The following is a 144,179-nucleotide window of genomic DNA, read 5'->3' on the forward strand; positions in this document are numbered from 1 at the left end:
CCAGAGCTTCTGAAACAGACTACTGAAAAGGTCAAACTCATACAAGAAAGGATGAAAGCATCTCAAAGCAAACATAAATCATATGCTGATCAGAGGAGACGACCTTTAGAGTTCGAACCAGGGGACCATGTTTTCTTGAGAATTACCCCGACTACTGGTGTGGGAAGAGCCATCCGCCAGAAGAAGTTGTCCCCTAGGTTCGTCGGTCCATATCAGATTCTGAGAAGAGTTGGACCAGTGGCATATGAGATTGCCCTACCTCCTCCTCCTCTGGCCAACCTCCACTCAGTGTTCCATGTTTCTCAGCTCAGGAAATATGTTCCCGACCCTTCCCATGTACTTGAGATGGAAGATCTACAGATCATGGGAGATCTTACAGTAGAGGTTCAGCCCGTTGGTTTAGGAGATGTTCAGATGAGACAGCTCAGAGGAAAATCCATCAGACTAGTCCAGGTCATCTGGGACAAGAGGACAGGTGATTCCACTTGGAAATTGGAAGGAGAGGTCAGGAAGTCATATCCACACTTGTTCTCTGGTAAGTCCCAATTTTCGGGTCGAAAATTTTTGAAGTTGGGGAGATTGTGATAACCCTTTTATTTTCAGTTTCTTCCTTCCCCTCATTCCAACACTGAACTCTCCACTCTCTCTACTCCACCATCATCCCCTGCACTGCTACCTTCACACCTAACCAAATTTCTTCTGCTTCTGAATCAGATGCTAGAGAAGTGACCCCGACAAATCCTCAAGCTACCTCCATCTCTAGCCTTTCTTCCTCCAGGTAAGCTCCAATTTCGTTTTGAGGTCCAATTCCAGATTTCATAAAGAAATCTTGCTTCTATTCTGAGTCTAATTGAGTGTTCCTCCCTCATCCATGTCGGAATGATGAAATTGCTAGGTTAAATTAAAGAATTCTGCTCCTCCTCTCTACGTTGCTCTCATCCAAGGCGTTCTCCATTAACTAGGTAAGGGAAGATGACATTTAGCTCAATTTCGTAGGAGATGTGTTCTTGAGTGGTAGAATTGTTTGTTCTGTGTTTAATTGATGCTTGGACCTGTTTGGGTGTGATTTTTGAGTATGAGATGATTCTGGGCGAGGATGCATGCGTGGAACAGATGAGGAATCCTGGTATTTTTGCCTAGGCGAGCAGCTCTAGCCTGAGCGAAAATACCAGAGGATCACCTCTGCCACTGCACGAAATCTCGCCTAGGCGAGCTGGAGTCGCCTGAGCGAGATAACTTCTCGTCTAGGCGAGCCAGTTTAGCCTGAGCGAGAGTTCGTCCAGGATTTCATTTTTGCCACTGTAAGGGCTCTCGCCCAGGCGAGAGTAGCCTGCCTAAGCGAGACAACCTCTCTGGCTTAGGCGAGACTCTCTAGCCTAAGCGAGATTCCCTGCAGAAGTTTGCTCCTTTCATTGTTTTTTACTAATTGATACTGTACTACTTGCATGAATCTGATAATGGCTAGTTCTGTATGTAATTCTTATGCATGATGGTCAGTGTGATGGAATTGAGTGTGAAATTGGTATGATTAAGAACATGTTGGAGATAGGGTTTCAAGGGGAATCCTAAGGAATGTGGTTTTAGGGAATGTAAGGGCTTAGGGTTTAGGGTTTAGGGTTTAGGGTTTAGGGTTTAGATTGGTGGCATCCTGACACTCCTAGTAACCATTAAGACTCAAGTAGAGTATGATGGATTACGTCGGGGGGAGTAGCAGGAGGTCCTGGTCTATGATTCCGATCCATCATAGAGGTGATGGGATTTACCTTGAGAGTGGTTGGGTGAATACCCCTTGTGCCTAAAACTCTGCAGAGTTTAGGAACCATCTCAAGTGCAAGTCACCAAGAGCTCCAATGCCGCTTACATAATCCGGATATCGAGTCTGGAATGATGTGTGGTGTTGTGATCAGGATTAATTTGATGATTTAATCGATTTTGTAATAAAAGTCTGTTTTCTGTTTTAGAATAAAAATTTGCATGATTTGCTCTTTGTTCAAGTTAGCTTACCCTTCTAGTTTTTATGGTGTTCTGTGTGTCTTCTACTTTTGCTATGATCGTCCTTATTGAATGGCGTGAGCAGATAAAAATGCAGGCCAAGATACACCCTTCTTAGACAGGCGTTGAATGGGTTTACAGGACGTTTTCCAGCAGTAGTAGTTACATGTTCCTATAGTAGATACTTAGGGTGTTTTGTAACCCTTGGTTTAGCGTAGGCGGTATGTATGGTTATTTTGAGGATGACTGTATTACATTATATTGGCCTCTATCATCATTTGCTTCTGAATTATTAAAAATTTAAATGTTTTGTTTAATAGTTTAAAAACTATGAAAACGGGATGTTACAGAAAGGATATGTAAAAGTATAGATAAAAATATTATTAATCAATTAAAGTTTACATAATTAAAATATATATTAACATAAAAAATATATAATAAAAAATAAAACTTCAAATATAAATAAGTAAAAACTAGCTGCTAATAATAGATTTGAGATTTTGAATCCATCTAATTATAAAAGAAGTAAAACTATACGGTTTAAATGGATAGTTAAAAACAAAAGATTTTATTAAATTGCAAAAACAGTAAAACGGACCGTTTTAATAACTCAGCATAGGCTCAATACATTACAGTTTAGTTTCTCTTTCACTTAGTTTTGTCATGTAATGTAATCAAATGATAACCATTGTCATTATTTGTACACTTTCTCGGCTCCTCCAAAAGCATTGATGCTTCAAAAATGTCTTAATAACTTTTTTTTAGTCTTATTATGTACCTTCTCATATTCACTTTATTATTATTTTCTTTTGGTGCCATTCAAACCATACTCCATTTCTTCACTCTTTGTCAACTGATGAATGCTATAACATTGTCATTAATGTATATTTTTTTCAATGATAAATGGGAAAGCAAGTTGTAATGACTTCATATTCCAATAGAAACATGGTAAATATAAGTATATGTTGTTGAGAATAAAATGTGAGTTTAAATCTCGAGTAAAAATGTAAAAGTTGAGTGTTATATAAAAATAAATATCCATAAACCTATTGTCCTAAGATTTTATGTTATAGGTGGTGTCAATCCCTTATGTGTGGTTTGGGCTCATGTCTGATTGGTGATGAATCTCTCTAGTGATTCTTCCTCGAAAGAACCAACCCTCTTGATATACCCAACATTATGCAACTCATTGGATTGGACCCCTTTGGCTTAGTCTTCCTAAAACGAGTGAAACGCCTTAAAGTTTTGGTTAGATGTGATATCAATCTTTTATGGTTTGGACTCATATGTCTCATTGATGATGTATTTCCCTAGTAATCCTCTTTCAAAAGACCCAACCCAACATATAAGAAACATGTAATGAATAAGGTATAGACAAAAGAAAGTCTTCATTTCGAATTTATAGACTATTGGAGGATGAGTTCAAGAACTTGCGAACACGGATGCAAGGAAATAAAAAAAAATACAAAAATCAATGAATAAAAATAATTAAAAAGAAAATTAGTGAAGTTCCAAATTAATGGAAGTTTTATTAATAAATTATAAACCTTGTCTAAAAAAAGCATAAGAAGAATACAACCCACAAATATCCATGCAACACCACCCCACCCTCCACACACGGTATTAGGGTTGACAACTAAGCGGGGCAGGGACGAGTTTCACTATCCCATACCCATATCCGTAAAAAAATTCATCTCCATCCCTATACCCAAATCTAACGGATATCAAACTTTTGTCTCATCCTCATCCCTACTGAGTAACGGGTATAATATCGTACTCATACCCGAACCCGTTTTCTTACTACTTCAATATTAATTTTAATTCATTTTTATAAAATACTAAAAAATTACGGTAAAAGAAACATAATATTATCAAATATTCAATATTAGAAGGATAGTTGTTTCTTCGATGTCAAATACTTTGAACTAAACTATAATTGTTTACATTTTAGATTAGAATACCAAATAAAATTTCATAAGAACCAAAACATTTATTAAATTTGCAAACATTAATGTTACCTAATTGATAAAATTTAAAAATATTTTTTAAACAATATAAAAGGAAAACAAATGTTCAAATTAAAATATATTTTAAATGTTTGTTTATTTCAAGTTTTTAAATTCTAATCAATCTCTTTTTTATACACTAATAAAAGTTATAATACATTACTTGATCAAAATGACGCAAAGAACAAATAATAAACATAATAATAAAATTTTAATATAAATCTTGTATCTTTTGAATTTCGTTGGATGGTGATAAAAAATATTCATGACAATTACATTAAAAATTTTTATATTATAGTAAATAAAATTTATTTATACAATTATAATGAAAATATTATAGTATGATTGATAATGAGTTAGAAAATAAAATATAAAATAGATAAAATATATCGAAATAGTATTTTACATGATGAAAATAAACAACAAATAAAAAAATATTAAAAAACTAAAAACTGTGAGTCTTATGAACAATTTGAGAGACTATTGAAAGAAATCACACAAAAGAAAATAAATGTATAATTAAGGGTATGATAAGATGAAAAATACCTTAGAAATCTAAGAAAATTTTTAAAATACCAACATATATACTCAATGGTTGAGAAATAACAAAAATTGTTTTAGCGAAACAAAAGAATTATTCAAATAAAACAAAAATTAATAATAATAAGTAAATATTATTTTTATATTACCTAGTAAATGAAAGATTTATGCTATTAAATACTTAAATTTAGAGTATTAAACATTTTCTTGTGAAAGGAAAGTATACAATAAATAAAAATATTAAAAAATAATAGAAATATTCAAATGTGAGACATAATTTTTTTTAATTAACATACACCATTTTAACATAATTACATAATTGAAAAATATATTACAAATGCAAATGAGTTTCATGACAAACCAAATAATTATAAAAAATAAAAAGTAGAATATATATATATATATATATATATATATATATATATATATATATATATATATATATGTGTGTCCTATATGAGCCAGTAAGGTATCGTTAGGTCTCTGCCCAGAAGGTACCCTACAAAACATGCAATAGACATGAAACATATGCACCCCTCCCTATGAGAGAGAGAGGATCTTAATTAAGAACAGTGAAATCCTATTGTGGGGTTGGCCGAAACCAAGACTTCCACAAAAGTTAGTTTTTCATTAATATTATGATATTATGATTATAAAGTTTTTTGTGCTGCCTATGTTTTAATTTTCCTTACGTGCCGCAATTTTCCGCCTTCTCTTGCACGTCCAAACCCAAAGTCTAATAATGATGATCCCTAAACGTGATTCATCGTGTTGCACAAAATGCAAATGCATGCTTCTAAATCCTTTCAGCTCCACTAAACTTGCCCATGTTCTTGGAACAGATACATTATAATCATTGTAATTTTAAAATATGGAAACCGTGCTTCATTAAATTTATCTACTCCTGCCATAATATCAACTATATATATTAATTATCATCACATCATTAAATAGAAAACATACCATTCATAGTTTTTTCAGAATAATCATTTTATTTAATAAAGCTTCTTGAATAAAGTTGCATGATTTAAAACTCTGGATTCTGCCTTCAAATGTTTACTAAAAACCAAGTTTTATTTACTGAGTAAAAGACGTAACATGTGATTCTTTTACCACTATATAAATCTTAACCCAATAATATATATGTGATATGAATGATAAACATGAAAACTTTTGAAGACCGATAAGTTTGACTGCTGAAGGAGGAACTAGTCAGGTAGTGCTTTCAAAAATCAACGAAACTGAATACGACCAATCCAGAACTGACTATGTTAGAAATCAGTTTGACATTTATGTTTTTTTTTTTTCATTATAGTTCGATCACCCTAGGTTAACGCAAAAATTACTTGCCCAAAGGATGCTTTAATTACAAGAGAAATTTTTAAGAGCTGTTCAAATTTTATTTCATTATTCACCTATGTTTCTATGTTCATTTCATTTCATGAGTTTCAGACCTTTTATTTCATGAGTTTTCTCTGTCCATTCTATGTTTCATTTCATGAGTTTCAGACGTTTTAGTTTTATCCAAACTATCGAACATCTTGTTATAAAAATACTCTTTTGTCATGATTAGTGCTAAATTTTGGTTTGCAACTTAAGACTTTTAATCGAGACGGGTGGGAATTCTATATTAATTAGAGATATCAATTACAATATCAAAATTCATTTTAACAAGGTTTGTTAGATTTAATATTGTATCATGTGTTATTAGTCTACATAAAAAAAATTTAATCTCATACTTTAAATATCAATGTCTCGACATGATATGATATGTTAAAGATCTTACATCAGTTAGAAATAAAATTAAATTAAAGTATATAGGTGTAGAGAATCTTTATTTTACAAATATACTATTACTATAAGAAAAATCAATATTACCAAAGATCAAAATTCATAAGTATTACTTAAAATATGTTAGTAAATTTAAATTATTGACTAATAACGATAAAAAATTTGTTGATAAAATTCTCATCAGTATTTTTTACAGACGAAATAGAAATTATGTCAGTAATTATCAAAAAAATAAATCATCAATAAAATTTATTGATAAAATTCGTCAGTAAATATTATGATCTAGTTCATCTTCTTTCTCCTCCATCCTTCTTCTTCTTCATTTTATCTTCTTGTTCCCCCTCACAAGCCATAACCTTCTCCCACCATAGACAATTACCATGCACAACCACCTACATCACGTGACACCACTGCAAACACTCAAGTTCGTTCTCTACCTCCACCTTCTTCTTCTTCTATTCTTCATATCACCCACCCACTTAATATATAATATATTTATCGTTAGATCTGGTTGAGAAATTTGATACTTTTGTTACTGATGGATTTACCGATATACGAATAGTTGGTAATAGAAATTTTCAATTATTAATGGAATGAATTTTAAGATATGTAATTATTGATGAATTTCTCCAAATAAAAAATTTATCAATAATTAAAATTTTAAAATTCGCTGATAAAATAATTAAATTTTAAAATTTGTAGTAAAATCTGTCTGGTAATTAAATTTTATTGACAAATTTTGTTTCTGTTAATTCAAAGAACTTTTGTGGTGTATATTCAATTATATGTTGTTAAAAGACATTCAACTTGATGCATTCCGTATTACCATTTTCAATAGAATTTGAATTAATTTTTTATTGTTATTATTATTTATTTTTTTTGACAAGCCATTTTCAATGGAGGATGATATTGATATTTGAGAAAGACATGACATTTGTTTTGCTACCTTTTATAGATGCAAAAGTAGACTTGTTGGAGTAGCTAGTTCAACAAAAATATAAATGAGTAATTAGGTCAAACAACCTAAAAATATTAAAAAAAGGAAATTGACAAAAAATAGTTCATTTAATTGATTCAAAATTGGTAAAAGTGATAGCGAAAATTAATTTACCTAACTTCTTTTATATTTATTTTATTATTTAATTTAATTAGTGGAACCACATGTCCATTTATCTAATGATAATAGATAAAAATTAATTTATGAAGGATAGAATGATTTATAAGATTGTTACAAAAATTATAAAAAAAATTGTTACAAAATATAAAAAGGATAGAATGATTTATAAGATAATTTATGCTGAAATAAATGGATACCGAAATGTACAATAAAAAACGATTACGTAAAAGCAATTTCCTTTATTAATAATTATAGATGTAAGTTTAAAAATATACATTTAATTATCATAAATTCAACTATATTTCAATTAGAGTTAAATCAATAAAGCATAAACTAATTTATTCATCCATCTATTTTTAAAGTATTGCTATTTTATAAATCTGTAATCAGTACAATTATGATACATTTCCAATTTTACGATTAGAATTTTGCACTCGTACATTTTCTTTCAATAATGGTTTCTCATTATAATTTATAAATTAAGCTTGAGGACTCCAAAGTGACATTTTGCATCCTAAATAATGATGATGATGTCTGAAAAATAAATTGTTTTAAATATTGGAAGATTAAGGAAAGTATATCATTTTTCTTTTATGATCTTAATCTTTCTATACCTAAAACTCTTAATGTTAAACGTAGATGAATATTTCGTTATATATATATATATATATATATATATATATATATATATATATATATATATATATATATATATATATATATATATATATATATATATATATATATATCTTTTATTTCAGAAATTGAGTTTAACGTGTTTTAGAACATCCAAATATATTGTTAGGAGTGGATTTTAAGTCTAATTCAACCTTACAAAATCAATTTATAAAAAAATATTTATACCTCACTAACATACTATAAAATTGTCTTATCTCTGATCACCGTGAGACTTCAATATATAAATTGTTTTAGTCCTTTCAGGATCGGGCGATGACCTGTTTACCGTTATCAAATTCTTTTCACCCACTTCACAACTATTTTTTAATATCTTTTTATTAAAATAATATAATTTATGTTTTAACAAAATATTTTATTGAAAGTAATTGTAATGTTGTTGTTTTTGTCAAAAGAGGATGCTAAAATACTGTTTTTCTCTTTTGCTTAATAAATACCTTGTACCTGGTAGATGGGTATTCATATCCTGACTAGCCATTTAGATAATTGAATTTTTTTCTCTTCAATTTAATTTGATTGAAATAAAAATTAATTAATTAATTAATTAATTACATTTGTTCATTAACACCCAATCTAATTCAATATTCGCTATTAGAAAATATACTTTCAGTGGGTCTGAGACAAGTGTTCTGATAACCTTATAGTGAAACCCTAGTAAAATTTCTTTGTATTGTTTGAGTGTGATTTGTTCTCTCTTAACATTACTTTCATTTATAAGAAAATGAAAATTATATTTATCATATTATACAAAGAAAGTGTATATAGCATACACGTAATAAAGATATAAAAGTTCTCGTGATGAACTAATATTTATACCGATTGCAATTTATATTAATTAATTAGCAATTAATCACACATATAATAAATCGAAGGTACGATAAATTCCCAGAAAAAAATGTAAAAGTAATAGTAGCAACAGTACTTATAGCATAGATTTTCTTCTTACAATTATCTAAAATAATATAAATATAAATTAGTAAGATATTTTTATAATTAAATTTATAAGTTTAATTAAGTTATAAAATTTTCATAAATTTTTATTTTAACTCGAAATTGTTTCATATTAACTGCAATATATTTTTATATTAATTATAAAATTTCGTATTTCTAAATATATGAAGACAAGCAATAATTGAACACAAAATAGTTAATGAAGAAGTAAAAGACAAAAATTCAATTAAAAATAAAAAAAATTAAATACTCTATAGATCAAAATTTAATAAGAACTAAATTAGAAATATTTAAATTAAACAAATTTAAATTTTAATTAAGCCAAAACTATAAATAATAACTACATGTTCAGCGTATGTGAACCATTTTAGCATTATATTACCACTAATCACAACATAACATAACTAACATTCATTTTATGCCACTTAAATTTGGAGAGAAAAAGTACCTATATTAACTCGATTGTCTTGAAACAATCCTTAGCGAAAATAAAATTTGTTCATATGTATTAAATTTTGATTTATTTTTATTTCTAAACTTTAAATATATAAGATATAGTCTTTTTAACTCAAATTTATTAAAGTTCGTTGACGTATTTGACACATTTTATGATAGTGTTTCAACTATTTATACTATTTTGACACGTTCCAATTCAATGTTAGTCTGTAATACGATTTAAAAAGTTCTAAAGACGTCATTAGATTAAAAGAACTATGTTCAATCATTTTTAAAATTTAAAAACTAAAATATTTTAAAAAAATAAATTTGAATTTCACACATAAAATTAAATACTAGAAACATAATTAAATCTAAAAACAATAACAAATCTCAATCCACATTGACACTAATAGGGCATTGTCATCACAAAAAATTATAGAAAAGAAAACCTGAACATGAGAGAACTAAAATTAACTTAATATAACAATATTAAAATAAATTAAATATAAAAAATCACCTTCAAAGTTTATTTTTTTTAAATAAAAGCTACATAACTCAAAATCACATCATGTATGGTAATCTAAAACATATAGAAAAAAAATTGCATTTAATTAAATTTCATATATATATATATATATATATATATATATATATATATAATATCTTTTGGAAATTCAATGTATTTAATTTCTTTATTTGGCATAAGTATATCGTGTTTTCTTATCTATATATGGTAAATGATATACACGTTGACCAACCGGCCATATAATAAGGTCAGACTTCATATTCATGTTGTATATATACACTTAACCAACGTGTCAACTCACAAAACTGCCTTCAATATATCATCAATGTATCACAAAATACACAAAATTCACACAATGTATAAATTTTATTATTATGTTTTTATTATCATGACTTTAATTATTAATTATTATAATAATAAAAATGAAAAATACTCATAACCAATTATGAAAAGTCATATAGAATAGATTCGAAAGAGCTAAAACAACTATTAACATGTTTTGCAACATGAAATAATTGATTATATTGTGTCGAAAAAACACATTTCATAAATTTTTGTGCATATTTGTTTGAAGAAAATGGTAAGTTACTCATCTTTATTCTCGCATTTTTTTTGTCAAAATAATGCTTTTGATTGTTTTCACTTTTTTCCTCGTTATTTCCACAGTTTAAAAAGTGTGTTGAGATTAACGAAAAAAATCATCATATTGAAATAAAAAAAACAATTGTATAAAGAGTTTTTAGCCTAACTTCAAATGAAATTATTAAACCCTCTCCTCCTACCAGACACAAAATTCATAATCTTTGTACTTTATTTATCTTAAAGGCGTTTTAGATTAAATTCAAAAAATAATAGATATTATCTTTTAGAAAAATTCTGTTTCATGCAGATATTCTACACTAATATTTTCAATTTTGAAATGGTTCTGTTCTTTAAAGCTAACACTTGTGATCAGGTCAATTTCTAAATAAATTAAACAATTTTTTCCGGGTCAATTTCTAATTTTCTTAACTTTCTGTTGTATTAAATATGTTTTAAAACTTTTTTATGCACAACAGTAACAACGTTTACATTTATGACCATGAAAACAATTCAAACCTCTTATCACTAAGAACACTAAAGTGGAATATTTTTGTGAATTAATACTTGATTGCACTATGTTTCGTTAGGAAAATGTTTTAGTGCATAAAATGTGATGAGATTTGACAACTAAATATACAATTTAATGAAGTTTTAGAAAGAACCGATAATTTGTGTGAAAGGATATGTGTTAAATATGTTTTTGTCCCTTAATTTTCAGTAAATTTTGAAATTAGTCTATTTCGAAACTTTGGACCAATTTAGTCCTTCATCTTTTGAAATACGTGGATTTTAGTCCTTTTAATCAAATTTTATTAGGTTTATTTGATGTTTCGTATGCATTTTAGGATTGTATTTGAGTTGTTTATACTCTTTAACACATTTTGTTTTAATGCTAAGTCAAATATTATCATGAAACATGCTTAAAATGTCAAATAAACTTAACAAAATTTGATTAAAATGACTAAATCCACGTATATCGAAAGATAAATGACTTGAATGACTAAATTAATTTAAAGTTTTGAAATGAACTAATTCCAAAATTTAATAAATGCTAAGGGACAAAACTGTTGGGATTTTTAGGGTTTTTGAAGAGATGAGAGATATGAGATATATGAGAGATATATGTATATGTTATACGGAGGAACATGTTTTTGTATTTTATTGATATACTCTATATATAGAGCAAAATATAACAAATATCAAGTATAAAATATTTAAAATATCTCACTCCTAATCTAAAATAATAATAAATTTCTACAACTGAAACATGTCTCTAAAACTGAAATATTTTCTAAAAACTAATTTAAATAAAAAAAAATATTAAGTAATATTCTCAACAAAAACATATCCTAAGGATGTTTAACGCATCTAAAAGTTTTAGTAGCCAAGAATATGAATGTATACAAGTTCAAAATTGACGTAATAAATGGTTTGAAAAATTAAGTATGACAATTTTTCAGAACCAATTACTTCTTGTACCTGATTAAATTTCTTCCTGTATTTTACAGTACTAAGAAAAATACTCAAATATCTTTCACCATAATATTACATCACCATTTTCATCGTCGCCGTTGATGCCACTACGACCAGATCGCAAAGAAGAAAAAATAAAATGTTAAAAGAACTCATCCTAGAAAAAGAAAATCAGAAAATATTTCACGTGTTCTGGAAATTCTGAAACATATTTTATATAGAAGTATTCTGAGAAATTCATTCCAGAATTTACTATATGTATTCTGGGAAATTTATTTCGAAAATCTTATTTTGAAAATTTCATTCCATAAATTGTCTTTTGGAAAATTTTGTTTCAAAAATGTTATTCTAGTAGTTCTGGAAAGCTAATTCTGAAAATATTGTTCTACAAATACTGTTCCAAAATAGATCTATTACACATTGAAAAGTTTGTTTTGGAAAACTCGATTCGGAAAGTCCATTTTGGAAAATATCTCTTATATTTCGGAAAGTTGATTCCAAACAACTTTTTTCCGAGAACGCATTTCATATATATATATATTTTAGAAATTTGCTTCCAAAAATTTTATTCCAGAAATTATATTCTTAAAATCTGAAAAAGTTGTTACAAAATATTTCTGGAATAAATAGTCCAAAAACTACCATTATGAAGGATAAATAGGCATTTTAAAAATTTGGAGGGTGTAGTTAAAAATTCTAATGGTACTGGAAGCAGAAGCCTAATTATAAGTCATTTATTGCATTTATTAAAACAGCCTATCTACTATCTAAATAAAGAACATCACTTCTTCTTTTTAGATTCTAGATGAAGAAATAAGGATATAGTTTTATACTAAGAAATAAAAAAATTTAAGAAATTCGAAATATGGTTATAATTATAGAATATTATTTTGAATTAGCTACATTTTAAATTTTATAATTCAAAATAGTATTTTAGATGAAATAATTTAAAATTATATTTAAAATATAATTCTTAATTAATAATGTCATAAGCATATCATCAGTCAGAAAAGAAAATTTTGCAATAGAAGCTTACAAACATTTTCGTTTTTCTCTTTCATAATTTCTTCCCTATACAAAAATAAAGACCTTACTCTAGTTTTCAATCTTTGTCCAAAAGAAACCCAAATCAAGGTCCAAAAGAAACCCATTCTAGGGTGCTTCTTCCTCCTGCACCTCCATAAATTCCCCCTGCCACACCCTAAAGAAGAGTATATGACCCAATTGATGTACATGCTTCAAGTATCGATCCAAAAAAAGATCTTGGTCCTTATACAAATGAAAACAAGATTTGATTTAAGTTTTGAAAGCACCGAATGAAGTAAAGCTAACGAGAAGGTGTGAATTAGGGTTTAAATGTGATGTTAAAAGCGTTAATGATAAGTAATATGTCATAATCAGAAATAGAGGATGTCTATGTTGTCTCCAACACCATTTTATGTTTGATTGAAACCTTCATCTTCCCTCAAACACATATAATCTTTCTTTATCTTGTTGGTCCCCATAATTAATAACAATCTCCACTGCACATTAAAGGACCCATTGTTGCATGCTGAGTATGTGTGTAGTATAGACACACAAAGATGTGAGGTCAATTTATTTAGTACCAACTCTTATACTATCAAACTATGAAAATAAAAATTAAAAATATATCCCTACCAAATATGTTATTATCTCAATTTAAATAAATATTGTTACAAAATATCAACTATAAATAAAATCAATTTACAAAATATTTGCAAACTTCACTCTACAAATTATATTTGTAATTGTATGAGACAGAGTTAAATTTAAAATTCACTTCTTAACAAATATCTATTGATATATATTTTCTTTTATTTACATCACAATTGTAGAACATTTTATTGATCTTATAAACTATTTCACACAATATTTATGTATTTAAAAATGACATGAAGAGTGACAAAATGGGCTAAGTTTTAGCCCGTCCGACCCTTACCTATCAAAACGGGTCGGGTTAGGCCAGTCTAACTCAAAAAAAAAATGGATCAGATATTCCAACTCATCCTATCACAAGGTGAACAAGTCATGTCACTCTTTTATTTTATTTTTTTTAATTTTTTAACTTTTAAACTTTTTTATATATATAATTAAACATTAAAAGTATATTTGATCATATAAATATTTTATAAACTTTTTATCAACTAATTAGTATTTTTAATTAGATAAATTTAAATAATTATTATATTTACATATTAAATTACTGTATTATAACTAATAATTGAAATTTAATTTGTAAATATTAACAACTGAAATTACAATATAAATTATTTTATTTTAATTTATAATTTAAAAAAATAAAAATTAAAAAGTAAAAAATAAAATGAGTTAGCAAATCGAGATAAGCAGGCCTGCCAATTTGGCAAGTTAGGCCCAATAGGTTGACAGGTTGAAAATTTCAATTCAGCCTGGACTGTTTTGATGGGCTCACAAACTGATCCATGGATCACGACCCATTTTGCAACCCTTAACATGAACTATTTTAATTGTTTTTGTCATTGTTTATAAATTTAATACAAATAATTAGATATAAATATAATTTAGTTACATCAATAAAAACGTATTTTATATTTTATTGAGAATGTAGGTGTAATAGTTAGTGTAACTCGATATGTTCTGTTTATTCTCTAAGATATTCTATGATCCTTTAATTTCTTTCATAAGATCAATGGGGATTATACATGTATAAGGGAATTTATATTCAAAATCATGCAATAATGATCCATCAATATCGATCAAAATGGAAAAAAAATATTGATTTATATGGTTATGCAAAATATTTTCCCAAGGTAATTATTTAGTTTCTTTATTAAAAATAAATTTTAGGTCTAACTCAACCTCAAAAAATAAACTTGCTTGAAAGGTAATGCTTGCACTCATTTGCAATACTTTGTTAAGATAGGTTTTAACTTTATGGTTTTCATATCATGTCAAAAAGTGTACTTTAAAAAATGAATTTTAGGTCTAACTCAAGCTCAGAAAATAAGCTTGAAAAGTAAGGTTTGCACTCATTTACAATATTTTGCTAGGATAGGTTTTAACTCATGATTTTGATATCATGTTAAAAAGTGTATTTAAGTCTAACTCAACCTTATAAAATTGACTTGTAAAGTAAGGTTTGCAGACACTTATACAATAAATTAATCATATCTATTGTTGATGTAGGACTTCCAACACTTTATACATTAGGCCTGAGCATATTATGTGGGCCTGTCCGAATCCGCCCGACCCGAAAAAAAAATGTTAATGGATTGGTTTTAAACGGGTCGGGTTATAATGAATAACAAAATTCGGATAAAAACGGATTGTTACGGTCGGTTACGGTCAGATATGATTTTTAATTTTTAATTTCATAATACCCGACCCGACCCGAATCAGCTGCATATAAAAGTTCAACTTTTTATTTTAACCTAATTCTATGCCGCCGCACTGCTTCCTTCTCCTCCTTCGTTTTTTTTTTTCATGCCCTTTGTCACTTTGAAGGCAGGCCTCACTCCTTCCCTCTCCTCCTTCATTTTTCTTTCACGCCCTTCGTCACTCTGAAGGATGTTCTTGGTGTCGAATTTTTTTGGTTATTGGTGTTGTCGTTACTGTTGATGTTGTGGGAGACAGTAGTGACGCTACTGCTGTCGGTGCCGCCGTGGTGGAAGACGTTAGGGTTTTCCCCACTTGATGGCCATTGTTGCTTTGGTTCCTTTTTGTCTGTTTATTTCTTTAATGTGTGGCTACATGTGGTTGCTTTGTTCCTCTTTTGTTTAGGAAAAACGAAAATTATAGATTAAGGAATGAAACTTTGAGGATCTGAGAAGGAGTGCAACAAAGATGTAGTCAATCATGACCTCTACACTGCATGAGCTTGTTGTTCTCTGTTATCGTTCTTCTTCATTTTCTTTAAAAAAAAATTCTTTTATTTGGATAACCCGATACATGCATCCGAATATAACCGTACCCGAATAATCCGAATCTGATAAATCCGAGACATTAATCGGTTAGTTATGATTTTAAATTTTCAAATTCAGATCGAGTCGGATCGAGATGATTGAACCCGAATCTGACCCAAACCGACCCTTGCTCACCCCTATTATACATGATATATAATTAGTTATGAATATAATATATATATTTAGACAATTATTTATTTTCCAATATCATATATTTTGTTCTATTTTATTTAAATGTATCTCTAAGAACATAACTATTTGTATTTTTCTAGATTAGCATGTGATAATGCAACATGATTTTTATAAGATATTTTAATCTAGAAAAAACATATAATATATCTTTTTTTAATTATTGGTTTTCTATGAAAAAAGTATTTTCATTATCAAGCAAAATTTGGTTGTATAAGTTTATCGTTGATGTGTATATAGTATATTATAATCATTTGTAAATTATAATTTGAAGATGAATTACTCTAAATCTTGGTGAACACTATTTTCTAGATTTTGATCTTTCTACTATGTTTCTTTGAATTTCGCGCGGTTATTTTATTGATTAAATATGTGTTGTCAATGGAAAGAATTTTTAATTATATATTAAAGAAGTGAATTTTATCTAATTCAAGCTTTTATAAAATTATTTGGAAAATGAAGTTTATATAATGATCTCATAACGGTCAAGTAACGATTCATACGATAAGTGCAATAAATAACAATTTTATTAGAATAAATTTTAAATAATTCTGAAATTATTTGAAAAAGTTAATTTAATCTTATAAAATCAATGTGTAAAACAAAATTGATACAGACTTATTTAATGAAAGTTCACTTTATCTCTAATCAACATAAAATATCTTATAATATAGATGTACGTACAGGGTTTCTAATGTTCCAAAAATTATCAGCATAATATCAAAGTTGTCTACAAATAGATTATTGCTTATATTTAGAAAAAGTTTTCATTTTTCTTTTATTTATTTCATGATAACTTCCAAAATCTTTAATTTTTTTTTATATTAAAAAGGAATTGTAAACTTATTTTTAGATTATTCTTCAATCAAAACCTTCCAAACTTAAAAAACATAAGATAATAACTTTGTAACTCAAACTAAAAGTACCACTTATTTAAAACTTAACTAAAACTAGTATAACTGAAGTTCATGAAGTGTGATTATTTAAAGTTCTCTCACAAAATGCATAGATAACATTTATTAATGATTTACAAATTTGTTCTTAATTTTTTTTTTAATTTAATTCACTTTTCTCTGAAGTTTTACTGACCATTTGACTACTTGATAGCTTAACTCACAAGTGTGCTCCCACATTTTATGGAGAAGGGTATAATTATCATCAAGAAATGAATTTTTTTATTGGGCCTACGTGCATTTGAGATGTTGTTATGAAAAAGTTATATATATATATATATATATATATATATATATATATATATATATATATATATATATATATATATTAAATTAAAGGTCGTTTCGGGCTTAAATAAATTATTACTTTTATCCTTCAACTTTTGATTTAGATTTGAAATTCTAACTATCTTAACACATTTTCTCGGTTTTCTATGGGAAATATTGGAGAGATTTAATTAAGATTAACGGGTTATGACCAAATGTGAGTTAGTTTTTATCACAACGGATTTATACCAACTTGATACTATTGAAATTCTACACTAATAAATTATGATCAAACCGATTTAAAAATTATGATATTAATTCTAATCAAAATCTTAAAATATATTTTGAATTAGTTTTTAATATGTTATTTAACTTTCTCATTGTATAAAACTTCCAATTCATACTTCAAGTCCTAATCATATTAAGAATATAAAATTATAAAAAAAAAAAGATATGAGATATTTTGCAACTGAGTCAGACACTACTATAAATTCTCATATTACATGAATTTTTTTTTCAAATTTGTTAAAAAAATTTGCAAGAAAATACTTTTTTCTGCTATTTTTTCTAAGAATTTTAATTGGCAAGTGATTCCTTCGTGGGTAATTATTTCTTATAAAATTATAAAATTTGCAAGTATTTCTTACAAAATTTGTTGTGAAAAGTGTTTTATACAAATATTTTGCAAGAAAATTGGTAGCAATTTCTTGAAAAAGAAAATTTTCTCAACAAAATTTGTAATGTATGTTTATATTTCAATTAAAAAAATAAATTGATTTAAATCCAAATAAATTGTCAAATTGTTAAAGTGGAAATCTTCTATCAAACAAACTCAAAGTTAAGAAAAAAAAATCTAAGATATGAACGAAATCTTTGGGTGGGATTTCCACATCGATCTATGATCTGACTAGACCAAGGGAACCTTAGTAAAAGGAATTGTGAAGTATGTTTATATAAAATTATAGTATTTAGATTGTGGGTTGAATCTTAAAAAGATTCAAAAACTTCTTGTCGGCTATCATGTGTGGATTGGTGGGAAAATATATAATTAGGTTAAATGCTAAACCTTCTCATTATTAATGGACCTATCTATTAGGTCAACAAAACCAAAAGTGTTTCTCTTTTCTATTTTCTATTGTAAATCAATAATTATATTTGCTTTCAATTAAGTAATCCATGATAATAAGAGTTTGAATATTTATATATATGTGTATAGTATTAGCAAGTAGCCACAAATAGAGTTAAAGGTCCACTTTAAGATTTAAGTGTGCATTGGGTCCTACAATAAAGAAGTAAGTTTCTACTTTAGTTATATTATAAAGGACAATGATATTTTGACTACTAAATTTTGACAACTTTCTCTTACAATATGATGTGTCATTATAAAATGTCAGTTTTGTGACATATCACAACTATTTGTGTATTCTTTACTTCTAGATTTTTTTTAGGTATTATTTATTATTGGACACTTAATCTTTTAGACTAATTGTATATATTTTAAGATCAAATGAATTAGATTATCTATTGAAATTTTGATATAGAACTATTCGATTATTAAACTTATAGTTTTGTTTGAAATTATGTCATAAATAGAAAATGGGTTAAATATGATTTTGATTCCTTAACTTTCAATGAATTTTGAAATTAATCCATTTTTGAACCAATTTAGTCATCCATCTCTCAAAATACGTGAATTTAGTCATTTTAATCAAATTTTGATAAGTTTATTTGACATTTCAAATGCGTTTCATAATAGTATTTGACTTAATATTAAAATAAAAATGTGTCAAATAGTATAAACAACTCAAATACAATCCTGAGATGTGTATGAAACATCAAATAAACTTAACAAAATTTAATTAAAAAAACTAAATTTACTTATTTCGAAAGATGAAGGACTAAATTGATTCAAAGTTTTAAAATGGACTAATTCTAAAATTCGCCGAAAACTAACGAACAAAAATATATTTAAACATAGAAAATTAAAGTAAGACTTAATGAGTAGTATTAAACTCGGTATCAACCATAAACTTTTGTTTTAAATATCATAATTTTAAACACGATCTACGAGATCATACTGTACAATGTATAACATATTATACCATTGTTTAGACAGAATATTAATATATTAATTTTTTTTTTTAAAAAGAGTATAATTGGGTCCACACGAGTGTGTTCTTGTCTTTTATTCTTGAAATGAGAAGATTATTCGTTGAATAGACGTTTAGTATTTAATCAGTTGGATGTGATGATTGATGCCTCCACAACGGCTCATAAGAATCCACCACACAAATAAAAAGTTGTTGAAACAATGCCTTAAATATAGGTTTTCTCCAAGCTTTTCAAAAGAATATTCTACACCTTTTTTTTTAGCTTATATATACTTCATACCATAAATTGAATATATTATTTATGAAAATTCATACCATAAATTATATGGTGAATAATGAACATAAATGAATGAGAAATCAGATATTTGTGTTAGAGGAATTACATCACTCATTAATGAAAACAAATATTAAACAATACATATATTCAAATAAAAAATATATAATTCTTGAATATTTGGTATGTTAAAAAAATTAATAAAGACGTAGTAATTAAAAATACTTAGATTTATACAAAAAAGTTAAAATTTAATTATTTCAATATTTAAATATATGTAATACATACGTTATACTTTTTATTTTAATTTATGTATACAACACATAAATTATATTTTTATTTGAGTCCAATATTAATGGTACAATAGTCTCAATCAATTTATTAGAATAAATTCTGAATAACTTTAATATCATTTTGAGAACATGTGTTTATACATATTCAATATTTAATAACTCATTTACAAAAATTAAACTCCACTTATATATTACAATATACATTATTTTTACTTCACTCAAAATCTTCAATTATATATCTAAGTTTTCACCTTTAGGAATATGTGTTTTTGTGGATATGAAATTAAATTTCGTATATATTTCAAATTTTGATAGGTAAATATTATCTTTTTAATCCAATAATATTATTTTTTATTTTTTTTACATTTTAAACAATATTTTAAGTTGACATTTTTTAACATTTGAGTTGTAACATGTCAAATTGTAGAAATAGTTAAAATAATCTGAAGTACAATTTAACAGATACAAAAAGTTTCACGCAATTAGATTGAAATGTCTATCCACTAATTTTCAAAATTTAAAGACCAAATTATTTCAAAATTTGAAATAGAGATGAATTCTAATTCTACATATTTGAGCTTAAATATATATATATATATATATATATATATATATATATATATATATATATATATATATATATATATTTTAAGTAGGCAATTGTATCGTATATTTAAACAGAATAAGAGTTTTGTGTGTTTAACTAGACAGGACTAGAAAATATGCAAATAACTAGTATGTCTATAAGCAAACAAAAGAAACTTGATTAGTGATATAATTAATTAATAAAGAAAAAGATGAAAGTGAGTTTAATTTGAAGATAATAATGATAAAGTAGGTGGTAAGTGTGGAGGTATATGTTAGATGGTTGGTATTTAAGCAAAGCCTGAAGAGACAAGATAAAGCACGCAGTAGAAGAATGTTTCACATTCACATAAATACCACTGAAAGCTCTACTTCAGTAATTTCAGAAACACACACTCACACACACATTGCATACTCATTCATCTACATTTTCTTCATGTCACACCAAGTGAATGTGAATATGTGAATCCAAACAAACTTCACAATCACATAGCTCACCCCACCTTTCTCTTCTCATTCTATAAATCACAAACCAACCCACAACCACTTTTTGGACCACCCCACACACACACACCACAACCACCCCCTCTAAACCTCACACCAAAAATATCAACTTTTTCTCTGCCTTATTGTGGGTGGAGAGTTCCAAAGGGATCGCATTGATCTGATTCTTGTGGGTAGATTCTGCAGAATTTGCTTCCCAGGTTCCCTTATCATCAGATCATGCGATCCCTTAGGAACTTTCCATCGACTCTAACTTTAACTTTTGTTCATCATCATCCTTTTGATGAGGTAAACTGAATCATCAAGCTACATGTTTCATCTTCCTTCTCTGTCTGATGAAATATATGTTTCATCATCTGAAGTTTGTTAGATTTTTGTTTTCTGACACTGCTTGGTTTGTAACTTATGTTAAACTGCCTTAGCTTTTTTCTTTGTCCATGGTTTGAAGATGATGATATTCATGTCTTGATTAATCTTAGACATAAAAATATGTAGTCATTGTAATGGTTGATGATGTTCTTAACAAGTTCTTTCTTAAATCATTGATTTTGCTGATTTCATCACAGCTAACAGCTTTCTGCAGTTTCTACTGTCAGATCTTGCTTTTGCAGAGCTATCCATATTATATATGTTCCTCTTTGTTCTTTCTTATGTTCTTTCTTTAGTTTTGTGCATGGCATAATATCATTTCGCAGCAATATTAATTTTTTTTCAATAAAAAAGTAAGAATATGAACTTTTCATTCACGGGGAAGAAGGAGCAGAAAGGAAGATTCATCTAGGATTTACAGAAAGTTTGACAGATAGAATCATACTTATTCTATTTGAAAATTTAAAGTATAAATAAAAGTACAAGTGAAGTTTATTGAAACCATCAGTGAAATTTATACAGTTTTGTAATTTTTAATAATTTTTAGTCAATAAATGAGTATTTTGAAGCATGTATTATGGAAAATATGTCACATCCTTGGAAGAAAATAAAAAGAAGAATTCTATAAAAAGCAAATACACAGAAGAAGCAAAATAAGTAAATATTTTGTTTGATAGATGTTGCAAAATATTTATATTACTATCAGTAGCAAACATACATATTCCCAGTAGTTCTATACTTGCCAACAAAAAGTAATATCACTCTATATATGTCTTATTTATTTCCATAATTAAAATAAATAAAACTCCATTTCAGGACTATTTTCATTTTTTCCCACTTAAAATCAGTAGAAAGTTAAATACACAAGAGAGGAAAAAAAAAACAAGTAATTTGTTTGATAAATGTTGTGTTACTAATATCTTAGCAAACATAATTCATTTAGGAATTTAATTTGCATATATACCATCAGTTTCAATATAAAATTATGTATATTATTGATGAGTAAAAAGTTGGTATTTTAACACTTCTAAGATAATTATTTAAAAAATTAATAGTTTTATTATATGATTATTTACAATTATATAACAGTGAAAAAGTACTATAAATACACATATGTTATTTATTCTTAAAAAAATATTGGTAAAACTGATATCAGTGTAGTGTCTTATTTAAGCTAAATCTATATTATTGAAAAGAGACGTAAAGTATTTTGTGTAGAGTGAATTATTAAGGAAAATAAAGTGATGATGGCCATACTGGGGACCCTTATTTGGACCTTCTTCATAAATTTCTTTCCTTTTCTCTTTAACTTTGAGCTTTAACGTTCACATGAAGGAACATATCTTACATATTCATTTTGTACTGAACAATGAATTTCACATGGAACTTTCTTTGGGATAATATTCACGAAACTTTGTAGTTGTGAAATTTAGAATTCTATAATTTTTTTTAACATTATGTACTAAAATACATCATTTCATTTCATTATGTTAGAAGTCTCACAACATAAGACAATTTCATAATATATAAGTACAAAATTAATTTTATGGAATTGAATTAAACTTTAAAATCGACTTTTAACAAATTAAAATTTATTTTACAGACATTTTATTTCACCTAATATCAGAAATTTACTTTTTAAATAATAAAATTTACTGTATAAAATAACATTATCTGTGTCTGAAAATTTAATATTTAATATCTGAAAAGTTATCGGTGGTTATAATTTAATCTTTAGAAAATTGAATTTTGGAGAGTACTTGGTTTTCCAAACTAATTTTCCGATGACAAATTAAATTCTCAACATAAATAATAAATAAATTTAGTTAATATTAACACATGTCAATTTAAAAAGAAATTATGATGGATTTATTGTGGGAAAAAAAAAAGCACGAAACTTCTCACGCACATGGCATAAAGTTCTTAATTAATTCCTCGGCAATTATATTTTTAGGTTAAAGTTATCACGTTCTCGTGGTTTGCCTCAGTTGTTTGCCGCAGGTTTCAGTCTCTTAGGAATTGTCAATTGTCCAATCATTTTACTATTTTAAATAACGGTGCAACAATATTATATTATTTTCAAACGAATTTGTTATTCATATTCATATTCCTTTATTTATAGTTTTTGTTCCCACTTTAAATTCTTTTAGATTTCTTTTTTTTACTTCCGAAAACTATAGGCTAATACCCAGGAACAAATCCAAGTTATAAGATGTCTCCACAAACATTTTAAATTAGCCCAATATTTTGTATATGTGTAATTAAATTATATATTGTCCTTATACTGTAACAAGAAAAGTCAAAGCACAATATTCCAAATATATATTTAATTTTTTTTAAAAAAGGTACAGAAATTTTCATTTCAGAAGAATAGGCTAAATTTTATTTATTTAAATATATAAGGTTCACAATATTCATAATATACGATCAAACTTGTGAGAATAGTATACAACTTGATCATTCTATAGAGATATCTCGATCACTTAGATAAAGTCTCTTAAAAGTTATAAAATTTGTATGCTTTAATGTCAATGTTAATCCAATATCCTAACTAAAAACTAATTTTCATGTAACTTTTTAAAGTAATTATCATATAAATTAACAAACTTAGTACTATCTATACTCCCTCCTACCTCTATTATTATAAGGCAGAATTTTGAAGAAAGAAATATATTTAATATAAAATATTTTACAATTTTAATAAACTTATTTTTTTTTATTTCTCTTTATATAATTAACTACTACTATTATTTTTATTAATTTCACTCTCCATCTTTCAATGTCACTAATATAAATTCATATTCTGTTGGTTCATTTATTGTTCACAATACACAGATATTTTTTTGCCTTATCAATAAATAGGTATAAAAAATGAACAATTAGTAAGAAAATCAAATAAAATAGATAAATTGTATATTATTTTGTCCAACATGTCTTAATGAATGTGACCATATAATTTGATTTTTTTTGTTGCAAATCAAATTTATTTAAGAAATGAGAAATAATAACTAAAATTAGTTGAAGTAATATAAGTTTTGGATGAATTGAGATTGAAAATGTGGAAGGAAACACACATTAAATATGAGAAGTGAATTGACATGAGATTCCCTTTAGGGAGAGAAAAAACAAAATGTGTGTTGGGAGGGGCCCATGTGTGAGGTAGATTTTGATCACATCAACCCCCAACACAAGTGGCCCAATGGACAAGCCCATCAATCTAACATGTCGGTTGATAACACTCACATAAATTTTTGTTCCTTCCATCATCTCATGTGTCTCCATTCTCTCTACTTCCACTAACCATCAAACCCTATTCATTAGGGTTGCTTGCTTGCTTATTCATTTCAATAACTTTGCCTTTAAATTCCTGTATTTATTAAATTAGTTTCACCATAAATATTATGCTTTCTTTCTTCTCACATCTTTTGTTCTTTAAATATATATTTTCTTGAAACATCATCAAATACTAGTGATGTATGTTTGTTTGAGAAAAAAAGAAAGCGAAAGTAATGTAAAAAAAAAAAAAAAAATTAAAAAGTGAAATGACATTATGGATTATTTATCCAAAAAAAAGTAATATGATATTGTTAAATAAAAAATATTCTTGTTAAAGTAAAGTAACGTGTAAAGAAACATATTTTAGTATTTTACTTATAGGTCACCATTTACATCTTCTTCCTTTGTTTCCTAAATTGGAAGGACTACCATTAGAAGAAAACTTACATGTATTATTATAGATACTTTCAATCTATATAAAGTTTTAACTTAATAATATGTAATATATTTACTACGAAGTATATTAACACTTAAAGAATTATATAATAAACAATAATACCTATATTACATCTATAGGTTTGACCAACAATAATAGAATTCCTTTTTTAACCAACACTATTTTGTGGCAGTTAATCCCCGGTTTTTTTAAAACTTGTTTATATAAACAAATCAATATATAAACAAAAATGAATTAAAATTTATTTATATTATGATGTTATAATAAAATGGTAAAATATTTTTATAATTTTAAATAAATAATAATTGAATTAATGTCCTAATAACCTATACAAACCTAAATAATAAAAAAAATGAATACATTAAATTTGTGTAAGGGTTGAGTTGTCACTGAAATAAATTATTTTTTATTGATTAAAGGTCGGTGAAACTAAGGCTACTAGGAAAAAAAAAGTTAAAAAAAGTTAATTTTCGAAGGAAATAACATAAGTTCCCACTTTTCCCTTTCCTTATAAGCACTTTTCCTTTGTTACTAATTGTGCTTTGTGTATTACTATAATTTTTCTTGCATGAGAAACACCAACTTCGAAGCAACAAATTACTTGCACGATACTCTAACCTTAATTCCAACCTCGAACATGATTTTCATCTTTCTTAAAACAATTTACACCCTCTTTATCATAGTGTAATTGCTTTTCAACACAAAGATAAACCATCATGTCCCCACAATTTTAAATCTTTCATTTTTACCAGAACCAATTATTGTTCACTTTTCCATTATGCTAACATCTGTATACTTTGCTGAACTCATGAAATGATTAACAAAAGTTGATCCTAGTTAGTTTTGTTTCCTACCCATTGTTTAGTGTCATAAATTTAGTTTTAAAAGACATGTTTTTTTTTTTTTTGTACTATTTTGTTTTTTTTTTCTTTCAAAAAATGTGTTTTTGAGAGGGGCTGATCTACATGAAGAAAACATGTTATTAAAAAATATATTCATTGTTTGGGTGAACAAAATTAACAGAATCAATGAAAAAATTGTTATAAAAATGTACACATTTATTAGATGAGAAGCTATAGTAAATAGAAGTTTGACTTCAAAATTAAACTTGTTGGTTATAAACTGCAGATACAAGTATATAATGAAGTAGAACAATTGAGTGAATTAATGAGAGATGAAAGACAGAAAAGCTTTAATTTAAGAATAGACTGGTTCATACCAATCATGGTGGTGGTTACATTGCACACATCAGCAACTGTATCAGATCTTTGCACGACCACAAAAAAAATAGCTGGTTCTCATTTCATAAGTCATAACTCACATCACTTTATATACGTTAATATTGTGACAAATTTGAAATCCAGACATTTGAAATTGAAAGAGACTAATTAAATAACAAAAATATAAAATAACTTATTTGTATTTCAAAACCTCTCATGGGAATTCAATAGTTCTATTGCGAGGTTTTAAATTATATGATTAAATATATTTTTACTCCTTCAACTTCCGGTCATAATTGAAATTAGTCATTGTTTGAAACTTTTATCTAATTTAATTCCCTAATTTTATAATCGCATGAATTTAGTCATTTTAATCAAATTTTGTTAAGTTTATTTAACGTTTACCATTTCATGATACCATTTGAGTTGTTTATATAATGACACATCTTCGTTTCAATGTTAGTTAAGAAACTATCATGAAATCTTTGCATAAGAATTGAATAGATTCGATCCAAGGTTTTAAATTATAGTCATAGATATAACTTTGCTTTTAAAAGATGCAAACATATTGTAAATGCATGAGCAATTGTTTTTGTTCCGACTTCAAGTATATTGAGATAATATATAGCGTCAAAGTTAATTACTATATTTGAGGTATTGTCTATTTTGAAGTCTGAAATTTTGTTAAGGTTTTGTTCTAAAAAAGAGTCTCAAAAATTGGATAAAGAAGATGTAAATTGTCCTTGACCTTAATTTTAAACAATATAGAACTATTACAAACAAACTCTTAGTCAAGATCAGAGGGGAATAAATGTTCATCTTTGAAACTCGAGTACTAAAGTTTTGATTTCAAGTACGTTGATACATTATTAGAGTCAATTACCACATCTGAAATATTATTTATTTTGGAACCTATAACAACTTCACGATTTCATTGTTTCAAAAGGTTAGAAAAAAAAATTAAATTGCCATTGCCTCAACTTCTAAAGAAGAGATATCTACCTAAGAAAAAAAATATAAACACTCATTACCTTTTATCTTTAGCAAATATAGATAATAAATATAAATAAATATCCGTTTTATTTATTAATTTTAAGTTTAACAACTCTTCAGGTCCCTATTTTCTTTCAAAAATATCAAGTTAGTCCTCTAGTATTTTTAGTCTTAATTTAGTTTCAATTTTTAAAAAATTGATGAAATTTAATCCTTTTTATTAAATTTCTTGAAATGGATCAATGTTTTTCCTACAAAATTAAAGTTATGAATGAGGATTATTTGTTTTATTGATATAATTAACATAATTCTAGTATCAATTTTGATGAAAAATCATTGATCTGCTTCAAAAAATTTATCAAAAAATGTTAAATTGCATAAATTTTTTAAAAAAATTATGATCAAAATGAGACTAAAAATGATTGGAGTACCAACCTAACATTTTTAAACGAAAACAAAGACTAAAATAGTAATTTAACCCTTATTTTATATATACTCAATTTATTTTGTTGTTGGATCAAGAGTTTTGTGGATCTTACCTTATCATTATTGATGAGTATGTTAACTTTACTCTTTGTGATAAATTTTTCGAGTGATTAGTTTCATTGTAAAATGTCCTAAAGTAATTGGAATCCACGATGTCAGAAAATTAACTTTAGATATTTTGACCTAAAGAGTCTTTCGGTATGAACATTATTAATGTGGCATATAACATTTTTGATGATGCAATTGCAAACACCCTTTAGATAACATTATGCTGTGGATTACATTAACTGTTTTTAATTTTTCAAATACTTTGACATGAAGAATTCACTGTTGAAAACTACATAGAATAAAAGCGTGGTCTTATATATTACACTAAGTGGAGACTCACCTGAATTTAAATGTTTTATATATAAACCTCAATTTACTCAGATCCAGGCATGTAAATATTTCCAAAGTTTGGTGCTGTGTTTGGAAATTGAGTGTGAAATTGTCTTTTTAATGTACCTACCCAACACTTTTTGGCCTAATACCACTGTTCATGGAGGAACCTGTCCTGAGGTTTAGAACCAAAAACATTATATGTGGTGTTATTGGATCAATGATTCTGAAAAAAGTGGGATATGTACAATCGGTCTCTGACACTACTCAGAAAATCTATGCACCTTTCATGTCCCTAAATTTCTTAGCAAGAGATATAGGTGTCGTTGATTGGGTTTGTTTTATGTGCAGTGTAGAGTCATATCCAATACTAAGTTCATTTTTATTTAAAAATTATCTTTTCCTTCTTGGAAATTATATTCTCTTACAAGTTCATATATTATTTTTATGCATATATAATTGTAAAAACATGCCTAATTGCTCATTAAGACTAATCTCTTTTGAACAATACTGAAAACAGTCATATAAATTATATCTTCTAAATACTTTCTTCATATATGCAAGAATTAGAATCCAAATCATTAACCATTAACGTAAAAATCTCGAGTCCAATACAACTGAGCCAATCACGGACGTTAATTACAATGAACAATACTTTAATCAACCAAAAATATTGAAAAGTACACTCATTTTCAACGTCACGAGTCTGAAAGATGACTTGGAGCATTAAAACTTTGCAGAAAATAATACATTAATAATAATAATGATATTAGGACTCCTATTTTTTTACTATTATTTAGAACAATGATACTATGACTCTTATCTTATATTTCTTAACATGATTTAATGTAAATTATTGATTAATATACCCTTATTTTTTCTCTAAAAAATAAATGATACACACCAATTTATGTTAAAAAGTAATGGATGAAAGTAAAAAAATAGGAGTTAAAAGTATAATTTTTTCATTAATAACTAATTACACATTCCAAACCCTCTATGTAGCTATATATTGGTGTGAGTGCAACATCCTTATTATAAACTAAACACGCATTAAGTATGAAATACACTAATTATTTTTCATTATTTCTTGCATAACACTACTTAGAACTGGGGAAATGGAGCTACTGCAGGTTCATGTGTGAGTTCAACAGCATCAAAAGGTTGTGGAGAAGTTGCAATGAATTGCAGAGATTGCACTGGTCCTGGAGCCACCGTACCGGAGCTTCTGATCTCAGCCGTTTGTCGACGAGCATTTGCACCATGTGATGCACACAATTGGGGAAGAAACACACCTGCATATACATTAAGGAAAAAACTTTTACATATTTTAACATCATCGAAATTTCAAAATTGTTAAATACTGAATAGGGCGGGTGACGCAGGGAGTGATATTGTTACCTTCACCGGCGGCAAGGTTGAAATAGAGATCAACGATGTTGGGGCAGTTTTGGTAACAGTGAGGGGAGCATAGGGTTTTGGTGAACCCAACTTCAAGAAGAGAATCCGAAGAGATTCCGAAGGATTTTCTGTCCAAACCACAACCCTTTATGCATTCCTCCGTTTCGATGTGTCCGTTTTGTGTTTCCGTTTCGATCTCTGAAGTCCGGCACGTGTAAGCCTCTTCCCCGCTCCTCTTCACACGCTTCTCCAGCACGCACCGTTTTCCCTCCCGCGACACCGCAAACGCACACGTGTCCTCGCTCAGACGCTCGCATTCTACCTCCCCTGAAATTTCACCGTTCCCACGCGCGTGTGTGTGTGTTAGAGACGCTAAAACTATTTTTCCTTAATTGTAAGAAATAAATTAAATTTTTCAAACGATTTAATTAAAGAGAAATGTTGTCTTTTTTCGTACAACATTCCAAATGCAACACCGTCATTTTTTAATTCATACAAATTAAAATAACAATTTACTTTTTTTTTTTATCTTTTTTGAACATTTGATAAACTATTAAGGGAAGTATTCAGAGAATCGGAATCATATATCTGCATGTAGAATTGTGCATATGTATAAGTATATATTAGTGCGTTGTAGCAAATAATATATTAATTAAATCAAATATCCTTTAATTAATTAACTTTTAAGGATAAAGCTTAAATGGAATTTAATTTGGGTAATCTTGTTAATTTTACATATTATTAAATGTAAATAATTGGAAAACAAATACTAAGAAGCGCACAAAAAATTTATCTAATTTTTCTCGCTCCCTTGTCAATCATTTTATGTTCCTATTTTTTTTGGTTTATAAATTTTCAAAATTTATGGGAGTTACATCCTAACTTTTCAAAGACTAACTATTTTTTCTAAAGGATTAAAAGGATCAAATGGGGATGAAAATCAAATTCGTTTTTGATAATGAAAAAGTAGTCACTCACCATTAAAAAAAAATACCCACATAAATTAAATCCGGAAAATAACTATTTAGTTAAGAGTTTTTCATGTTTTAGAGACTTACCAAGAGTTCCTTGCACTATGAAGAAAAATGCAATGGCAACCATTGCCAAACATCTCAAGCTAATGTTAAGGGCCATGGCTGAAGCAGAAGGTTGTTGGGAATGGCCAAAAACTATAACTTGGGAGTTTGGAAAGTTTGGTTGTGGGATTGTTGTGATGTTTTTTTTGTGGACATTTGAGGAATGTATTTATAGTGGTTCCTTGTAGGAGAACGTTATTCTTTCTTTAGGTTAAAAAAAAGGATATTTTATATAGAAAGTGGACCTTTCGATACGAATCAAAATAGGGGAAAAGGAAGAATAGTAATTTAGTTGTTTAAAGAAGTTTGATTAACTTACGCATTATGGGAAGTTTCTTTCAGATTTTATTATTGCAAAACACTTTTCAATAAGTCCAAAAAATAGAAGAAATGCGAAAAATTTAGAAGGAAGAATCAAAATATATCTCATCAACAATTGTCATCAACAATAAAAATTGTTTATTTTAATTTATTTTCTTAATTTCATCATGCAAATATAAATTTGAAATTGTTGTTCAAAACAACCTGTGACTACTAGTCAAGCAGTGCCCGCTATCAATGGAGAACATCTTAGCGTACGAAACCCACGTGTCACTTTAGATTTGGAACAAAACAAAAGATTGTTCATGATGGGTCACCATATAAATTCTCATGCTGAAAAATACGTTTGACGATGTTGCGTAGTAGATTTATCGTTATAATAAGAATAATGTGAAGTGAAGTGAAGCTACGTTTTTCCAGTAGTATAATAGTTTATGTTTTGAAAATTATTTAATTATAACATATTTAATGATGTCACAAGTAATAATATATATTTGTGATGTATTAGTTTAAAATAAAATATTGTTTTAAGTATGCATCAGTGTAGAATTACATTTACTTTAATTTGGGTCACGTATTCATGTCCGATACATATTTGTGTCTGATATTTTAGGATACTTTAACTATACTTACTAGTGAAGTAGTGAAATATCTAATTTATAAAGTTATAATACAATACAAGAAAATCTTTGAATAATGACAAATTTTAGTGAAAAAAAATAATTAGTCATTATATAGTGACCAATTTAAGTACCAATTAAAAACTAAAAATTATTTGCAACTAAAATAGTTCAAAAAAATATATTTGGTTTTTAAATTGATAATTAAAATAGCTTTTATTATGAAATGGTTTCTAAATTGGTCACTAACATTAGTTACCAAAATTTTTAACTACTAAAATAATTTGTCTCTAACATAATTTTTGTTACTAAAATTGGTCTTATAGTGGTACTTTTATAATGATAATAATTTATATATTTTTATGTTGACAACTTTAATATATATATATATATATATATATATATATATATATAGTTTTAATTTGAATTTACATAATAACAATCATATATTTATTATGTTTTTAAGAATTATTGTACACTTTTCAATATTCATATATTGTGTATCTATCATGTATCGTATCCTATTATTTTCAAAATAAATGTATCGATGCGTCAGATACGTGTCCTATCTGATACACGTATCATATCCGTGGATCATAAGTGTAAGAAAAGTTATTTACGTCACTGATTTAGTGTTGGATCAACCTAGTAAAACTTTTGAATTTAGAAACAACAATATCTACATAATACATTTTAAAGTTTGACGTAAATATCAAAATTTATTTCTGATTATATTTTAGTCCATGTAAATTTTGAAGTCATTTGTCATTGTCATTAGACGGGGAGTGATAATAATTGTTTTGAAGGGGGTTTCAAAAAAAACTAAATTTTAGAGGTGGACAAAAATATTAATTTTTCTATTCGATCCATCTTTGCTCCGATCCGATCTATTTAAAATCTATTTTAACGAATATGAATTTCAATCTAATCCACATTTTATATATTTTATGGATTGAATACCCATTATCTAAATCAAGATTTTGAAATATGGATAATACAAAAAATATAATCCAAATTTTCAATTTAAACTTTTAGTTGGGTTAATTAAAGGTTGAGATGGACTAGGCTAAATTCAAACTCAGATCGCCCGTGGTCGACAACCTGTACCGATTGGGCAAGCCCACAACCCTTAAGGGTCGGGCAGACCCGACGACCAAAATGGGTTGGGCAGGCACAGCGACTCCGAGTCGTTGGGCCCGACAACCTGAACGGGTCGGGTGGGCTCAAAGACACGAATGGGATGGGCGAGCCCAACGAATCGGAATCGTGGGGGCTGACAACCCCAAAAAGTCGGGTGGGCCCGATGATCCGAAGAGGACAGGCAAGCCTGAAGACCCAAATGGGCTAAGCCAGCCTGACGACTCGAACGGGTCATACCTGATGACCTAAACAGATTGGGTAGGCCTGACAACCCTGATGGGTTGGGTGGGCCCGAAAACCCGGACAAGCTGAGTCGGTCCGACAACTCAGACGGGTTGTGCCAGACGACTTGTACGGACTGGACATGCCTGATGTCCTTGATGTGCTAGGCAGGCCAACAACCCGACGGGGGAACATTTTACCCCTAGCCCAACGGGTTGGGCAAAATATTTTCGTCTCGGCCTGACCTTAAGGACACCAGTTTTAGAAAATTTAATTTAAATTTCTTCTATAAAAAAGGGATTCTGGATTTTGAACTTGATCCAAATATTTGGATTTGCATTTTAAAAAAATTCAAAGTAATTTTGTTGAAAAAATGGATTTAGATCGAAAATCTGATCAAATTATTTAGATCTAAAATGGAGGTGGATTAGATCATTAAAAATCCAATCCATGATTACTCCTACTGAATTTTGTTATCAAAGGAAATATATTCATTTATATTCAATATTTAGTACCATTCTTTTACAAATTAATTTGGAGATTTAAATTTTGAAAAATAGTAAATCAAAATTAAAAACAAGCAATGTGGAATGAAACTGAAATCAAGAAAGCAGAAAATTAAATTAAAAGAAAAAAACTAAAGAACAACAAGTACAGTAAAAAAATAATTTATACAAATCAACTACAAATTCAAGAACAAAGTCAAACAGAAAATCTTTTAATCTTAAATTAATCTTCAGTTTGTTAATTGCTCCTCCACACTTAAAGAACATAAGATATGACAGAGAATAGAGAATAAACACAACACAACACCAAAGGAAGATGAAAAGACAAAAAGAACAAAAAAGGAGATAAAAGAAACTAAACTAAATTTATGTAAATCTTACAAATGATTTGTCACTTGTTTTTAGTACATGAAAAGTCTTAAAAGTTTTAAGCTAATAAAGGCCTAATTTGGGCTTTAATTAAGGTCGTAAGTCCAATTACAAAATTTAAGGTAATACAAGGAAAGAAATAAATATTTAGGATCTTCTTTGCAATTTTTGGACAAATCTGTTTCAACTTCTACAAAATAAAAATAAAAATAAAAATAGCACACGAGTTTAAATCTAGTAAATCACATATCCTAGATGAATAGTGTAACTGGAATCAAGTCAAAATTATATCTAAAAAGAAAGTTATGGCTGAAAAATTGAGTGAAGGTCAAACAAGTTAAAAATACAAAATTAAAATAAAATTGTCAAAAAACCCGATTTATTACTTAAATATGCCAATGAGCTAAAAATACAAAATATGGCATTTGGAAAGTGTAATGACTATATAATAAAGTTGTACGTGTGTGTATAAAATGTGTTATTAAGAGATTTCACGACTTTCTTAACACGGAAATATGTTTCATACACTTATTTAGTGCATGTAAGTCGAACATAAATATGTAATTTTTTACGTCAAAATTTAAATCTGACAAATTTATCGTTAGCTACGTCTATGTCAAATTATAACTTAACACATAAAACAAAAAAAAATATCCAACTTAAAAGACATTTTTAAAGCATATCCGACTTAAAAATATTTAGAAAATACTTTATTTTAAATGGATAAGAGGTAAACAAAAAAGTAGCAATTTCAAATAAATGTAAATTCTGAAAAAGTAAGTTAAAAGAGAACTTATTTTAAATGAATAAGATGTAAAGAAAAGTAGCAATATTAAATAAAGTTAAGAAACAAATTAAATTCGAAATATTAAATGAAATGAAATTAAGAGTATAAATAGTTAGATTTAATATGAAAAGAAACTTAAACACAATATAAAAAATAGAGTAATTTTTTTAAAATGGTAAAAGTTTAAAATAATTCAAAAAATATATAATAGTATTAAAAAATATAAATTCTGGAAAAATGAATATTCAAAAGAGAACTTATTTTAAATGAATAAGAGGTAAAAAAATAGAGTAATTTTTTTTAAAATGGTAAAAGTTTAAAATAATTCAAAAAATATATAATAGTATTAAAAAATATAAATTCTGGAAAAATGAATATTCAAAAGAGAACTTATTTTAAATGAATAAGAGGTCAAAAAATAACATTTTTAAATAAATTTAAGAAAAAAATTAAATTTGAAATATTAAGAGAAATGAAATTAAGAGTATAAATAGTTAGATTTAACATGAAAAGAGACTTAAACCCAAAAATAGAGTGATTCTTTAAAAATGGTAAAAGTTCAAAATAAAAAGCTAGAAATTGAAAAAATTGCCCCCATGCAGGATCGAACTACAGACCTTCAGTTTACAAGACTGACGCTCTACCACTGAGCTATAGGGGCACTGAATGTTGATTGCAACCACATATAATTATTTATTCGCAAAGATTTGTTGTTTCGTCAATATTAATTTATGTTCTTATTTGAAGGTGTCTTCAAATAATATTATATATATTTTGAGTTAATTAAAGATATTTTTTTCTTTTTCTTTCTCATGTTAATTATGATTAAGTATGACAACTATTGGGTCGAATAAAATTACATATACATATTACTCGTTTGATTTAAAAGAAATTGTTACTTTATTATTCATTAAGCATATGTGAAAGAAAACTTATTAGTTTTTACACTATTGATATTCATAGATACTTGAAAATATTTACATATTTTATTTTTGGTTTAATTAATAATTTGGTCTTGTACTTAAATTTTTTATTTATTTTGATCTTTATATATTATTTTTTTATTCAATTGAGTATTTATTTTTTTTAAACTAAAAATCAATTGAGTCCTAAATTTTGTAATGTGATATTTTTGTTAAAATGACATTTCGTAAAAAAAACACAACCGTCACAATATCATGTACATGTCTTTGAAGAAGTAACTCTACTCTTCTAACAAACTAACAAAGTGTAAGACTAAATTTCCATCAATCCTTTCTTATAAAATGAGTTTAATTTTGATGGTTTTTAAATTGTAAAGATTATTCAACAACCAAATTAGAGAGAAATAAAGAAAAAATAGTCTTAGTTTTGTATATTTTTATTATTCAAAATTGTTTACAGTTTTGAAACTGTATTCCGTTCTTGCGTTTAACGTTCTTTTTAACCTATTCACTGTTTTTTTCTAATAAAATTTCAATTTAGTTACTAATGTTAATTTTGTTGATGTTTTTTCAAACTATCGTTTATTGGTTGACCGTCTCAATTTTTAAGTATATATATATATATATATATATATATATATATATATATATATATATATATATATATATATTTAATTTCCTAAGAATGACAGATTAAACATATAGAGCATTGAATAATTCTTTTATTTTGTTATGCCTTTCTTTTATTACGTTATTATTTGAATCTTCATTAGGATTTTACTTACTGTAACTTGCAATTCAAAATAAAAGATCAAAATTTATGTTTTCTGTAACTTGTTTTGTTTTGTTCACCGGTTTATCTGTTTAAATTTTTGGATTAATCAAAGCATAATTCCTAAGTAGAACTAATAATTTTCTGAAATGTATTTAGATTAATTTTGGAAGTTAATTTTGAGTATCTATTTGATTGTCCAAGAATAAATAGTAAAAATTATAAATTTCATCTATCTATCTATTTATCTATCTATCTTTATATATATATATATATATATATATATATATATATATATATATATATATATATATATATATATATAAATTTTTTTATAAACTAGCTTATCTGATTTGTGATTGCGTTATTTGGTTTTGGGTTATTTTTCTTTAACAATAATCACTAAGAAAATAATAATGATAAGTTGTTTATTAAAATCAACACAAAAATACTTTAAAAAAACTACTATTCTTATAGAGAAGTTTGTCACTTTATCAAATTTGTGTTGTTTTAATTAATGTATTGTCATTTATCTAAATTGAAGATTTTAAGAGTTAGTTAAAAAAAGAAATTATAATCGTTATTTGTTTTAAAGTTGGAATACTTTTATATATTTATTTTTCCTAAAATCAAATTAACATAGGTGGGACTCGTGTATCTACAATATATTATAAACTTCCATATATTGGTTTTAAATATTTAAAATTATAAGAGATTGAGAATGGTTGGATAGTTATGTCCAATGCAAATTATAACAAATAACAAATGTTGTAATCGAAGGAGTCTTATAAGCTGTTAATCTCTTAAGATTTACACTTATATTTAGAATTGAAGTAAAACATCTTAGTATTGATGATAAGACATTCTAGATGAAATAAAATTCATGGCATGGTGAGCTCGAAGAGTGAAGTCAACACTTAATCTGAAAATCAACGATTTACCTCCGTGATTAGCGACTCAAACTTTGGATTTTTTGGATTAATTAATCACGTTTTCTTGAACCAAAAGTCCCCATTTTTTAGAAACTAGAATGTGATACACACCTAACTTTTACTATCTTGTTTTAAGTCTTTGCAAGTAATCTCCATTTCACAATTTTACCAATCCTTCATGCTCTTGGGTCCACTCTCCTACTCTTCCCCAACATTCACACTTTGGAGGAAGAAAAAAATTCAATTAATTGTTTTCTTTAAATAGTTAGGCCCTCATTGATGTTTTGTAATAGTAATTAACGTTTTGTTTCCATCATTTTATTGGAATTTGGAAAGGCGTGCATGGAAAATAGTTTTAGCATTAATCGTTAGTAGTAATTGGTGATTTGTTGTTTCTATGATTTTGATAAACTGGAAATGCCGTGCATAGAAAATTATAGTTTTCAATGCCTCGTGAAAGATGTTTACGATGTATTGCTATATTGAATACTTTCTAAATCCATTTTTGTAAAATTAATTTGAAAGTACCTAGTTTTTAGGCCTAATACTTGATTTCATGGGACACACAAATCAATTATAAGAAACCTATTTTATGCATACTTACTTTTCTTTGTATCACTTCTTTTTATTGTTTTTCTTTCATAATCTTTTATTTATGAAATTCATCATTTCTTTTTTTACTCACATTCTTACTCTCATTATTTATTCATTGGCGTAGTTTAATATAGATCATCGATTAATATACTATTATCTTTTGTAAATGGTGAGAGTAAAAAAAGGGGTCAAAGTATACTTTTCGTTTGTCATATTCCCTTTTGTTGGAATTTTAATGTTGTAGTTTTATTCAAAACAATGTTCCCATATTGTTGTTATGCATCTTTTTCATTTCTATTATCAAGTGACACAGAGTGGTTCTTCTTTAATTCCAAGTCTTCGATTGAATGATTGATTAAAGCAGAACAAGAGAAAAATATAATTAGTTTCATTCTAAAAAGATATAACATACGTTTCTCTGTGAAAGATATTAAAGAATGAATTTTGTTCATTCACATGTGAGGGATTGATTTGCTTTCAAAGTTGATATTGAACCAAGTTACATGACATTTAGTAAAAAGACCAACAATGGTTTGCAACAAAATAATTTTTTGTTTCACATCATATTTATTTAAGAGATAAATTTTGTCTCTTTTTGTTTTTGTTCTGTCTACTATTGGCAGAGACTCAAGTGAGGGCTTTGTAAAGAGAGGTTTTTCATGTGAAATCATGACATTCCCTCTGTGTACCTTTTATATTCTGACACATTACATATCTAATTTGCATACTTTTTTTGTTCATATTCAATAAATTAACATTATATATTTTCATAGTATCACCAAAATTTTGTGGCATTATTGTTTTTTCTGTTATCTCAGCACGCCAACAAATAATGGTGATTAGCATCGTTGTGTCAAATAATTGTTAAGATTCTTCTTTAATGTCTTCATCTTAACCATGGTGATTAATCAACCTAACATCAACTTTATGTTCTTTTATCTTTGAATTGAATTGTTATTGGTTGGTTTCTTGTTTTACTTGTGTTGATCTTTGCCATGTTTGTGCATTCAACAATCTTGGAACTTAATATATCATAATAAGAAAGGTGGTCAATTTGGAAACATATATGTTAAAAAATGGATTCTAATTAGACCATAAATGAAACATATTCACGTTTAATCTAGGATACTAATTAAACTGAAATTATTGAGCAGGGCACATAAAAAGTTTTCAGCCTTTTCAGCATGGGGAAAAGAGAAAAAAAGCTTCCGTGTAGGCAGAACTAAAATAATTGGAGAAAGAATTAATTTCATTTCCAATTCTAACAAGTTTTATGTGTTCGTTTTCTTCTATTTCACATTTTCAAATCTTGGTCTTTTGTGATGCTTTCTGCATTGAATGTGGTCAAAGAGAGAAACGAATTAAGGTTATTTTTTACTTTTGCATGAGTAAGAACAATTGGTGAAGAAAAAAAAACAACATATGCGAAAAAATACAGAAACTTAACCTGTGCAGGAAATTGCTTCCCAGTTTCGCAAATGCATTACCTCCATCACAGGAAGTCTTCAACACACCATGAAGTTGTCTCTTCTCATATTCATATAAGAATAGAATCATTCAAGCTATACACGTTTTTAAACGAGTGTTAGATAATATGTGAATCAACGTTTACTTAACTATCCCTATATACACCATTACCTACTAATAATCATTATTAATTAGTTAATTTTAGAAAGAGATCATTGTAAGAAGAAACAAATTACATATTATTAATTTTAAATTATTAATAGATTATTTATTGTTCTAAACTAATTCAATTTTATAAATGATTTAAAATTTTTAATTAAATGGACGAATGCAAATTAACATGTTAAATATTTAATTATCATTTTAGTTTTTATATTTTGGTCCAATAACTTCTTCTTTCAAAATTATTGCCATTTTAAAATTAAAGTCTCATGTTCTTTTTTGATTACATCCTTATTTACTAATTATTGGATAATTAATTTTACATATATCAAATGAGTACATTATTTTTCTGTAATAAGATATCACAATAATTTTTCTATTCTATTTATCTTACTCTTTATTATATTTAGCTCCTCTCTATTTTCAGTTATGCTGCCTGTACACGTAAAATTCACCATTTTTATTATCAGTTTTATTTATTTTTCCGTAATTTCATTGTCATTAGTGAGATTGAAATTAATTGATGTTGTTTTCGGTTTAGTGAGATACTAATATTTTTGGATATTTAGTACACTTTTCCATCCCATAAAACTTATTTGAGACCATAGTTTTCCTTTTTGTTCCAGAGCACTACTGGCAAGTATAGGAGGTCTTGATGATGAGTTTAAGAAGCAGCGTGAAAAAAATTCTGTACTTAGATTTTATGATTCAACTAAAAAATTGATTAAAAAAATTAAAATTGAGTGTCATGCGGATCGGTCGGTAAACACAAGAAACAGAATGATAAGAAAACATTTTTAATACTTTTATTATTTAAAAAGAAAAAGTTTCATGTGAAAAAAGCGGATTAATTTAAACAAGGGTAAAAATAGAAAACAAATTATAAGGATGCAACATGAACATGTAAATGCAGGAGTGCTCCAAGTAAATCAGTCCATTAAAGAAGTGGGGTGTGTGCTTAATAAAAATACAGAAAAGAATTCAATAAAAATTATTACATCGGGGTGCATGAAAAAAAAGAAGATGAGTAGCCCAAATTATATGATTTATGATAATAGAATTTAACCCAATAATATAATGGATTTATGATAATTAAATTTTTTATTTATTTATTTATTTTCTATTTTCTATTATATATTTATTAAATTTAAAAAATATAATATATATTTTAATTTTTTTATATTCTATTTTAAATTTTTTTATTTTATTTAAATATTTTTTTGTAAGGGATGTTGATCAAAAAATCAAAAGATCATTTTAGATATATTAAAAAAGTTTGAGGGTGCTGAAGAAAAGTTGGAAATGCAAGAGAAACACCCAAATATTCACAAAACCAGGTCCAATTAAAATGTCCCAAAATGAAAGTTTCCCATCCAAAAATAATACAAAGGGACTTCTCCCTGCACCTCCAAACACTTCTTTTGTACCTCCAACATTTTTTTAAATTTTCATTTTGCTCCTCTCAGTTAAAAGTAGTTACTTTTCTTTACACTAACTAACTCATCCCAAGTTTTTTTCTTTCAAGGACGTCGACATCTGGTATTTTTGTTTTACGGATGTTTACGGTGTTATGGTTTTTTAGTTGATACGACATTTACTTTCAGTTGTAGAAGTTAATTTTTAGTTTTTACAGTTTTCTGAGTTTTCTCTGGTTTGTGTCTTTATTGTTCATTTTGTCTGATTATTTTTCCCACTTACTGCATTTATTTTACATTTTTCTTTATAGTTTTTTTGTTTATTACGTTTTCTTAATGCGTTTCATTTGCAACTTCCTTTTATTTTTTTCGTTTATAACTTTCTTTTAATGCTTTCGTTTATAGCTTTCCTTTATCGTTTTCTTTTACAACTTTCCTTTATTTTCCATTGCACTTCAATTTTAGTTTTTAAATTTTGCATTTCAATACTCTTTCGGTTTCTTGTTTTCTAATTTTAATTCAGTTTTAATGCATTTTAATTCCCCGACCTTTAATTTGTTGAGAAAGAGATTACTTTTTTTAACTTAACTTAAATACTTTCCTTGAACTGACCAACGTTAATTTCTATGCTATATTAAATACTTTCACTAATGTGTTTTTGTTTCTAATATTCACGATTGCTATCAAAATCGCCGATGACAGTGCCACCGTTGCGTGAGAACGAATCGCTTGTTTCTCACCGACAACACCACTGGTTTCTTCACTCTCTGATTATGTTATTTACTATTTCAATTTTAGTTTTTATATTGTTTATTGAATTGAATGTTCTTCGATTATAAAAGTTCTAGAGGATGATACAGAATAATAAGAACTCAATTCGATTGTAAATAGACGGGATTGAATTTTTACACTTATTTTCTCATGTTTTTGCGTTTCTGGATTTCATGAATACAGGTTGTAAACAAGCATATCGAAAAAAAAACAAAATAGAAGTACGCTATGAACATTCAATTTCTGAATAGAAAGAATCTAATATTTAATCATCTACGTTCCAGAATTTTTAAATCTAAAAAATATTTTAATATATATATATATATATATATAATTTGTAATTAAACTTAATTAATAATTTAATTTGATTTAAAAAATGATAATATTACTTCATTTAATAAAAAAATTGGATTAAATTAAATTAAATTTTCAAATATAGAAATTAAATTAAATCAAAATTTTAAATATAAAAATTAAATGGAGTACAATTCACGATGACACTAACTCTAATATTGACAATACGTATAAACATGTGGCACCCAACACTGTCACATAACACTAATATTATTACGTAATAAAATAATAATATAACAACAATTTAAAAGAATAATAATTAAAAAATAAAAATATTATGAACTGACACAACCTTAACATTAAACTAATAAAAATGACCTAATTAAATCGTTCTTAAAAAAATCAAAAGAGTTAACCAAATAAAAATTAGAAATCTAGTTAAATTTTTAAAACAGAGAACGAAAAGATGATTTTCCCCTGATAGTTATTAATTATATATTTTAAATACTTATATTCATTTTCATAGTCTAACATGATTTAAAATAAGTACAAACTATTAGTTTATTATAAACTGTATTTTGTATTTTTTTTAAATATTAATCTTAAATTATAAATATTTCTTAATGTTAAAAATATTTTCTAAGTTTATAAACATTTGTTTGCTTTTTAAAATCGTTGAAAATATATTAAATATAATTCTTTACAGTATTCGTAAACTATTATATAGAAAAATTTAGTAGTGTTAAGAAACTATTAATTAAAAATATTTAAATTCAAAACTTATAGTATACATTATTATATTGAATTTATTAAATACAGAAAAATTGAAAACCCTGCACAAAAAATTGACTTATTGTGTGTTCCTAAGTACTAAATATGTCTATAGTTGTAATTAGATTGAAATGAGTTTGCAGGAATTTTTTAATTAGTTTTATTCTGAAAAAAAAAAAAATCTCTATCCTAGCCTCAATATTTTAAAAAGGTCAAATTAAATGTAATAGGGAAGTGATCGGTTAACAAAGTTTTTTAACAAACTTTTTGACAAATTACTAATTTAAGTAAAAAAGTATTATTTTATTATTTTATTTTGATTAAAAAATAAAATGATAATCTATTTTAATTCCATTTATAGTAATTTTGTCAATTTGTCAAAAAAAATTTTGTCAAAACATTATTTTCCATGTGTTGCTTGTGGAAACAACTTTATTTTGTTTACGTTGTTTCAAATTTTTATTTTTAAAGAAACAGGTGGCAAGGAATACAGATGTCACTATGTGAGAGGAAAAAAAAAGTGAAAAAGCGACATAACATGTGGCATGTTGAGGTTACGAGAGACTAATATATAAACTGCACTAATTTCAGATTTGACTTTTATTTCTTTGGGATGTGACTATAATAATTAAATGGCTGCCTTTTAAAACTAAAACTTTTAATTATTGATGAAAAAGAATACATATATAATAAACCATAAAATAATAAGTTTTATAATTGATTAGATAATAAACCGGCGAAATATATGAATAATTATTTATAAAAGTATCAAAATGAAAAACAATTAGGGCAATAATAACAATTCAAAGATATAATAAATTGTATTATAATCGATTATAAATAGTTTTAGCTTTTTAAGTCCATTATTAATTTTAAAGAAACTAGGTATTGTTTGTTCAATTTTGGTGCAATTCAAATTGGATACTTCTAATGAAGAGGGGATAAAGAATAGTTGCACGTAATAAATAATATAAAAGTCAAAAGCATTTAGTATAAAAAGAGAAACTCCGTAATATATTTGACACTTACAAATCCCTTCCACATTGTTATCATCTTTAAAACAATTGATTGTTGGTCCAATATTTCGTGACAATTTGCAAATAACCGATTGAAACATGTAATTTGACATTTTAAAACTATTTTTAGTTAATATAAATATAGAAATAAATTATGGTTTTAATCACTCAATCTTTAAATTTTTATTTTCTTTCCTGCATAAATATTTTTCCTAGTTTCTAAATTTTTTTAGGATGAATTTAGTCTTTAGGTGATGAAGTGGCAGTTATATTTAGGATTCCGTGGCTTGTAATGTGAATTTTAGCTTCACTGTTACAACATGGTATGATCAATATCACCATAGTCAAAATCAATATTTAAATCGTAAGATGTCACGATTTTACATAATATTTATGAGTCAGATCTTACGTATAATTATAATACAATATATTGGTAGGATCATCAAACAAAATTGTAAAATCGTGTAAATCGTTATTTTTTGGATTTTTTATTACACTACCTGTTAATATCTTTTGGTAAATAATTAAAATTTTACATTGTTATGTGTTATCAAGTCACACAATCACCTTTCCCATAATTAAATTAAATATTAATTTAATTAAAATTTATTTTTTAATAAAAATTAATATAATCTAGCTACAACACATTACAACACTTCTCAGTTAAAATTTAAAATAATTATAACTTTCCAATTCTGCATTCACAATTTTGTATAAACATAAAATATAATAACATTTATTATTTATTAATTATAAAATTAATATTTCTTATTTCTAGTATAAAGAAACATAATAACATTACTATTTATTATCTATTGTATAAATAAATTTATAATAATGTTATTTATGAAAACTAATAAAAAATTGATTCTTTTTTTATTTATTATCACTCTATTATTTTATTTTAAATCTTTTTGTGTTCCCCTATTTTTTTATATTAATTATTTTTGTACATGTTATTTAAAATTTGAAAAGATAATATTAGATTAATTTCTACTCCTAATAAAATCGAATGTTTATATATATATATATATATATATATATATATATATATATATATATATATATATATATATATATATATATCCATAATATTAATTTTAACTACTTTTGATATGAACAATGATTAAAAATAAATAAAGATAAAGAAAAACCTTTAAAAGTGATTGAGGAAAAAAAATGACTTGCTGAAAAAAGGCGTGAGAAGAAGATAAAGACGAGGGATGCAGTTTTATACGTTTTCTATATTTAATTTGTTTGCTTTTATTGTTTCGAGAATGCTAACAAGATACCAGTTAAGGTATGTTTAATAGGTATAACATTTACAGTTAAACGTATTATTTAATAAATTTTGACTGCAATTAATGCAATTTTACTTCATTTAAAAGATTAAAATGATTATTATTGATAATTTATTACATCTATAAAAATTAAACTTAAATTAAATAAATAAATAATAATGTTAGTGCAATAATTTTTATAATAAAATTGATTATCATATTAAGTAATATAAAAATTATTAGATATATTATTAAATTAAAATTAAAATAAACCTTAGGTCACGGTTAACACGACCTTATTGATTTAATATAACTTACATTTACTAACATTAAAATTCGCCTTTATAAATGTAATGTAAAATTAGACCAGCAGCCGCCGGCCACTTGTTAATTTTATGGCGAAACAGAAACCGCGTCATATTTTTTTTTTTAAGTGTTTATTTTTTAAAATTAAATGAAAATATAGGTAAAAATTAAAATGGTTATCACGCCTTATATATATATATATATATATATATATATATATATATATATATATATATATATATATATATATATAAAATTTTGTTCTTTGTTTCAAACAGAACAAATTCTATAAGCACACATAGCAATACATGCTTTTATAAATATATATAACTCCAAGAATTGTTATTTTCACCTTATTTGTCTGTAGAATGCACTAATAATTACCCCAGTGAACAATATTTTTTCTCACCTAATTGTTTATGGTTAATAATGAAAGAGTTAAGATTAATGCAAGTGTAATATCGAAATAAAATTGTAATTATTTGAAAGAATTATATAACAATTGTTCCACTGTACTCTTTCTGTATAGTAGTTCTTTCACTCCATAAAAAAGAAAACATTTATTTATTTTATTTTAAATGCATTAGTTACTATATCTTTTTTGGTGTTCTTTCTAAAAAAAATTATAACACATAATAAAAATAAACATAATAATATCACTGAAAAAACGATTATTCTAAAAATAATAGATAATAAAGAATAATATTTCTTTAAAATAGCTATATATGAACATAACAAATATCTTAGAGTTTCATAGTAAGATAATTTTTAAATACTATCACTCTTAGCTTAAACATCTCATTGTGTGTGTATTTAATGATAAAAATTTAAGATGAACGTAAGTTTTGTAACAAAATTATTATTGAATTTACCATAATATTTCCGTTATACTTAAAAGTTTAATCTATAACAATGTATAAAAGAGATTTTCTTTTTTGTGTCCACATTTTAAAATATCAATTTTACCCTTTAAATATAATAATTTATTAAATTTTTAAAAATTGACTATTACTTTTACATGTTTCTTATAAAATTAGATATCTCTACTTCTTCTTTTATTTATTTATCAATGATTATTCTTTCATCTGTTCTGATATATTTCACTTTATTTTTAATAAATATAATTTTAATTTATATATTAACTTAATAACATTACAATATTATCACCTACTAATATAATATCACGCATATTTAAAAAATGCATACACACAAGTTCAATATCGTGTTTACGCTAGTATCATTAAAAAGAATTAATTTATAATTATTATCACTTTTACTTTATCGAAACCATTTAAATGACAAAAACATGTTAAAGTTAAGTTGGAACTCCAAAATTATAAGACATTAAACAACTCACAATTTTCACTCGGAGATTATTACATAAACATGATATCATGGTTACTTTCGCAAGATAAAAAAAAAAGATCACTTTCTCTAGTGCGTAGATTTTTTTAATTGTCTATTTAATTAATTACGGAGAAGTTAATCATTGCTGCTTTAATGTTATGCATAATGGAGACAATCTTTAAAACACTCACGTAAGTGATAAATATATTTTCTTATAATATTTAATATTTTTATAGCATTTAATATGATTCATGTATTTTGAATTCATGAACGAAGATTATGGATATGTGAGATAGCACCTTCCCCAGTAAGGTTTTGTATAGTTAAAAAATCGAAGGCTGACACAATAGTGAGATAGTGCCTACCCCAGTTTCTTTTTAAGAACTTCATTCACACATTGCCCTACGAAAGCTATAGAAGTATAAACCTACCCTTGCCCTTTAACCCTACCGATCATCAATAATGTTGTAAGAACCAAAATTCCATTTTAACTTTTAAGTGTGAGCCATGATCATTGATCAATCAATCAGTAAGTATTTTCCCATATAATATTCTCAATCCATTTTTAACTTTACTATATCTACGCAAACCTAGTTAATTACCTGGTTTGAATCGTCTGCGTCTAGCTCTATTATAAAAAGAAGAATAGATGGATGGTTAACTGAACAAGACAACACACATAACGGCTCAAGCCGCCTCACTAGTGCAGTATACCCTTTTGACCCCGGTTATTTTCGAGATTCTGCCTCGGTTTAAGAACCGAGGCATATTAAAGTGAGGCCAAAAGGCATCCCCTTTTGGCCTCGGTCATTACCCGAAGCCATAGACCTCTTTTCTGCCTCAGTTGCAGATAGACCGAAGCCATAAATTCAATATTTTTTAAAAAAATAAAATAAAATTCGCAGCCTCCGCGAAGCTTCCTCGTGCACCAACCATGGCAGTTCACGTTCCACCATTGTCGGCAGCCACCGCTTCTCCATCCTCTCTGCAACGCGCAGCCACCGCAACACCATACCCCATCGAACCACCATGAGCAAGCTGCCCGCACAGCAGCTGAACCATCACCACCGCGCTTGCAGCAATAGCAACGTTCAAAACACCATTAACGCTCCACCATGGAAGCAGCGAACCAGAACCATCACGTCGGAACAGTTGCAGCAGCGAAACAGCAGCGGAAACGCGAACCTTTCAGATTTGCACTGCGTCCAACCTTTCAGCCACGCAGCCGCGCATCATCTCGACGCTGCCATCACCATCGAGAGTTCATCTTCACGCTGCCACCACAACCATTGAAGATGCATCATCACCACCATCATTTCCACTGCAACGCCGACGCGAGCTCCACCTTTGCACATCGAACCAGATTCGCGACCACCATGGCAGCAGCGGAGACGTATCCTCCATTGCAGCAGCGAACCAGAACAGCGCCAACAACAATCACGCGAGCACACACCAGAGACGCTAGTTCAGCCACCGCAGTTCCGTTCTTCATCTCGCCGGCAGCACCCATCGCGAATCCTTCGCGCAGTCCACCAAGCAGTGACGAGAGAATTGGGGTTCGCGTAGAGAGAATTGGGGAAGAAGATGAATAGTGATCGAGGTTCGCGATTTGGGGATTTTAACAGGCTCAATGGCCTCGGTCGAAGGGGACCCGAAGCCAAAGGGGGCGGCGCTGATGAAATTTATAAATTAGGGTTTCTGGACAGGGTTATAGGCTTCGGTTCTATTTCAACTGAGGCCTAAAACTGCCCAATATTGCCTCGGTCGAAAAGCAACCGAGGCCAAATGTGTTCTCGTTGGCGCCAATTTTAAAATTTTCATTTCTGGGCTGCCTAATAGGCTTCGGTTCTTAAGGAACTGAGGCCTAAAGTTGCTTATGGCATAGGTTGTTTGTAGAACCGAAGCAATATATGTTGCTGAAATTGCAAAATTGCCACCGCCTCCTTATAAGCTTCGATTCCGCCATAACCGAGACCTATAAGACGAGGTAAATTATCAAATCTGCACTAGTGCCTACTCCAAAGAATAGTGCATAAGGAAGAGTCGCTAACCCCAAACTTAGAAAATTACAGCAAGGCCTCCAGTATCAACTCACTAACATAGGGCTTGGACTTGGCCTAGGCCCATTTAAAACCCTGAACATTAGCCCAAAATAATAAAGAGGATTCGGCCCATAAGAAGGGGAAAACATAATTAATGATTCTATAAATACATGTGAACCCCAACCATTAAAACCATTAAAGGTATGCTTTCATTAATTCACTAATATGAGATTTGACTTTTGAGAGTCTTTGCTGACATGATCGTTCTTTCCGTAGGTAACCCCTTAGAGGTCCAAACCGCCAACGTTAGACGAAGACACATACGACGAATCGAGGAGTAACCAGTCTGAGAAGTCAGTGATTGAGGTAAGATGTGATTTATGTTCCCTGACATTCTGTTATTGTTTTCGCAGGAACAAATGAAAATTCGTAAATGATTCATTAATCTAGAGCTGTCAAAATGGGCCACCCGGCTCAACCCGAACCGACCCACTATGGGTTGGTCACTTAGTGGGCCAACCTATTCCGGCTCACTTATAAGCGAGCTGAAAAACTTCGAACTCAACTCGGCCCACCACGGGTTGATGGGTTAAACGGGTTGGCTCACTAGTCCACTTAATTAAAATAAAATATAATTTTTTTCTTAAGTCATAAATTAAAATTCGGATTAAAATTTAAATAAACTTCAATACAATCTAAATATAATCCAAAATGATGTTAAACTCCAATACAAAACAAAATTAAAAAAAAATTACTATCTAAGATCAAAACATTCTTATCACTTATCCAACTATAATATTAGAGTATTGAATGGATAAACCCACAACATTTTCATCTTTTAAAGCATCTTCTTTATTCCCATCTATTTGGAGTTGAAGCTAGGTTTTCATTTGCCAACCCACTAATATGTTTGGTTAAAAAAAACAACCTAACATTGCAAAACCCAACATAATATGTATGACCATACGAATTGGTGGACCAATCCGGCTCATCACGGATTTAACCCGGGTGAGCCGGGTTCTTGGTAGGCCGGATCAAAAATTGACCCATACTGAAATTTGTAAAAAAATTTCAACTCTACCCGATCTAAACTTGTGGTGGGCCGAATTAACCCATGGGTTCTAACTCTACATTAATCTAGTTTGATTATTTGAGTAAATATTGAGTTTGATTTATAAAATATTGAGATGTTGTAACATCTCAACATTTCCATTACCTACTTACATCTAATTTTTTTTTTGTTTAATTATGCCTTTGGTCCCCATTTTGGACTCGAAATCTCAAAATGGTACCTGTATTTTTGGAAATCTCAAAATGGTCCCCTTTCAACTTTAAAAGTCTCAATTTTGCCCTTTCCGTCAAGTCTGGGCAAACGGCGTTAGTGGTTGCTGAGATGGCTTTCTGTTACTGAAACGTGTCAAATACAGGTGTATTAGTGTGGAAATGTTTATTTATTTAAGCCACCAGCATTGCAATGTAGAATCCCTAATTTTGTTACCATCTTCTCCCTTCTTCTGTGATGAATCCAGCCAGTTCTGTGTCTTGTGGGTCTTGTTCAAGTTCAGATGTTGGAGGAAAGTAGAAGAACAGCGTCAATTGCAATGCAGGTGGGTGTAGAAGCTCCAATGTGACGCCCAGTTGTTATTGTGGTGCTAAGGCTGTGTTGAGAACCGCGAGAATAGCCAAGAAGAAAGGAAAAAGGTTTTGGGGCTGTCCAAACTTCAAGGTAATGTCCTTTGTATTTTGTGTTTTGTTTTTGTGTTATTTTGTGTGTTTTGTGAAAAAATCTGACGTTAAGGGTATATTTGCATCAGAGTGGAAGTGAAGCGTGTGGTGGGTGCAATTACTTTAGCTGGTTTGATCAGTATAGGAGGGGAGAAGCGGGTTCTGCAAGCACTGTTGTGATTGAAGAAAACCTTTGGAAGCATGTGAAGAATGAAGAAAAGGTTGGTGGCAATGTGAAGATTGAAGAACACGCTGTTGGTGGCAGTTTGAATACCTAAGAAATGAGAAGAAGTTACGTGATGTCTGAAGAAGTAGTTGGTGATATCAAAATATGTATTAATTCATTAGAAAAAAGGGTTAAACTGTTGATTGGAGTGGTCTGTCTCTGCGTTGTATTGAACATCTTTAGTGCATTTTTGTTGGTGAATTAGAATGAGTGTGTGACCTGCCAAAGGAGTAGATTTTGTTGTATGTTTTTCAAGCAGGGGTAGATTTTGTTATATCTTGTTCAAGCAGACCTTTAATGTAGTAGATGATTTTGTTTGTATAAGGTTTAAAAAGTTAATGAATGATATCAATATCTGTTTAAGTAAAATTGGCAGGAAACCTTTAATGCGCCAGTACTGAATATGATAATTGGACATGAATACAGATTTTGATATATAAATAAGGTGTAGTTAGATTTTGATTTCAGCAGCAAATGTTTAACATCTGTGAATAAAGTGGACCACTACAACATAACTGAAACGGACAAAAAAGTGGTCCCCCAAATACCAATTACACATATTGACAAAATATATTCATCCACTAGTACCTAAATTGTTTTTCAAAAAGGTAATTACAGACCAAAGCTACAAAACATTATAATATGGAAAGCACATGTAGTCAGGGTTTCCATATGCGTCCCCTCCTTGCATTCAGTTTTGGTCTCATCATTGGTCTTCCACGCCCACGTGTTCCTTGGTGAGAATGTTGAGCTGAAGTCCTTGGTGCTGTAGTAGAAGGTTGTGCAGGTTGTGAACTTGGCTGTGATAATGCAGGGGTTGGTTGCTGTGATGGTGGCTGGGATGGCTGACCTGGAGCTTCAGTTGCAGGGGTTAGTTGTTGTGATGGTGGGTGGGATGGCTGAGTAGGAGTTTCAGTTGCAGGGGTTTGTTGTTGTGATTGTGGCTGGGATGGTTGAGAAAGTGCTTCAGTTCCAGGGGTTTGTTGCTGTGATTGTGGCTGGGATGATTGAGTAGGTGCTTCAGTTGCAGGGGTTTGTTGCTGTGATTGTGGTTGGGATGGTTGAGTAGGTGCTTCAGTTGCAGGTGCTTGAGGGCAATGTCTTCTATTATGGCCAACTTCCCTACATATGCGACACCTCTTGCGTAAGTCTGCTTTGGTTATTTGTGTGTCATCTTTGCGTAGCTCCCATTCCTGCAATCTCCTTTTCTTTTTTGGTCTGCCTGGTAATGATCTTTTTGGAGGAGGTAAAATATCTGGATATGGTGTAACCTCCCACACCCTTTGGCCATTGATTGGGTATATGATGGATGCGTATGTCTCTTCGTAGGTGGACTTCTTATACCATGTGGAGATGAAATCTTTTCCATCTATGTTTAGAAACCTCATGGCTGATAGGGCATGATAGCAGGGTATCCCAGTGATGCTCCACTTCCTGCATGTGCAGGATGCTTCATCGATATTGACCACAAACTTATCACCAACATGTGATGCATGCCTCACCTCAAAAATTTTGTCTGCTGACCAACTACAAGGTTTTGGCATATGATGATATAAGTGGTTATACAAAACTGGGTACATACACAGGAAGAGGTTTACCTAGGAATCCAATGCCTTGTCAAATTTGCTTCCAAGTTGTATCTTGTCAGGATTTTGGGACAAATGTTCCCCTCATAAGATGTAGCCTTTTTTCTGTTCTTAGCCCACCTATGCATCATGTATAGCCTTATTTCCTCCAACATGGTGATTATTGGCTTGCCCATACATTCCACTAAGACACTGTTAAAGGCTTCAGACATATTGTTAACCAACGTATCAGATTGGGCAGTTGTTGTGAATCTAGATCGTGACCAAAACCTGCAGCACAATAATTACATTAATATTATCCCAGTTTGTAATGACAAATACACACAATAACATTTTTGAAAACATACCTGGGTGGAATGGCCAGCAAGTATTTGAAGGCATCTTCGTTTAGCTCTTTGATGTCCCTCATATCTTGCTCCCAACCTTCTGAATGTGTGCAAGCAACTGCCTTCCACATCAATCTCTTCAAATTTTTACCTGGGAATTTTTTCCTAAAATTGGCATATAGGTGCCTAACAACATCAAACTTTTCCTCGTCCATTTATAATACTCACCAACTACACCTATATAATATTCATATACAAACAAACATTAAAAAAATTTAAAAATACAAAGTACAGAAATACACGAGATCACTTTCAAAAAAGAGGGACCACAAACGAAAAAATAAAGGACCACATGCTATGACACAGACCCATGCTCAAATAAGCACACTAATCAATAATACACTGCATTTCACCGACAACACTACCATTTCCTTTCCAAAAAGCAAACTTTTCAACCGACAAACAAAAGGCACTGAACAAATGCACCCAACAAAAGCACCGAACCAAAATAGGGAAACTCACTAACCTGAGATTGCTCCAGCGTTTGAGATGAATGCGATGAAGTAAAAATCCTCAGATTGCACGCGTGATGACGATGGAGAACGACAGCGATCGCACTTCACAACCTTCTGGATCAGTTTCCCCAATTTTACCCCACCTTTCTGTTTTAAGAACCCTAAACCTAAATTCGCAATTCTGAGTTTTTTAAAAAATAATTATCCCACCTTAAATTATAAAAACCCTAAACCCTAATTTAATTTAACATTTTTTCTTACCCTAAACATAATTTAATTACAGCTGCCCATTCCACGTCAACGCCTTCCCTGCCAAGTCACTGTTCAACAAGTGGTCAACCTTGTCATGTCACTGTTCACCTAACGCCGTTTGCCCACACTTGACGGAAAGGGCAAAATTGAGACTTTTAAACTTAAAAGGGGACCATTTTGAGATTTCCAAAAATACAGGTACCATTTTGAGATTTCGAGTCCAAAAAGGGGACCAAAGGCATAATTAAACCTTTTTTTTTGTTAATTTTTTTTTTTAAATAAAACTTTCCTCCTAAAGTTTTTATTTAAATAGTCCATCCAACAAATTTGATCGAACATAAATGTTATAGTATTTGTCGAGATCGTTAAGGTGGGTTCTGATATAAGAAAAGATGAATACATTCTTCATAATTTTAAAAAGAAGTATAAAAAAAAGTCTTTTGTAAATGATTTTTTTTTTGTTTATAAGCGTCTTAACATAAATAATAAAACATTCATAATCTGTCTTTGTTAAACAATTTGTACTCTTAAATTCATTAACTGAATCCTTATATATATATATATATATATATATATATATATATATATATATATATATATATATTAATTGATAGGTTAGTGAACACGACTCTTAACACTTAACAATAGTTAATATTATAACATCCCTGGCGCCACCCCTGGCCCAGCAGCATGTCAGGTCTGCAGCCCAATACACCCCAACCCCTCGCCCCAAGTGTCCACCCACTTCGCAAGGCAGGTTGTTGTCAGTGGGTATCGAACTCCCAACCTGACCTTTAACACCCTCCCAACTGGAGAGATGTCACCAGTTGTGCTGCAGCGCAACTGGTAGCATCTTCTGCCTTCACCAGAATCTGATGATAACCTGACCGGAGATCAATCTTGGAGAACACAGATGCCCCATGAAGCTGATCCATCAAATCATCTATTCTCGGCAAGGGGTACTTGTTTTTTATAGTCAGCTTGTTCAGCTGCCTATAGTCCACACACAACCTTGAGCCACCGTCCTTCTTCTTTACCAACAAGACAGGCGCTCCCCACGGCGAAGCACTCGGCCGTATAAACTGTTTCTCAAGCAATTCCTCTATCTGCTTCTTTAACTCCACCAACTCTGCTGGCGCCATGCGGTAAGGAGCTATCGATACAGGACCGGCTCCTGGTACCAAGTCTATGGAGAACTCAACCTCTCTTCTCGGGGGCAAACCTGATACCTCTTCGGGGAACACATCCTCAAATTCTCTGACCACTGGTATCACTGTTATCCTTTCCTCTTTCTCAACTTCCGTCCTGGCAAAGACCATAAAGCACTGTGCACCGTCCCGGATTTCCTTCATAACCTCATGGGAAGGTATTAGCTCAGGCTCCTCCGAGCTGTGGAACAACAACTTCTTCTCCTGGCAGTCGATTAGAACGTGATTGGCAGAGAGCCAGTCCATTCCCAAGATCACATCTAACCCTTGCAGAGGGAGGCATATAAGATTGACTTTGTATACGCGCCCCTCTACCTCAACTGAACATCTAGAACACACTGAAGAAGTCCTAACCAACCCAGATGCCGGAGTAGATACCACGAGATCAAACTGTAGCTCACACACCGGTAGACCCAACTCCCGCACACAAGACTCTGACACAAATGAGTGTGTCGCTCCAGAATCAAAAAGCACGCAACAAGATTTTCAAGATATCACACAACAACCAATCACAAGGTTACCTGAACTCGCCGCCTCTGACCCAGTCATCGCAAAGACCCTGCCTGTAGCCTGAGGCCTGCTGCCTCCTCCTCTCTACTGAGTCTGGCCTGAACTCTGACTCGGAGTGTGTGGTGAAGGTCGTGCTACTGCCCCTCTCCTAGAAGGACAATCCCTGCCGAAGTGACCTCCCCTGCCACAAAGGTTGCATCTGCGGAAACCTGGTAGCTAAGGGTAGAAATTCTTCGCATGCGGTCCTCCGCAATGATAGCACTGTATCCTGCCGGGCGGAAAAGAAAAACCTCCAGATCTCTGTGACGGTGGATGAGGTCTAGCGTAAGGCTTCCTCTTCTCTTCAACCCTCGGCCTGGACCCAGATGGTCCACTAACTCTCTGATGTGGCTACTGCTGAGCTTCCACCTCTACCTTCATTCGCTCCATGACCCTGGCCTTTTCCACTAAGGCCGCAAAGTCCTTGATGGACAGTGGAGCTACCATCAAGCGGATGTCTCCTCTGAGACCATTCTCAAACTTCCTGCAACGCCACTCCTCATCTAGTGGCATGGTATAGAAATGCCCCAAATGCTTGAACTGCTCAGCATATTCGGCCACTGATCTATTTCCCTGCGTCAGTTGGAGGAATTCTACCTCCTTAGCGTACCTCACGCTATCAGGGAAATACTCCGACAAGAACCTCCTCTTGAAGGCTCTCCATGTGATGTCCTCACGTTTCTCCTCCATCACCAGCTTCATGCTGGCCCACCAATGCTCAGCCTCTCCAGTGAGCATGTAAACAGTGAAAGCAAGCCTGCTCTCATCAGGGCACCTCTTGGCATCAAAGATGCGCTCCATATCTTTCATCCATTGGTCCGCCTGATCGGGACTCTTCTTGCCATCAAACTTGGCAGGTTGGTGCTTCAAAAAGTCTTCCAAACTCCATTCAGGGGGTGGAGGTCGGGGATGGGGACCATACATCTGAGCACCAGCAGCATTCTCCCCTAACTGACGGAGAGCATCCACATGCTGCCTCTGAGCATCCTCTGCAGCCTGCCTAGCAGCTTCCATTTGCTGCATCATGAAGTTCTGCTGCTCAAGAGAGGCTTCCTGGCGCTGCATCGCCGCCTCGTGCTGTTGCATCATGGCATTGCTTTGCTGAGTCAAAGCCGCAGCCATGGCCTCGATTGCCCTAGCCAGATCTTGCCCATCGCCCTGAGGGGGTGGAGAAGGAGCGATACGCGGGGGTGCCATATCACTGGACACACAGAAAGCACCATTAGGAACTCGGTTAGATTGGAACTCATCTAAACACGACAAGGAAGGCACAACAAAAGCTAAGCAAACACATAACCCACAGACACTTAGGAACGAAGGCTCTGATACCATAAAAGTGTGACGTCCCGTTTTAATAGATTACTCTACCAAATAAAGCATCACAAAATTTTGATAACGAGAACCAATCAGATTAACATGAAACGTACGAAAAGTAACTATTACAGTCATCCCAAAAGTACTTCGAAAGGAAGAAGAGCTAGGCATGAAACCATGCCACAACCAAAAGAAAACTAACAGAATTCAACAATTTTGCAAAAGGAGTTGCCACTGGGCAACCATTACAAAAGGCCCCATGGCCATGAATCTGCCCCTAAGGTCATCAAGACAGACAAACTAGATCGCTTCGCTGCGTCCCCCGGATCCATCTCGAACCTCCCTCTCATTTGCTCCCACCAAAAGGTGATCATCGCAAAAGAGAAAACACAACAGGAACACACACAAAAATGCAAGGGTAAGCTAGTGTAATATAAGACTTATCATGGTATAACGGAATAAGTGCATAAACATTCCCAGACATACAACACAGAGGCACATAATTCATGTTATGACAAACAAGCAAAACACTATGACTCGATTATCCGGATACATATATTAAGATCGGATTCACTGGACGCTTGCACTTGTGGTGGCCTCTACTGCTCTGCAGAGCCATTGCCAATGGGTTTCACCCTACCACACACAAGGTTAGCCTTTAAAAGTCTAAGGCCATTATCCTGCCAAAGACTAGGGCCTCCCGCTACTCTCACCACTTGGGTCAGATTTCTCTACCTGAGACTCACTGACCCTTTAGAGTTTCGGGATGCGATCCTTACTTGAATCCTTATCTTAATATATACACTACACGCCACCATGAAGTCTCCCCATGGGACTCATGGAATTACGCCTATCTCACCATCATAATCATGTTTCTCATACAATTCCCACCTCTTTTTGGTCATTCATCCAATTTTCATGTTAAAACATCACGAAGCCACAAACTCATGATCAATCTCATACCAAGCATGCCAATTTCATGCATAAAAATCCAAACACCCAAGTATAATCACGTACATCAATTTTAGGAGGAAAAAGTCTGACCAATAAATACAATGAAGCACCCAAACAGTCAGGAAAACATGCCACACATTCGCAAACTCGCTCAGGCGAGACGCTGGCCTTCTTGACTCAGCGGATTCTCGCCCAGGCGAGATAAGCAACATGGGTTTTTCACGAATTCTCGCTCAGGCGAGACCTCCTCGCCTGAGCGAGACATGGCGTCGCTCAGAACGTGGACTGGTCGCCCAGGCGAGCGTTCGAGGCAGAACCTTAGGCAAGCCTCTGATATTCTCGCCTAGGCGAGACAAGCTCGCTTGGGCGAGAATATCATATCTCCCCCACTGTTCCATGCATGCAAACTCCAAATACAGACCAACCAAGCATTCAGATGCAAACCCAGGCACATTTAATCCATTTCACGCTAAAAATAGAGATGAAATCAGATGCATGCAACGAAGACCCTAGATCTAGCTTCCCTTACCTGTTCAAGAGAACAACCAAAACAACAGATTCGAACTAAGGGCACCACAGCTCCCGGAGTTAGGAAAGAGCTGGAACCTGCAGATTTGGTGTAGAGAGAGGTCAGGAAACTAAAACCCTAACGTGACCAACGCGCACAACTGTGAGGAATGGTGAAGAAATAGACCAAAGGACTCTGAAGTTCAACTTACCGGAAGGCACTAGATGAGTTTCGTTAGCTCGAAGGCGGACAAGCTTCGTGCCCTAGTAGAGCTTATGCTTTCGTAGAGAAGTTGAGGGGAAGGCTGTCTTTCTGAAACAGAGGTGATGTGAAACTGTGAGGAGGGGCTGGTAGGGTAGGGAGTCCTTCAGGAGGGCTGCCCTTGGGCCTACGAAGGGCCAGGCCCAAACCTCTGGGATAGAAAGAAAAAAAAAGGCTTACAAATATAACAATGACATGCTTTCTATTTCTGCATTTGTGGAGTTCTTAATTGTGAAAAAAAAGAAACTTAAATTAATATATAAAGAAGTTTTTGAATAATTTAGTGTTCTATATTTAAATAGATTTATTATTCTTAAAATATTTTTTAAATATCACTCTTAAATTTAATATTTTATTCACTTATGTTATTAGGAATATGCCATATAATAAATATACTTAAAGAAAAAATATTATTTTTTCATAACATGAAGACAAAAAGTAAAAAAAGAAAAGAAAATGTTTTGATTTTTTTGTTTTGTCTTTTAAAGTAGTCTGTTTTGTATTTTTGTTTGTTTGAGTTTTTATATTAAAAGTGATGTGTTTTGAAAAGACTATGAGTGTGGTTTGATAGGTGGTAATGTATGAGATTTTGGAGTTAGGATTTGAAGGTTGAGTTAGTGTTTAGGACGTGTGATGGAGAAGAGTTTGATGGTGATTTTGTGAAGATGTATTCGAATTTAAGATTTTTTTTTTTTTATCTATGTTTATTAGCTACATAAGTTTTGTAGAGAAAATGTTTTTGACTATAAGTATCATTTGGCGGGTATTATTAAGGTTATTATTAGTTGGTTCACTATTTCTAATTTTCACTATAATAGTTGGTTTGTACAAACCAAATTATCCTGTGTAGCTAATTTAAGTTTTATTTATTTTTTATTATTGTTTCTTGATTTTTACTGACATGAAAGAGTTCTCCGAGATGAAATTAAAACAATATTCTTTATGTTTAAGAAGGAAACAATAAATTATTTAAGGACTCATTTGCTGCATATTTTTTGCATATATATTTATAGTTTATAGTACATTGAAAACCCTTTTCATAGGTTTAGTTTTAAATGAATTTTGTTCAGTAATTATTGAGAATCAAATTACGGAATAAAAAATCTAATGTTTTACATCAGTCATTTAATGCTCTGAGTTTGTATTTTCTTTTCTCTAATTTCAAATTTGTATTTTTGATTATAATTTGTTTTTTTATTTTAAAATTAAATTAAAAATCAATTAAATTTCAATTTCATAATTGCAAATTATATTGAATAATATTTTGATTTGACTTGTATAACAAATTGATTAATTGAATAAATTAATTAAATATTAATATAAATATGTGTTATATGAGAAATAAAGTGTTGTATATTATAAATTAAAAAGAAAAGCTTAAAATCTTCAAAATGTTATTTTTTATCAATAAAACTTTTAGTAGCAGATCAATTATTCAAAGACCTACGCCTAAATATTTTAGAACTAAATTGGATATTTATTCTTAATTGTATAATCAAGATTGAATTAGTGATTTTAATATGGTTAAAATACCTTTTTGGTCCCAATTTTAGTAAAGTTTTTTGAAACAAGTCCTAATTTTGGTTTTGTGTTCAAATAGGTCCCAATTTTCGTCAATTTTGTTCAATTGGGTCCTTTTTCGCTAACACCGTTTAAATCATTAACGGCCATGAACAGTGACTGCCACGTGTCATTTCGTGGTTTTTTTGAATTTTTTTTTTATTTTTTTTTTATTTTTTTTTTAATTTTTTTTAAATGTACACGTGTCAACCTAGGGGTGTGCCACGTGTCACTTTGTGGTTTTTTTGAATTTTTTTGAATTTTTTAAAAAAAAATTTAATTTTTTTTAATTTTTTTTTAAATGTCCACGTGTCAACCCAGTAGAGTGCCACGTGTCAAAGTCAATGTTCTAAATTCAATTTGATCCCTATATTTGTTATTTTTGTTCAATTAGGTCCAAATTTTTGTTAACATTAACCAATTTGGTCCCTCTCCAAATTAAAACCAAATTTAATTTTTATATTAAAATTCATATTTTTTATTAAATATCTTTATTTAATATATTAAAATTCACATCATTATAACTTTGATATAAAAATTAAATTTGGTCACATCTTCTATAGGGACCAAATTGGTTAATCTTAACAAAAATTAGGACCTAATTGAACAAAAATAATAAATATAGGGACCAAATTGAATATAGAATGTTAACTTTGACACGTGGCACACTACTAGATTGACACGTGGACATTTAAAAAATAATTCAAAAAAATTCAAAAAAATAAAATAAAATAAAAAATTTAAAATTTAAAAAAACCACAAAGTGACACGTGGCACACTCCTGGGTTGACACGTGTATATTTAAAAAAAATAAAAAAAAAATTTAAAAAAAAATTAAAAAAAATAAAAATAAAAATAAAAAAAAAATTCAAAAAAACCACGAAGTGACACGTGGCAGTCACTATTCATGGCCGTTAATGATTCAAACGGTGTTAGCAAAAAAGGACCCAATTGACCAAAATTGACGAAAATTGGGACCTATTTGAGCACAAAACCAAAATTAGGACTTGTTTCAAAAAACTTGACGAAAATTGGGACCAAAAAGGTATTTTAACCTTTTAATATAATAGTAATTAACTAATATGTAAAATAAATCTAATATTATAATTTTATAATACTAAAAGCAAAAAGCTATTTTGACAAGATTTTAATATTAAAACCCACATATATAGATAATATTTTTTTAATTTTTATAAAATAATAATCATACTTATTGATAAAACTTAAATAACTTTTGGTATACGAGTATTATTATTTTTTGTTTTAATTTCTATAATTATTTCTTAAGTATAAGATATCATTACACATCATACCATAGAATATATACCAAATTAAATAATAACATCATAAAAATGTCAAATGAATAAATAGCGCCATAGTTTTTTTTTTTCTTTTTAAAGTACATTTACCAGGTTAAAATAAAAATCTTAACATACTTATATATATATATATATATATATATATATATATATATATATATATATATATATATATATATATATATATATATATATATATAAAGTGACACTTTTATTGAATTAAATTAAAAAATAATGTATTTTTATCTAAAAAAAAATGAAAACGTGATTTTTTTAAGGCGATTGATGTATTCATAATAAATAAAAACAAAAATTAACATATTTAGAGTGACTGCAATAAAAGTGATCTATTTAAAATAAATATTTAAACAATATATATATATATATATATATATATATATATATATATATATATATATATATATATATATATATATTATTGACAACTGTAGTCCTTTTCACAATAATTCTCAATTATATGTCAATTGTCTGGTTTTGGATTAATAATGTGATGAAAGAAATTTTACAAAATAAAAGATAAATTGGTGGAGGAGATAAACTAATCTATACAATCTCATCTTGAACCAAAGAAAGACCAATTATTAACGTTATCTACACCGAATGGATCCAATGTTAAGCTGTGTCTCACGACCTTGCAAGAGAGTGTGAACAGATTATAATTACTAAAATCAGTAATTTCAAACATAAAAGCAGAGAAAATAGAAAAAAAAAAAGAGATTTACTAGTAATTTTCTGTAAACTAAAAAACTTAGAATGAAAAGGTGCATTTGCATACTCTAATTGAGGTTTAAGCCCCCTTTTAATAAATGAGAAAAACAGATCCCATGAGATAATGACTGGACAGTCTCTTTCTGATCACACATTTCAAAGACCATACATATAGAGAAAACATGATACACTTTTACATTATTATTCTATTATAATTTTTCTTTTATTGTAAACAAGTAAAAACACATCCATTATACATATATTTAATTATTTAATATTTTTTTATGATACTAAAAATTAACAAAATTCTTAAGATTAAAATTGATAAAATAATTAATTTAATTTAAAAAATATTTTATTCAAAGGGTAAAATTGGAAAGTAAATATAAACACAAAAAAGAGGGTCTGATGGTTATTTTTATTTTTAAATGACATTATTAATTTATGAAGTAAGTTGATTTATAAATTACACATTAAAGTTGTTCTTATCTAGATTTTTCAGGTAACTTTTAAGGTGGATGAAAGATCTTCAATGTCTCGATCTCTAGTGCAGAGTGAGTCAACACTCAAGTTAGTAAGAATAGAAGGATAATATAAGATGTTCTTGTATATAGGCACAAGGTATACAAAAGGTATTTCTTATGTTTGTTTGATTGTGTCACTTCCTGGCTTGGATATTCTCACTAGTATTTGTATTTCTTGTTGTTCCGTACGCGTTGTCCTGTCCTTGTCGGTTATCTGTCAAAGGTACTCTGACGTCAAGTTAGTGTTCGGTAAGGTCAGAGCTCATTAAATGCAGTAGATGCAAAAATATTAAATGTCTTACCTACACTCCATATTTATAGGCGTTATGGTAAGCCTTTTACCTTAATGACAATCTAATAACGATCCAATTACCTTTTAATCTTGTTTACCGAAATAATCTCATAATTAACTATTGGATTTGTCATTGCTCTAGACCGATCACCCTGTTGTTGTCACAAGGCGACATGAAGTTAGCAAGGTTGGTCTACATGATATGTACACATGAGTATAAAGTAATATTGAGTATTCATTAAGAACTTCCTATGGCAAAGTATTAGGTATTGAACTCCCATGCAGAGAAAATACTAAAAAGTTGAGATGTCCATTTGATATCTCACTTAGGGTGTGTTCTTTTGAGAGGATGAATTTAAGAGAGAGTGAGTGAATGATGTGAATGGATTTAGAAATAAAGTTTGTTGTTTCATTTAAGGGATTTAGAGGTGAAAGAGAATAGATTTGGAGGTGAAGTTTGTAAAAATTTGTAAGTAATTTGATTGATATAGTAGATAAAAAAGTTTTAAGAGATTAAAATACAATATTACTATTTTTCTCTTATAGTAAAAATTAATATATTATTATTACTATTATTCATATTATTATTATAATTATTTATTATTATTATTAGTCAAATGCAACGTACACAAAAACACAAATAGTTCAAGGATTGCAAATCGGTTACAGAACTGATTCTCTTAACAATGTGCTCCCCAACAATGCACCATGCATTATTTTGTAACACAAAATAATTTCAAGGATTGGAATTGATTTCCCCTAACACTACGCCCACGGATTCTAATTACATTTCAACTAAACACTTCTCTATTGCCATTCTCATCAAACTCTACCACTAAAAAACTTCTCCTTATAAGTTTCCATGTGACACGCAGGTTCATACTCCCCCAATCCTAGGCGGCGCCACCGCCTAAGGCCATTTCCATCTCCATTAAGTCTAACTTTGTGGTCATCCTGGATGGCACATGAGAGGGACATAATGGTAAAAAGGCTAAACTTTGGCGAGATGGGATTAAGCAAGTATCTCGCAAATCCGCCCTCGCATTCTCTCGCAAATAAACACATGCGAACATCATCCACACCTGCAAATCCATCTCACCAAATCCACGCATACAACAAATTAACATAAAGGAACACTCCCTTGTGCGAAAAGGAACATATTGTTTTACTTATGCGCTATGTAAATAGATGGATTTGCAAGTGGATATATTGTTTGTTTTAGTGAATTTGAAGGTATTTGAAAGAGTGAATTTGTTGGTGGGTATCATATTTGCATCTTCACATTAGAGATAAGAAAAGATTTATTGCGCTAGCAATGTGAAATTACAAAATTACCCTTTAGATTGTTGTTGATCACTTGTAAGGTTGCACATGCATGGAGTCGATTCACCACCAGCATGGAATCGATTCACCACAATATTGGTGGTTGTTGACTACATTCTTAATCTTTATTTGGGTTAAATATGTTTTTGGTTCCTTAAATTTCAATGAAAATTAGAATAAGTCCATCTTCAAAATTTTTGCCCAATTTAGTCCCATAACTTTATAAATGTATGAATTTAGTCATTTTAACCAAATTTTGTTAAGTTTATTTAACATTTTAAACATGTTTCATGATAACATTTGAAACATTTGAGTTATTTTCATCGTTTTACTTATTTCACTTCAATGTTAGTTAGAAATGTGTTTGAAACGTTAAATAAACTTAACAAAATTTGGTTAAAAAGATTAAATTCACGCATTTATAAATATGAGAGACTTCCAAATTTCAATGAGAGACCAATTTCAATTTTCACTTAAAGTTAAGGAATAAAAACATATTTAACCATTTTTATTTTTATATACAAAGTTACATTTCTTAACTTTTAAATACAAAGTTATACATGGAATAGAGTGTATACCAAGTTACTTGGAATCGATTCTATACAAAATTATTCTTAAATACAAAGTTACATGGAATCAATTCTATATATTCTTAATTTTTATTTTTAAATACAAAATTTCATTTTATTATACAAACATAACTTTATAATAACACTAATAATAAATCTTACTAGTTGTAATTATAATAATAATAATAATAATAATAAAAACAACTTATTTTAATTTAATATCATATATATATATATATATATATATATATATATATTTAATTTTATATCATAAAGACTGAAATTGTAACATATAATTTTGTTCATCAAAACAATTTTTCAATTATAATACCAACTACATGATACACAAACATTCATTTCAAATATACTCAAATCACATCATATTTATCTTAATCCAAACAACACCATAATATCCTCATTATCTTCTCAAATTCATCTATTATTTTCTGTCGAATCTTTTTCCGATCGAAACACATCCTTAAGTTGAGATGCTATATACTATAAAAATAATTCGATTCAATTTAATCTTAAAGAAGTTACTTTTACAACTTTAATATTCATACCCTGCGCATAGATACTATATTTAGTTTTCATGATAAAAGTCCAACTGGGAAAAGATAATAAATAGATGTGAAGACAATTGAACAACTCGCAAGAAACTATGTAGTTCGTAGACTCTTTCGTGACTCATGATTCCTCTCACAAATTACTTCATATTCTCACTCCTACAATAGCCAATAACAGGAACGGAAAAAGTACAATTTAAGAATAGAAATGAAACATTAACTAACACAAGTACCAAACATCATGCACAAAAATATCAAAGGTAAAATTTATAGATAAGAGAGCATGAACATGTAAGTTTCGCCATAAAAAGATAATTGTATTGTTAATTACTTTATTATTTTAACAATAATTATTTTAATATATGATTGTGTAAGTTCTGTACATGTATCAAGAATTAATTAATCATCTTAAAGGAAAATATATTGGAATTACTAACTTCCTTAAAAGTATTTTTAAACTATCATAGGATAATATTAAAAATAACTCGAAAGTAAATAAAAGACTAAGCACAACATAACAATTTAAATATTTTGATTAGATTTTATTATTGAGATTAAAATGAAAATAAAAGTTAATGACATGAACTGTAGAAGGTGGCTGTGTGGTGAGGCAGAGAGATTTGACCAAAGTCTCACAAACATCTTTTCTACTTTTCTTCTTCCCAGATACTACCGCCACCCGTGTTTCTCAACCCCTATAAATACTTTCCACAATTCCCAATTTCCCAATCCATTCCCAAACACCACACAACCATAATTTTTCTAAGCAAAAAGCACAATGGAAACCGCATCCACACTCACCGCCTTCCTCCGTCATGTCGCCGCCAAGTTCCCCTCCCGACGAGCGCTCTCCGTCGCTGCCAAATTTGACCTCACCCACTCCCGCCTCCACCAGCTGGTGGAATCCGCCGCCCAACGGTTGCTCGCCGCCGGAATCAAACCCGGCGATGTCGTCGCCCTCACGTTCCCGAACACCGTCGAGGTCCGTTCCCTAATCTGTAAACTGTTACATCGTTGTCAATTATATTACATTACGTTACAAATAATTTCAATTGATTAAATTTTCCTTCTCGCAAAGTTGAAACAATGATACAATCTCGATCGTCGTTAATTACAATCCAACGTTTTCTTTTACGTTCGTTTCAGTTTGTTATCATGTTTCTAGCTGTTATTCGAGTACGCGCCACAGCTGCGCCGTTGAACTCGGCTTACACAGCCGAAGAGTTCGAGTTTTATTTAACGGATTCTGAGTCCAAGCTTCTCCTAACATCTTCAGAAGGAAACAACGCAGCTCAAGCCGCAGCTTCAAAACTCAACATAGCTCACGCCACTGCTTCGGTAACCCAAGCCGAGAATAATGAAGCCGAGCTGAGTCTCTCGCTGAGTCAATCCGACTCGGTTAACTCGGTCGATTCCGTTGAGTCAGTGGTTAACGATCCTGATGACGTGGCGCTTTTCCTTCACACCTCCGGTACCACAAGCCGACCCAAGGGAGTGCCGCTCACTCAGCACAACTTGCTCTCTTCGGTACAGAACATTAAATCGGTGTACCGACTCACTGAGTCTGACTCGACGGTGATTGTGCTTCCGCTTTTTCACGTGCACGGTTTGATTGCGGGGTTGCTAAGTTCCCTCGCGGCCGGTGCGGCGGTGGCGCTGCCGGCAGCGGGGAGGTTCTCCGCATCGTCGTTCTGGAAAGACATGGTGAAGTACAACGCCACGTGGTACACTGCGGTCCCCACCATACACCAGATTATATTGGACCGCCACGCGAACAACCCCGAACCGGTATACCCGCGGCTCCGGTTCATCCGAAGCTGCAGCGCGTCGCTGGCACCGGTTATTTTGGGTAAACTCGAGGAGGCTTTCGGTGCGCCGGTGTTGGAGGCTTATGCGATGACGGAAGCGTCGCATCTCATGGCTTCGAACCCTTTGCCGCAAGATGGGCCACACAAGGCCGGGTCGGTTGGAAAGCCCGTGGGCCAAGAAATGGTTATTTTGGACCAGACGGGTCGGGTTCAAGAGGCTGAAGTTAGCGGAGAAGTCTGCATTCGTGGCCCCAATGTTACGAAAGGGTATAAAAATAATGTGGATGCCAATACGGCGGCGTTTGAGTTTGGTTGGTTCCACACCGGTGATGTTGGCTACTTGGATTCTGATGGTTATTTGCATCTCGTAGGTCGCATCAAGGAACTCATCAACCGTGGAGGTATGTTAATATTTATTATTCAAAAACTTTTTGTTCATAAATTATCAAAATATTATTTTGCTTGTGAATACGGAATTTTCTGCGGAAGGTATTGCGAATATTCTGAATTGAGGGAACCACGCTTTTTCAAAATTCGGTGCATTGACCGTTTTGAAGGAAAAGTTTGGGTTGAATACAGACTAAGCTTAACCATTGATTTTGGTGATTCATTGTCTTCGAGAAATATTTGTCGGTGGTGTGTCATTGATGACGTGAGTTTGATTCTTGCTGAGTAATTTGTCTGGTGTAAACTCAAGAGACTTCTCAATAGTTTTACGCGTTATGTGAACAACTTGTCAATATTTAAATTGTGTGAGAATTATTATAGTATTCTCAGATGAAACAAATGTCATAACTGTTTTTATATGCACTAAGGTTGAAGTTGGGCTTTTTGTTTGGTATTAACAACTATTAGAGTTATGGTTTGTACGTCAAGAGAGTGACAGTGATGTTAATTAGGTTTTGATTTGGCAGTTATATCAGGAAAGAAGTAGGTATAAACTATCCATATCATGACACGGGGTTTAGTTCATTCAATTTATATATTAGGTGAAAAGTAGAGAACACTATAAAAGTTCTATATTTTATTTTCATTTATTTAGCGTCACAAAGAGAAAAAGAAACAGTGTTCATTTTCAGAAAATTTAATGAAATCAGTGATACATGTTAGCTGATGAGAAGGGTTTTTAAATTTTAGGCGAAAAGATATCACCAATTGAAGTTGATGCTGTTCTGCTTTCACATCCGGACATTGCACAAGCAGTTGCTTTCGGAGCGCCTGATGCCAAGTACGGTGAAGAGGTGTGTCTCTGTCTCATTCATCCATTTTTAACTTTTACACACACTACAAATTTAACGGGCTTTTTCTCAAAGAAACCACAAAAATACAACTACAAATTTTGCCCATCACCATTTTTTATGGGCGATATGTTACCACAAAAAATTTAGAGTTATATTAGTAATATGATACAATGTTGTGATTCTTTCTCTTTCCACTAGTCATACCCTATGTTTTATACACCGCTCATAAAGAATAAACTTGCCATAAAAAGGTTACGCCCCACAAGAATAAACACTGGCCTACTCTTTTTGTATTATTTTATGACATTGGCATATCGGGTGTTATTCTATTTTTTGCATTGGTTGGTAATGGAGGGCCACTCATAAGTGAGTAACACGTACCTGAAAGACAAACACAACCGAGGATTTCTGAGCCATTTAAGTTTTATCATTTTCTGCCTTCAAAGGTCATAATCTAATCATGTACGAACATTTTGTGGCGTACAAGAAAACCCTTCTAATCGAAGAGTCCATTTTTATTTGATCACCTTTTGGCAAATGGAACCACCATTTCAATACCACGTTACAGAAACTTACCTTCTAACTTTAATTTCCCGAAATGTTAAGTGTCTAAATCTGAAAAGTGTTTGGTGTATCACTGACTAATTAACTCGTGGATTACTACATATCAAACTTTTTTTCACTAAAATTTGTGTTGATGATATATTGTTAACTTTCGACAGATATATTGTGCGGTGATCCCAAGAGAAGGATCAAATGTTGACGAGGCAGAGGTGCTAAGATATAGCAAGAAGAATCTTGCATCCTTCAAAGTTCCGAAAAAGGTGTTCATTACTGATTCTTTGCCCAAGACTGCCACCGGAAAGATTTTGCGTCGTCTTGTGGGAGAACACTTTGTTTCTCAAATTTGACCAACTTTAGTCCCCACCTTTCATTCCTAAACTCCATACAATACATAGATCGAGTCCGCAGACTATCACAATAATTTGGCAACTTGGTATTGAAGAGGACGGTATTTCTGCAAATGGTCTTTCATACAGGGCACAATAGATTATAGTTTTCAGTGTTTCGTCTGAAATGTTTACAGTGTAATGTTTTCAATGTTTTTTTTATACATATTGAGTACTTTCTCAATCCATTTTTGTCTACATTTCTAACTTCGTGGATCACGAGACGTGGGAAACTAGAAAGGAAAAAATAGCGTTCAAATAATAACAACGTAGAACCTATTACATATGATTAACTGAAAGCTGATATTAGCTTACGAAGATGAGTCGCTGAGCTAAGAAAATTAAGTACTGAAGGAAGCTGTCCGAATAAAGATCAACCGATGAAACATTGAATTCTTTTAATTCAGAAATCAATTGATAGCAAAGTATGTGTTTCTAGAAGTTCTCTATCGAGGATTCAGCATAACTGATGTTAACTAGTGTGAAACTGAGCCATTGAAGGTGCAGCAGAATTGATATCAGCTAGTGTGAAATTGGGTCACTAGGATTCAGCATAATGGTTCAGCTAGCACGAGATAGGGCTAATTTTAGCTGAATACAAGATCAACTGAAGGCGAACAAAGTCAAAATGGCAGTTTACATAATTAGTTGAATGAGGAACATTCGACTATTCAAAGTCTTAGCAGAGTTAGAGGTAATCAATGCAGAATTCAGCTATATGCCAGTATAAAAAAATTATCTGAATGGTTGAGAATATTTTTCACCAGTTTCTTACCTTCAAGAGGCTCATAGGTGTTAAAAGCTTTTGAATGATATTGCCTTTAAAAATAGGAAGGCAAACTTTGTGTATAAATTATAGAGGACAACACAAATCAATCAAACTAACCTATTTTATCCTGCATCTGCTTTCTTTCCATTACTACTTTTCTTTACTCTCTACCTCTTTCATGAATCACTTTTCTTTTATAAGCTGTTATTTATGGCATTCAACATTTACCTTTTAACAATGAAAATTGAAACTAACAACACCAATTAATGAAAGCAGTACCCCTCCGATTAATCCAATGTATGAGAATTTTTTACATATCTTTGATCAAATGTCTATCAAATGCAGAGAAGAGAATTTTGCCTATTCAACATAAAGTTCCAATGGGTGTCATTAGACCTTCATGCCAGAGTCTCATTTTTTCCTCCTGTTTATATGTAAAATGTTAAAATAAAATGGACTAAATTTAAAAGATGAAGAGATAAAGTTAAAAATGCAACATCCAAAACTAAACGTTCACAAAGTAATTGAATCTTGCTGTTGAGAAAGAAAGTAGTCTTTTATAATGCCTTTGAATCTTGCTATTGAGAAAGAAATTATAACCATTTATAAATTTGAATACGAATGCCTTTGAGTATCTAAAACCCAAGCAACTCATTAAATATATTGCCTCAATTCTTTTCAGCAAGAGTTTTACATGGTTCAAATTAAGTTCACACTGTCTAAATTTTCTAACAATAGATTGCAATTTGTTAAATTAGCTAGAATTTATCCATAATAAGTTGGACATGTAGATTCTTTAGCTTTGAAATCCACTAGTGCTTTAAATAAATAACACTGTCATATTGAAAATAAATCAAACAAAACAGAAATTACCTGAAAATTTGATCAACTATGCAATACAGAGTAGTTCAAATTAACTTACATGCTTTATAATAACTTTATTTTTCACCACATTAGATATATTGTACTGACATTAGAAAAAATGTTGAAGTTTGAACCACACATGATCAAGGAAATGAAAATAGGCATAACGCCATGATCTACAAATGACCAATGGACCAACTACTATCCAAAATCCCACCATATATCCAAATGTCATACCCACATAAAAGAAGTTCACTCCATGCCTATCATCATTCCCTTTGCCATTGTGATCATAGCTTTTGTCATTGGAGATGCAACTGATGGGTAGTGGTGGGCCACAGAGATTGTTGCCAATAAAGTTTGAGGCATCAAAGGTTTGCAACTGAGTTCCTGTTGGAATTTTTCCATTCAAATCATTATAAGACAAGTCTAGCATGCTTAGAAAGCTCAAATTTGAAATAGTTGGAGGGATTTCACCAGAAAGTTCATTCCTTGATAAATCAATGGACAACAATGATCCCATATTACCAATGTTTTGTGGGATGTGACCACTAAGTTGGTTGTGGGACAAGTTCAAAAACATCAAACCATTTAAATCTGTGACTTCTCTCGGTATTTCTCCTACTAATTTGTTATTTGACAAATCGATGCTTGTTACCAACCCAAGAAAGTTTTTGTATTCATCTCCTCTTCCTTTCAACCAAAGACGAACACTGATTACAGTATAATCTGAATATCGAAATGTATAGTTTCTAGCAGAACAATAGATAAGAGCAGTTGTACTTTTGTTCATCTGGGTCATGGTCTTCAAACTATTAAAACAAGTAGGTATGTTTCCAGTCAGATTATTTTGTGCAAGGTCTAACACTTGAAGAAGACTCATATCACATATTTTATTAGGAATATGATCCGAAAATCTATTTGATCGAAGGATAAGAACCTTCATATCTAAAAATCTTTCTCCAACCCAAGTTGGAATTGTTCCTGAAAAATTATTTTCTCCAAGATCCAACAAAATCAATTTATTGGTTTTTTTCAAAATTGTAGGAAATGTTCCCGAGAGCAAGTTTTTACGGATGCTTAATGATTTTAGCTCTATCAAGGAACTCATGGATTGGGGAATGTTTCCAACAAAATTATTATTTTGTAAATTTACATCCAATAGATATGGCCAGATGTCCCAACAATCTGGTATTTCCCCTGATAAGTTATTCGATGCAAGATTGAGAAATTCTAATTTCATTGGCTTCTCTTTACCTTTACATAAAAAATCATCCATGGACTTGGAGAATGAATTGTTTGAAAGGTCCAAAAAACCCACACCATTTGAAAGTGAGGGAAATTTGTTACTTAACTTATTTGCACTTAGATCAACAGCAATTATAGATATTGGATTCTTTAATGTAGTCCCAAGCTCACCATGGATATGATTATGAGAGAGATTTAGAAAATAAGCTTGAGAAAATGTTTTCCAAAACCAATTGGGAATAGAATCTAAAATTCCCGTGTTAGACATCGCTATATAAGAAAGTTTGTCTTGTGATTGAATCCAGGAAGGAAAGTTGGGACCTAATTGCCAAGAGCTCATATCCAAATAAGTAAGTTGAAAAGTAGGATACCATTTTGGACCCACTTTTAAAGTCAAATTGTTTCCTGGTGCAGAAAACTCATACAAACTCGTAAGATTTGTGAGATGATCTTTCGTGATAACTCCTTCAAAATGATTATAATCAATACCAAGATATAACAATTCAGAAAGTGTTCTAAGACTTTCAAATGGATTTCCTCTAAGCTGATTATAGGATAGAGAAAGAGATCTCAGTGATGAAAGTTTTCCGAGTGATATTGGGAGTTCTCCACCAATTTTGTTTCCATAAAAATTTAGTGTGGCAATTTTTTTATAAACCTCAAATTGGTTTGTTAGATTACCTGAAATTTGAGAACTTCCAAATTCAAGTGTTTTGAGTCCATGGGAAATACAAGGAGCAAGAATATCTAAAATTTCATTAATGTGCTGATTGAGTTTGAGATATGAGAATTGTATCACCCTTAAGTTGCAGAGATAACCAAAAGAAGTTGGAATTGGACCTTCAAGTTGATTGTATGACAAGTCAAGTGTAACTAGAGAAGTCATATTTCCAAAGGCATCAGAAATATTTCCTTGTAAGTTGTTGCCTGATAGGTCCAAGAACTTGAGATGAGGAAAACTACTATAAAACCAATGAGGTATAGAAGATGAAAATGAATTTTCACTCAAATCAAGATTTTCAAGAAGTGTGAGGTTTCGAAGACCGTTAGGAATTTGACCTTCAAAGAAGTTAAAATTTGAAACAAGAGAAACAAGTTTCTTCAGTCCAAATACCCACTTTGGAACAAATGAAATTGTAGAATGATAAGAAATCTCAGAAATATCAAGAGTCAGGAGAGACGAGAAGTTAAGAAATGATGGTTGATTGTACTGTGGAAGTGTACATCCTGACAAATCTAGGTGCAACAAAGAAGAAAGAGGTTGGATGGTGTGAAGCAAGTGAAATGATTGGGATAGGTTTGCACCTCCTAAATTAAGATATTCAAGCTTAGTAAGACTTGATAACCGGTCAACATTTCCAATAAACAAAGTTTTGTCAATAGAATAACCACTTTGAAGATCAAGGTAGAGCAAGTTGGAGAGATTTCCAATTTGAGAGGGAATAGTTCCATTGGTAGAATAACTTAGATCTAGATACGCCAAATTGGAAAGATTACCAATCTGGGGAGGAATGTTGCCCATGAATCCAGAAAAAGAGAGGTCCAAGTGAATTAAGGTGGTCATTGAGCCAATAAAAGAAGGAATTGGCATACTTGCTTTACGTGACCAAATGTTGCTCAATGTAAGATAACGAATTTTGGAAAGACTTGATAGCCAATTAATATTTTCAAGAAACAAAGATTCTTCATCATATCCACTAAGGTGGAGGTGGAGCAAATTGGAAAGACTCCCTATCTGGGGAGGAATTGTTCCATTGGCAACATAAGAGAGGTCAAGATAGAGCAAATTGGAGAGATTTCCAATCTGAGAAGGAATATTCCCCATGAATCCAGCATCAGAAAGATCGAGGTGAGTTAAAGAAGTGATTGTTGCAATGAAGGAAGGAATTGGAGTACTTGGAAAATGATTGCCGCTGAGATCCAAGTAATTCAAATGCTTCAAATCAACCAAACAAGGATTTATCTCTCCACCAAAGGCCCGTCTTGTGTGCTCTTCCCATGCTTCTTCCCATGCTTCTTCACCTAATGGATAAGGAAGGTTGTCATCGAAATCAGGAAATGAAGTTCTGAGGTGAAGCTCTGAAACATGAGATGTAATGTTGTTGCAGACAACTCCATCCCAGTGGCAACAATTGGGATTGATAGAAGCATTCCAAGAAGAAAGCCTATTTGAAGGATCTGTGAGATTATACTTCAACTTTAACAGTGTCTCTCTCTCACTTTCAATACACACCGTCTCTCTGCACACACCAAAAGTTGATATCAAAAGCGAATAAACAAACACAACCATAAAAAAGGAGCAAGTCATTTTTAACAAGCTATTACAAAGAAACGAGTGTTTTTTCATTAGAAAGAAGTGGTTATGGGTTATGCATACATACTAAATACCCTATTTATAGAGAGAGCTGCATCGCCTTTGCATAATTGCGCTATCTATCTATCAATTTTAATTTCTATGCTAATTTTATAAAATCAAATTCACCGGTCAAAATCACTTTCATATTTTATCTTCTTTTTTTCTTAGACCTTACAAAAGATCACCATTCCTCCTCTTCATTCTTTGAGGATGTACTAAAAGAAATAAACCAGAATCATATATTTAAATAAACAGTTAACTTTTATTTAATCAAAATAATTTTTACGATTAACTAACTCCATAAATCACTTTTAATGTTCTACTTTTTGTAGCTTTATTTCTTCTAACTGAAAGCCAATAATTACTTTTTAAAATTAGTATTGAAATCCATTTTAAAAACTCTCTTCATAAATAGTGAAGGTTTCACCAAATATCTCACCTATATTTCTGAATGTCTCTATTGTTGGCTCCACTTTCTTTTTCTCTTTGTTTTGTAATAAACTTCTAAGATGTATAATATTAATAACCCAACTTCTTGTTTGACATAGTCTTAGCATTTTACTCTCATATGTATTATGGTTTCTTTTTCAATTTTTATTTACTTATATGCGCCAGGAAAGAACAATAAATATACAAGTCATCAAAATATCTAACTTACCATGATTTTTTGTTTCTTATATTGCTCGAGAAAGTTATTATTTTTTCTATTTTAAGTGGAATGTTACAGTTTTTTATTTCACATAAAATTAATTAATTATTAGGGAGACCTAAAAGAGTGTAAAATATTTGTATAAATTTTACATTTATGGGTTAGTGTAGTTTTTCTTATTTTTAAAGTTTGGACATATTTTTCACACAAAAATAAAATAGAACGATGGAGAAAGGGTTGAATATTTTGAAAAATATTATCAGTCTCTCATCCTTATACTTCATGATCCTCACTTTTAAAACTTTAATTTATTCAGAAAAAGGTAGAATATTATTACAATTTTTTACATGAAAGGAGAAGATCTCTTAACTTTTGTTTGAGTTGTGTAGAAAAAGAATTTTTGTGTAATGTTAAAGACAATGATACTGAACATTGATGGTGTACTACCGTGCATTATTACGTGTCACACAAAAAATTTAACATGTGACAACAAAAGTTTTTGCAGAAAATATATTAAAAAATAAAAAAATGGAGATGTAGTTGATTATCTTTTTTAAAAGTTAGAACATGATTAAAATTTTTTACAAAACAGGAACCAACTTAAAATCGTCCGACCAAAATACAGACAAAACGAATAATTAAACATTTATATTTATAGTGACAAAACGAATAATTAAACATTTATATTTATAGTAAAATTTGTTGTCATTGCGATTCTTACAAAATTTGATCTCTAATTTTACGAGTTAGTTCCGATTGGATTAAGATTTTAATGATTAGTTTGTAGATAAAGATAAGGAAAGGATTTATGACTCATGTAATTGTAAAAACATGATTCAGTAAATTATACTTGAAAATTTTATAGGAGTAAAAGAAAAAGAATCTAATAAACTTATATTTTGTATTAAATTTTTCATGAACAATAGTTAAAAGTAAAAAAATAATTATTTGAGTATTTAAATCTCAAAGAAAGAGACCTAAGTTAGTAATTTTGCTTAAAGATTAGCTAAGATTCTCCATAGTTTTAGATCCCTTTATTTAGTTAATTAGAGTTCTTGTGTATCTTTCTTGAAGTACTTAGATAAATAAACTTACTTTACCTTTATTTGGGCTCAAACGTATTTTTATTAACCATTATTCAGTTATACGCTATCTATTTAACAATTTTCATTTTATACACTAAAATGTTAAAATCAATTTGACTTTTCAAGAGATGAGTAACATCTTTTGTATATTCTTTTTAAAACTATCAATTTAAAGGACGAGAAGCAACGTAATTTAAGTGCTAAAAAAGTATGAAGGATGGTTTGAATTGTAAGTATACACAAAATGTTGGCATTCAAAAGTCTCTGTCTTTTTGTCATTTGTACTTATGGTATAATATTCTTCTTCCACTCCTTTTCTTGCTTTTCATTATTTTCATTTGAAGGAATGATTTTGTTTATCGTATTTAATTATCGTATTGCAAAATTAGTTATATTTATTTTCGTCATGTAATCTATTATATGAAAATGTAAACCAGAATCATATATTTAAACAAGTTAACTTTTTTCAATCAAAATAATTTTGCAATTAACTAACTTCTTAAATCACTTTTTATGTTATTATTTTATTTAGCTTGATTTCTTCTAATTAATTGACAATAAAGAATTATTTTATAAAATTAATATTGAAATATATTTAAAGAATCTTTATAAACCGTTACACTAAATGTATTATCGCTGCCCACATTTCTAAAAGTCTTTCTTTTTGTTTCTTTCTCTTTTTACTTTTTTTTATTCAAAAAATTTGAAAGAGCTTGACTATAAATATCTAATTCATTGTTTGACTCGGTCTTAGCCATTCACTTCACACTCACTCACTCCAATATCAGGCCAAGCCATGAAGCTTTTGTTTTTCTTATGTGCTGGAATATTCTATGCTGTAGCAAACAAGAAGAAAAATACAAGTCATAAAAAACCCTAACTTGTAAAGATTTTTTATTTTTTTTTCTTTTATGCAACTTTTTGTTTTCACTATCAATTATTTGAAAAAGTTATTGGCGTAAAGTGTTGGAAATATCTAATATAATTTATAAAATATATAATTAAAATATTATCTTATAATTATTTATATTTTTTTAGAATTTCAATTTTATGGATAAATATTATTTATGGTTAATGATTATATATTTTTTATTACGAATTAATATATTATTTAATCAAATTTATTACAATTGTTTTGTATTCTTATCTATATTATCTTTTAAGAAAGTTCAGAGATCCTTCACTACACTCAAATGATCTAATAATTTGTTGTTTTTTAGGTGAGAAGCACATATCATGTGCAGTAGGCTTTTCTCTCTAAGGACAACTCTGCGCGTCTCAACCCATCATACTTTTACTTCTTTCCTCATTTACTTATTATATCTTATTGTTGTAAGAATTGTTGGATTCGATTAATATTCTTTCATTCATATACATGTCAGTATTATTATTGCTCTAATAATTATTATTACATTATTCATATTTTTATTATTATTAGTATTATTTATTTAATCATTTTCTAACATTATTAGAGAGAAAAACTTATTCATTTCTAACATTAAAGACAATATAGAACAGAAGACTGAAAATATTTTTTTATATGAAATAATGTGTGTTATAGTTATAATTAAATCAATCTCAACTAAGCCTAAAAAATTATATATAATTGTTTTTATTTATATTGATAACAATAAATGAAACTACGGATAAATTAAATTCTGGCTCAGTGATTTTGTTTGTTGTGATATCTAAAGATAATGTTTTTTCTATTATATTAATCTATACTTTAATATCTTTTACTCTTACAACGGATAAATAGAGATATTCTAGATCATGAATATATTTCAAGTGTTTTGTATGAAAATAATTATAAAATAATTTGCCTACTAAAACTACTATTGAGTTATGAAACTATGCATTTGCAAGAAAAAAAGTTTATATATATATATATATATATATATATATATATATATATATATATATATATATATATACATGTATATGATTGATAATAATATTTTTATAAGATTTATTAACTTTAAAATATTGTTTATGACTTTGAAATTAAAATGAATTATTTTAATTGACGTCATGCTTATGATCATGTGTGTGCTGAAAAAAAAAATTCATATTAAAAATTGAGGGGATGGTCAAATAAAATTAAACTTGTCTTCTAGAAGTTATCTTTTTTTTTTTTTTAAATGAATATCTCATTTTTATGAATTTAGAAACTTTCTTGTTGCTCAACAAGGTTATAAAGTGGTTTTTTATTACAATAAATTATTATTTCTAGACATGTGATTTGGTTGGTAAATTATATATTTGTGATGATTTGTTTGAGTTAGTACCTTTATCTTGTAATAAAATATCTAATAATTTTTCTTTGATCATTACAAACATAAGTTGTGATATATGATATACTATTATTAGAAATATTGAGAAGTTTGGTTAGAGATAATTCAAATTATATAATTTTGAGGTACAAATTAATTAAAAAGGGAAGTGATGAATATATGTCTTTAGAAATGAGAATACATGTCTTTATAAATGAGATTTTGTGTGAAACTCATAATATTCTTTCTTAAGTAACATCTTCATATAGTATATAGTGCTAATCTAATGGAAAGAAAAAAAAAAGTTTCAATATGGTTAATGTTATTCTACAAGTTCTAGCATGCTTAAAATGATATAAGATGAAACTTTATATTTTGTTTGTCATATCCTCACATATATCTCCTTACAAAAGGTTGTGATAAAACTCTTATGAGTTAAAAAAAAGAGAACCAAATTTAAAATATTTCAAAGTGTGGAGATATCTTGCAATGGTTAATATAACTCTTAATAAAAATAAATAAAATTTATTCGTTATATATTTTAAAGTGGATGAAAATATACCTCTAATACTATTTTGTCATCTAGTAATAATATTTTTTTGTGATTTTTCTAGTTATGACAACATGTTCAATTTCTAGAGATTATTGAAGAATATATTAATGTAAATTACGTAGTGATTCAGGTGACACAAAATCAATTACTGGTTATGGTTATGTTTTAATCTTGGATAGAGGTCCACTATAATGGAAATATGTTTAAAAGAAGAAACTATTACTCTTTGATAATCTATGTAAGCATCAATCAAATTGTTATATTTAAAGTTTATATTAAAAATGTCAATGAAAAAAATTGACATATAATAGAATGGGAGACAAAGTTTAAATATTTTTGTACTAAAGAAATAAACCAGAATCATATATTTAAATAAACAGTTAACTTTTATTTAACCAAAATAATTTTTACAATTAACTAACTCCCTAAATCACTTTTAATTTTCTACTTTTTGTAGCTTGATTTCTTTGACTGAGAGTCAAGAATTACTTGAATCCAATTAAAAAACTCTTCATAAATAGTGAAGGTCTCACTAAATATCTTACCTATATTTCTGGCTCCACTTTCTTTTTCTCTTTGTTTTGTAATAAACTTCTAAGATGTATAATATTAATAATCCAACTTCTTGTTTGACACAATCTTAGCCTTTTCACTCTCATACTCAATAATTCATATATTATGGTAGGAAAGAAGAATCAATATACAAGTCATCAAAATATCTAACTTACAAAGACTTTTTTTTTATTTCTTTTATACATTATACAAGTCATATTGCTCGACAAAGTTATTATTTTTTGTCTATTTTAAGTGGAATGTTACAGTTTTGTTTCACATAAAATTAATTATTAGGGAGACCCAAAAAAGTGTAAAATACTTGTATAAATTTTATATTTATTGGTCAGTGTGATTTTTCTTTTTTAGAAGTTTGGACATATTTTTCACACATGACACATTCACACAAGAAATAAAATAGGACGATCGGAAAAGTGTCGAATATTTTCAAAAATATTATCCGTCTCTCATCCTTATACTTCATAATCCTCACTTAAAAACTTAAATTTATTAAGAAAGAAATGGTAGAATTTCATACAATTGTAAGATCTCTCCACTTTGTTTGAGTTGTTTTTTTTTTTTAATAAAACAATAACATTTGATATTAACATTGATATGTGGCCGTGTGCTGTTATATGACACAATGTCACAGGTTACATAAAAAGTAATATGTGATAACAAAATTTTTACAAAAAAGAATATTAAAATTTTAAAATGGATTAAAAAAAAGTAGAGATAAACTCGTGATATGTTATTAACGTTATTAGCAATATTTTGTAATATTTTTTAAAAAACCTAAGAGACATTTTCTTTTTCTTCTAAACATTACGACGCAATTAAAATATTTTTAAAAGTGAAACTAACTCCAAACGTTCAAACTAAAGTGAAAACGAGTAATTAATTCTTTTCATTTATAGTAAAAATTGTTATGATTGTACTTCTTACGAAACTTGAACTCTAATAAAAAATTATTTTTCAACCGTAATTTACTGAATTATGTTTTTACAATAACATGATGCATAAATCCTTTCGTTATCTAAATCTACAAACTAATCAAACTTATATTTTGTATTTACTTTTTCATGAACAATAATTAAGAGTAAAAACGTTTATTTGAGTAATTAAATTTCGAAGAAAGAGACCTAAGTTAATAATTTTGCCTAAAGATTAGTTACGATTCTCGATAGTTTTAGATCCCTTTATTTAGTTAGAGTTATTGTTTAACTTTCTTTAAGTACTTAGATAAAATAAATTACTTTACTAAGATCCTTTTATTTGTGCTCAAATATCTTTTTATTAAGCCATTATCAGCATATCAAAATCCATTCCCCAAGTACGAAAATATATACGTTATCTATTTAACAATTTAAATTTTCGTTAAAATCAAATTTTTTGAATATTCTTTTTAAAACTATCAATTTAAAGGACGAGAAGCACGTAATTTAGGTGCTAAAAAAGTATTCATTATTTAAATGTCTTTTAAGTTTACATGGATTTCTTATTCCTCGTCCATATTATAAGTTAGAAAATTAAGCACACTAAAAACATAAGAAAGAAAAAAAAATGGAAGTAGTTCAACCCATTTTATTAGTTATGAAATTGGAACATCGTGACAAGGAAATTCTGAAAATGAAATCAAAATACTTTTAAAGTCCTATCCATTATATGGGTTGCAAAATTACGACACCACACATAAATCATAAAATCAAAAGTATTTTAAAGATCCAGTTATTTATTTTCGGCATATAATATTTTATATGAAAATGTATGAAAGAAATAAACGAGAATCATATATTTAAACAAGTTAACTTTTTTCGTTTAAAATCATTTTGCAATTAACTAACTTCTTATATCACTTTTAATGTTATTATTTTATTTAGCTTGATTTCTTCTAATTAATTGACAACAAAGAATTATTTTATAAAAATATTAAAATATATTTTAAAGACTCTTTATAAACAGTCACACAAAACGTGTATTCGTTTGGATAATGATTTACTATTTACACAGGATTGAAGGCGTGAATTTACAACAGTTTTTTTTTTTTTTTTTACCTTTACAGTAAATTGAAGGTAAAAAAGTAATTTTACATTTTAGTTTAATAAAATATCTTTTTTACTTTATCATATTCATCAAATCTTTTCTAAACTTTCATTAATTTTATTTTTAAAAAATTTAGTCATTCTATCCTTTAAATCTATTAAAAAAACACACACATTTAACCAATTAAATCTAAAAAAATTCATCTTCACGTCTTCTTTCAAATCTATCTTTTTTACAGAGAACACAACTTAAATGTATTTTCGCTGCAACATTTCTAAAGTTCTCTGTTTTTGTTTCTTTCTCTTTTTGACTTTTTCTTTATAAAATTTGATTTGAGAGAGCTTGACTACAAATATCGAATTCATTGATTGACTCGATCTTAGCCATTCACTTAACACTCACTCCAATTTCATCGATGGCTCAAGGAAAATTCTTAATTAAAAATTAAGTTTAAAAATAAAATATAATTAATTATTATAATAATTAATTTAGATATTAATTTATAAAATTAAAAATTATTAATTATTAAAATAGTCATTATTATAAATAAATAAATTAGAATTGATCATTAATTAATTAAAAACTAATTCATTCTGGTATCCAACATTTAGATAGTTGATTTGCAATCACCTATTTGATAGCTAAAATCATGATAATTAATTTTGAAGACCAATTTAATGAATAATTATAATTTTTTATTTATAATAATGATTATTATAATAATCAATAATTTTTAATTTCATAAATTAGTATTTAAATTAATCATTATTATTAATGATGATAATTATAGATCATTATATTTATTAACTATTCAGAAATTTTCTTATAATAAAATTAATGAAGGTTGTTTTTTCTTATGTGCTGGAATATTCTAAGTTGAAGCAAACAAGAATAAATATACAAGTCATAAAAAGCCCTAACTTCTAATTTTTTTATTTTCCTTAAATGCAACTTTTTGTTTTCATTTTCAATTGTTTAAAAAAGTTATTTGTGGAAAGTGCATGTGTAAATTTTACATTTATGGTTTACTATATGATTATTCCTTTTAAAAGTTTCTATCTATTTTTCACACATGGTACATTTAACACAAAAAATAAAATATAACGACCTTCAGAAAGAGTGGATTTTTTTTTTCAAAAATATTATTTGTCTCTCATCCTTATACGCAATAATCTTCCCTTTTAAAAATTTAATTATTCAAAATTTTATTGTGTAAAATATTTCATGCAATTTTCTATTTGAGAGGAGAAGATCTCTCCATTTTTATTTAGGACTATGATATTTTTGACAATTTTTTTTTTTAATAAAGTTTGATGAAGTTTATTTTTTAACACATAGTAAATTATTTTTTTTAAGTTATATCAGATTTTTCTTTTTCATCTATTAAGATAGTGTCACATGTACTTTATAAAAAATTTGTCGATAATGTCAAAACATAATTTCCTTTTATTTTTATTGAGTAATGGGATAAAATATTTAAATTTCAATTTGATGGTATACGGAGACATGAATAAGCGTCACTGTCAGATGAAAGTGTGAAAAAAAAAATCTGATGTAACGTTTAAAAATATATAGTTAAAATTAAATTTAATGAGAATAATTTTTACCGTTAATTATTTTAATACTTTCCTACTTCCCAACCTTGGCATTCCAGGACGAAATCTTGTGTTAAGTAAACAACACAGGTTCTGTATTATTAACTTAATTCTAGCTTTTATTTAATCCAATCTCAGTAGATAATTATTATTTTTTTTTAAAAACTAACTTCTATATTTTATTAAAAATAAAAATAATTTACAGCATATTGTTTTCTAAAACGCACTTAACAGAGTTTCTAAGCTTGCTAATTTACTGGGGTTTGATAATTTTGTAACAAAATTGAAATTGTGTTATTTTTAATGTTTACATAAATTAAAATCTTAGAATTGAAAGTTTTTTGGAGAATACAAGAGCATGAATCTAAGATGTCATCACAAAAATTAAATTATTGTCTCATCTTATTAAATTGTATTAGAAGTCTCTTCAATCACGGAAACAAAAAATAATAATGCAGATGAATGACATCAGATTGAAAGGAAGAAATAAAAACAAAGTATTGCAAAGACTTAATTAAACTTAGTCTTTCATATAAATAAACCTCACACAATTACAAAACATCAAATGGTAAGATGTATTATTTCGGAGAGCGTTTTGTCACTATTTGCATGTTTAAAAAAATATCATTCTTCTCTGCCCAAATTTAATCTATTTATTTTGTTCGGATTATAATATAAGTAGATTAAGATTAGTTTATATGCGCTGTAATTCCAAATTTATTTTACTTCTTAAAAAGTTAAGCGCATGACTCGCATAAACAAATATTTGATGAAAGATTTTATTGAAGTTTGAAAAATTGAAATGCATTATATTTAAATTATTTATAATTATTTTTTTTAAATAATTTATTTAAATAAAAAAAATTAAAACATTTTATATTTTAATTTTATTTAAACAAAACAATTTAATTTTTTGTAAGATAAAAAAATTATTTTGATAATATTTATTTTAGGTTTAATACTTTTAATTGAATTTCTAATAAATTTTTATGTTGTATTAAGTCTTTCAAATCTTAAAATTTTTCAATTGAAATTCTAATTGTGTAGATTAACTTTGTGATGTGACATTTAAATCGTTAGTCTTCATACATGTTGCTACATAATATTTTGTTATAAGAGAAGACAAGATTCTTTCCAAATATTTACTGCATTAAATATATTTTTAAATTTAATTAAAATCAAATAAAAACAAAATTACAAAAATATAAAACATATAATTGTAAAATCACAAAAACAAAATTATAAAATTAAAAATTAAAAAATATAAATTACAACAATTAAAAAATTATAAAAATATATAATTTCATAATTACAAAATTATAAATATACAAATATAATTTTTTATTTTTTATAATTTTATAGTTTTATAATAATTATAAAACTATAAAAAAGATAAAAATATAAAACTATAAAATTATAAAAAATTAAAAGTTATATGACGACATTTATAAAAAGTGACCGTGGAAGACAACTGTCGAATCACACAATTAACCATCATACTTAACTATAAGGATCTAATTGAAAATTTTTAAAATTTTAAAGAATCATATAAATTTATTAGGGACTTAATTGAAAGTTCCCAAATTTGTCAAGGACTTAAAACATATTTAAAACTTTATTTAATGCATAAGATTTTTAAATTAAATTTAAAAAATATTAGACAACTTAAAGTATTTAAATAATTTATACTATTTAAGGTTCACAAGTTCAAGGTGTCAAGTCATGAGTGGGAATGATTTTAAATTCCACCTTTATTTAAATTTTTACTAATTTAACTAATTAAAATATTTTAAAAAAATACTTACATTTTAAATGTTTTTTAATTTTTTTTATTCAAATAGAGCATTTCATTGAAAAAAAAGTTTAAATTTAAAAAATAATAATAATTATTTCATTAAAATACTTATTCAAACACATCATAAATAATTGCTTCATTAAATTTACAGTTCATATTTATAGTTTATTTCTCCTTTACCCTTCTTCATTATTAAATGAGACTATAAAGAATTGTGGAAAAACAACAACTTAAGTCCCAACCTATTATCCTTGCGTAACATACATAGATGGAGTACAAAGAATATAAAACTATAATTTGGAAACTCGACATTTAAGAGGAGAGTGTTTCTACAAATGGCCTCATACGGGACACAGTACATTGTAATTTTAAATTATTTATGTTCAAAATGTCTGTATATCAAAGGTCTCATACTACCAAGTTTACTCTTACCAAATATTTTTTTTCTCCTTTTTCACTTTTTTTTTTTCACTTCTTTGTCTTTTGTACAGAGTCTCATTTTGTTTTGTTTTTCTATACAAATGTTAAAATAAATTAAATTATATTTTAAAAACTGAGAAATGAAATTAAACTAACACTACCAGTCAATGAAAGCAGTGACTCTGAACTTAGTTACACACATCACCAAAAGTACTACATCTCAAACAATTAAGTCGGTCTAATGAGTCACTCTAAATTGCACGCATCCTCTAATATGAAATACACAGAAACTGGCATGCTCTTTCAAATAGTATTAAATAACAAAAAATAATACATAAATGACCTGAAAATTTGATCTATTATGCGATTAAGAGTAATTCAAACTAATTTTGTGTTTTCACCACATTAGATATTGTATTGACATTAGAAAAAATATTGAAGTCTGAACCACACATGATCGAGGAAATGAAAATAGGCCTAACGCCATGATCTACAAATGAACAAAGGATAGACTACTGTCCAAAGTCCCACCATAAATCCAAATGTCATAAGCACATAAAATAAGTTCACTCCATGTCTATCACTCCCTTTGCCATTGTGATCATAGCTTTTGTGATTGGAGCTGCAACTGATTGGTAGTGGTGGGCCACACAGATTGTTGCCAATAAAGTTTGAGGCATCAGAGGTTTGCAACTGAGTTCCTGTTGGAATTTTTCCATTCAAATGATTATAAGACAAGTCTAGCATGCTTAGAAAGTTTAAATTTGAAATGGTTAGAGGGATATACCTTATTGTTATACCTCCAAGGTATATCTATGGTACAAATACATAATTTTTGTACAAATATCTGATTTCTGTACAAATACCTAATTTTTGTACAAATACCTTATTTCTGTACAAATACCTAATATTAATAATGACGCTATTATTCATGCAGGTTCTGGTCTAAGTATAGATTTAGTGAAAATATGAATACATTTAAACAACAAATAATAGTTGTATTCATAAACATAACATGTCAACTAAAAGCCACAACTTAAATAACAAGATTAATTAAGTGAAAATAAATTACAGATCACACCTAATCTTAATTGGTTGAGTTAACTTTTATTTAAAATTAAAAAAAAAAGATTTTCTCAAGTCAGCTTTGCATAGTAATTTTACAATTCAGTTCCAATTCCGTTATTCCCACGGTTGATTATAAATATTTAGTCTCAACTTTATTTCCAACATTTCACGCACATCCTCTGTTTTCTTGCATTTTCTTGCCGGTTTTCCTTTCTGTCAAAAACACACCACGCTTCTCCTCCGTTATGCCGGTAAGTGAGTCTCACTCTTCTTCATTTTCGTCCTCAACGTTTCTTGATTTTCTTATTCATTATTGGTTTAAATGCCTTTTTGGTCCTCATTTTCGTAGTGTTTGTTACGGATGGTTCTTATTTTTACAGAATGTTTAAAATGGTTCTCATTTTTATCGAATATTCAAAATGGTCCTCATTTTCGCAATTCATGTTTTATTTGGTCCTTTTCTGTAACGCCATTTAAATCATTAACGAAGCATTGTACCGGTGGCACGATTTGTATTAGGGTGATTTACGTGTACTGTACATATGGCTAATTAACATTAATTTTTTCAATTTAGGGGAAATGTTTCAATTAGGAAAATTTCTTCATCTTCATCTTTCTTGAACTCGGATTTGCAGAGGAAACAGCTAATACTTGCCATTTCATCATCGGATTGCAGTTGCGCTCTTCATGTCAATTTTCCAGTTAATCATCATCAACGAGGTAAGTGGGTTTAGGGTTTTCTGGGTTGTGTTTGCTCGTGAGTTAGGGTTTTTGTAGTTCTATCTTGGGGTATGTTTGTCTTTCGATTGTTGTGATGTTCTCCATGGTTTCTAAATTACTTCCATGATGTTCAATTTATAAAATCAAATTCACCTCTCAATATCACTTTCATATTTTTTTTATGAGACCTTACAAAATATCACCATTTCTCCTCTTCATCGATGCCAGCAAAAAGTTTAAATATTTTACATTCTTTGAGAATGTACTAAAGAAATAAACGATAATCATATATTTAAATAAACGGTTCACTTCTATTTGACCAAAAATTATTTTTACATTTAACTAACTCTTTAAATCACTCTTAATGTTCTACTTTTTGTTGCTTTATTTCTTCTGACTGAAAGCCAAATAATTACTGTTTAAAATTAGTATTGAAATTCATTTAAAAACTCTCTTCATAAATAGTGAAGGTCTCACTAAATATCTTACCTATATTTCTGGCTCCACTTTCTTTTTCTCTTTGTTTTGTAATAAACTTCTAAGATGTATAATATTAATAACCCAACTTCTTGTTTGACATAGTTTTAGCCTTTCGCTCTCATACTCACTAATCCATGTATTATGGTTTCTTTTTCAAATTTTATTTACTTATATGCGCTAGGAAAGAAGAATGAATATACAAGTCATCAAAATATCTAACTTACAACGATTTTTTTTCTTATATTGCTGGACAAAGTTATTATTTTTTCTATTTTAAGTGGAATGTTACAGTTCTTTTTTCACATAAAATTAATTAATTATTAGGGAGACCTAAAAGAGTGTAAAATACTTGTATAAATTTTACATTTATGGGTTAGTGTGATTTTAAAAGTATCAATTTAAAGGACGAGAAGAGAAGCAACGTAAACGTAGTTTAGGTGCTATAACAAAATGTTGAATTGTAAGTCTACACAAAATGTTGGCATTCAAAAGTCTCTCTTCTTGTCATTTGGTTTTCAATATTCTTCTTCCACTCCTTTTCTTCCTTTTCATTATTTCCATTTTCGTAGGTATTATGCTGTTTATTTCAATTAGGACATCGTGACAAGGAAATTCTGAAAATGAAATCAAGACTTTTAAAGTCCTATCCATTATATGGGTTACAAAATTACGACACCAACCATAGGTCATAAAATCTAAACTATTTTAAAGATCCAGTTATTTATTTTCCTCATCTAATCAATTATATGAAAATGTATGAAAGAAATAAACGAGAATCATATGTTTAAACAAGTTAACTTTATTCAATCAAAATAATTTTACGGTTAACTAACTTCTTAAATCAATTTTAATATTATTATTTTATTTAGCTTGATTATTTCTTCTAACTAATTGACAACAAATAATTATTTTATAAAATTAATATTCAAATATATTTTAAAGACTCTTTATAACCAGTCACACTAAATGTATTATCGCTGCCTACATTTCTAAAGTTTCTATTTTTGTTTCTTTCTCTTTTTGCCTTTTTTCTTTATCATTATTAAAAATTATTATATTACATGAGATTTTTCTTGCAAATTTGTTAAAAGGATTTACAAGAATTTTTTTTTCTGTTATGTTTTCTAAAAATCTTAATTGGCAGGTAATTCTTTCGTGGATAATTATTTCTTACAAAGTTATAAAATTCGTAAGTATTTCTTACAAAATTTGTTATGAAAAGTGTTTTATACAAAATATTTTGCGAAAACATTGGCAGCAATTTTCTGCAATTTTTTTTTCACAACAAAATTTATAAGTATTTCCTAAAAAAAAATTCAAAGCAAAATTAGCATGAAGTATGAGTTTGTTCTAATAGTGTATTTTTATAAAATTTGAAAGAGCTTGACTATAAATATCCAATTCATTGATCGCCTTGGTCTTAGCCATTCAAATCACACTTACTCCAATATCATTGGTAGATAATTAGAAATCAATTTTAGAAATTAAAAATAATTAGTTATTATAATGACTAATTTAAATATTAATTTATAAAATTAAAAAATTTGGTTATTAAAATAGTCACTACTATACATAAAAAATATAATTAGTTGTTAAATTGGTCACTAATTAATTAGAAACTAATTCATTTTGGTAATCAAAACTTAGGTAGCTAATTTTTAGTGAGTAATTCCCTTTAGTAGCTAAAACCGCTAATTTTAAAGACCAATTTAGTGATCAATTATAATTTTTTATTCATAGTAGTGACTATTTTAATAACCGATAACTTTTAGTTTTGTAAATTTGTTTTTAAATTGGTCACTGTAGTTATTAATTTTTAATGAACAATTTCTTTTGATAGCTAAAACCATGATAGTATCGATGACAAATAAACTCGCCTCCGTGGGTATTGTCCAAACCCGTCCCCATTTTGACGGGAAATCCTCGCATTGACTGGGTATGAGTATGGGAAATCCTCGACTTTTTCAATTGGGTATGGGGATGTACATGTCCCCGCCATAATACTCGTCCCTGTTTAAATTATTAAAATATTCACAATTAATTAAGTAACCATATATATATATATATATATATATATATATATTATTTTTTATTTCTTCTAATTATTTGGTTTGTCATGAAACTCATTCGTATCTCAATTATATTTTTCATCTTATCATAACATTTATGTACTCATGTTAAAAGGATGTATGTTAATTAAAATTTTTTTATATCTCACATTTGAATATTTCTATTATTTTTTAATATTTTTATTTATTTTATATTTTCTTTTCACATGAGAATGTTTAATACTCTCAATTTAAGTATTTAATAGCACAAACATTTCGTTTACTAGGTAATATAAAAAAATCTTTTACTTATTATTATTAGTTTTTGTTTCATTTGAAGAAACTCTTTTGTTTCACTAAAACAGTTTTTGTTATTTCTCAACCATTGAGTATATATGTTGATATTTGAAAAGTTTTCCTAGATCTCTAAGATATTTTTCAACTTATCATACCCTTAATTATACATTTGATTTTCTTTGTGCGATTTTTTTCAATAGTCTCTCAACTTGTTTGTAAACATTTGTTAATTTTTTAATATTTTTATTTTTTGTTTATTTTCATTATATAGAATACTATTTTGATATATTTTATCTAATTATTTTTTATTTTCTAACTCATTATCAATCATAATGTAATTTTTTCACTATAATTGTATAAATAACTTTAATTTATTACAATATCAAAATTTAATGTAATTTTCATGAATATTTTTTTATCACCATCCAACATAATTGAAGTTCAAAAGATACAAGATCTATGTTAAACTTTTGGTATAATTACTGATTTGGTACCCCAACTTTTTTGTTAAGTTCAATTTGGTACCCAAATTTTTGGTTTGTTCAATTTGGTACCCAAATTTTTGGTTTGTTCAATTTAGTACCCAATTTTCTAAAGAGATTCAATTTGGTCATCTCCGTTAAGTTGGAGTTAACACCGAATCCGTACAAGACAGTGTCAAGCCATGAAATTTTTATTTTTTTTAACTTTTTTTAAAAAAATTAATTTTTTTTTAAAAAAGATAATTCTCTTTTCAATTTTTTTTTCAAAAAAATTTAAAACTGCCATGTGTTAGTTTATCATCGTGTCACGTGGCAACTTACAATCATGACATGTGGCAGTGGTAATAGTTGTTTTCAATTTAGTACCCCAATTTAAATTTTTGGTTCAATTTAGTACCCCAATTTTTTAAAATGATCCAATTTCGTCTTTTTCAATTTGAGACCAAATTAGTAACTAAGTTTGATTATAACTTATATATACATGTTAAAATAATTGTTTTGAACTTATACATCAAATCACTACACCTAAATATTCAAATTATTTTATTTGTTACAAGTGTAAAAAATTTCATGTGTAAAAAATTACAAAGGTTAAAATGTAAAAAATAAAATAATTTAAGTATTTAGGTGAAATAATTTGATGTATATATTAGAAAAAGTTATTGTAACATGTATATATAGATTGTAATTAAGCTTATTTACTAATTTGGTCTCAAATGGGAGAGGACGAAATTGGATCATTTTAAAAAATTGGGGTAATAAATTGAACCAAAAATTTAAATTGGGGTACTAAATTGAAAACAACTATTACACTACCACGTGTCATGATAAACTGACACATGGCAGTTTTAAAATTTTTTGAAAAAAAAATAATTTTTTTTGAAAAAAAAATATTTTTTTTTTAAAAAAAATTAAAAAAAAAATTAAAAATTTCATGGCTTGACACGTGTCCACACGGTGTTAACTCTAACTTAACGGAGAGGACCAAATTAAATCTCTTTAGAAAATTGGGGTACTAAATTGAACAAACCAAAAGTTTGGGTACCAAATTGAACTTAACGAAAAAGTTGGGGTACCAAATCAGTAATTATACCTAAAATTTTATTATTATGATTATTATTTGTTCTTTGTATTATTTTGATCAAGTAATGTATTATAACTTTTATTAGTATATAAAAAAGAGATTCATTAGAATTTAAAAGATTGAAGTAAACAAACATTTAAAATAATTTTAATTTGAATATTTGTTTTCCTTTTATATTTTTTAAAAAATATTTTTAAATTTTATCAACTAGGTTTCATTAATGTTTGCAAATTTAATATATGTGTTGGTTCTCATGAAATTTTATTTGGTATTATAATCTAAAATGTAAACAATTATAATTTATTTTAAACTTTTATTGTGATTATTATTTGTTCTTTGTAACATTTTGATCCAATGATGTATTATAACTTTTATTAGTGTATAAAAAAGAGATTTATTAGAATTTAAAAGATTGAAGTAAACAAACATTTAAAATATATTTTAATTTGAATATTTGTTTTCCTTTTATATTTAAAAAAAAATATTTTTTAATTTTATCAACTAGGTTTCATTAATGTTTGTAAATTTAATAAATGTGTTGGTTGTGACATCCCATTTAAATAGAATAATTCTACTAAATTAAAACATCACATAATTATAATAATAAACAGAGCAACCAAATGAACAATATACATAAAGAATCCACTGTTATAGTCATCCATGAATGTACCGGAAAGGAAACTTAGGTATACCACCATGCCATAGACAACACATAAATCTAAAGTTTTAACAGTTTGCAAAAAGTTGCTCCTAGAGCAAGGAATTACAAAAAGGCACTAGGGCCATAAAACTGCTCCTAAGAGCCACATACAATAGGCCATCTAAACTGCACTGTTGCCACCATCAGGTCTACATTCAACATTTCCCCCATCTGCTCCCACTAGTAAGGTGATCATCACAAAAGAGAAAGCAAGACAAGAACATACACAAAAATGAAAGGGTAAGCTAGTGTAAAATAAGTTTCAACATATCATAGCAAATAGATACTTAAAACAGTTCTTAAGCATGCAACACAGTAGTCATAAAATCATGTTATAGCAACCAAGCAGGACACTATGACTCAATTATCCGAATAAATATAATAAGATCGGATTCACTGGATGCAGAGCCATTGGCAATGGGTTTCACCCTACCACACACAAGGTTAGCCTTCAAGCATCTAAGACCATTATCCTGCCAAAGACCAGGGCCTCCCGCTACTCTCACCACTTGGATCAGTTTGCTCTACGTGAGATTAACTGATCCTTTAGAGTTTCAGGATGCGATCCTTACTTGAATCCTTATCTTAATTATATACACTACACACCACCATGAAATCTCCCCACGAGACTCATGGAATTACGCCTATCTCACACCAAATCCATGTTTCTAATACCGCAACCACCACTTTTACCTCCAACATCTAATTCTCATGTTATCACACCACCAACCAACAATTCCATGCCATAACTCATTCCAACGCACCAATTTCAGTTCATACAACTCATATAACTCATGCATATTCACATAATTAATATATTTTCGAGATAAATAGCCACTCACAATGTAAACCCGCACTATTCTCGTTTAGGCTAGAAGCCTTCGCCTAAGCGACAACAACTGTCTCAAAAATACATTAAAACCTAAAACTCTAACTTCCCTTACCTTTTTTTAGATGCTAGCACAAAGAACGGTAACCCATGAAAGAGTAATAGGGCACTGGAGCAAGCTACAGAGCTGAAAACAAACACATACAGAGTTGAGAAATGAGGTTCCAGGAAGAACCCAAGACAGAACTAGAGCCTTTGAACTGAAAAAGGAGAAGAACGAAGTTGAAGTTCAACTTACCCGAGAGGACGATTCAGTTTAACTAGCTGATAAGGGGAAAAGTTTATGCCTTAGCAGAGCCCTTTTCTGGAGACAAGAGAGAGTTTGAGAGAGGGAAACAGTTTCTGAAAGTGAGACAAGTAAGAGTGAGCGGGGCTGGACAGGGTATTGAGGGTCCCCTAGTGGGCTGGTCTTGGGCTTACAAAAAGGCCAAGCCCAAACATTTTTAAGCTAAAAATTGGGACTTACATTGGTTCTCATGAAATTTTATTTGGTATTATAATATAAAATGTAAACAATTATAATTTATTTTAAACTTTTATTATGATTATTATTTGTTATTTGTATCATTTTGATCAAATGATATATTATAACTTTTATTATTGTATAAAAAAGAGATTTATTAGAATTTAAAAGATTGAAGTAAAAAAACATTTAAAATATATTTTAATTTGAATATTTGATTTTCTTTTATATTTTTAAAAAAATATTTTTAAATTTTATCAACTATGTTTCATTAATATTTGCAAATTTAATAATTGTTTTGGTTCTCATGAAATTTTATTTGGTATTATAATCTAAAATGTAAAAAATTATAATTTATTTTAAAGTATTTGATATCGAACAAACAACCATCCTTCTAATATTAAATATTTGATAATATTATGTTTCCTTTACCATAATTTTTTATTACTTTATAAAAATTAATTAAAATCAATATTGAAGTAGTAAGAAAAATGGGTATGGGTATGGGTATGGGTACGAGATTATACCTGTTATCCGGTGGGATGAGGATGAGACAAAAGTTTGATACTCGTTGGGTTTGTGCATGAGGATGAGGATGAATTTTTTTTACAGGAATGAGTATGGGATAGTGAAACGCCCTGTTGCCATCCCTACATGATAGCTAATTTCAAAGATCAATTTAGTGATCAATTATAAATTTTTATTCATAATAATGATAATTTTAATAACCAATAAATTTTAGTTTTACAAATTAATATTTAAATTGATCATTATAATTATTAATAATTATTGATTACTAAAATTAGTATCTAATTAGAAGTTTTTCTTATAGTGAAGTCATCACATTTGAAGATTTTATGTGCCGGAATATTCTAAGCTGAAGCAAACAAGAATAAATATACAAGTCATAAAAAACCCTAACTTCTAAAGATATATATTTTTTCCTTATATGCAACTTTTTGTTTTCATTATCAATTGTTTGAAAAAGTTATTTGTGGAAAGTATATGTGTAAATTTTACATTTATGGTTTACTATATGATTATTCTTTTTAAAAGTTTCTATCTATGTTTTACACATATGGTAAATTAAACACAAAAAATAAAACATGGCGACCTTCAGAAAGATTGGAATTTTATTTCAAAAATATTATTTTTCCCTCATCCTTATACGCAATAATTTTCCCTTTTAAAAATTTAATTTTCCCTTTTAAATATTTCATACAAATTTCTATTTGAAAGAAGAAGACCCCTCCATTTGTATTTATGTCGGGGGAAGGACGAACTATTCCCACACAACCCCTTTCGATACACATATACACTTGCCTCATATAAGGCAGACATCATAATTTTTGAAGAACGCCTCAAGACACTTAGACATTTTATTGCTTAATCTTTTCTCTTGTCTTGTTGCAGGTACAAACATTCCAAAATGGAATTTATACAAAGCACAAAGAAAGGACCTTTAGGTCCAAAACAAGTTAAATCCCCCTTCGTGGTGGAACAATACACAAAGTATGGCAAACAAGAATTGCCAATACTCACAAATACCTACCATTATCCTGGTAGAGAAAATACAAATGTCAAATTAAATGTTTTAATTGACAACATTTGGAATATTCCAAAATACACAGTTCAAAATGAACACCAAGTCACTAAGGTGAAACAAAGCATCATTAGTGCATTATACAATTTCTGCAATGCAGATAACAAAGGAGTTTTGTTAACTTCACCAGCCTCTCCCTCTGGGAAAGGATTTACACATTATGCCCTAATTACAGGGCCAAACAAAGGAGTTTATACTTCCTTCAAAGACCTCTCTGAGGCAAAACAAGATCAATTTCTGGGTTATATTGCTTGTAGTGGGCATATAACTACGGAGTATATATTAAGAGGAGTGCTAACAGCACTTGGGTATAACAACCCCTTAGCTCGCAGTTGAGGTATACGAAGTCAGATCTAAAAAAAAAAAAAAAAAAAAAAAAAAAAAAGAGTTTTTGAGCCTTATGATTATCTATATTCTTTTATAAGTATTATTCTACAGCGTATTCCGTAGATTCCTGCCTCCCATCCCCTACTACAACTTTTCCGCTTTGCCTACTACTGTTTTACTACTACTACTGCTTTTCCGCTTTGCTTACTACTGTTTCGCTGCTACTACACTGCTTTCTTATTTTCCTGTTTTTTTTTTTAAATTTTTAATGGATACCATACAGCCATTTTTGGGCACAGACTACAAATCAGCGTTAACTGCTGTAGAAAAAATTACAAACTCTCCTCCTGTAGGATATAAAAAACCTACTCCAGAGGTAGACTCTGTACACACAGTCCTTATAGGACAAAATAACACTATAATAGCTCTTCTAGAAGAAGTTTCTAGAAAATTGAACCATATTATTGATTCTACTAAAAAGACAAACTTGTCTGAAGACATAGATGGTCTTATAAAGCAAATATCAAAACTGTCCTTAGGGACACATACACCTATAAAAACAACTTTTAAAAAGTCACAAAAATTTATCAAAGTTATAACTAAAGAAGATTTAAAAGCTGCAAGTACCAACGCAGCACCTGCTACAAACAATAAAGATAATTTATAATGACAACACAACCTAATATATCTGCACAAACACAAACTGATAATGTTAATATGAATAGTACAACAGAACCTAGTAGCACACAAAGATTCCCTGGAACCCCTAGAAGACTAAGGGAACACCAGACTAGAAGCCAAAATCTTATACAACACCCGGGAATTTTAGACAGATTCCTAAATAGACAACAAACTACTAATATTAGAAGATTAGAAGATTTAGTAGATATACAACAAAATACAGATATAGGATCTAACTCAAGGATAGATTCCCTAAATCCTAGACAGTTATACAACATAGGTTGGTTAAGTTCTGAACGAACTAGCCTTTACAGATATAGGAGAATGGAAGATTTTCACCTCCCTGACAACACATATGAGATAATCCCTCTAATATCTCCACAAACTGGAAGACAGTTACTAAACCAACAAGGAAGATATGTCCACATGGGATTAATAACCATAGGAGTCAGATCCTTAGCCAGACATATGATCGGGGCTAGAGCTTTGATAGTTCTACACGATTCAAGATTTCAAAATAATGATTCACAAAGTGTAATAGGGATTTTAGAGGTAGACTTAAATCAACCTTTTTCCCTTATTTATCTTGCTCCAAATTTTACATTAACACTGCAAGATTTTATAAATCATATAAACTTAGAAGTACAAACAATAGGTTTTGGAACCGATTGGATTGGTGAAAATCTACATTTAGATATAACCTTCATAGGAAGAATAAGTAACCACATTTCTTCCATGTATAGAATAAACACCAGACCATTAGAAGAAGCCATTAGCTCTCATGGTACACAATTCTTACCAGCCCAAGCCTTCACAAGAAGAAATGAGGGACATTTATGGCAAACACATTTACCCAGAGAAGAAAATAACCCAATTACAGCTCCTTCATCTGCTATTTTACATAACAGATCTAGAGGACTTAGCTTAAGCTTTACAGATTACACACATATACCACAAATTGACTTAGAACAAGACAGGTTAGCTGAAAATAGGTATAGCACCTCAGCCATACCTGATAACGAACACATTTCCATGATGAATATCCTACAATACGAAGAAGACGAAGATGATGAAATGACTGAAGAAGAATGGAATCATCATCAAGAAATTATAGCCATGTACAGACAAGGATCTTTGAATCCCTCTATAAACACAAATCCTGAAAATATTTACGATGAAACAGAAGATATCATAAATGAATTTGTTGATAGACTTCATTTCGAAGAAGAAGGAGAAAATTCTTCAGTAAAATCAGAACCACTATCTATCTTTAAGTCAATTAAAGCCTTTCTAAAAATGAATCTTATTTGACATGTACATTTTGTGGTAACTGTTTTGCAGTAGTCAGGAGACTCTTGGCATGGTGTTTTTGTGTCGAAATATGTTTGAGGTTTTACAAATAACCCATTATAATTTTGTGTTTCAGAATGAACTTCAAACAAGGACTCTTGTATGACTTCAAATTTTGCAAGAAAAATGTTTGAGTTTATTTGTGGTGAGAGGCTACAAGAGGTAGCATAGCTATGTGTTTGGGTTTTTGGTTCGAATGTCAACCCTGTTTTTATTTTTTCTTCATCAATGGTCTCTAGTCTTAGAGCCATTTGGACTTCTTCTAAAGAATTAAAGCCTTTGTAAGTAGACCAAAATTGATCTTGTTTTGCCTCAGAGAGGTCTTTGAAGGAAGTATAAACTCCTTTGTTTGGCCCTGTAATTAGGGCATAATGTGTAAATCCTTTCCCAGAGGGAGAGGCTGGTGAAGTTAACAAAACTCCTTTGTTATCTGCATTGCAGAAATTGTATAATGCACTAATGATGCTTTGTTTCACCTTAGTGACTTGGTGTTCATTTTGAACTGTGTATTTTGGAATATTCCAAATGTTGTCAATTAAAACATTTAATTTGACATTTGTATTTTCTCTACCAGGATAATGGTAGGTATTTGTGAGTATTGGCAATTCTTGTTTGCCATACTTTGTGTATTGTTCCACCACGAAGGGGGATTTAACTTGTTTTGGACCTAAAGGTCCTTTCTTTGTGCTTTGTATAAATTCCATTTTGGAATGTTTGTACCTGCAACAAGACAAGAGAAAAGATTAAGCAATAAAATGTCTAAGTGTCTTGAGGCGTTCTTCAAAAATTATGATGTCTGCCTTATATGAGGCAAGTGTATATGTGTATCGAAAGGGGTTGTGTGGGAATAGTTCGTCCCTGGAATTGACCCTCAGTTGTTACCAACATACATTGAACAATGGACTGCTATTGTAATCCGTGATTATGGTATTCATTACGAAAAGGAAGTCCAATCTTCACAAGAAATGATCTCCAAAGGTGAAACCTATTTAGGTGACATAGCCAGAGCATGTTGGGAATCATTCAAACAAAAATACCCAACAGAATTAAATACATTAGTGATCGAACCTGGTCCAAATATTTATAATTTTTGTTCACTAATACAAAGATTACTCACCTCCCAATCTGTAAATGATGGGAATACACTCAGACAACGAATTTATCTAGGACACCTAGAAAGGTTGTCTATAACATATTTTGGAAAAATAAAAGAATTTTTACAAGATTATCTCATGTATGCCTCCATAGCCGGATGCTTTCATGATATAAGTGTTGGAGAAAAAATGTTTCTCAAACTTCCAGGAAAATTAGGTCAGAAAATTAGAGAATCCTGGAAAAACAATGAGGTAACTCCCATGTTAAATAACCTCTCAATAAGAATACAACACATTATGAAAATAATGGAAGACACTTGCACACATATTGCAATACAAAAACAATTAAAAAATTCTGATTCTGGAATTTGTAAACAAATTTATACTCCACAACAATACCACCAAAACAAACCTAACAGAAAATACATTCCCAGAAGAAGACCTAGATATAACCAATCTTACAGTCAAAGGTCTCAATCTTCTGTACAAAAACCTTCAAATTCTAGAAAAACTTATACAATAAGATCCTCAAACTCTAGAAAACCTACTCTAAATCCTGACAGACACGTCAGAAAATTTAGAGAAAATAAAAATTACAAACAAGCATTAAAATGTTATGCTTGTAACCAAACTGGACATTTTTCAAGAGATTGTCCAAACATAGCAAACCTCTATACAAAAGAAGCAGAACTGATAAAATCCTGCCACATGAATCTTCTTCCAATAGACGATGATGTATCCACTGACTCTGAAATATTATCAGTAGTTAGTATAACAGAATTCAATGATGAAATTAATTTAGATAAACAACCCAAAAACTATGATTTAATAAATGATTTCACAAATAATGAATTCATACAAATCTACCCTAAAGAAAATAATTTCGAATTAAACGACAGATACAATGAATTAGGTGAAATATTAGATGATTCTGGATATTACCTAATGAATATAACTGAAACAAACGAATGTTCTCACACATTACAATACTTCTCAGGACCAACATCCATTCCCTGCCAGTATTGTGATAGATATTTCCATAAATCACAAAGAGCTCATTGTCCGACATGCTATAAAAATTTTTGTATAAAATGTATTACAACACATCTAAAAATACAAGAGATACCAATCTTTCTAGAACAGAAAGAAAACATTAAAGATAAAAACATAATTGACACTAGGACCTCAATCTTAGAAACCAGAGTTAACAACCTTGAAGAAAAAATCCTTCGGTTAGAACAAATAATCCAAGATTTTGAAACAAACACCATTCCACAGAAGATACCAAATAACATGATGGGAACCACAGAATGTATCCCATTAGTTTGCAACGAGAAACAACTAATATCTGTCAAGGTATTAGTTAAATTAAACTTTCCTAAACAAAACAAAAACCCTGCTAAAGAAGAAATCATACAAGCCCTCATAGACACAGGATGCTCAGAAACAGTTGTCTGTAAAACAAAAGTACCCTCATATATGATTACTAAAAGTAAACATATACAAAAAACCAGGACTATGTCCGGAATAATAATGATAAATGATGAAGAAATAAACAATATTTCTCTTCAATTTAGTACAAATTGTGACCTTTTTGGCCAAAAGATACATCTTAAAACAATACGGGTAGAAAACCTGGTCCCTTCAAAACAAAGTATGATTATTGGTCTAGATTTTATCTTAGGCCAAAATAGAGCTATCACTATAAATAAAGATTACGTCACTATTAGTGACAAAACACAAATGTCACCCATAATTAGTGGAGACAGCCATACAAGACAATCTCATGAGGAATGCTCATGTATAAACCCCAATTCCTCAGAAAAATGTGATTGTATGAAAGAAAACTTAGAAGACATAGATTATTATTCAGATGATACTATGGATTCTTTTTCATTCATAAAAATATCCAAAACAATCACTTTTGATAATATCCAACAGATCCTGGATAGGTTAAACAAAACCAGTATAATAGGAGAAGATCCTACAAAATTTTGGGACCGTGACCCCATTACTTGTAAATTAAACATAATTAACCCAGATTTAATTATAAAAACCAAAGATATACAGTTCAATAACTGGGAACAAGAAGAATGTCGAATGCATATCGACCACCTTCTGAAATTGAAAGTGATATCTCCAAGTGAAAGCCCTCACAAGAGTCCTGCTTTCATAGTAAATAAATCATCTGAAAAAAAAGAGGTAAATCTAGAATGGTTTACAACTATAAACGATTAAACGATAATACAGTTGAAGATGGATACACTATTCCATCCAAAGAAATTCTCATAAACCGAATTCAAAACGCAAAATGGTTTTCCAAATTCGACCTCAAAAGTGGATTCCATCAGGTAAAAATGGAACCCGAATCCGTAAAATGGACAGCATTCTCCTGTTCTGAAGGATTATACGAATGGCACGTTATGCCTTTTGGTCTTAAAAATGCTTCAGCAATTTTCCAAAGAAAAATGGACAACATTTTTAATGACTGCAAATCCTTTACATGCGTCTACATAGACGATATACTTATTTTTTCCAAAACAAAAGAAGAACATTATCTCCATTTAAAACAAGTACTATACAAACTTGAAAAATACGGTTTAATAATATCAAAAGGAAAAATGGAAATTTGTAAGAATTTCATTGAATTCCTAGGAACAGAAATAGGCAATGGAACTATTAAACTCCAACCCCATATTTCTAAAAAAATACAAGATTTTCCCGACAAAATGGAAGACATAAAAACGCTAAGATCCTTTTTAGGACTTTTAAATTATGCTAGAAATTTTATCCCTGATTTGGGAAAATATATGGCTCCTTTATACAATAAAACCTCACTAAAAGGAGAAAGAAAATTCAATTCTGAAGACATAAAATTAGTCCAGGAAATAAAACAAAAGGTAAATAAATTACCTACTTTGCAATTACCATTAGATTCAGATTACTTAGTAGTTGAATGTGATGGATGCGAAGCTGGATGGGGAGCCATCCTAAAAAGAAAGAAAAATAAATATCTGTCTAAAAAAGAAGAACAAATATGCAGGTATGCTTCTGGAAAATATACTGCAAAACCACAAGTTTACCAAACCAGCACGGATTACGAAGTCAATGCAATCATACACGCTTTAGAAACATTTAAACTATTTTTGATAAATAAACCAGAAATAACCATTAGAACTGATTGCGAAGCAATTGTTTCTTATGGAAAAAATCAAATAAATAATGACAAAAAACCTCATAAACGATGGTTACTTTTCAGAGATTATATAAACTCCGGAAAAATAATAAATTTTGAACATATCAAAGGTTCTGACAATATGTTTGCTGATATCCTTTCCAGGTACATCTTACAAAAATAAGATCCAAAAGGATCTCCTATAGAAATATATGGATATGATACACATTAGAGATCCTGAGATCCCTCCCGGGTTCCGGGTTAACCTCAGAGTACAGGGATTTCCACCAAGAGGGATTAGTCCAGTAACCATCGTTTATGAGGTTTTTTGTCATTATTTATTTGATTTTTTCCATAAGAAACAATTGCTTCGCAATCAGTTCTAATGGTTATTTCTGGTTTATTTATCAAAAATAGTTTAAATGTTTCTAAAGCGTGTATGATTGCATTGACTTCGTAATCCGTGCTGGTTTGGTAAACTTGTGGTTTTGCAGTATATTTTCCAGAAGCATACTTGCATATTTGTTCTTCTTTTTTAGACAGATATTTATTTTTCTTTCTTTTTAGGATGGCTCCCCATCCAGCTTCGCATCCATCACATTCAACTACTAAGTAATCTGAATCTAATGGTAATTGCAAAGTAGGTAATTTATTTACCTTTTGTTTTATTTCCTGGACTAATTTTATGTCTTCAGAATTGAATTTTCTTTCTCCTTTTAGTGAGGTTTTATTGTATAAAGGAGCCGTATATTTTCCCAAATCAGGGATAAAATTTCTAGCATAATTTAAAAGTCCTAAAAAGGCCCTTAAGTCCCTTATGCTGGGCAGGAGCTCTACACACTCTCTCTCTCTCAAAATCCTCAATTCCCTCTTCCTCTCCCTTCTCTCTACAAATCTCTCTCTCTCTCATTTCTCCCCTTGTATATTTTGCTTCCAAACATAAATAAACGAGGAACTTCAGATCTCTCCTCCTCCCCTCTCGAATCAAAGTAAGTTTTTATGGAGTAGTTTCATTTTAGGCATCTACGGATGCCTTGAGTAATATTTATTAAAAGATGCGATAATCATTTAAAGGCTTAAAAACGTTTTATGTACAGAATATTATCTTCCCGTTTATCTTTCTGGTTATATTTTGTCTTGCCTTCTGAGTATAAAATTTATGAGAGAATATCTAACCGGCTTTGCCAGATTTATATTCTCATAAGTTTTACCTCATTTATGTGCTTTCTTTACTTTTCTGTACTTTACTTTTCCGTACATATATCCCCTCTTTCCCCCCCTTCTGGCGTTTATCTTTCTGGTTATATTTTGTCTTGCCTTCTGAGTATAAAATTTATGAGAGAATATCTAACCGGCTTTGCCAAATTTATATTCTCATAAGTTTTACCTCATTTATGTGCTTTCTTTACTTTTCTGTACTTTACTTTTCCGTACATATATCCCCTCTTTCCCCCCTTTCTGGTATCAGAGCGAGAAATCCTTGGATACCTTTTTAAATATCTGTGTAATTGAAGTGGCTTGTTATTTTAATCAGAATAGTTTTACCCGTTTGTTATTTTAATACTTTCCTACTTCCCAACTTTTTTGGCGTTCCAAGACGAAATCTTTTGTTTAAGTAAACAACACAGGTTCTGTATTATTAACTTATTCTAGCTTTTATTTAATCCAATCTCAATAGATAACTAATATTAAGAAAACTAACTTCTATATTTTATTCAAAATAAAAATAATTTACAGCAAATTGTTTCCTAACACGCACTAACAGAGTTTCTAAGCTTGATAATTTACTGGGGTTTGATATTTTTAATGTTTGGATAAATTAAAATCTTAAAATTTAAAGGTTTTTTTTTTTTGGAGAATACAAGAGCATGAATCTAAGATGTCATTACAAAAATGTAATTATTGTCTCATCTTAAAATTGTGTTAAATTCTTTTACAACTCTCTTTAATCACGGAAACAAAAAATAATAATGCAGATGAGTGACATCAGATTGAAAGTAAAAAATAAAAACAAAGTATTGCAAAGACTTAATTAAAATTTGTTTTTCATAGAAATTGTAATTTGTAAAGCTCATTAAATCCCTTATTCTTTTTTTGTCCTAAAATTAAAAGGGCTGGCCCACGTTGGACCTAGGACTGGCCCATGGGGAGCCAAACACCCTAATCTGTCCTAACCTCACTTTTCCATATCATTTTCTAGAAAAACAGATCTCTACTCCTTCTTGAGCAGCCGCACTCACTGCTAGGATTTGCTTCCACTGTTACGTTGAGCTAAGAGGACTCGTTGCTCCACGTAAGTATCCCTTCCTAGTTCATGCTGGTCCCCATTAATCATCTTTCGTATTCCCAGTTAGGATTTCCTGTTAATCTCATATGTTAGTTCTGTTCCACTCTTATTTCAGCCCTGTAGTTCGTCCCTAGAGTTGTTGTGCTCGTGGTCGTGACGTCAAGGTCCTTGTTAACCCTTTTCAGGTATGGGGAAGTTAGAGTTTTGGGTCTTGAATGATTTTTTCGCTGGATTAGAGTTTGTTGGGTGTTGTATGAATTATATGATTGCGATGAATATGTGAAATGCCTTGTACTGTTGTTTGGGTGCAAATATGTGACTGTTGCAGGAAGAACAGTGACGAGATCTGTTGCTCTCGCCCAAGCGAGACTGACTCACCCAGGCGAGACTTGCAGGAGCAAACTAGGGGTTTCACGAACTCTCGCTCAGGCGAAGAGCTCTGGTTTTGAGCGAGGCACTGTCTTGCTCAGGCGAGAGTCGCTCGCTTAAGCGAGGAGGCGTGGAAGCTTTGGGACGCTGCTGTGGTTGAGCCCAAGCAAGGGACCTCACCTTTGGGCGAGGGGTTGTCTCGCTCAGGCGAGGCAGGGCTCGCCTAAGCGAGCCTGCGAAAATCTCCCAGCACCTGGTCGCGATCTCGCCTAAACGAGGGTCTACTGCCTAAGCGAGAGCACCCCTCTCGCCTGAGCGAGGGCTGCTTGAGCGAGATCCGCTGCAGGTTGAGTGGTTTTCTTCAATTGGTAATTGGATTGTTGGATTTATGATATATTCTGTATGACGCATGAGGCCTGTGAAATGAAATGTGTGGTATGATCTGTGGTTATAAATTGGATAGATGAGATTGAGGGATCTTGACATGTGAAACTAATGAGTGGGTTAGAAATTAAAGAGACATGGTATTGGTATGAGATGAGACCCTATACTCATGGATTGGGAATAACCAATGGTATGGATTCAACATATGGTACGAATGAGGATTTATTTCAGAGGTTGGTATGAAATTATAAGCATGATATGTGTTCTCTTATTGTTGGTTTATGTTTGGTCTGTGGTCAGTGCGTAATCCCTTGGAATCTCTAGGTGAGATTTCAGGGTCGTGCTTCAGTGGTCGGAACGTAATTCTATGGTCCCTATTAGTGGGTGTCCATGGTGGTGCCCCATTTATATGGTCTGGTAAGGATTCAAGGTAAGGTTGCATCCTGACACTCTAAGGAGTCAATTAGTCTCACTTAGAGCAGACTGCCTCTTGTGGTGAGAGTAGCAGGAGGCCTGAAACTCATTAAGGGCTAACCTTGTGTGTGTGAGATTGATTCATTGTAACACTTGTAACACATAGCTCGAGAGTGAACAACTCGGGGGTGAACAGCTCGGGGGTGAGCAGAGGTATTCACCACAAGTGCAAGCATCCGTTGAATCCAATCAGACTATATGTATCCAGATGAGTCGAGTCAGAGTCTAGTGTATTGTTTGAGAAGTCAGAACATGTTTGGATGATATATAAAATACTTGGATTGTGTAATGGCATGTGACTACTTGATGAACTGTTTTACTCTAGCTTACCCTGTTTGTTTGTGTGGTTGTCTTGTATGTGGCTCTTCTTTATCTTTTTTTGCCATGATCATCAATTTATTGATGGGAGCAGATGCGAGAGGTCCTTGCAGTCAACAGGGGAACGGTGACTCCGCTGCTTAGCCATCTGGGTTGGATTTTCTACTTTGGGCTTTCTTTTAAGGTCACGGTCCATGTATTGGTTGTCCTTTAACCTTCCATTATATTTCTATTAAATTTTTGTATCTGGTTTAGTTTGGCATCGTTGTATGCCTTGGATTATTGTAAGGCGCTATGTGAAAACTCTAAGACTGAGCTACTATACTATTTTGGTGTGACGCTTCCTTTAATTACGGTTATTAATTAAATGAGGTGTTACATAGATAAACCTCACAAGATTACAAGACATCACATGGTAAGATGTATTATTTCAGAGAGTGTTTCGTCACTACCTGTATATTTGAAAAAAAATCATTTTTCTCTACTTAAATTTTATCTAATTATTATTATTTTTTTAATATTATAATATAAATGGATTAGGATTAGTTTACTTGTGCTCTAATTCCAAATCCATTTTACGCGTTAGAAAATCAAGCACACGAGTCACATAAAAATAAAGAGAAATTAGCCTAAAGACTTTAAAATGTTAGTCTTTCTAATGTTGTTCGCTTTGTCGATTACAAAATTAGTTCATCAATGAAAACGAAAAGGGGAAAGAGATCAAATTGATAGAGACGCTAAGAGTTGTTGATATTTCTAGTAACACATTTTATGGGTTAGAAAATAGCTCACTAATAACACGGAAATAGAAAAAATGTATAACTAGTCCAAAATTTTTAATCTTTCTAATTGTGCCCATTTTATGGATTACAAAATTAGGTTGTCATATGCAAAGACTAAGCTATTTCAAAGATGGAGTTGCATGTTCCTTACGTAATCCATTTTACGGGCTAAAGGAAAGTGATGGATAGGTACAATATCATAAAATAAAATTAAAAACAACTCAACATACTAATGTCTATCTTATTTAGCTTTCAATTATTAGAATGAAGAATGTGGAGAATTTGTTTAGCTTGAACTGAGTACTCATCTTATTTAACTAATTTGAATTGAGTTAGAAAATTGATCTTAAATCTATAATCCAACCAAGTTATATAATGTATTTATATGTTAGTAGTAGATTTGAATGCTTTAGTTAAATTAAAAGTCTTACACTTAAAACAAAGGTTCATACATCAACGTTTGAGGTATCAATATTGTGTTTGAGATCTTTATAGTCTAAACTTAAGGAATTGATTTAGATCTACCTTAGAACTTTCATTAACAATAAATGCTTGTTCTATTATTTGATAAAACTGTAATAGTATAATTAATGAAGATAGACGAATTTCAATCTCAATATTTATTTATTACTTTCAATCTTTTACTATTTTGTTTAAGTCACTCACAACATTGTCATCAAAACTGTGTATAGAAAATCAAATAAAGTTAGATAATTTGAATATTTGTACAAGTCTTTATGAATACGACACTTGTGCATACTACAATTCATCTAGTGCGCTTGCTGGGATTAGAACAAAGAGGTCAACACAAACTAAAACAAAATCAAAGAAGTAATGCAAGCTTCACCTAAGTATAGTAAATTAGGGGATGAAAATGGGAACTGATAAGTGTTTAGAATACGTAAAATTTTCAAATAAATTTGACACTTATCTTACTCAAAATCCGCGAGTGAGCTCTAGTAAGACGATCAAGGAAAGATCTAGAATGTGACTTTTGGAGCTAAGTTACAAAGGGAATGATGCTCAACACTTAAGGTGGTGCATGGCTGAGCCACAACAATATAATGCTTAGCTACAAAGGCGACAAAGACAAAAGAAAACCCTCCACAGAAAGAAACCTTTGTGGCTGAGCACTAAAAGTTGGGTTGAGCATCGCCCATAAATTTTTATAAATAGAAACCTCATGTCCTCAGTTTAGGCATTGAGGGGAGGATCAAATATGTAGTAATAAAGTAGGAATGAGCTTGTGAGGCTCGAGAGAAATGTTTTTATTGTAAATCCTATGCATAAATGTTGTTGGAATTGTATTGCAATATTCTATGAGTAACCAAACTCTCTTGTGTTAAGGTTAGATGTAATCAATTCCAATTCTTTGTACTCTTTCTTGGATATTTATCTATGCTTTTATTCAATAGTTTTTGGTTTGATTTTTGCTTAATGATGAATTGACTACTCATCTACTTAAGTGGTTTGGACTGAGTTGGAAAATTGGTCTTAAACTATGGTCCAATCAAATCATCTCACTCTTGCTAGAGGCTTCCACATGATCTAGAGGGATGGGATGGATAAGAGTCTTGCACTTAAGGCAAAAATTCACTCAACCAGGAGTGGAGGAATCGCACTAGGTTTGAAAGTTCTTAGGTTATAGGCTCTAAGAATGAACCTAGATCTACCTTTAACAGTACTATCAAGACATTGAATGATTTGTGTATTAAATAGACAAGGTAGTAGTGGTGTAGTAGAAGAAGATGAAATGCAATCTAATCGTATTTTCTACTCCACTCAGTCTATATAATATATACTATTATCTATATTTAGATGTACTCTTTCCTCAAAAATTCAAAAACCCAAAAACAAATTATCAATATATTGACTAAATGTATATGGATATGACATTTGTTGATAAGCATACCAATAAATAGGAGTAGAAACAAAACTCAACATAAGTTTAATGTGGTTCAATACCTCAATGCCTACATCCATGAATATTTAACAAAAATATTATTATTTAAGATGCAATTTTTCTAGTTAAATTTGCAAACCTTCCATTGACACACATCTACCCAAATTCTCTATAAATCAGAGACTTACTAAATTGTGGTAACAACACTTAAATTTACTCTTCTTATTTATAGTGGATTTCTCCATTGCCCTTCTTCATATTTATTAAATGAGACTTTAATGAATTGTGGAAAAACACAAAAGGAGAAGTGGGGTAACCTTAACATTTTGACTATAATATGCTACGATTATAAATGAGAACGTTGATATTCTTGCACAATGCCATATACAATTCCATTTGCATTTGATGGTTTAGAAGTAAGCAAGAGTTAAGGAGAAAAAACTCAACCATAAATGTGCTGATTTTTGTTGTTGTATATTGAGATAAAGATGGCAAGGAGTAAAAGAGGTGGGTCTGAAAGTGATCGTGTGCGACCAACTGCTTTTGTTAGACGAAGAGGATGGAGTGGTAAATATCAGTAACTACTTTGGTTTACAGTTTTTCTTATTCCCAATTGTATTGATGAATCGAGGATCACTTGCTACCACGAGGTAAACTATACGATGCTCAAAAGTATGTATATTACTTAAATATTAAATTACAATATTACTGTTTAACTTATACTTTTGAAAGAAATTTTTAAAATTCATATCGTGTTTTCTGCTAAAGAATGTAGGATATTTTAGTTTTGACTCATGAAAGATATAAAGAAGTAACAGGTAGGAAATTAACCATCAATATAAAACTTTTACTATATTAAGACATCAACATAAATTACGATGTCATTGTATTTTTATAAATTAAATATTAAAACAAAAATTATAGCAAATGATTACCTCGCCTTAATGAACGGTGGAGACTCAATTTAAAATACATAATAAAATAGTTTTCTAAATACGGACTTTTTAACATTATAGAAATATGATATACCACTACTTTTTCAAATACGATAATTACTATAACTATTAAATGAGTAATTAAGTGAGTATTATGACAGACATGAGAAGTATTTTTTCTGAAACCCTGTATCTAATCCAACGATTAACAGTTAAAGGTTTCGTCTAATGATTTCATTTGATGAGACTATGAGTCTCCGTGTAATGAAGGTAGAGAGCATACGAACATGAACTCTTCGTCTCACCTCTTATTTCATGAAGTATTACCAAAGATGAAAAACCTTTGGACTTTCTCTAAAGCTCTTGTTTCAATTGAACCAAAATTCAGAAGTCGAATTCAAATTGAGAAAAGTGTAATGATTGCAAGTTACACCATAAAAATGAACATTACCATAAGGATATACACATTTTTAAAGAAAAATAAAAAGAAATCATAAGAGAGAAAACACAAAAAATAAAATAAAAAAAATCAACACATCAATCTTAAAAAAAAATGTTCAATTTAGGAAAGGAGACAATTGTTACTTTGTCTATGTATATTCATCTCAAGCAGTGGCGGCGGAGGATAATAGGAGCAGGCGCATGGCACCCAAAAAAAATTGATTTTTTTTTTTAATTTATTTAGTTAAAATTTTTAATTTTTTTTAAATTATGTATGCACAAAAGTTTTGATTTTTTTTATAATTTATGTAATTAAAGTTTTGAAATTTTTTGAATTATGTATAGTATTTAAATTTTTTAAATTACGTGTAGTATATAAGGAATCAAAGAAAGTTAAATTAAATATATTTTTTATTTATAAATCATAATATTAATATTACACTATTAAAAATTCTCATATTACATGAAAATTTTATTTCAAATTTGTTAAAAAAATTGTAAAAAAAAACTTTTTCTTACTTTTTTTTCTAAGAATCTTAATTGGTAGGTAATTTCTTATTTCCTACAAAATTATAAAATTCAAAAGTATTTACTACAAAATTTGTTGCGAAAAATGTTTTATACAAAATATTTTACAAAAAAATTGGAAGCAATTTTCTGCAAATTTTTTTTTCATAACAAAATTTGTAAATATTTCTGCAAAATAAAATTTCAAAACAAAATTGCTATGAAATATGAGTTTTTTAGTAGTGTTAATTGATAATAAAAATTGGAATCAAATATAATAAAGAATAAAAAATTAAGATATTTTTAATTTGTCTCTTGAGTTTCTCACATATTGTTCTCATTTTTTATTTTTACTTGTTTTTTTTAAAGAGAAAAATAATAGCTGCCTTTACTCTTATCTCTCATATGTTCTCTTCCATTCTTGAAAAAAAAAATACTTTTTTATCTTACTTGATAGTGAAATATTATTTTAATAGTTAAAATAATTTTTTATCTAACGAGCTTTTTGTATATTCATTTTTAGAAATATAGAAGAAAAAAATATTGTACTATGTTTTTTTTTCATAATTGATTTTTAATTGTAGCTTGTTTATCATGAATTTTTATTTTAGTATTTACATCTCAATTTTTATTAGATTATGACAAATTATTCTTTAGTCTTAATCTTAAAAAAAATATATAGGTGAAAAATAAAAGAACAAGTTCATATATTAAAAATGATAAAAAGGGGAATGGTGTGAAGGTGTGAAGATGAAAACAAGACAAATTGAACTTTTTCACATATATTCTAGACCATGATACTATTGACTTAATCGTCCAATCATAAATTTTGTTCTTAAAGTTCAAAGAATTACAGGTGAGTCATTACTATAATAGAAAAATTATTTTTTTGTAATTAAGATTATCTTGACTAAAGATGGAAGGTGAGATTTTTGCTGACAATTTGTTTATTTACATTGAAAAAGAAATAGTTGAAAATTTAGTTCTAGTCCAATTATTGATGAGTTCAAGAATATGAAAGAACAAATGACAATAATTATTATTTCTTTATATTGTTATGATTATACTAAATTATGTATTGTGATAATAATTAAATATATAAATTTTTACTGTATTATTTTTCTCCTCCTAAAATATTAGTTAAGATCCGCCACTGATCTCAAGTGAGGTGTCCCAACCTCATTACTCTATTATGTTTTATATTGATTAAAGTATTATTTGTTTTACTTTATATTTGACTCTATTTTGATAAAGTATGAATTTAAATTGTATGTAATTGGATGTTTTTTATCTAATTAGTAATTTACTTCGAAAAATAGATAAGACCTAATTAGTAATTTATTTTCTATATTTTAATTTTTAATTTATTTTGATCTATATATATTTTTAAACTCAATTGGACTCTTATTTCTTTAAAAAAGACTTAATGTAACATTTGGAAGATATTAAATGTCAAAATCTAAGTTATTTCTATTTTGAAACTCCTTTGATTTGTTATTTTTGATACGTGGTGCTTTTTCAGTGATCCCAATTTTGACATATCTTTTAAACACCACTAACACCAATTTGATAGAAGAATCACATCAAATATTTAAAAAAAAAAATAGAAACTCAATTGAGTAAAAAAATTATTGAAATCAAAATAAATAAATAACATAGAAAAGTCAAATTACTAATTAAACCAACAAATTAAATAAAAAGACAATATTACCAAGAGGAGGGATGCATATTATGCTTAGTGGGAGACACCGTCGCCCGCAAGACCTTTTATTACCATCAAGATAAAAGTTTAAAGATAATGTGTGATATCTATAATAATATATAAATGTATGTATTCACATTTTAAAATACCAATTTTATCCTTTAAATATAATAATTTATTAAATTTTTAAAAGTTGACCGTTACTTTCACAAGTTTTTTATAAAATTGGATGTGTTTGTTTCTTCTCTTCTTCTTTATTTATCAATGGTTATTCTTTTGTCTGTTCTTATATATTTCACTTTATTTTTAATAAATATAATTTTAATTTATATATTAACTTAATAACATTACAATATTATTATCTATTAATATAATATCACGCATATTTAAAAAATGGGTTAAATATGTTTTTGGTCCCTCCACTTTTAGTGAATTTTGAAATTAGTCCATTTTGAAACTTTGGACCAATTTAGTCCTTCATCTTTCAAAATATGTGAATTCAGTCCTTTTAATCAAATTTTGGTAAGTTTAGTTAATGTTTCGTATACATTTCAGGATTGTATTTAAGTTGTTTATATTGTTTAACACATTTTTGTTTTAATATTAAGTCAAATAATATTATGAAACGCACTTGAAATGTCAAATAAACTTAAAAAAATTGATTAAAAGGACTAAATTCACGCATTTTGAAAGATAAATGACTAAATTAGTCCAAAGTTTCAAAATGGACTAATTCCAAAATTTACCGAAAGTTAAGGGACCAAAAACATATTTAACCCTTAAAAAATAGATACACAGGCACAATAACGCATGCGTTTACCCTAGTTCAATCTAAAGTAAATTTGTATGTTTTTCATGAAATACATACTTTGTAAAATAAATAATTGTTTCTTTCACTCATTTTCTTTTTTGTCTGAATTTGTTATCAATTACCAACCAACAATAACCAATATGATTGCGATTTGTACCACATGTCATCAAGGAAGCAAAAGTACGTATATCGGCCATAATTTATAAATGAACAAAGGAGCAACAACTGCCCAGAATAAATCCCACCGTCATGCTCACAAAGAACCAATTCACTCCATCTTCACCGTTCTTTGTTTCAGAGTAGTCAATGTATGGAATTTGTTTGTTGGAACTGCAATTGATGATGGGTAAAGGTGGACCGCACAAATTATTTCCAACAAAGTTGGATGCTTCAAAGCTTTGAATTTGAGTGCCACTTTGGAATTTTCCCTTCAAATGGTTATGAGACATGTCCAATTGGTTGAGAAAGTTCAAATTTGATATGATCGAAGGGATTTATCCAGAAAGTCGATTTCTTGAGATATCAAGAGTTTTTTTTATTTCAGGGTTCTTTTGACAAAAATATTATAAAATGGGATTCGTTGAATTTCCTTTTTAAAAATGGGTCATGTCGTTAGCTGGGAGGACGACTTCGCTTTTTTTTTTTTTTTAAATGGATGTCGTTACTTCACATAAAGTTTTTGTTTAATAGAAAACTGAAGTCGTCCTGTTTTAACTTTTTAGTTTTTCAGTTTTAATTATTTCTTTTACTTTTCCTTTATTTTATTTTTTAAATATTTCAGATTTTTTTTTTCTAAATTTAACCGTTTTGGTTATTTTTTTGATTTTTCAGTTTTGATTAATTTTTTTATAATTTTTCAGTTTTCGTTATTTTTTTTTAAATTGATTAGTTATTAATATTTTTTGAATTTTGAATTTTTTTCAAATTTTATTAGATATAAAAATTATGTTGATTGTATTTGTAATAAAATAAACTTAATAAAATAGATTAAATAATATAAAATTACATAAGAAAAATAAACTAAAAATAATTACATATACAATCAATATAATTTTTATATTTAACAAAATTTGAAAAAAAATTAAAAATTTAAAAAATATTGATAACTAATCAGTTTAAAAAAACAAATAACGAAAAACTGAAAACTTATAAAAAAATTAATCAAAACTGAAAAAGAAAAGCAAAACCATTAAATTTAAAAAAAAAATCTGAAATATTTAAAAAATAAAATAAAGAAAAAGAAATAATTAAAACTGAAAAACTAAAAAGTTAAAAGAAAAATGAAAAGTGTTTATGTTAAAACCATTATGTGAAGTAACGACATTCATTTTAAAAAAAAAGAAAAAAGCCAAACCGGTCTTGCGAATGACGATTTCATCTTGGAAGTCGTCTTCCCAACTAACGACATGACCTATTTAAAAAAAAATAAATTCAACGAACCCTATTTTACAATATTCTAGTCAAAGGACCCTGAAATAGAAAAAAACTGATATCAGAGACTCTAACCATCTCATATTGCCGATACTTAGTGGAATTTATACTTTGACAAAAGATTTATACTAAGAGAAGCAAGTCTTTTCAATCCAAAAATCCACTTTGGAACAAAAGATTTACAACAATTAGAATCGACAGTTGCATTCCAAGATGAAAGCCTATTTGAAGCATCTTTGAAATGATGCTGCAACTTCAACAATGTCTCTCTCATTGGTAATGCACACCGTCTCTCCGCGCACACCAAAAGTTGGTATAAAAAGTGAAAGCCAACAAAGGTGGAAGAGAATTAAAATGGAACAGTTCTTCATCACACCGTCTTTGTATATGAAACTAAATCTTCTTTTACAGCAGAAATCTTGGTTCTGCATATTAAACTCTCTCTATTATATATACTCCTGGCGCAATGCCTTCTTTCTCCATTCTAAACATGTTCACTCTTTTATATCAGTAATTCACTTTAAATTTCCATATGGTTTAATTATGTCTTTAGTTCCCATTTTGTCTTTAGTCTCCATTTTGGAGTTAAAATCTCAAAATGGTACCTAAATTTTTAAAAGTTTCAAAATGATCCCTTTTTTTTTTGAAACGTCTCACGTTTGCCCTTCCCGTTGAGTTAAGGTTAGAGGGAGTGCCATGTGTCAGTTCCTCAATTTTTTGAATTTTTTTATTAATTTTTTTTGATTTTTTTTTTATTTTGAATTTTTTTTTGATTTTTTTTAAAAAAATCAAAAATTGCCACGTGTCAAGCTGTCATTGTGCCACGTGGCAGTGACAGTGACACGTGTCAATATTACGCCACGTGTCATTTTGTTAGTTTCAATTTGGTCCCTTTATTTTAATTTGTCTCAATTTAGTCCCAATTTTTTATAAAAAGGAACAATTTTGTCCCCCTTCAAATTGAAACAAAATTTAATTTTATATAAATGTTATACCAATATTTTTATTAAATTTGATATTTTTATTCAAATTGATATTTTTATTATATATTTTTAACATAACTAAGTTTAGTTAAAATTATGTTTCACATTCAACTTTACTTAAAATTGTTTTCAAATTTTGAATTTATATGTGTTTTATTGTAACATGAACTAGGTAATTTATGATTTTTTTTCTATTAACATTATTTTCTATTAACAACTTTTAAACCATTTTAAATAAAGTTCAATGTAAAATATTAATTAAATGAACTTAATTTGGTTAAAAATATTTACTTGAAATATCAATTTTGATGGAAATATTTGTGTACATTTATACAGAAATTAAATTTGATTTCAATTTGGAGAGGGACAAAATTGCTCCATTTTTACAAAAATTGGGACTAAATTGAGACAAATTAAAATAAAGGGACCAAATTGAGACTAAGAAAATGACATGTGGCGTCATACTGACACATGTCACTATCACTGCCACGTGGCACGATGACAACTTGACACGTGACAATTTTTTTAATTTTTTTAAAAAAATTCAAAAAAAAATTCAAAAAATCGAGGAACTGACACGTGGCACTCCCTCTAACGGCGTCAACGTTGACTTAACGGCAAGGGCAAACGTGAGACGTTTCAACAAAAAAAAGGACCATTTTGAGACTTTTAAACATTTGGGTACGATTTTGAGATTTTGACTCCAAAATGGGGACCAAAGATATAATTAAACCTTTCCATATCAACAGAGTTCGTAGATTATGAAAAGTCTACACTCATTTTTATTGGAAGAGTCTTCGTATTGAACGCTTTGTTTTTTGTTTGAACTTTGTTTACTTGAAAAGTCTTCCCATTCAAAGTCTTTGGATAGGTTGTTATGTTGTCTTTCCAATTCAATTTTAAGTTGAACAATACAGTATCATGAAAAATGATCATATTAAAGAAAACATTTTAATCCTTTATTATTAAACATTATTAGTCATGATTATTAGAGAATACATGTTTAAATTTTTGTCTTGTATAATTTTGTTTATTTTTATTTTCATTATATTATTAAACATATTGCCCATATTTTATTATTTTATTTTTTTGAGTGTTTTATATATATATATATATATATATATATATATATATATATATATATATATATATATATATATATATATATATATATATATATATATATATATATATATATATGCATAGGCCTTTTTTTCTGATGAGATTAGGTTATAATTAATAAATGTTGAAAAATACACACTTGAGTATGTGATATGCAAACCCATGCAACTCTTCCATTAATATTTTATTTCTTTAATTTATTTGATTTTGTTAAACTATGGACTTAATGCTGTTGAGCTCATAAGATTTAAATATACAATTTTTTATGTCATGTTAGATATTGTAAGTTTTTTTAACATTTCTTATTAGTTTGCTATGTTTTAATTTTTTTATTTTATTTTTCATTTCAATTATTTATTTTATCAGCATAATATTTGTAGCTTAACACCATTGATGTAAGCCCCTTTTTCCTTTTTCAGTAAAGTTTTTGGGCCTGGCCTTTTCGGAGGCCCAAGGCCCTGCCCTACAGAAGGGCACCCTACCCTACCAGCCACCCTCACATTCCCATTTGCTTCTGTTTCAGAAAAACGGTTGCTCTCCAGTTCTCTAAGAAATCAGAAGGAACTCTGCTAGGGCACCAAGCTGGTCTGCCTTCGAGCTAGGAGAACCCTTCCTTTTCCCAGGTTCCAGCTCTTTCCTAACTCCAGGAGCTGTGGTGTCCTTAGTTCGAATCTGTTGTTTAAGTTGCTCTCAAAAATAGAGGTAAGGGAAGCTAGATTCATCTGTTTTAAGTTGTCCTTGGCTGTTTTTGGTCGCTTTCGTGTTTATATGCATGCATGATGTGTTTTATTGAGAGTAATGGAGTTGCATGTGTGTTTGGGTGTGGATCCGAGCTGGTTCCGCCATTGCATGTGGTTGGACAGTGGCGAACTCTGCTATTTTCGCCCAAGCGAGCTTGTCTCGCCTAGGCGAGAGTACCAGAGAGCTCCCTGCCACGAGAACTCGCCTAGGCGGCCCTTTCTCGTCTTGAGCGACGCATAGTCTCGCTCAGGCGAGAAGGCCTCGCCTGAGCGAGATCCCGTGAAGCCACCACTGTCGCGCATCTCGCTTAAGCGAGAATCCGATGTGTTCTGTGAGGACAGCATCTCGCCTGAGCGAGAATTCGTGGAGACTCCTTTTGCTTATCTCGCTTGGGCGAGAATCCGCTGCATCTGGAAAGTCAGCGTCTCGCCTGAGCGAGTGTGCGAGTGGGGGTCATGTTTTCTTGGTTGTTAAATGATTTATTGCATGCATTGTTTTGATTATTCCTTCTAAATATAATGTGCACGAGTATGTTTGGATGTTTGGCTTAGTGTATGGCTATTTATCTTGAATATGCAAGATTTTGGTGTATTGGCATGAGTTGTATGAGTTATATGTACCAAAATCTGTATGATAACATGAGTAATGTATGAAGTTGTGTTGGGTGGTTGATAATGAGCATGAGAAATTAATGATGAGATAAAGGTGGTGGTTATGGTATGAGAAACATGATTCTGTTGGTGTGATAGGCGTAATTCCATGAGTCCCATGGGGAGACTTCATGGTGGCGTGTAGTGTATATATTAGGATAAGGATTCAAGTAAGGATCGCATCCCGAAACTCTAAAGGGTCAGTGAGTCTCAGGTAGAGAAATCTGACCCAAGTGGTGAGAGTAGCGAGATGCCCTAGTCTTTGGCAGGATAATGGCCTTAGACGCTTAAAGGCTAACCTTGTGTGTGGTAGGGTGAAACCCATTGGCAATGGCTCTGCAGAGCAGTAGAGGCCACCACAAGTGCAGGCGTCCGGTGAATCCGATCTTAATATATGTATCCGGATAATCGAGTCATAGTGTCTTGTTTGTCTGCTATAACATGATGTTCTGTGTTTGTGTGTTGCATGTCAAGGAATGTTTAAGTACTTGCCTGTTGTAGCATGATAAGATCCAATTGCACTAGCTTACCCTTGCATTTCTGTTTGTGTCCTATTGTATGTTCTCTCTTGCGATGATCACCTTCTGGTGGGAGCAGATGAGAGGGAGGTTCGAGATGGATCCGGGAGACGCAGCGGTGCGGCTTAGATCTCCTTGCTTGGATGTCTTAGGAGTAGTTCGTGGCCATGAGGCCTTTTTGTATTAGTTGCCTTGAGGGCAACCCTTTTGCAAGACTCTTACACTTTTAGATTATGTTTCCTTATGGCATGGTTGTATGCCTATGAACTCCTTTTGGTACTTCCGGATGACTGTAATAGTTATCTTTCCTACGCTTTATATCTTTCTGAGTGCTTCTTGTTATCATGATCTTGTGACGTTTTATTTAGTAGTTTAATCTTATTAAAATGGGATGTCACACTTTTATGGTATCAGAGCCTTCGTTCCTAAGTGTCTGTGGGTTATGTGGTTGCTTAGCTTTAGTTGTGCCCTCTTTGTTGTGTTTAGATGAGTTCCAGTCTAATCCAGTTTCTAATGGTGCTTTCTGTGTGTCCAGTGATATGGCACCCCCTCGTGTAGCTCCTCCTCAACCTTCTCAGAGTGATGGGCAAGACCTAGCTAGGGCGATCGAGGCTATGGCTGCAGCCTTGACGCAACAAAGCAATGCTATGATGCAACAGCATGAGGCGGCGATGCAGCGCCAAGAAGCCTCTCTTGAGCAGTAGCACTTCATGATGCAACAGATGGAAGCTGCTAGGCAGGCTGCAGAGGATGCTCAGAGGCAGCACGTGGATGCTCTCCGTCAGTTAGGGGAGAATGCTGCTGGTGCTCCGATGTATGGTCCTCATCCCCAACCTCCACCCCCCTGAATGGAGTTTGGAAGACTTTTTGAAGCACCAACCTGCCATGTTTGATGGCAAGAAGAGTCCTGACCAGGCGGACCAATGGATGAAAGATATGGAGCGCATCTTTGAGGCCAAGAGGTGCCCGGATGAGAGCCGACTGGCTTTCACTGTCTACATGCTCACTGGAGAGGCTGAGCATTGGTGGGCCAGCATGAAGCTGGTGATGGAAGAGAAGCACGAGGATATCACATGGGAAGCCTTCAAGAAGAGGTTCTTGTCTGAGTATTTCCCTGATAGCGTGAGGTACGCTAAGGAGGTTGAGTTCCTCCAACTGACACAGGGAAACAGGTCCGTGGCCGAGTACGCCGAGCAGTTCAAGCATCTGGGGCGTTTCTACACCATGCCACTAGATGAAGAGTGGCGATGCAGAAAGTTTGAAAATGGTCTCAGATGAGACATCCGCCTGATGGTAGCTCCACTGTCCATCAAGGACTTTGCGGCCTTAGTGGAAAAGGCCAGGGTCATGGAGCGAATGAAGGTAGAGGTGGAAGCCCAGCAGCAGCCACAGCAGAGAGTTAGCGGACCATCTGGGTCCAGGCCGAGAGCAGATGAGAAGAGGAAGCCTTATGCTAGACCTCATCCACAGTCACAGGGGTCCAGAGGTTTTTCTTCCCCACCCAGCAGGATCCAGTGCCACCATTGCGGAGGACCGCATGTGAAGAGTTTCTGCCCACAGCTATCGGGTTTCCGCAGGTGCAACCATTGTGGCAGAGAGGGCCACTTTGGTAGGGATTGTCCTACTTTGAGGAGGACAGTGGCACGACCCTCACCACCGACTACGAGCCAGACTTCGGGTCAGACTCAGCAGAGGAGAGGAGGCAGCAGGCCTCAGGCTACAGGCAGGGTCTTTGCGACGACGGGGTCCGAGGCAGCAGGTTCAGGTAACCTAGTTATTGGTTGTTGTGTGATATCTGGCAAGTCCTGTTGTGTTCTTTTTGATTCTGGAGCGACACACTCTTTTGTGTTAGAGTCTTGTGTGCGGGAGTTGGGTCTGCCGGTGTGTGAGCTACAGTTTGATCTCGTGGTATCTACTCCGGCATCTGGGTTGGTTAGAACTTCTTCAGTGTGTTCTAGATGTCCAGTTGAGATAGAGGGACGCGTATACAAAGTCAATCTTATATGCCTCCCTCTGCAAGGGTTAGATGTGATCTTGGGAATGGATTGGCTCTCTGCCAATCGCGTTCTAATCGACTGCCGAGAGAAGAAGTTGTTGTTTCCCAGCTCGGAGGAACCCGAGCTAATATCTTCACATGAGGTCATGAAGGAAATCCGGGACGGTGCACAGTATTATATAGTCTTTGCCAGGACGGAAGTTGAGAAAGAGGAAAAGATATCAGTGATACCAGTGGTCAGAGAATTCAAGGATGTGTTTCCCGAAGAGGTACCAGGTTTGCCTCCGAGGAGAGAGGTTGAGTTCTCCATAGACTTGGTACCAGGAGCCGGTCCTGTATCGATAGCTCCTTACCGCATGGCGCCAGCGGAGTTGGTGGAGTTAAAGAAACAGATAGGGGAATTGCTTGAGAAACAGTTTATACGGCCGAGTGTTTCGCCGTGGGGAGCGCCTGTTTTGTTGGTAAAGAAGAAGGATGGCGGCTCGAGGTTGTGTGTGGATTATAGGCAGCTGAACAAGCTGACTATCAAGAATAAGTACCCCTTGCCAAGAATAGATGACTTGATGGATCAACTTCATGGGGCATCTGTGTTCTCCAAGATTGATCTCCGGTCAGGTTATCATCAGATTCTAGTGAAGGCAGAAGATGTTGAGAAGACTGTTTTCAGATCCAGATACGGGCATTACGAGTATGTTGTCATGCCATTCGGTGTGACTAATGCCCCGGCTTTGTTCATGGATTACATGAACCGGATCTTTCGTCCGTTTTTAGATCAGTTTGTCGTGGTCTTCATAGACGACATTCTCATCTACTCCAGGACGCAGGAGGAACATGCCGAGCATCTGAGGGTAGTGCCTGGTATTTTGAGGGAGAAGCAACTGTTTGCCAAGTTGTCAAAGTGCGACTTCTGGATGAGAGAGGTGCAGTTCTTGGGGCACATTATATCAGCTCAGGGTATAGCTGTGGATCCAGCTAAGGTAGAGGCCGTGATACAGTGGGAATGTCCTAAGTCAGTGACTGAGATTCGAAGCTTCGTGGGTTTGGCTGGCTACTACAGGAGATTTATAGAGGGGTTCTCTAAGATAGTGGCACCCTTGACACAGCTAACCAGAAAAGACCAACCGTTTGCATGGACTGATAGATGTGAAGAGAGCTTCAGGGAACTCAAGCACAGGTTGACGAGTGCTCCAGTGTTGGTAATCCCAGATGTGAGTAAACCCTTTGAGGTTTACTGTGATGCCTCTCATCAGGGTCTTGGGTGTGTTTTGATGCAAGAGAGGAAGGTGGTAGCGTATGCTTCTAGGTAGTTGAAGGTTCATGAGAAGAACTACCCTACTCATGATCTCGAGTTGGCAGCAGTGGTTTTTGCTTTGAAGATTTGGAGGCACTACCTGTATGGTGCGCAGTTCCGGGTGTTTAGTGACCACAAAAGCTTGAAGTACCTTTTCGATCAGAAAGAGCTGAATATGAGGCAAAGGCGGTGGATAGAGTTTTTGAAGGACTATGACTTCGAGCTTCTCTACCACCCAGGGAAGGCGAATGTGGTGGCAGACGCCTTGAGTAGGAAGACAGTGCATGTGGCACACTTGATGATGAAAGAGTTGGAATTGCTTGAGAGCTTCAGAGACATGAAGCTACAGTATGAGTTGGAGCCGGAATTCATTAGGTGTAGCACCTTGGTCATATCTAGTGACTTCTTGGGCTTAATCAGAGAAAGACAAGCCACGGATGCTAGTCTACAGAAGGTGAAAGAACTACTGGGGACGGATCAGGCCAAGGAGTTTGCCTTGGGCAGTGATGGTGTGTTGAGGTTCAGAGGCAGGGTTTGTGTACCAGAGGATGCAGAGTTGAGGAAGTTGATCCTTGAGGAGGGACACAAGAGTCGTCTTAGTCTGCACCCTGGCATGACTAAGATGTACCAAGACCTCAAGGAGAACTTTTGGTGGCAGGGCATGAAAAAGGAGGTTGCACAGTTCGTATCGGCCTGTTTGACTTGTCAAAAGGCTAAGGTGGAGCATCAGAAACCCGGTGGAACGCTTCAACCTTTGGATATTCCGGTGTGGAAGTGGGATAGCATAGCTATGGATTTTGTTACCCACTTGCCTCGCACCGTGAGAGGACATGATGCTATATGGGTAGTGGTTGATCGTTTAACGAAGAGTGCTCACTTCTTGGCTGTGAATCTCAGGATGTCTATGACCAAGTTGGCCCAGCTTTACATCCGAGAGATAGTGAGACTTCATGGAGTGCCTAGTAACATAGTGTCTGACAGAGACCCCCGGTTCACTTCCAGGTTCTGGCAGGCACTGCAGGAGGCTATGGGTAGCAGGTTGAGGATGAGTTCTGCTTACCATCCTCAGACGGATGGCCAGTCAGAGAGAGTGATTCAGTCCTTGGAGGACTTGTTGAGGACATGTATCTTGGATCACCTTGGCAGTTGGGACGAGGTGTTACCGCTGGTGGAGTTTACCTACAACAACAGTTACCAAGCGAGCATAGGGATGGCACCTTATGAGGCTTTGTATGGGAGGAGATGTAGGACTCCTTTATGTTGGTACCAGGATGGTGAGTCAGTTATGGTGGGACCTGAGTTATTGCAACAGACCACAGAGAAGGTGCAGTTAGTGAGAGACAGGTTGCAAGCATCCCAGAGTCGTCAGAAAGCATATGCGGACCGAAGAAGGAGGCCCCTAGAGTTTGAGGCTGGGGAGCATGTGTTCTTGAGGGTGACCCGAACCACTGGTGTGGGGAGGGCTATCCGCTCGAGGAAGCTGTCTCCTAAGTTTCTGGGTCCATATCAGATCTTGAGGAGGATAGGGCCCGTGGCTTATGAGATTGCATTGCCACCTCAGTTGGCTAATCTACACCCAGTTTTCCATGTTTCACAGCTACGGAAGTACGTGTTTGACCCATCTCATGTGTTGGAAGCGGAAGATGTGGAAGTCAGGGAGAATCTCCAGGTAGTGGTACAGCCCGTGGCTATAGAGGATCGTCAAGTGAAGGAGCGCAAGGGAAGAGCCACTAGTCTCGTGAAGGTCATTTGGGACCGGAGGACGGGTGACTCTACTTGGGAGCTTGAGGAGGACATGAGGAGTTCATATCCGCATCTGTTCTGGTAAGTCTAATTTTTCGAGGACGAAAAATTTTTGTTGTTGGGGAGATATTGTAAGCCCCTTTTTCCTTTTTCAGTAAATTTTTTGGGCCTGGCCTTTTCGGAGGCCCAAGGCCCTGCCCTACAGAAGGGCACCCTACCCTACCAGCCACCCTCACATTCCCATTTGCTTCTGTTTCAGAAAAACGGTTGCTCTCCAGTTCTCTAAGAAATCAGAAGGAACTCTGCTAGGGCACCAAGCTGGTCTGCCTTCGAGCTAGGAGAACCCTTCCTTTTCCCAGGTTCCAGCTCTTTCCTAACTCCAGGAGCTGTGGTGTCCTTAGTTCGAATCTGTTGTTTAAGTTGCTCTCAAAAATAGAGGTAAGGGAAGCTAGATTCATCTGTTTTAAGTTGTCCTTGGCTGTTTTTGGTCGCTTTCGTGTTTATATGCATGCATGATGTGTTTTATTGAGAGTAATGGAGTTGCATGTGTGTTTGGGTGTGGATCCGAGCTGGTTCCGCCATTGCATGTGGTTGGACAGTGGCGAACTCTGCTATTTTCGCCCAAGCGAGCTTGTCTCGCCTAGGCGAGAGTACCAGAGAGCTCCCTGCCACGAGAACTCGCCTAGGCGGCCCTTTCTCGTCTTGAGCGACGCATAGTCTCGCTCAGGCGAGAAGGCCTCGCCTGAGCGAGATCCCGTGAAGCCACCACTGTCGCGCATCTCGCTTAAGCGAGAATCCGATGTGTTCTGTGAGGACAGCATCTCGCCTGAGCGAGAATTCGTGGAGACTCCTTTTGCTTATCTCGCTTGGGCGAGAATCCGCTGCATCTGGAAAGTCAGCGTCTCGCCTGAGCGAGTGTGCGAGTGGGGGTCATGTTTTCTTGGTTGTTAAATGATTTATTGCATGCATTGTTTTGATTATTCCTTCTAAATATAATGTGCACGAGTATGTTTGGATGTTTGGCTTAGTGTATGGCTATTTATCTTGAATATGCAAGATTTTGGTGTATTGGCATGAGTTGTATGAGTTATATGTACCAAAATCTGTATGATAACATGAGTAATGTATGAAGTTGTGTTGGGTGGTTGATAATGAGCATGAGAAATTAATGATGAGATAAAGGTGGTGGTTATGGTATGAGAAACATGATTCTGTTGGTGTGATAGGCGTAATTCCATGAGTCCCATGGGGAGACTTCATGGTGGCGTGTAGTGTATATATTAGGATAAGGATTCAAGTAAGGATCGCATCCCGAAACTCTAAAGGGTCAGTGAGTCTCAGGTAGAGAAATCTGACCCAAGTGGTGAGAGTAGCGAGATGCCCTAGTCTTTGGCAGGATAATGGCCTTAGACGCTTAAAGGCTAACCTTGTGTGTGGTAGGGTGAAACCCATTGGCAATGGCTCTGCAGAGCAGTAGAGGCCACCACAAGTGCAGGCGTCCGGTGAATCCGATCTTAATATATGTATCCGGATAATCGAGTCATAGTGTCTTGTTTGTCTGCTATAACATGATGTTCTGTGTTTGTGTGTTGCATGTCAAGGAATGTTTAAGTACTTGCCTGTTGTAGCATGATAAGATCCAATTGCACTAGCTTACCCTTGCATTTCTGTTTGTGTCCTATTGTATGTTCTCTCTTGCGATGATCACCTTCTGGTGGGAGCAGATGAGAGGGAGGTTCGAGATGGATCCGGGAAACGCAGCGGTGCGGCTTAGATCTCCTTGCTTGGATGTCTTAGGAGTAGTTCGTGGCCATGAGGCCTTTTTGTATTAGTTGCCTTGAGGGCAACCCTTTTGCAAGACTCTTACACTTTTAGATTGTGTTTCCTTATGGCATGGTTGTATGCCTATGAACTCCTTTTGGTACTTCCAGATGACTGTAATAGTTATCTTTCCTACGCTTTATATCTTTCTGAGTGCTTCTTGTTATCATGATCTTGTGACGTTTTATTTAGTAGTTTAATCTTATTAAAATGGGATGTCACAATTGATTTTAAACAAATAAAGAAAACCATTTTTTTTTCATAATTGAACCAAATACAAGGAGTAATTATATTTAGAAGAATATTCCACACTTCTTGTTGGTCCTCCAAACGGAAATTTAGATCTAGACTTTTCAAATGAAAAACTAGTGTAAATCACAAACAATAAACAATACGAGAAAAATTAAGTAGAAAGAACGAAAGAGAAAAACAATTAATTTTAAGAACAAATCACTCTCCATTCAGTGATCATAAATTATAGATTAATTTGGAATTTATTAAATACGTTCTAGGAGCTAATTCCCAAACACCTTACTCTTATGGTTCTTGAAATTAGATTCAAAAGATGACCAGTTTTGAAAAAAAAAATATTACAAAAACAGGGAGAGGTGTCCTTAAAAATATTGCAGACACAGAAAATCTTTAATGTCAAAAGAAGACTATCATGTATGAAACAGAATTGAGCACCTTTCATTTCTCAATACATAGATGGAATTGGTCTTTCATAGAGGGCACAATAGATTATAGTTTTCAATGTTTCTCAAATGTTCACAATGTAATGATTTCAATGGTTTTTTTTTTTTTATAGATATTAAGCACTTTCTCAATCCATTTATAAATTATAGAGGACAATACAAATCAATCAAACTAACCTATTTTATCCTGCATCTGCTTCCTTTCCATTACTACTTTTCTTTACTCTCTACCTCTTTCTTTCATGAATCACTTTTCTTTTATAAGCTTTTATTTATGGCATTCAACATTTACCTTTTAACAATGAAAACTGAAACTAACAATACCAATTAATGAAAGCAGTACTCCTCCGATTAATCCAATGTATGAGAATTTTTTACATATCTTTGATCAAAAGTCTATCAAATGCAGAGAAGACAATTTTGCCTATTCAACAGAGTTCCAATGGGTGTCATTAGACCTTCATTCTCATTTTTCTCCTGTTTATATGTAAAATGTTAAAATAAAATGGACTAAATTTAAAAAAATGAAGAGATAAAGTTAAAAATGCTACATCCAAAACTAAACGTTCACAAAGTATTTCAATCTTGCTATTGAGAAAGAAAGTAGTCTTTTATAATGCCTTTGAATCTTGCTATTGAGAAAGAAATTATAACCATCTATAAATTTGAATACGAATGCCTTTGAGTATCTAAAACCCAAGCAACTCATTAAATATATTGCTTCAATTCTTTTCAACAAGAGTTCTACATGGTTCAAATTAAGTTCACACTGTCTAAATTTTCTAACAACAGATTGCAATTTGTTAAATTAGCTAGAATTTATCCATAATAAGTTGGACATGTAGATTCTTTAGCTTTGAAATCCACTAGTAATTTAAATAAATAACACTCTCATATTTGAAAATAAATCAAACAAAACGTAAATTACCTGGAAATTTGATCAACTATGCAATACAGAGTAGTTCAAATTAACTTCCATGTTTTATAATAACTTTACTTTTCACCACATTAGATATATTGTACTGACATTAGAAAAAATATTGAAGTTTGAACCACACATGATCAAGGAAATGAAAATAGGCGTAACGCCATGACCTAGAAATGACCAAAGGACCGACTACTATCCAAAATCCCACCATAAATCCAAATGTCATACCCACATAAAATAAGTTCACTTCATGTTTATCACTCCCTTTACCATTCTGATCATAGCTTTTGTCATTGGAGCTGCAATTGATGGGTAGTGGTGAGCCACACAGATTGTTGCCAATAAAGTTTGAGGCATCAAAGGTTTGCAACTGAGTTCCTGTTGGAATTTTTCCATTCAAATGATTATAAGACAAGTCTAGCATGCTTAGAAAGCTCAAATTTGAAATAGTTGGAGGGATTTCACCAGACAGTTCATTCCTTGAAAAATCAATGGACAACAATGATCCCATATTACCAATGTTTTGTGGAATGTGACCAATAAGTTGGTTGTGGGACAAGTTCAAATATATCAGACCATTTAAATCTGTGATTTCTCTGGGTATTTCTCCTACTAATTTGTTATTTGACAAATCAATGCTTGTTACCAACCCGAGAAAGTTTTTGTATTCATCTCCTCTTCCTTTCAACCAAAGACGAACACTGATTACAGTATGATCTGAATATTTAAATGTATAGTTTATGGCAGAACAATAGATAAGAGCAGTTATACTTTTGTTCATCTGTGTCATGGTCTTCAAACTATTAAACAAGTAGGTACGTTTCCAATCAAATTATTTTGTGCAAGGTCTAACACTTGAAGAAGACTCATATCACATATTTTATCAGGAATATGACCTGAAAATCTATTTGATCGAAGGATAAGAACCTTCATATCTAAAAAACTTTCTCCAACCCAAGTTGGAATTGTTCCTGAAAAATTATTTTCTCCAAGATCCAACAAAATCAATTTATTGGTCTTTTTCAAAATTGTAGGAAATGTTCCCGAGAGCAAGTTTTTACGGATGCTTAATGATTCTAGCTCTATTAAGGAACTCATGGATTGGGGAATGTTTCCAACAAAATTATTATTTTGTAAATTTACATCCATTAGATAAGGCCAGATGTCCCAACAATCCGGTATTTCCCCTGATAAGTTATTCGATGCAAGATTGAGAAATTCTAATTTCATTGGCTTCTCTTGACCTTTGCATAAAAAATCATCCATGGATTTGGAGAATGAATTGCTTGAAAGGTCCAAAAAACCCACACCATTTGAAAGTGAAGGAAATTTGCCACTTAACTTATTTGCACTTAGATCAACAGCGATTGTAGATATTGGATTCTTTAAAGTAGTCTGAAGCTCACCATGGATATGATTATGAGAGAGATTTAGAAAAGAAGCTTGAGATAATGTTTTCCAAAACCAATAGGGAATAGAATCCAAAATTCCCGTGTTAGGCATCGCTAAATAATCAAGTTTGTCTTGTGATTGAATCCATGAAGGAAAGTTGGGACTTAATTGCCAAGAACTCATATCCAAATAAGTCAGTTGAAAAGTAGGATGCCAGTTGGTACCCACTTTTAAAGTCAAATTGTTTCCTGGTGCATAAAGGCCACTTAAACTCGTAAGATTCGTGAGATGATCCTCTGTGACAACTCCTTTAAAACGATTATAACCAATATCAAGATCTGACAATTTAGAGAGTGATCTAAGACTTTCAAACGGATTTCCACTAAGTTGATTGTTGGATAGAGAAAGAGTTCTTAATGATGAAAGTTTTCCAAGTGATAGTGGAAGATTGCCAGAAAGTTGAGAGCTTTGAACTACAAGTGTTCTGAGTCCATGGGAGATACAAGGAGTAACAATATCTAAAGTTTCATTAATATGTTGGTTGAGTTTGAGATATGAGAAATATACTGCCTTTAAGTTGCAAAGATAACAAAAAGAAGTTGGAATTGGACCTTCAAGTTGATTGTATGACAAATCAAGTGTAACTAGAGAAGTCATATTTCCTAAGGCATCCGAAATATTTCCTTGTAAGTTGTTGCTTGATAGGTCCAAAAATTTGAGATGAGGAAAACTACTATAAAACCAATGAGGTATAGAAGATGAAAATGAATTTTTATGCAAATCAAGATTTTCAAGAAGTGTGAGGTTTCGAATACCGTCAGGAATTTGACTTTCAAAGGGATTAAAAGTTGAAACAAGAGAAACAAGTTTCTTCAGTCCAAATACCCACTTTGGAACAAATGAGATTCCAGAATAATAAGAAACCTCCCAAAGATCCAAAGTGAGGAGAGACGAGAAGTTAAGAAATGATTGTTGGTTGTAGTGGGGAAGTGTACATCTCGACAAATCTAGGTGCAGCAAAGAAGAAAGAGCTGAGAGGGAGTGAAGCAAGTGAAATGATTGGGATAGGTTTGCACCTCCTAAATTAAGATATTCAAGTTTTGTAAGACTTGACAACCAGTCAACATTTCCAATAAACAAAGATTTGTCAATAGAATAACCACTTCGAAGATTTAGGTAGAGCAAGTTGGAGAGATTTCCAATTTGAGAGGGAATAGTTCCATTGACAGCATAATATAGGTCTAGATACACCAAATTAGAAAGATTACCAATCTGGGGAGGAATGTTGCCCATGAATCTAGAAAAAGAGAGGTCCAAGTGAATTAAAGAGGTCATTGAGCCAAGACAAGAAGGAATTGACACACCTTCTTCAAGTGACCAAGTGCGGCTCAAGTCAAGATAACGAAGTTTGGACATATTAGATAACCAATCAACATTTTCATAACTTTCAAAATAAAGATAACTGAGATCAAGGTAGAGTAAATTGGAGAGATTTCCCATCTGAGAAGGAATATTTTCCATGAATCCAGCATGAGAAAGGTTGAGATAAGTTAAGGAAGTAATTGTTGCGATGAAAGAAGGAATTGGAATATATTGAAAAAGATTGCCGCTGAAATCCAAGTAATTCAAATGCTTCAAATCAACCAAACAAGGATTTATCTCTCCACTGAAGGCCCGTCTATTGTGCTCTTCCAATGCTTCTTCATAATCTTCGTAATTTTCGTAATGGTAATCGAAATCAGGAAATGGAGTGGTGAGGTGAAGCTCTGCAACATGAGATGTAAAGTTGTTGCAGACAACTCCATTCCAATGGCAGCAATTGGGGTTGACAGAGGCATTCCAAGAAGAGAGTCTATTTGAAGGATCTGTGAGATTATGCTTCAACTTTAACAGTGTCTCTCTCTCACTTCCAATGCACACGATCTCTCTGCACACACCAAAAGTTGATTTCAAAAGCGAATAAACAAACACAACCATTAAAAAGGAGGAAGTCATTTTTAACAAGCTATTATAAAGAAACAAGTGTTTTTTCATTAGAAAGAAGTGGTTATGGGTTATGCTTACATACTAAGTACCCTATTTATAGAGAGAGCTGCATCGCCTTTTCATACTTGCGCTATCTGTTTAACAATTTTAATTTCTATGCTAATTTTATAAAATCAAATTCACCTCTCAATATCACTTTCATATTTTATCTTCTTTTTTGGCTTAGACCTTACAAAATATGCGCATTACTCCTCTTCGTCTCCAGCCAAAAAGTTTAAATATTTTACATTCTCTGAAAATGTACTAAAGAAATAAACGATAATCATATATTTAAATAAACGGTTAACTTTTATTTAACCAAAAATTGTTTTTACAATTAACTAACTCTTTAAATGACCTTTAATGTTCTACTTTTTGTAGCTTGATTTCTTCTGAACGAAAGCAAAGAATTACTTTTTCAAAAATTAGTATTGAAATCCCTTTTGAAAACTCTCTTCATAAATAGTGAAGTTCTCACTAAATATCTTACCTATATATCCGATTGTCTCTATTGTTGGCTCCACTTTCTTTTTCTCTTTGTTTTCTAATCAAGTTCGGAGATGTATAATAACCCAACTTGTTGTTTGACATAGTCTTAGCCTTTTCACTCTCATACTCACTAATTCATATATTATGGTTTCTTTTTCAAATTTTATTTACTTATATGCGATAGGAAAGAAGAATAAATACAAATCATCAAAATACCTAACTTACAAAGATTTTTTCTTTTCTTTTATACATTACTTTTATACGATAGGAAAGAGACCTAAGTTAGTAATTTTGCCTAAAGATTAGTTAAGATTCTCGATAGTTATATCCTTTTATTTAGTTAGAGTTTTGGTGTAACTTTCTTTAAGTACTCAGATAAAACAAAATTACTTTACTAAGATACCTTTATTTGGCCTCAAATATGTTTTTATTAAACCATTATCAGCATATCAAAATCCATTCCTCAAGTAGGAAAATATATACGCTATTTATTTAACAATTTAAATTTTCTACACTAAATATTAAAATCAATTTTTTTGAATATTCTTTTTAAAACTATCAATTTAAAGGACGAGAAGCAACGTAATTTAGGTGCTAAGAAAGTACGAAAGGATTGTTTGAATTGTACGTCCACACTAAATGTTGGCCTTCAAAAGTTCATGTCTTTTTGTTATTTGGGTCAGGATGTAGTCGGCCTGTTCCATAGCCAGATGGGTCATGTTAATGCCGGCCTATCACCTAGATCATTATTTTAATTTTGGTAGGTATTATGCTGTTTTTTCAATTTTTTAATTCATAAAATTTGAGCACCAATATTCAAAAATCGACAACGACTTTCAAACATGTTTCAATTAACTTAACTGAGACAAATTCCCTGCCTATCCATTTTAATTAATTATAAAGTTAAAATTTAGAAATTTTTTACATAAAAATTAGTGGAGAGAGACCTAAAAAAGTGGAAAATATTTGAGATGCTGTAAAAGATCCACAGATTACCCTCTTGATAATGACCACCACATTTCTATGCACCCAAAAACTTTAAATGTGTTTTACTCTTTGATTACGAAAATTCAGTTAACTAAGGCACAGATGAAGGACTGATTTTGTTTATCGTATTTAAACAGACAGCAAATGATTTTGTTTTATTTAACTCTTTCCTACACTTTAAATGTGTTTTTAGTTTACATGGATTTCTTATTCCTCGTCCATATTAAAGTTAGAAAATTAAGCACACTAACAACATTAGAAAGAAAAATAAAATGGAAGTAGTCCAACCCATTCTATGAGTTATAAAATTAGGACATCGTGACAAGGAAATTCTAAAAATGAAATCAAAAGACTTTTAAAGTTCTATATCCATGGTATGGGTTACAAAATTACACACCACACATAAATCAAAAAATCAAACCTATTTTAAAGATCCACTTATTTATTTTCGTCATGTAATCTATTATATGAAAATGTACAAAGAAATAAACCCGAATCATATATTTAAACAAGTTAACTTTATTCAATGAAAATAATTTTACAATTAACTAACTTCTTAAATCACTTTTGATGTTATTATTTTATTTAGCTTGATTTCTTCTAATTAATTAATTGACAACAAAGAATTATTTTATAAAATTAATATTGAAATATATTTTAAAGAGTCTTTATAAACAGTCACACTAAATGTATTATCGCTGCCAACATTTCTAATTTGTTTCTTTTTCTTTTTGCCTTTTTTTTTTATAAAATTTGGAAGAGCTTGACTATAAATATCCAGTTCAGTGTTTGACTCAGTCTTAGCCATTCACTTCACACTCACTCACTCCAAAGGTCAAGCCATCACATTTGAAGCTCTTTTTTTTTTCTTATGTGCTGAAATATTCTATGCTGTAAGGATTTTTATTTTTTTTCTTTTATGCAACTTTTTGTTTTCACTATCAATTATTTCAGAAATTTATTGGCGTAAAGTGTTGGAAATATCTAATATAATTTACAAAATATAATTAAAATATAATCTTATAGTTATTTATTTTTTTTAGACTTTTAATTTTATGGATAAATATTATTTATGGTTAGTGACTATATTTCTTATTACGAATTTACATTTTATTTAATCAAATTTATTACAATTGTTTTGTATTTTTCTATGTATTATCTTTTAAGACATCAATGTTCATAAAAAATTCAGAGATCCTTCACTACAATCGAATGACCTAACAAGTAGTTATATTTTGGAAGAGAAGCGTACATGATTTTGTTTTGCCATGTGTAGTAGGACTTTTCTCTCTAAGGACAACACTCTGTGTGTCTCAATCTAAAATATTTTTACTCCTTTTCTCATTTACTTGTTATATCTGATTGTTATAAGAATTGTTGGATTCGATTAATATCCTTTTTATTCATATACATGTAAGTATTATTATTGTCTAATAATTATTATTATATTATTCATATTTTTATTATTATTAGTATTATTGTTTAATCATTTTTTAACATTCTTAGAAAAAAAACTTATTCATTTATTTATAACATTAAAGACAATATAAAATTAATTAAGGAGAAATAAATTCTTCCAAAAAAAATGAATTATCTTATTAAAATACTGTATCCTAACACATCATAAAGAATTCCTTCATTAAATTTACTCTTCATATTTATAGTGTATTTCTCCTTTTCTCTTCTTCATTATTAAATGAGACTTTAAAGAATTGTGGAAAAACAACAACTTAAGTTCCAACATATTATCCATAGGTAACATACATAGATGGAGTACAAAGAATATAAAACTATAATTTGGAAACTCGACATTTAAGAGTAGAGTGTTTCTACAAATGGCCTTTCACACGGGGCACAATACGTTGTAGTTTTCAGTTATTCACGTGAGATGTTCAAAATCTAATATTTTTCAATGTTTTATAGTTATTGGATAATTTCTCTTGCTCAAACAATTTTTGTCTATATTAATTTCTAACTTGGCGGATGGTGAGATGTGTGAAAATAAAAATGACCATCCAGATCATATCAGTGTATAAACCTACAATCAAAACTGGCAAAAGTTAAAGGAGAAAAAACTCAACCATACATGTGCTGATTTTCGTAATAAAAAAAGAAAAAACTAGGATAGCATATAGCCTAGCCTCTAATAAACTATACCCAGTGCCTACTGTTTTGACTATTTTCACAATGTTTAAAGTTACATTTTGTTGCAGAAAGTAAAAAATAGTTGATTAATTAGCTTGTGATGGCTAGAATAAGTGACTGAATGAAGGTACCCAAACAATAAATATGGAAATGGATGCAAATAATGAGCGAATACAAAAATTCTTTTCCTTCTCCTTTTCACTTCTTTGTCTTTTTTGTACAGAGTCTCATTTTGATTTGTTTTTCTATACAAATGTTAAAATAAATTAAATTAAATTTTAAAAACTGAGAAATGAAATTAAACTAACACTACCAATCAATGAAAGCAGGGACTCTGAACTTAGTTACACACATCACCAAAAGTACTACATCTCAAACAATTAAGTCGGTCTAATGAGTCACTCTAAACTGCTACCAATTTTAAGTACAATTGCAATGAACCAACTTTTGGTTGATGAAACTATAATTAGGAATCTCAGTGCATGATTTGGTGTCTAACACAGGATAACTCATTACCTGAGACTGGAAATCATGACAACTCTGGAGTGGAAACGATAGTCAATAATTTAGCATTCACAAATGTTTCATTTACGGAGGATCACTTATTTGCAAAAGCTAGTCAGGACATGAAACTTGATCCGACGTTAGAAAATGTAATCATAACACATATAGTATTGAAATATGTTTAAATTTTCTTTCAACCAATAAAATTTGTGGAGTTAGTCACGATATGTGTTCTCTGCCATACAGTGTGATTCGTCCTTGAACGCCAGCAGTGAAGTGGAATTCAATTCCCTAGCAGCTAAGGTAATTTTTTAAATGCTATATATCACAACCTTTTTTTTTCAGTCGAACATTCTTAAAATATACCGAAAGAAATCTTTTTGGTACTTAAATGTTAATTTTATGTTTAATATTGTATATGTATTTATTTGTATTCCATACTTTAAATATTTTATCGATATTCATTAATGAAGTATTTTAATATATAAACTAATAATGTTTTTATAATGACTATAATTCATAAATTATTATGTTGAAAATATTTAATACATTTTGATTTAATTTAGATTCACACAAAAATAGTTATATATTTCTCATGTTTTCTAAAAATTCTTATAAAATTTTATATTTCATAAGATTGAAAATATAATTTCTTTTATCTACAATCAAATTTTCTAATTTTTGTCATGAAATGATCTTAAACATGGAATGTAGCATACTTATATGTCAATACATAATTATCAAACATATTGACCAAAATTCTTATAAGATACATCAAATGAAAGTTATAAATATTTCAAAAAATTTATTTATTTCCTTTTTCTCATATCAAATTCATTTTGATTAAATAAACATTTCAATTTTGTATAGTCATTAAACACATCAAGATTAGTGTCAAATACAATGTCTTCATATCTTCTCACTAGTTTTCAACATCCTTGAACCACAATACCACCATTATCCTATTCTTTATCAACACATAATCTTTAGGTATGATGCATATTAATAAATCTCAATAAATTTTATTATGCCAAAAGTCGCCAAAATTGATAAAATTAGTCTTGATTTAATTTTAGAAAACTCTACTCATATATACATTCAAACAACAAACCATAGTTGTATTCATAAACTTAACATGTCAACTAAAAGCCACAACTTTAAATAACAAGATTAATTAAGTGAAAATAAATTACAGATCACACTTAATTTTAATTGGTTGAGTTAACTTTTATTTAAAATTATAAAAAAATTCTCAAGTCAGCTTTGCATAGTAATTTTACAATTCAGTTCCAATTCCGTTATTCCCACTGTTGATTATAAATATTTTGTCTCAGTATTTCCAACCATTTCACGCACATCCTCTCTTTTCTTGCATTTTCTTGCAGGTTTTCCTTTCCGCCAAAAACACATCATGCTTCTCCTCCGTTCCGCCAGTAAGTGAGTCTCACTCCTTTTCATTTTCGTCCTCAATGTTTCTTGATTTTCTTATTCATTATTGGCTTACATCCCTTTTTGGTCCTCATTTTCATAGTGTTTGTGTTAGATGGTCCTCATTTTTGTAGTGTTTGTTGCAGATGGTTCTTATTTTTACAGAATGTTTAAAATGGTCCCCATTTTTATCGAATGCTTAAAATGGTCCTCATTTTCGCAATTCGTATTTTATTTGGTTCTTTTCTGTAACATCGTTTAAATAATTAACGGAGCATTGTACATGTGGCACCAATTAGGGAAATTTCTTCATCTTCACCTTTCTTGAGCTTGAATTTGCAGAGGAAGCAGCTAATACTTGTCATTTCATCATTGGATTGCAGTTGCGCTCTTCATGTCAATTTTCCAATTAATCATCATCAACGAGGTAAGTGGGTTTAGGGTTTTCTGGGTTGTGTTTGCTTGTGGGTTAGGGCTTTTGTAATTCTATTTTGGGGTTTCTTTGTCTTTCGATTGTTGTGATGTTCTGCATGGTTTCTAAATTAGTTCCATGATGTTCAATTTATTAATTTTTGTTTAATGGTGTAAGTACTAATAATCTTATCATTGCACATACTGGCGGATGTTTTGAGGGGCAGGGAGGGGCCATGGCACCCCCTCCCATTTTTTTTTTATTTTTTTATATTATATGTAATTTAGAAAATTTTAATATTTTTAAAAAAATTTAAATGATATGTAGTTTATATTAAAAAAAATATGATTATTAAATTAGGTATTTTTTTAATTTTTTATAAAGTATAACATTTAATAATAATAAATGATAAAACATAAATCAAACATAATAAAAATAAAAATATTTATTAAGATACATTCTTTTTTATTATCTTTTTGAGAGATTTATCTCTTATTCTCACATGTTATTTTTCGCTTTTAAAAAAAAAAGTTAGATACAAACTTATTATTTTTTTCTTTTAATTTTATTATAATTGAAGAAAACAAAGAAATTCTCATATCTTACTTCATCCTGAAATATTTGTTTAATAGTTAGCATTATCTTTTATCTTATGAGTCTTATATTTATTTTTTATGAATATAGAAGTAAAAGTAATGTATGATGTGTTTTTTCATAACCGATTTTGAATTGTGACTTTATTATCATAGATTTTTTTAGGAATTCTCATTTTTTTATTAGATTGTAATAACTTATTTTTTGATTTTAATCATTTTTAGGAACTCTCAATCTTTTATTAGGTTGTGATAAATATTAATGAAGAATAAGATAATAGATTCATTGTTTTAAAGTGATAAAAGGAAAGCTACATGTGAAGATGAAAACAAGACTAATTCAATTTTTTACATATTCTGAAACATAATACTAATGATCATATTGTTCAATTAGAAGATCCTTTTCTTAAAGTTCAACAAGTTACATGAGAAATTTCCTATTAATTATTTAGAAAGGTTTTCATATTTATATTAAAAGAAATAGCTGAAAATTTTAGTTTTTATTTAATTATTGATGAATTCAAGAATATGAAAAAATAATACTTTAGATATGTGTGATTTGTTTTGTAGTTACAGTTATATTAAATTATGTATTAAGTTTTATTGTATAGTGACAATAATTAAAAATATAAATTTTGAGTACATTTTTTGGCTCCCCCAATATTATTGGGCAAGATCCGCCACTGATTGCACAGGAATTAGTGTCTTTCATTCAGGACCTATTACCCACTGTTGAGCACAGGTTTTGCATGAGGCATCTATATGCAAATTTTAGAAAAAGATTCTCTGGCCAAATATTAAAGATACTCATGTGGAAGGCTACTAGGAGCACACATCCAGCAGTTTGGGAAAGAGTGATATTAACAGTTAAAGAGTTAAATATTGATGCTTACAAATACCTTATTGCTATACCTTCAAGGTATATCTATTGTACAAATACATGATTTCTGTACAAATACCTGATTTCTCTACAAATACCTGATTTCTGTACAAATACCTGATATCAATAATGACGCTATTATTCATGCAGGTTCTGGTCCAAGGCTAGAGTTAGGGGTCGAGCCATGTGCGACACAATTGTCAACAATATGAGTGAAGCTTTTAATAGTGTCATAGTGGATGTAAGAGGCAAACCCATAATCACCGTGCTCGAGGAAATCAGAGTTTATTTAATGGAAAGGTGGGCCACCAAGAGAAAAAAGGTTACAACTTTTGAAGGAAATATCTGCCCCAAGGTCCTTGAAAGACTACATAAGGAAAATGAGTTAACCAAATATTGGATCCCAAAGTTAGGTTTTTGTGTTTTTTTAACACAATCAACTTATTCGTGTACTGATATGTGTAATGATATTTGCAGCTGGTCAGGAGAAAAGCTAGTTGAAGTGAGACACATATCCATGGTTGGAGATAAGTACACAGTGAATGTGGATGCTCAACATTGCAGCTATAGGAGATGGCTTCTGACTGTTATCCCTTGTTGTCATGCTATTGCAACAATGAATTTCATCAATGTTAATGCTGAGGACTTCGTGATCACTTCGTACCAATCTTCTTCAGGAGATCCATCTATGAAGAAATATATCAATCCATCATCTTTTCAGTCAATGATGAAGTCTTATGGAGAAGAACTCCCTACCCTAACGTCCATCCACCACATAAGAGGATCTTACCAGGAAGACCCAAGAAAAAAAGAATGTTGGAAGAGTGGGAGTTGAGAAAGGATAACACACAAATCAGCAAAAGAGGTCATAGAAAAAAATGTAGCATATGCCGTCAGATTGGACATAACAGGAACAATTGCCTAGATAAGCCTGTGGATGAGCAGACTGCAACACCTGTTGAGAGTGCACCAGATGCCCAAACTATTGAGAATGCATCAACTGCTGAGAATGCACCAACTGCTGAAACTGCTGAGAATGCACCAACTGCTGAAACTCAAACAACTCAACCACCAAGGAATGAAGTGGAGAGTCAAACAGCACCACTACCAACACCACAAGAACCATCTCAGCAGTTTAGGATGAAATTACAGATTAGGAGGAGGCCATGATAGCAACTAAAAACGTCTTAGTTATTTTTTGAAATTTCTGATGTAGAATTCATTATTGATGTACTGCATTTTGACTTTCCTTAAACTTCGTTTAATTTCACTTTTGTCAAACATTGATGTAGTAGCATTTTGATGAGGATGAATTAATGTTATGAATTTAACTTCTTCCAAACTTAGATCAATTTAATTTTTCCCAAGCTTAGATCAATATCACTTACTTCAATGCTCATATTAAGATATCATTTTGAACATGTTGGGACTAATATCAACATAATCAAACTAATTCATTTATTCATTTAACAATAGTACAAAACAGATTGGACTTTAAAAGATTACACACAATAACAGTATGAATAATACAACAACAACATTAGTGAACCCTATTACTAATTGCAGCCTCTTCTTAGCAACCTTCAATGACTTCTCCAAATCATTAATCTGCCTCGTTTGTGTCATGATGATGACATCCTTTTCATCAACACCACCATTTGAAAAATTTGCAGCCCACATTATTGGAACCACCACTTTGTAAATCAATAAACCAAAAATTAAAACTAATTTATTATTAACACAAAAATAAAAACAGATTGTACCCAAAATTTTCTACCAATCAATATTCTTTGGAGTTCTTGTCATCCTCAAAGTTGTCATCTCTTCGCAGCTACAAATTGGGGTTAATCCATTTCTCGTTGAACCACCAATAGTGCACGAGGTGATACAACACGGTTGTCTCCAACGATTACAACCAGAGGTAAAGGAAGAAGATTGGGACCGTAACATACCTATATAATGGGATTGCAGGAGAAATAAGATTGCAGCAACACCAATTGGGAATGGAGGAACAAGATTGCCAAAACTCACCAACTGTGCAAATATTCCTTACCAAAATCCTAGCTTACTTATTTATCCCTAAATATCTAATTACCACACATGTGTAGTACACGTAACACACCCTAATACAAACCGTGTCACCTGTAGATTCTTTAGCTTTGAAATCCACTAGTAATTTAAATAAATAACACTGTCATATTTGAAAATAAATCAAACAAAACAGAAATTACCTGAAAATTTGATCAACTATGCAATACAGAGTAGTTCAAATTAACTTCCATGTTTTATAATAACTTTATTTTTCACCACATTAGATATATTGTACTCACATTAGAAAAAATATTGAAGTTTGAACCACACATGAGGAAATGAAAATAGGCATAACCCCATGATCTACAAATGATCAAAGGATACAATCTCATTTGAATATATAACTGTATAGTTTAAAGCAAGACAATAGATAAGAGCAAAGAAAAGAATATAAAATAGTTTGTGCGTAATTTTAACTTAAAATAAAAAATTATAACTTAAAATAATTTTTTTTTTTGTGTAATTTTAATGGTTGACTTAAATTTTATTTAAAATAAAAAAAAGGATTTTCTCTTGTATAATAATTTTACAGTTGCAATTCGGTTATTGCATGTGATTATACAGTTGCAATTCCGTTATTCCATTTGATTATAAATATGAAGTCTAAACTTTATTTTCAACATTCCACGCATATTCTTTCTATTTTCTTAAGTCTTCGCGCCGGTTTTCTTTCTGCCGCACCAATCTCCTCGTTCCGCCTCTCCTCCTTCCCCTGGTAAATCCTCTTCACTTTCAAACTTTAACTTTTCTTCGTTTTCTCATTTTTATTTTAGTAATGTCAGTTCAACATTCCACGCATATTCTTTCTATTTTCTTAAGTCTTCTTGCCGGTTTTCTTTCCGCCGCACCAATCTCCTCGTTCCGCCTCTCCTCCTTCCGTTGGTAAATCCTCTTCACTTTCAAACTTTAACTTTTCTTCATTTTCCCATTTTTATTTTAGTAATGTCAGTTCAACATTCCACGCATATTCTTTCTATTTTCTTAAGTCTTCTTGCCGGTTTTCTTTCTGCCGCACCAATCTCCTCGTTCCGCCTCTCCTCCTTCCGTTGGTAAATCCTCTTCACTTTCAAACTTTAATTTTTCTTCATTTTCTCATTTTTATTTTAGTAATGTCAGTTCAACATTCCACGCATATTCTTTCTATTTTCTTAAGTCTTCTTGCCGGTTTTCTTTCTGCCGCACCAATCTCCTCGTTCCGCCTCTCCTCTTTCCGCTGGTAAATCCTCTTCACTTTCAAACTTTAACTTTTCTTCATTTTCTCATTTTTATTTTAGTAATGTCAGTTCAACATTCCACGCATATTCTTTCTATTTTCTTAAGTCTTCTTGCCGGTTTTCTTTCTGCCGCACCAATCTCCTCGTTCCGCCTCTCCTCTTTCAGCTAGTAAATCCTCTTCACTTTCAAACTTTAACTTTTCTTCATTTTCTCATTTTTATTTTAGTAATGTCAGTTCAACATTCCACGCATATTCTTTCTATTTTCTTAAGTCTTCTTGCCGGTTTTCTTTCTGCCACACCAATCTCCTCGTTCCGCCTCTCCTCTTTCCGGTGGTAAATCATCTTCACTTTCAAACTCTAACTTTTCTTCATTTTCTCATTTTTATTTTAGTAATGTCAGTTCAACATTCCACGCATATTCTTTCTATTTTCTTAAGTCTTCTTGCCGGTTTTCTTTCCGCCGCACCAATCTCCTCTCCATTTGTCTCTTCAGACTCTGTTGATTTTGTCGACTGCTATTTGCCTCTGAAAGTTGACGTGGCTTTTCTTTCTTTGTTTGTATACGAAGAAAAGTATCGTATAAATTCATAGCTGCTTCAATCCGCTTTAGGGTCACATCAATATCCACTCGTAGAATTTTCTTGAATGTGAAAGGTCATCAATTTTCTAAATTTCATTCTTTTCAGTTCAAACATGAGTTTCTTTAACAAATTCAAGAAAATTCTACGAGTGGATATTGATGTGACCCTAAAGCGGATTGAAGCAGCTATGAATTTATACGATACTTTTCTTCGTATACAAACAAAGAAAGAAAAGCTACGTCAACTTTCAGAGGCAAATAGCAGTCGACAAAATCAACAGAGTCTGAAGAGACAAATGGAAGAATATAGAAGTGAGATGATTTTACACAAAAACAAATTGAAGCAGGAGTTGGAGGAGGAAACTAGGGATCGAAAAGCGTATTTTTCCAATACTTCTGACTCAGAGACGGATTGATGAAACTAGTTGGAAGAGGAAGTTTTCTTGAATATTCTGCCAAAGGTTTTCCCTAGCATATTTTGTAATAAACATGTGTACAGCTATACTTTTTTAATTCTGGTTCTTCATAATCAGCGAAGGCGCTAAATAATTGAAATGGTTTTTCTTGGATCTTCTGCCAGAAATATGACTTAACTGTTTGTGTGGTGATGTCCCATAATATGAGTCCAAAACCCCTATAAATCCTTCCCAAATCATTAAGTATGACCAAACTGACTAATGTGTTTCTAATTCATACAAATTTTTTCAGCATCTGTCATGTTCGTGTCAAATGTTTGCTTTGCCGTATTAAAACTTTATAACATGCCCTGAAAAAGATGATTCGTTGGTTTGTTGTAAATTATAAAAATTGCATAATTTCAGAATATATTGCCAATCAATCTGCTTGGATCCTAAGTCCTAACTAGATTACTAAATTTTCTCTACTATGTCTAACTATGAATGGTATGATGCAACTCATGACTACTATGTCTACCTAAATGCACACTATTATGCCTATCTATATGCATACGGTTAGAAAAAAAAAACTCATTTTGAAACACTCTTGACAAAACAACTTTTCACAAAGTTAATGAATTTCTAAAGAGAAAGTAGTGAAAAAAAATTCTAGACATACTCCCACGAAAGGGAGGTGAGTAACATGGACAAGCTTAGGAACCAAGCCTTTCCTAGCCAGAGATCTCTAAAATGCTTTCACAAAATTTCTTAATAAAAATACAAATGAAACAGATGGGTGAAAAACCAATTGACAAAATGTGTGAAAAGAGTGAAAACTTAAAGACCAAAAGAAGGTCAACTAGGTGTAAAACAAATGACACCTAGATATCACGGTGACCTAAAACATAAATGGCAAACACACAAAACCTGGACATTAAAGCATAAAACAGAAAACATAAAGGCGAAAAAAAAAAAACTTAAACTAGACGAAAAACCTAAGTGAAGATACAAGTGGCCTTTGGAACCCCTTGAATCTCACACTACACGTTTAAAAACTATTACAAACTTGCTAAGAATGGGATTGCGCCCCTCCTCCTTCCGCTGGTAAATCCTCCTCACTTTCAAACTTTAACTTTTCTTCATTTTCTCATTTTTATTTTAGTAATGTTGAACTCACGCATATTCTTTCTATTTTCTTAAGTCTTCGCGCCGGTTTTCTTTCTGCCGCACCAATCTCCTCGTTCCGCCTCTCCTCCTTCCCCTGGTAAATCCTCTTCACTTTCAAACTTTAACTTTTCTTCGTTTTCTCATTTTTATTTTAGTAATGTCAGTTCAACATTCCACGCATATTCTTTCTATTTTCTTAAGTCTTCTTGCCGGTTTTCTTTCCGCCGCACCAATCTCCTCGTTCCGCCTCTCCTCCTTCCGTTGGTAAATCCTCTTCACTTTCAAACTTTAACTTTTCTTCATTTTCCCATTTTTATTTTAGTAATGTCAGTTCAACATTCCACGCATATTCTTTCTATTTTCTTAAGTCTTCTTGCCGGTTTTCTTTCTGCCGCACCAATCTCCTCGTTCCGCCTCTCCTCCTTCCGTTGGTAAATCCTCTTCACTTTCAAACTTTAATTTTTCTTCATTTTCTCATTTTTATTTTAGTAATGTCAGTTCAACATTCCACGCATATTCTTTCTATTTTCTTAAGTCTTCTTGCCGGTTTTCTTTCTGCCGCACCAATCTCCTCGTTCCGCCTCTCCTCTTTCCGCTGGTAAATCCTCTTCACTTTCAAACTTTAACTTTTCTTCATTTTCTCATTTTTATTTTAGTAATGTCAGTTCAACATTCCACGCATATTCTTTCTATTTTCTTAAGTCTTCTTGCCGGTTTTCTTTCTGCCACACCAATCTCCTCGTTCCGCCTCTCCTCTTTCCGGTGGTAAATCCTCTTCACTTTCAAACTCTAACTTTTCTTCATTTTCTCATTTTTATTTTAGTAATGTCAGTTCAACATTCCACGCATATTCTTTCTATTTTCTTAAGTCTTCTTGCCGGTTTTCTTTCCGCCGCACCAATCTCCTCTCCATTTGTCTCTTCAGACTCTGTTGATTTTGTCGACTGCTATTTGCCTCTGAAAGTTGACGTGGCTTTTCTTTCTTTGTTTGTATACGAAGAAAAGTATCGTATAAATTCATAGCTGCTTCAATCCGCTTTAGGGTCACATCAATATCCACTCGTAGAATTTTCTTGAATGTGAAAGGTCATCAATTTTCTAAATTTCATTC

General features: G+C 30.7%; 8 protein-coding genes, 1 non-coding gene and 1 pseudogene across 9 annotated transcripts; 3 read left to right on the forward strand and 7 right to left on the reverse strand.

The window, feature by feature from the left end:
• Window positions 1-29,371: 29,371 nt before the first annotated feature.
• LOC114182437 (uncharacterized) lies at window positions 29,372-31,051 on the reverse strand. Its single transcript, XM_028069303.2, has 3 exons — window positions 30,889-31,051; window positions 29,831-30,157; window positions 29,372-29,724 (listed from the first exon to the last, which is right to left on the reverse strand). The coding sequence occupies exons 1-3, from the start codon at window positions 30,962-30,964 to the stop codon at window positions 29,534-29,536; spliced, it is 594 nt and encodes a 197-aa protein (XP_027925104.1). The 5' UTR covers window positions 30,965-31,051; the 3' UTR covers window positions 29,372-29,533.
• Window positions 31,052-35,460: 4,409 nt separating this feature from the next.
• On the reverse strand, window positions 35,461-35,532 carry TRNAT-UGU (transfer RNA threonine (anticodon UGU)). Its single transcript has one exon. It is a non-coding gene; the product is annotated as a tRNA-Thr (tRNA).
• Window positions 35,533-51,573: 16,041 nt separating this feature from the next.
• On the reverse strand, window positions 51,574-52,957 carry LOC146887268 (uncharacterized). The gene is made up of 3 exons (XM_085672079.1): window positions 52,848-52,957; window positions 52,513-52,770; window positions 51,574-52,441 (listed from the first exon to the last, which is right to left on the reverse strand). The coding sequence occupies exons 1-3, from the start codon at window positions 52,955-52,957 to the stop codon at window positions 51,574-51,576; spliced, it is 1,236 nt and encodes a 411-aa protein (XP_085528205.1).
• Window positions 52,958-65,977: 13,020 nt separating this feature from the next.
• On the forward strand, window positions 65,978-69,452 carry LOC114181826 (oxalate--CoA ligase-like). The gene is made up of 4 exons (XM_028068413.2): window positions 65,978-66,251; window positions 66,416-67,478; window positions 68,215-68,318; window positions 69,041-69,452. Exons 1-4 carry the CDS (start codon window positions 66,048-66,050, stop codon window positions 69,227-69,229), a joined length of 1,560 nt encoding a protein of 519 aa, XP_027924214.1. The 5' UTR covers window positions 65,978-66,047; the 3' UTR covers window positions 69,230-69,452.
• A 1,505-nt stretch (window positions 69,453-70,957) lies between these two features.
• LOC114180255 (receptor-like protein EIX2) lies at window positions 70,958-74,489 on the reverse strand. The gene has a single exon (XM_085672389.1). The coding sequence runs from the start codon at window positions 74,455-74,457 to the stop codon at window positions 71,011-71,013; it is 3,447 nt and encodes a 1,148-aa protein (XP_085528515.1). The 5' UTR covers window positions 74,458-74,489; the 3' UTR covers window positions 70,958-71,010.
• Window positions 74,490-85,893: 11,404 nt separating this feature from the next.
• On the reverse strand, window positions 85,894-114,252 carry LOC146887269 (uncharacterized; annotated as a pseudogene).
• Window positions 98,628-104,707, forward strand: LOC146887270 (uncharacterized). Its single transcript, XM_085672589.1, has 2 exons — window positions 98,628-100,248; window positions 104,547-104,707. The coding sequence occupies exons 1-2, from the start codon at window positions 98,628-98,630 to the stop codon at window positions 104,705-104,707; spliced, it is 1,782 nt and encodes a 593-aa protein (XP_085528715.1).
• Window positions 114,253-119,174: 4,922 nt separating the features above from the next.
• LOC114180862 (uncharacterized) lies at window positions 119,175-119,567 on the forward strand. Its single transcript, XM_028067154.1, has one exon. The coding sequence runs from the start codon at window positions 119,175-119,177 to the stop codon at window positions 119,565-119,567; it is 393 nt and encodes a 130-aa protein (XP_027922955.1).
• Window positions 119,568-126,863: 7,296 nt separating this feature from the next.
• On the reverse strand, window positions 126,864-127,568 carry LOC146887271 (receptor-like protein EIX2). The gene has a single exon (XM_085672835.1). It carries the CDS (start codon window positions 127,551-127,553, stop codon window positions 126,864-126,866), a length of 690 nt encoding a protein of 229 aa, XP_085528961.1. The 5' UTR covers window positions 127,554-127,568.
• LOC114180863 (receptor-like protein EIX2) lies at window positions 127,559-130,150 on the reverse strand. The gene has a single exon (XM_028067155.2). The coding sequence runs from the start codon at window positions 130,148-130,150 to the stop codon at window positions 127,559-127,561; it is 2,592 nt and encodes an 863-aa protein (XP_027922956.2).
• Window positions 130,151-144,179: the final 14,029 nt, after the last annotated feature.

This window comes from Vigna unguiculata, chromosome 4 (genome assembly GCF_037176805.1).
Source record: "Vigna unguiculata cultivar grain cowpea cultivar isolate G323 ecotype 2 chromosome 4, ASM3717680v1, whole genome shotgun sequence".
In the NCBI taxonomy this organism is placed as follows: Eukaryota; Viridiplantae; Streptophyta; class Magnoliopsida; order Fabales; family Fabaceae; genus Vigna; species Vigna unguiculata.

Excerpts from the sequence above, each read along its gene's own strand:
- LOC114182437 (XM_028069303.2), bottom strand. The coding sequence starts at position 30,964 with ATGGCCCTTAACATTAGCTTGAGATGTTTGGCAATGGTTGCCATTGCA. Across the intron at positions 30,158-30,888 it reads CATAGTGCAAGGAACTCTTG|GGGAGGTAGAATGCGAGCGT; the intron begins GTAAGTCTCTAA and ends GTGAAATTTCAG. Across the intron at positions 29,725-29,830 it reads CAACCTTGCCGCCGGTGAAG|GTGTGTTTCTTCCCCAATTG; the intron begins GTAACAATATCA and ends ATGTATATGCAG.
- LOC146887268 (XM_085672079.1), bottom strand. The coding sequence starts at position 52,957 with ATGTGGAAGGCAGTTGCTTGCACACATTCAGAAGGTTGGGAGCAAGAT. Across the intron at positions 52,771-52,847 it reads TTGCTGGCCATTCCACCCAG|GTTTTGGTCACGATCTAGAT; the intron begins GTATGTTTTCAA and ends ATTGTGCTGCAG. Across the intron at positions 52,442-52,512 it reads ACAAGGCATTGGATTCCTAG|TTGGTCAGCAGACAAAATTT; the intron begins GTAAACCTCTTC and ends AAAACCTTGTAG.
- LOC114181826 (XM_028068413.2), top strand. The coding sequence starts at position 66,048 with ATGGAAACCGCATCCACACTCACCGCCTTCCTCCGTCATGTCGCCGCC. Across the intron at positions 67,479-68,214 it reads GGAACTCATCAACCGTGGAG|GCGAAAAGATATCACCAATT; the intron begins GTATGTTAATAT and ends TTTAAATTTTAG. Across the intron at positions 68,319-69,040 it reads ATGCCAAGTACGGTGAAGAG|ATATATTGTGCGGTGATCCC; the intron begins GTGTGTCTCTGT and ends AACTTTCGACAG.
- LOC114180255 (XM_085672389.1), bottom strand. The coding sequence starts at position 74,457 with ATGACTTGCTCCTTTTTTATGGTTGTGTTTGTTTATTCGCTTTTGATA.
- LOC146887270 (XM_085672589.1), top strand. The coding sequence starts at position 98,628 with ATGATCTCCAAAGGTGAAACCTATTTAGGTGACATAGCCAGAGCATGT. Across the intron at positions 100,249-104,546 it reads CTCATATATGATTACTAAAA|GAAGAACAGTGACGAGATCT; the intron begins GTAAACATATAC and ends TGACTGTTGCAG.
- LOC114180862 (XM_028067154.1), top strand. The coding sequence starts at position 119,175 with ATGTTTGATGGCAAGAAGAGTCCTGACCAGGCGGACCAATGGATGAAA.
- LOC146887271 (XM_085672835.1), bottom strand. The coding sequence starts at position 127,553 with ATGACACAGATGAACAAAAGTATAACTGCTCTTATCTATTGTTCTGCC.
- LOC114180863 (XM_028067155.2), bottom strand. The coding sequence starts at position 130,150 with ATGACTTCCTCCTTTTTAATGGTTGTGTTTGTTTATTCGCTTTTGAAA.